The 121,896-nt window shown below is 38.0% G+C and overlaps 2 protein-coding genes and 1 long non-coding RNA gene across 9 annotated transcripts; 1 reads left to right on the forward strand and 2 right to left on the reverse strand.

Moving 5' to 3' along the window:
* Positions 1 to 14,961: 14,961 nt before the first annotated feature.
* On the forward strand, positions 14,962 to 70,110 carry LOC115919031 (ras-specific guanine nucleotide-releasing factor RalGPS1-like). 5 transcript variants are annotated; one of them, XM_030997467.1, is made up of 20 exons: positions 14,962 to 15,157; positions 42,468 to 42,578; positions 45,074 to 45,124; positions 47,166 to 47,249; positions 50,502 to 50,591; positions 50,964 to 51,056; positions 51,887 to 52,010; positions 53,210 to 53,292; positions 53,588 to 53,727; positions 54,146 to 54,207; positions 55,415 to 55,420; positions 60,921 to 61,038; positions 61,598 to 61,633; positions 62,696 to 62,817; positions 64,027 to 64,081; positions 64,704 to 64,777; positions 65,273 to 65,412; positions 66,609 to 66,711; positions 67,168 to 67,262; positions 68,259 to 70,110. In XM_030997467.1, exons 1-20 carry the CDS (start codon positions 14,963 to 14,965, stop codon positions 68,286 to 68,288), a joined length of 1,812 nt encoding a protein of 603 aa, XP_030853327.1. In that variant the 5' UTR covers position 14,962; the 3' UTR covers positions 68,289 to 70,110. The 5 variants fall into 5 exon arrangements, with proteins under 5 accessions (XP_030853327.1, XP_030853325.1, XP_030853326.1 ...); XM_030997465.1 differs by lacking the exon at positions 55,415 to 55,420 and adding an exon at positions 55,980 to 56,039; XM_030997466.1 differs by lacking the exon at positions 55,415 to 55,420 and adding an exon at positions 55,980 to 56,039 and having other exon boundaries at positions 62,696 to 62,802.
* Positions 70,111 to 79,719: 9,609 nt separating this feature from the next.
* On the reverse strand, positions 79,720 to 85,126 carry LOC115929169. Its single transcript, XR_004066355.1, has 2 exons — positions 84,662 to 85,126; positions 79,720 to 84,573 (listed from the first exon to the last, which is right to left on the reverse strand). It is a non-coding gene; the product is annotated as an uncharacterized LOC115929169 (long non-coding RNA).
* Positions 85,127 to 85,175: 49 nt separating this feature from the next.
* Positions 85,176 to 119,659, reverse strand: LOC586289 (mucin-19). 3 transcript variants are annotated; one of them, XM_030997561.1, is made up of 28 exons: positions 119,317 to 119,659; positions 116,790 to 117,314; positions 116,394 to 116,519; positions 112,631 to 112,891; positions 111,139 to 111,402; positions 110,024 to 110,284; positions 107,841 to 108,104; positions 107,112 to 107,366; positions 106,178 to 106,429; positions 105,141 to 105,392; positions 104,085 to 104,336; positions 103,029 to 103,280; positions 101,983 to 102,234; positions 100,927 to 101,178; positions 99,880 to 100,131; positions 98,824 to 99,075; positions 97,768 to 98,019; positions 96,721 to 96,972; positions 95,665 to 95,916; positions 94,616 to 94,867; positions 93,561 to 93,812; positions 92,505 to 92,756; positions 91,451 to 91,702; positions 90,395 to 90,646; positions 89,350 to 89,604; positions 88,352 to 88,570; positions 87,235 to 88,015; positions 85,176 to 85,419 (listed from the first exon to the last, which is right to left on the reverse strand). In XM_030997561.1, the coding sequence occupies exons 1-28, from the start codon at positions 119,369 to 119,371 to the stop codon at positions 85,272 to 85,274; spliced, it is 7,446 nt and encodes a 2,481-aa protein (XP_030853421.1). In that variant the 5' UTR covers positions 119,372 to 119,659; the 3' UTR covers positions 85,176 to 85,271. The 3 variants fall into 3 exon arrangements, with proteins under 3 accessions (XP_030853421.1, XP_030853419.1, XP_030853420.1); XM_030997559.1 differs by having other exon boundaries at positions 106,178 to 106,432; XM_030997560.1 differs by having other exon boundaries at positions 89,350 to 89,601; positions 106,178 to 106,432; positions 119,317 to 119,658.
* Positions 119,660 to 121,896: the final 2,237 nt, after the last annotated feature.

Consider the following 121,896-nt stretch of genomic DNA (forward strand, 5'->3'; position numbering starts at 1 on the left):
TATCTCAAGAACCATTTGAGATTTAAACTTCAAACTTAAGGATAGTATGTATCACCATAGGAAGACGATCTGATTAGATTTTGGAGCACGTATGTCAAAGGTCAAGGGTCACAGAGGTCAACTTATGAAATTCCATACATTGAGATTGTTATCATGATATCTCAAGAACCACTGGAGATTTAAACTTCAAACGATCACTATAGGAAAACAATCTGATTACATTTTGGGTCACGAGGTCAAAGGTCAAAGGTCACAGGGCTCATTATGTATGCAAAAACAGCTTGTGATCGCGTTATCTGAACAACCGATTGATGGATTCCTGCCAAACTTTGGTCATGTAAGTATCTTGCAGAGCTGATGAACTGATTAGATTTTGGGTCACGAGGTCAAAGGTCAAAGGTCACAGGGCTCATTATGTATGCAAAAACAGCTTGTGATCGCGTTATCTGAAGAACCGATTGATGGATTCCTGCCAAACTTTGGTCATGTATGTATCTTGCAAAGCCAATGAACTGATTAGATTTTGGGGTCACGAGGTCAAAGGTCACAGCGCACATTGTGTATGCAAAAACAGCTCGTGATCGCCTTATCTCAAGAACCGATGAATGGATTCCTGCCAAACTTAGGTCATGTATGTTACTTGCAGAGCTGATGAACTGATTAGATTTTGGGGTCATGAGGTAAAGGTCAAGGTCATGCGGCTCATTATGTATGCAAAAATAGCTTGTGATCGTATTATCATTAGAACAGATTGATGGATTCCTGCCAAACTTAGATCATTTATGTATCTTGCAGAGCCAATGAATGGTTCATAAGATCAAAGGTCATGGGCTCATTATGTATGCAAAAATAGCTTGTGGACGCATTCTCATTAGAACTGACAGATGGATTACTATTTAACTCAGGAAATCTTGCAGAGCCAATGAACTGAGTAGATTTTAGGGTCATGAGGTCAAAGATCAAAGGGTCATATATGTATATGAGAAATTGCTTGTAATCACGATATTCTGAGAACATGTTAATGGATTACAATTGAACTTGAATTTGAAAAATTTCTTCCGTTTCGGTTTGTAAAATTGCTCTATGACGGAGGCATCATTTTCGACTGCGCGCAGTCGAATTCCATCTAGTTTTTCAATCAAAATTGTAAATTTTTATCGACTTGTTGACATCATTCTCACCCATGTATCTTGTTCTCCAAGACATTGCGTTTTACAACAGTTTAGCAATAAAATGCAAATATTATTGTTGCCAATTTGAAGAATGATATGTGATAAATTTAACCCTGAAAATCAATCCCGGCCTGAAAGCTTTTTAAAATGCATGGCTCTAGTCTCAGCAGCCATTTTATAGTTTCTGTTGTAATTACATTGCTTTTGATTTCAGGAGGAAGAACATTTATATATTATCAATGAGTCTTTTCATGATTCGTTAGTCATTATATGCATGATTTGATTACTGTTTGCTTTTATAACATACTGACAATCTGAAATGTTTTTAATGTCGGTTAATTATTGACTCCAATTGTGTAGTGCACCTTCGCATTGTTGTTTTATTAAGGAAGTCGTCTCTCTTTCTTATGAACATTACAATTTAAAGTGAAAACACCATTATAATTTTTTCTTCCTTTTTTTACTATTTTTGGAGTGTTACATGGTTGTTGGCCTTTTATTCTTGTGAGTAATCTTGTATTAAGGTTTGTGAAGAAGAAATAATTTTATAAACTCAGTACAGCTTTGTGAGCATGAAACAAGTTTCCCTTTCCCTCTCAAATGTTTTCCTCTTCTCTCTCTCTCTCTCTCTCTCTCTCTCTTCCTCTTCTCTCTCTCTCTCTCTCTCTCTTCTCTTCTTCTCTCTCTCCCTATCTCTCTCTCTTTCTCACTGCATCCATCAAACTTTCATTCTTTTTCCTATTATTCTTCCTCTGTAGTTTTTGTTTTAACCTGAGATTACAATTAATCCAACTAATGAGGTACCTCCTAAACTTTCATTCAAATTCGAAATGACCGGGTCAGTGCTCTCATGGACGAAAACGTATTGTGAATTTCACTGCTCTAAAACAGTAGCTAATAGCTAGCGCAGACGGTGTGACAGATGAAATTAGATTTATCCCGGGTTTGGTGTTTCAATCTAAACAAGGATTTGCAGCTCAGTCTTCTTGTAAAGGTTAAGATAGTAACACTCAACTGCTTCAGTTTAGATAGGGAGTGTGGATATACACCAGAAGGCATCATTGGCTTCATGCTGTATCTTCTGCTTAACGCCAGAAGGGTGTTGTTTCATTGGGTTTAAAGGGAGTGGGTTGTCAGTATCCATGTGTAGAAGGCCAGAATTCGCAGACACCAGACTTGGTTGAAATACCATTAATGGGTGTACAAGTCTGCATACAGCAAACCCGTAGGCCAATCACGAAACATCCCCTTGTCTCTCACAGATTCTTAGGGTGATGCAAATTTCAGATAAGGACTTTGCCATATGGGGAAAGGCAGAGCATTACATAAGGCCTGTCTGTCATAAAATTGAAAGCTAATCTAGGTGTTTGACAACACCTGCTATTGGGTAAACACCCAAATAGTGTCATGTTCCCCATGAGAGCCCACTTCTATGTGTCTTTAACACAGGGTTAACACCTTTCTGGCTTTCAACATTCAGTATATCGAATAGTGTTAAAGAGAAGGGGTGTTCTGCTCTGACTGCTTGGACTTGAAGGAGTGTTAGTTTCTTTGTAAATGCAAACAGGGACTTTTCCAATTTTCCTGAATGCAGGGAATCAAATAGGCTGTATATCAAGGCTTCTTAACTAATTCATGGGGGAAATGATCTGCGTTTCTGAGTGAACTGATTTTTCCTCATCAAATTGGCAACCTTTACATCTCATTTTACTTGTTCATCCATTGTTTTTTGTTTTGTTTTCATGGGAGATCTTTGAAAAATTGCTAAATTTTGTAAAGATGAGACTTCCTCTCACTGGGTTACCTATTTGTATACTTTTCTTCAGAAGTTTTTGGGGTTGTATGTTTTATTTTGTTATGTTTCTTGGAACTGTTAAAGAGATTGAGAAGTAAACTGTCTTTGATTTGTTCTTGTATCCGTCATCCACCGTGTTCATGTAAATCTGATCTTCTGATATTGTTTCCTTGACTGAAAATTTTGCAAGAAGAGTCTGAAACTGCAGACTGTTTCCAAGTGTCATCCACTGGGAAGAAGTGTAAGCCAAACAGTACTTTTATCCCGTCTTCAATTTTCTGAGTGGCGCTAATACACAGTGTACATTTACCTCGTCCTATCTCTCGCATCTGCGTAGAGTCTTCAGAACTCCTAATCCAAGTTTAATCTGCAGCTCAAACATTCAAGTGCAGGCATTGTCCATCTAGAGGAGGGCTGTTCATGTTTGGTTAAAACTTCCACATGTCCAAGGAATAGAAAATCGAAAAAAAATTTGTATGGTTTCACATCTATAACCATAGTACGTTTATGAGAAAAATTGATCTATTTTAGTGAGGCTCTATTGGATATTATAGAAAATGAGGTTTCCTTGCTGCTCATTTTCATATTACGTGTCCAATTTGTAGCAGAGCATTTTCTGTATTATCCAGGGCTTCTTTGTAAGCTTTCTTATAAGGCTAAATCTCTGTCTAATTGATGAAACATTATTTACAATGTTATTTGAATCTAGATGTCTCCATGAACCATATACATGTAAGCAATGGTTAAACCCGCTCATATTCAGAAATTTCACTGTTCCATAAAATATACACACCCACCATCTACAGCATACTAAGAGGCCTGCGACTTTGTTTCCCAATCTTGCCACCGGGGAAAAAAACATTGAATATGCGCATCCACATTCTTAATTTCAAAGTTATCCAGCTACAGATTAAGTAGGATACAAAGCTCCCTAGAAAAAAGATTCTGAAAGATTTGTGCATCTTAAAGCCTTGTTCTAACATCAAGTTTAGAAATGCCTCTAAAAAATAAACCTGAGAAATATTGCAGTAAAATTAAATGAAGTAAGCCGAATGCACCTCGGTTTTCTGTATCTCATAATACACAGTTGAATGAGTACACTAATGGGCCCTTGTTGTGTACAGCTAGATTTTTTAACCTTCTTTTTCTTTAATTTGCGTTTGAAAATGCTTTTATTTTTGCTGCGGCGGTTGTTTTGACCCGGTTTACAGCATCGAGTATGAACAAGGTTCTATGTTTTCTTGATTGGCCCTACACCACACATGCCAAGCAGTAATCCGATACTGTTGCAATCAAACGTGGCTTGTTTTCGATCAGAAGCTGCTGGGAGGCAAAAAGATAGCCATGAGCAATAGATACGCAGATAATGAAGATTGAAAACACAGCTAAACTGTACCTGTTTTTTTAACAATCATTTACATGCCTGGGTTCATTTCCCATGGTGCTGCCAGCCATGTTGAAAAGATAATATTTTCATGTGGCGTGTAAAGTAGTTGGATGTATCAGATAGTGCCTGCTGAAAGTCGTAAAGGCATTAACTCTGCAAGGTCATATACCTAGAAGTGTCGTAGTCCAGTGGTTTAAGCAATTGACTTGAAATTCAAAGGGAACATCATTATTCTCTATATGAATACAGTGAAAGCATCAAAGACAGTTATTCTGATTGACTTTGGAACGGCATGTAGAGAAAAGGTAGATTTTTGCAGCTGCCTTGATAATTGGATGGATTTTTTTTCTTCAAAATTCTGAATTTCTCCCTGTGCATCACCAGCCTTGGATAAAGGGAGGTATCATAACAAGGGGATAGAAATTCTAGAATGCATTGTAAAGAGAGAAAAAATTAGGTGGAGGGGGAGTATGAAAGGTGAATAGCCTTAGCAGTAATCCATGGTAGAGCTAGCTATAGTGAAGAAAAGGTGTTGTTGTTTTTTACAAGGGAGAGAGAGAAAAATAGAGATTTGGTAAATAGCTTAAGCAGTGATCTACTGAAGATCTAAATATAAAGGTAACAAATCTTAGTTATTATAGGGAGAGGATGGGAGGGAGAGAAAGAGATAGAAAGCAGAGAGGGAAAACAGAGAGATATTTGGTAAATACCTTAAACAGTGATCTACTGAAGATCTGAATACAGGTAACAAATCTTAGTTATTATAGGGAGAGGATGGGAGGGAGAGAGAGAGATAGAATGAAGAGAGGGAAAACAGAGATATTTGGTAAATACCTTAAACAGTGATCTACTGAAGATCTGAATACAGGTAACAAATCTTAGTTATTATAGGGAGAGGATGGGAGGGAGAGAGAGAGAGATAGAATGAAGAGAGGGAAAACAGAGAGATATTTGGTAAATACCTTAAACAGTGATCTACTGAAGATCTGAATACGGGTAACAAATCTTAGTTATTATAGGGAGAGGATGGGAGGGAGAGAGAGAGATAGAATGAAGAGAGGGAAAACAGAGAGATATTTGGTAAATACCTTAAACAGTGATCTACTGAAGATCTGAATACAGGTAAAAAAATCTTAGTTATTATAGGGAGAGGGAGAGTGTGAGAGAGAGGAAGAGAGAGAGATAGAGATGGAGAGGAATAACATATAAAAATTTGGTAAACAGCTTAAGCAGTGATCTACTGAAGATCTGAACATGGGTAACAAATCCTAGTTATAGGGAAATGGAGAGAATGAGAGGGGGGAGGAAGAGAATGATTGGAGAAGGGGGTGGAGGAAGAGAATGATTGGAGAGGGGGGAGATGAATGAGAGAGATGTTGAGAGGGAGAGGGTGGAGAAAAGCTTTTCAGTTTATCTACTGAAGATATGAACATAGGAGATGGTAAGTAGTTATATGGGAAAGAGGAAGACAGAGAGAGAGAGAGAGAGAGAGAGAGAGAGAGGGGGGGGATGAAGAGACAGAGAGGGGAGGGGAAGAGTGAGAGGGGGGCAGAGCGAAGAGAGATAAGGGAGGACGGGATGGAGGCAAATAGATTTGGTACAAATCTACTCAAGATGTGAATATATGTACATGCAATATACTTTGTATCTAATATGAAAAGCCCCTTTATATATTAACTATTCATCTTATAAGTAGTGGTATGATTATGATTATTATTATTATGAGAGATAGATGGGGAGATTGAAGACGATCAGGGGGGGGGGGCAGGTAGCTCCTCTGGAAATCTACCTTAGATCTGAATGCAGAAAGAAGAATATATAAGATTAGGGGAGAAATACACATTTATATGTATATGAAGAGGAATAGTTTATAGTGTCTTTTTCAAGCCTGAAGGGCGTTAACTCTGTGTAAAATAATGTGACTTACACCCTTCTGGCTCCCAACAGACATTCCTGTTAACAGCCAGAAGGGTGTTAAGTCATATGATAATACACAGAGTTAATTCCCTTCTGGCTCCAAACAGATGATATAAACATGTAAGAATTCCAAACAGGCAGGAAAAAGAACAAAGAAGTATTATTGATTTTTAAAAAGTACATTTTGTCTGTTAAGTGCCAGAAGGGCATTAATTCTGTCTTAAAGTATAACACGCTAATGTTCTCTGGCTTCAAGCAGACAATTTATAGAAAAACAAAGGAGGACACCAAGAGGAAACCATTGAGTTCCTGTTGTTGTTGTTCAGGATAGTGGAGAAAATTAGAAAGATATTTGTAAACAAAAACAGATTGTCAGTCAGCCCACTTGAAGAGAAAGCACAGGGGAAGAATGTGGGAGGAAAAATGGGCCAGGGAATGGAAGCTGACGTGCGCCGTCTGGATTATCCATGGAAGCCCCTTAGATGGTTGGAATGGTTCAATCTGAGATTGTTGGGAAGATGAGAGGCACATGTGTCAGGTCAACAAACAAATACCTTGATCGTCTTAAGTCTTAACAAGGATGAAAGATGAACACTGCCTGGCCTCTCTTGTATAGTCATGTTAAAGGGCCATTTATCAGTTTTTGGGGGTCAAATTTCATGATTCTAGGCTAACATTTTGTGTGAAAATGATAAAAGGTACTAACTTGCTCCATTTTTTCTTTTCTTCTGTGGTATTGGTGTGATATTTTTTTCTCTTACTTGTATTCTGCTCACATCTTTTGAATTGTGATGGGCTACAACATGCTTTATATAGGGAACACTTCAAATTTGTCTTTCTTTATTAAAGGAGGTCTTACACCACACTATACAGTAAGTAATATAACAGGCACCATCGCACCAGTGTTTCCTACCATATGTCCAGCATGACTCTACGTCATTTCTGTTAGATTCAGGCATAAACAAAGTTATGTTATTCATATTTTTTTTTTTTTTAACAAACTTTTTTAGCATCTCTCTAGAATATATATACATGTAGAGGTGTCGTAGTTGAGTGATTTAAGCACTTGAAATGGAAAGGTTATGAGTTTGATCCCTGACATGGCACTAATGTCCTTTGGCAAGGTATTAATCTTCATTTGCCACTCAATTCCTAGGAGAGAAATGGGGACCTGGTAGGATGACAAAATCATTTTTGTTAGTAATTGTCATATGCCCTCATGGCGACCATATGGTATGAATACTCCCCAGGGAGTGGAGATGGTGCACATTATGCATGAATGAATCCAATGAAAGGGGTAATAATATCTGTTAAGCACTTAGAGAATATTGTTGTGATATTCTTTTCTTCTTCCTTACTATTCCGTTCACATTTTCCCCAAACCCTTAAGGCTTCTTGAAATCAGTTGAGTGGTTGTTATCTGAATGAGAGGGGAGATATCTACCCCATCTTCAGGGAGACTTCCATTTACACGCAATCAATAAGAGAGGCGAGAAGGGATACATTTCAATAACACTCTTCTCAGTCTCACACGCAAGCACTGGTCAACCAATGATAGCATTTTTATTTTGTTGACATCAGCAATTGGCGTGCTGGCTGGAAGATGTTAGGCATGCTAAGCGTGCTGTTTCCTCCTTTTTAAAGACACTTGTGAATATCTGTTTGGTTGAATGCTCAAGGCTTATACACTTCCAGGATTTAATCTAGGAGTAACGTGACTAACGTCATCACGCTTGGAAACAAAATATTAGATACATGTACGTAGTCTAGGAATAAATGCTGATGTTCTTTAAATGTTTTTTTTTTGTAACGATGACATGGGCCCTGTACCATAAAACTTGTTATCAATAACAAGTTAGGATAAATTTGATGAGCCACTGAAATCTGTTGCATTTGATTGGCTGCGAGCAGATTTGTATAGATCTTTGGCAGTTGTTTTATTGATAACAAGTTTAATGAAACAGGGTTCAGGAATAACTGTTGGGTTGAAATGTGACAAAGCAAGAAATCTAAATGATGAATGTGGTGAAGACGAACTTTTTGTTGTGAAATGAAATGAAATTGAATTTATTTACAAGGTTTGTGTACAGCGTATGTGCGTCATCAGTAAAGTTGCCCAACAAGTCATTGAAATACAAGTTGTATTCCTTTACAAAATCACTTGTTTCAATGTTTTCTGCAAGATATAAAAAATACATGAATTATACTCAGATAAAACTGTTACTTTTATACATGTACATACTCATGGTTTCAACTGCTAAAAATGATTACAATTTACATTTACGCAAAAATGTGAATGTTGCCAGTGAGAAAAGACAAGTTTTTCATACAACCCTGCCTGAAAATTACTGTCTGTGATGTGTCAGATTAACCAAAGAGATTATTTTTTACACCCGCAAGCAAATATTATGAGCACATTACAAGCAAGTATAAGATACAGTTAACCGTGCATATAAAGTCAAAGTCAAAGTCGCACAAATACTCTTGTCTCTAAACCAAATCAAGTTTATTTTTACTAAACTATGCAAAATGTGTGTTATTAACACTTTCTAGGTCAATTTTCTTTTCATAAGTTGAACTATTTTTGCAGTCCCTACAGATTCATAATATGCAGTGCTAACTGTATACCGGTATGTGACAATACAATGTTCATGTATATGTAGGATGGCTGATAACATAAATCAAACATAAATACAACATCCGCTCATTAGTGTTTGCTGTGGCCATGACTTATCAATGATTTATTGCCCCTGACAAATTGTCTGACCTTCTCCGAACCCCTCCCCCCTTAATAGACCAGCTCCTCCCCCACATACAACATTCCAATCAGTGCTTATATACAGCCAGGCCTGCTTTAATACAACTTCCAGTATATTAACAATTACACGACCCTCCCCTGCTGCTAGTCAATTTCCTACAGCCCCACATGATACGCAACGGTGTCGTGTGCGAGGTGATTTCATAAACGAGAGTTGACACTGATATAGCCGTGCTGGGCTGCCAAGTCACTGTACTTTCACGATAAGATTGCGGCCCTCAAGTTTCTTGTATCGGTTACGATTGGTATCGGATAGCGAGAATGTTAGAACGGGAAGGGTATAATGTGTCCCTACCATGAATCTAAACATTGCAAGCATAACATTGTGGATGCTGTAGGTGTTATTGTGAAAGTGTTAACTATATAAAAGAGTATTTTCAAATGAAATATAAACAATTTTGTTGCATATTTTTATTTCAAGACAGTCGTAGTACAAAATTGATCATTTTGAATGGTAAAAACAACAACTACAAAACACAGTTATGATATCCAAACCTGTTATGTCTAATTGAAGACCCATTTTCATTTTAGCTTAAAAGACATCCATTCTTTGAGTTTATATTGACTTTTAAAAAGTACATCAGGGGCACTGCACTGTTTAAAGTGTGATATTACATAACAATAAGAAAAGGACAGTACCATTTTTATTAGCCTAACTTTTATTTTGTTATGAGTTATTGTACAACATCCTTGTATTGTTCCACATGTAGTTTTATGATATTGTATGTTTGGAGCCAGAATTGCATAAACTCAATATCATTTTACACATGACACAATGACCTTGGGGCTACAAACAGATGTGTATTAGTTATGGTAATTGGGGCGTGAGATCATTTTAGCCCAGGTACCAACTTAAAAATCCAATATGGTTTATGGACCACCTTCTTGTGTGAGAATTGAGCTAAATAACAATGGATTTTATGTGTCAATCTTAGAATTAAATTTTACTTCCTTATCGATGTTTGTGTGCAAGAAAAATGCAATGCATGTCAGGTTTGGAACTTGTGCTTTTTGTTTTGATTTGAGGCACACGATCTTATGATATGCTTTACTCCAGGTAGTTCAAAAGTCTTTAAACGGATTGTGAAATTGAAACAAGATTTATTTTTCTTGTGATACGGGTCATGTGATATAGCATTTAGAAACAGGAAATATGAGTGGATTTGATCAGAACTTTGATCAGATTTTCTTTTTATTGCTGACCCATTAATCTACAAAGAACCACATACAGTGTAAGTACTTTTGCTTGTGCATTATATTTCTGTGTGTTTCTCTTTTAATTGTATTGTTTTCATTTGCCTGTAATCTGTCCACTTTAAATGCTAACAATTATAATCTCAAATGTTAAAACAAAAAAATATTTCTGTAAATTTTTGGGGGCTACATGGATATGGAAAGCAAAGATAATAACCAAAGCATACACCATTTTCATTTATTTTTTAGTTATCAAATTTGTAGATTTTTAAAATATTTTTTATACACAGACATGAAATAAGAAAAAGTATATAGGCATAACACTCTTTTATCATCATACATAGTTATAATTTACTTGAAATTTATATGATTATATTTATGCTTTTTAAGGTATTTCAAGGCAGGAAAAAAAAATAATATTTATTTTTCAGGGCTACTTTTCAAGCTTGACTGCATAAAAATAACACTCTAAAATTTGTTTTGCATTGAACTCTATGCAAATTTACGGGGGCTCTTTTCTGATTTTCGGGGGCTCTTTTGGGCATTTCGGGGGGCAAATTCGCCCTGAGTCCCCGTGTATTGTTTTCACTGTTTCAAGGTGAATTTAAACACAAAGAATTTCTTATCACTTGAAACTATTCCATGGACATAAAGAAACTTGCATGTCTGTCAATTTTTTTTCTTTTGATATATTGTTGACACTATACCGAGACAGACCAAATTGATATTAACTTTTGATATTTCTACAAGTGTTGGGGCATGTACCTGTAAGTGTGTTGCCTATTCTACTAAAAAAGGACGATGACAAACGCCCACGCAGGAAGACCTTGAGTGCGAAGAAGCGTGTATACCCCATTTCAGTTGTGGGAGAATGCCATTATTTCACCCAGATAAGTTGGTGACACCCTAGCAACTGTACGTAATCGATATGTAATTGTCTTCCTCAGCACATGGGCAGTTAAAGAGAAGGTCGAGTTCTGGGAAGAGGTGAAAAATACTTTGTGAGCGTTATCATTGCATTTTGCAAGTGTGGGAGAACATCAGATAAAAGATGTTCCCTAAAAAGCATGGCTCTTTGAATGCCTTGATATTCTAGATATGGCATGTAACATACAAATTGGGACAGATTTTGCGCTGCGTGTTTGTGTAGTCCCATATACATCTTTCTGTGTACAGTGCTTGTAACTTAAAATACTAAGACTGGGCCAAATTCCTTATCATTTTGATGACTCCAGAACCTTGCAGTACACACCAATACTTATATGCTAGACAATCAGCCTCTTCTGATCGATTCCACACCATTTCTTTCACATTCAATTGCATTACGATTTACCAGAACACAACTTTATCTTTAACTTGACACTGAGTACAAGCCTTGAAGTATTGAGTGTATGGCGTGCATCTACTTATAAAAAGGGATATTTCTGAGATGCCATGTTTCAAATTAAACATAAAAGCAGGAGTACTAATAACCAAAGACTTTAGGAAGTGCGTAGAGCTGTCATATCATTAACAAGGACAGATGTTTGTTTGTAGTAGCAGTAATCGTGGTTGTACAGTATCAGAAACATTGATGATTTTGCAATTGAGTGGGTCTACAAGAGTGAGAGAGAGAGAGAGAGAGAGAGAGAGAGGGAGAGAGAGAGAGAGAGGGAGGGGGGAGAGAGAGAGGGAGGGAGAGAGAGAGAGAGGGAGAGAGAGAGGGAGGGAGAGAGAGAGGGAGGGAGAGGGAGAGAGAGAGGGAGAGAGAGAGGGAGAGAGAGAGAGAGGGAGGGAGAGAGAGAGAGGGGGAGAGAGGGAGAGAGGGAGAGAGAGAGAGAGGGAGGGAGAGAGAGAGGGAGGGAGAGGGAGAGAGAGAGGGAGAGAGAGAGGGAGGGAGAGAGAGAGGGGGAGAGAGGGAGAGAGGGAGAGAGAGAGAGAGAGGGAGAGAGAGAGAGAGAGAGAGGTAAGTGGGAGAGGGAGTGGGATGTTATCAATTGTGAAACACTAAAACCTTGCCCTTTTTTCTTATTTCTGCATGTGTTTACAAAAAAACATTTTGTTCAAATGATTATTTATTAAAATTTTAAGTTTATAAGTGAAAGTGACATTTTCTAGGGGTGATCCTCATACATTTTAAAGGAGTTTTCCAGAGCTCATCTGTTTAATCCAGTCAAAGCTAAATTGACCTGTGCAATAAACTGCTCTATTTCACACCTACCGAGCTAGCTGACTTGCCCCTTAAAGAATTAAAACGTCTCAAACGACTGAGCAGTCAATGCCAATTTGCCAGCGGACTGCGCTCAAGTTCAACTCGTAAAGGTTCAGTTACTTTCAGAATTGGATTTGGTCATGGAGAAGCCTGTGGACAATATCATTATTATTATTATTATTGGTAGTAGTAGTTGTGGTGGTACATGTAGTAGAAATAGTAGTAGTGGTGGTAATAGAAGTAGTAGTAGTGGTAGAAGTAGTAGTAGTAGTATTGGTGGTGGTAGTAGTAGTGGAAGTGGTAGTAGTAGTAGTGGTGGTGGTTGTAGAAGTGGTAGTAGTAGTAGTAGCAGCAGCAAATCTGATTGCATAGGATAGCCCCATCAGTGACATGCACTCTTCACCCAGGGAGCCCTGGTTAAAAGAAGGATATCAGATGCAATACTAACAAAAAAGAAACAAAGCCACAACATTTACAAATGCACTAAGTTGTTGGTCCTGATATATTGGAACTTGAAATTCATGGTCTATGCATTCACCAGAATGAAGAAATTTAGGACTGGGCTCTTGTTGAAGGAAGGAATTAGTATGTATGTCATTCCCATTGCCTGATTGCATATTGAATTTTTCTTGCTAAGGTGACTCCAAGCTAAGTGCATTTCATAATAGAAAATTGAGAAAATTAAAAATGTATGTGCATTGAGTGATATTCAGGGGCACTGCAGCTTTCAAGTTTCATGAAAAATTGAATACACAAACTACCGTATTTGAGAAGAGCACTAAAACAGAGACTCATCAAAAATATTTCCCCCTTATAGCCAGTATATGACATAATTCATTTACCAAAGCTCTTTTCTTTTCATATCACTCATTGTAATAGTGAAAGTCCCCTTGGTGTGATGTGTACAATTTTATGCAAGTCATTTATTTTTAACCAGAATCCTTTTTCCAGGGCTAAGGCTCTTTCTCTGCTCTGGTGTGTTTTGGCAAAGATAGTAGTTGTAGTGACTGCCATTTTCAAACATCCATGAATTCTCATTATTTATCAAAGTTTTTTCAAAGTTATACCGAACCAACCCATGCCCTGTTTCATAAAACTTTTGATCTGTTACAAGTGTCACATTTCTGCCAATCAAAGTCAACGATTTCAGTAGCTTATATTATAACTTATACGATACTTGTGCATTAAGTAATGTGTACAAGTATGCTTGTAAGCTATATTTATTTGTGAATGTACTTTCTAATTCGATCCTTTTAGAATGAGAACTTGCCTGTAGGATTCTATACACATGTATTTCTAAAATAATGAAAACTATTTAATTTATCATAGATTGTTGTAAAATACTGCTGATTATTCCTCCCCCCCCCCCCCCAAGGTTTTAACTTACCTTAGTCTGGTTTTCTTGAGACAAATCAGTGATTAATTTGCAGAAAAATCACCATGTAGTTGACTTTGGGATTACTGGGGGATAAGAAGCTATCACTTTACCAATACAGGAAATGTTTGATGGAGTATCACTTACCGATCAATCGCAGGAAATAATTGATTTTCAGCCCTTCTCGCATGCCCATAGCATTGGTTTCAGTTACAAGGTAAAGATCCCCTATCGCCTTCCAGACTTTATGCATTAATAATACGGTAGCCCTTTTCACACAAGAGCAGACCTTGTATACAATAATCTTGTACTGTATACTAAAGGGCCGACATTGATGGTATTGTAAAAGTGGCATATACATGATGAGATATACATGTACAGTGGAACATCAGTATAAAGTGCTCTTGAGTTATCTGTTATAACAAGGTGATTTTGCTGGTCCTAGCTTATAAAAAAATATGAAAAAGTAATTTCCTTGGTCCCAATGACCTTGTTATAACGAGTTTCCATTGTACACTGTGTTTTACAAGCTACTGTGGTATCAAAATATTTGTTGGGGTCTGGGGAGAGAGAAAGAGACAAAAAAGAGATTATTTAAAATCCCTTTACAAATGTGCCTATTATTAGTAGTAATATTATTACACATATCTCATGTAGATAAATTTGAAAAAATACAGTCAAGGCTGATGTAGGAATAGTGCTTGATAACAGTTCTTGACATGTAAATCCAGTAAAAAACAATATTTTCACTGTTTGTCTATAAACAGAATGAGCTTCTCCCACAAGCCACTGAGGCAAATAAATACATTCAAAACCGAAGTGAGACTGATGCTCGTTACTAGTTCTTGAAATTGCAATTAGTACTGATATTATTCTATTATTTTGACTTTTCACTGTCTGTCTAACAGAATAACCTTATCTCACAAGCCACTGAAGCAAAGTAATACATTCAAGACTCAAGTGAGGCTAATGCTTGTTAATGTTCATATCAATATTCTTAAATGAATGATACACGCCATTAAAACTAATACAACAACAACACATTCTTGAAATATAAATGCAATAATTATTATATTATTAATTTGTTTGTCTTTTCACTTTCTCCCTAACAGAATGAGCTTATCTCACAAGCCACTGAGGCAACTCTCGGTGTCCAACGAAGACTTGCACAATGGGGCCACCAACGGCAAGGCCAGTGGCCCGAGGGATAAGGCAGGTGGCCCCAACAACACGAACTCCAAAGGAAGAGGGTCGAGCCAATCAGAGTCGCATACCGGTACATTCACGGGGACAAGCTCAAGTTCTAGTGTAAGTAGTAAAACTTTTTCTGAATCACAGATCTCGAAGTCATGAAAAGGCACTTAATATCAACAAACATGGTCTAGAACTTCAACAACTCCAAATGACAAAATAATCCCAGCTATGAATGTTTTTTTTAGCATTTGATAGCCCAAAACTTGCAAATTTTCAGCACTAAAAAATAAATATTAAAACAAATTTGCCTATACCGATCAAAGGTACAACGGTGTCGCTCCGATCTTCCGATTCGATCAGAGCCCCAACTTACAATGTTAGGCATAAGCATGTAGCTAAAGCCGAAGTAGGCTCACAGTTGGGGTCATACTCCAAAATCAGAGTTTGTTTTAACTGTTCACTGAGAGTGTATTTAAATTGCAATATCTCTTTGGTGAACTAATATTTGAAGCTCATATTTTGAAGTATAGCCCTTATGTCATTGCCTTACGTCAAGAGAAAAACATGTTTTTGTGATTACTGATTAGTACACTTTATTTCTTTGATTTAGGGTTGATAAAGCAAAATACTTGCATTTCTCTAAGTCTAAAAGCTGCAATGTTTACATGAAGTAATAAACAGATAAGGAAGGCAAATAATGTTGATGTACATGTCGATGTCATCTGGCTATGAGTATATGATATTCATGCAAGTCGGCTTTTATTAGACTTTTCTCAACCCCGGTGAAATCTTTACATATTCAAGTCACATTCTATAAGTTTTTTATGTAAAACATACAAGTTATCTCTTAGTATTTTCTCTTCAATGTAATGTTTGACGTTACTCTTTAGAATGTAATTGTATTTGACCTTTGGTATTTTAAGTAAAATATTTAAAAATTCAGCTTGGCCTTCTCCTTGGCTCTAGATGTGTATTTAGGAGGTGAGACATTTCTCTCGCAACGTGATGGACGGCTTTGCAACTGTCTCCGTTAGGGATTTATTACATGTTTAATAGTGTGCTCAGGATTAGAGCTTGGTCGTACGCATCATTGGCAGTTATTGCTTCTATCCATCACAGTTTACATCTGGGGGTTTGTGGGAGTTCAATATTTATTGGATGTGAGCTGGAGAGAGACCGGCAGCGAGGTGTGGGATGATGTATGATTACATCCTCTGGATTTGCTCTGCCTGCTATGACTCTACTACCCCCTCCCCCCAATTCTTCTATTTTACCTTCCCTCCCCCTCCCATGTTGTGCTTTATTCTGTAATGTTCTCTTCACTTCACTTCTCTTAAATTTATACGACCCCCTTCCATTCTCATCTCCACTTGTGATGATGTATTAAATACATCCTGTGAATTTGCTCGGTCTGCTGTGAGGAGCCAATCTGCCCCCTATCTATCTAGCTACCAGTATTAGACAGCCCTTCCCTTTCCATTTGCGATAAACTGATGTCCATGTGTCGTAACATCCATTCTGTGGACTTAGTCTGTCTACTATGACTCTACCACCTTCTACCACATTTTATACATCCATCATGAAGCCCCCCCCCCCCCTCCCTTCCCTCTTCTCAAAATTGAAATTTGTAGGGCAAGATGAGTTACATGGTAATCCTGCCAATACCTCCTTGGTGCTATCGGTGAGTGGTGCTTTCAGCAAGTGGTACTATCAGCGCGTAGTGCTATTGCCTAATATAGTGCAACTACAAACAGATTCAGATTGTGATTGTTATCGTTTATGACTTTGATGAGTCATCTACATCCACAACCCCCCCCCCCCAAAAAAAAAAAAAAAAAAAAAAAAATGAAATACACAAGACCCTAAATGTAACATTAGGTTCATGACTCACCAGTTTATGAACCGAATTTCCTTCCTCTCAATATAAGACTATTCTCAATCCAAATTCTGCATATGCTATTTGTCCATGTTAACAAAGTCTTTGTTTCCAAGTCATTACCACCCCCACCCCCCCCCCCTTCATCTCATATACTTTCTAGTTCAGTATCCTCATCCCTCTGCCATTACCACCACAGCTTTCTCTTTTGACAGACATAAATTATTGTCAAAAATATATCTTTCTGGAGGCAAGGATGATGGGCAAAAGTAACCCTTTGAGATGTGAGAAGGATGATCCCCTTGATTGGTCAAGTAGCCGAGAGCTGCATCCACACTGCAACCGAAAACCATAGATTTTTCTCACATTCCACAAACGTGACAAAAAATTGAAATAAAAAATCCACCTCTGGAGTGAGTGGAGTGTGGTTTTGTTAAATGCCTTCCGAAGTTTCACCAATTTTTAGCAGTGTAAATGCAAACTTTGATACGATACCAGTTTTTGCTCACGTGACTCTCCTCGCTTCCGTGCTAATGCATGTAGGGCACCGACGACTCGCGCGTGCGGTATGAGTAAACTTTAACAATTTTTAATGGTTTTTCCAGTAATGGTAGACCAAAAATCAATGATTTTTCGAATTTGTGTTTGGGATGTGTAAATGGGCTTGTGGTGTATACCCCCCTGTGATCCCCAGGGGCTCGTTTCCTATTATCTCACCAGGGATCGTCTTTCTTTTCCGATGACAAGCCAGAGAGCAAAAAAATGTGGGTCAAAACAAATAGGGAGCTCTCTCCCAGATCCCCGTGGTGCCATGAGCGCCGCTTGGGTTACAGTGTGTGAAAAAGGAGTAAAAAGAAACGATGGAAGACCCATTTTTTATATGAAAAGTCGTGATGGTGCATTTTGCTTACTCGAGGTCGATACTAGCACGTTTGATTCTGATGCGATGGCTTTTTGTTTACCTGTGCTACAGTTTTGCATGCCAAAAATACCCTGAAGGATTTGTTTAGGATGAATTTAACACAACAGATAACATTTTACAACAAATACATATGGGGGCAGGATGTAGGCACGAAAAAATACTGTTTTAGCTCTTCACCCCCCCCCCCCCCCCCCTCTTAGTCCATAAATTCTCCTCTACAATATAATAGTAAAATCAGAAGGGAAAAAACAAAATGACACAAGCTGTCAACATTGACCTTTTGGGTTCTCACACCAAGAAACTGTTAAATTTCAGTGTTGTATTATTAAATTACAATATATTTCAGGGCAACAAAACATTTGTGAGTCTACTCGTGGAATTAGCAAATGTTTCTTGTACACAAAAGTTTCTGGTTTGACAGTATGCAAGCATTTTATTTGAGATGCCACTCCACAACACGAACACGCACATGTGGGTTCTAATGCAGCGATTGTCAGGGAGATACAGTGAAAGGTATATTTTACGAGTTTGAGAAAAAAAAGATCCAGTATCAAAATCTACCACCAGCATATCTTAGGCCTCGTCATGAGCAATAGAATGAGGGTCGAAAGAGTTTAGGGTGAGGATAAGGTCGAGGATCTTTGTATATCATAACAATACACTTTCCACTGTATAGGCTACATGTGCATTGTTGTTGCTTTATTCTCTGTATTATTGAGATATGCATATCATTTACATGCAGGCTATGGTTCGAGTGCTATTCTGTACTTTGTTGTTTTGAAACATTTTTTTCCATCATCATGATAATATACACAAAGATAAAAGCTGGAATATCATAACAGATAACAATATCAATATTTAATATATAAATTGACATAATAACATTCAAACTATAGAGAAATTATGCAAGTTTAAACCATAGTGCAGAGGGAAAATGGTGCATTTGTCATTTAAGCCAATAAGGCTTGACTATTGAATGCACATTTAAAATGCTGACTCAGCAAATCAAAGCTAAATCAGATGAGATTGCTCGCACTGTCTCTAGACAGGTCGACTTCACGACGAAAGAAGATATTTGTTGAGTGCGGAGTCGATAGACGTACACGTACATCTAAATTGACCTGAGTCATTCATGAACATGTATGCTGACTGTCCAATTTAAGTGCTAATAGGGGTTTGTTTGCGCTTTCATCAAGTTCCATTTGCGACCTGATGCTTTGATTTTCAAAACAGCAACGTTTGGATTTCAAAACAGTGACACTTTGAGTTGAAAACAGAGTACAGGGTACATGACCAAGTGTTGGAATGTTCTGTTATTTTCTTCTTCCAATTAATTTGTTATCCACCTGTAGGCCCACAAGGTTGGTTATTTCAATATAATAGTTTGATTTTATGGGAACAATCTTAAAAATCCCAATTAGTTATATTGGGAGGAGAGACCCAGGTTTTTGCAGAAAATGAGATACTTGATACTCGTTGGTCATGCAATTTGGATCTTTTTTTCTTTAAATTTTTTTTTATTTGATACAGTTTAATTGTGAACTTAATTGGGTTCATTAATGTTTAACTGTGGACACAAAAATTTGGTTTCATTTTCAGACAATTTATACTCTCTTTTGATAGAGATGTGAGTCCCTACATCGTGTGGACCATCCGGTATGGTGAACCTTTTGAAATGAAAAAATATTATCTGTTCTGTACTTCCTTAATTTGCTTTTGCCAGATGGTTTTCATGGATATTTTCTTAATCCTGATTTGCAACTTAAAAACAAATAGATGGGTCCTGCATTCTTGAATTTGACAAATGTATTCCTTGAATAGACAGAGCATCATACCTGCATAGCAAGTTCACTTATTTCATAGACCTATTACTTGGGATGTACATGTATTTTGTTCATGTATTTCCTACATATACATAGGAAATGCATACAGTGGTAAACAGGGACTGGATCCAGACACATCGAGTATGTGGTCTGCCTCCCTCTACTGACTATAGTCTGTCCAATCTTGGTTCATATCTCATGCATGTAGATTTGAGCCGAGTTCTCTTTTGAGAAGACGTGCACAAGGAGGATATCACTGCATTGCATCCATTATGCAAAATTTATGTTATGAACAGTTTAATATGAAAAAGAGATAAGATAATGACTCTTGCTTTGCGTGCCCTCTATTTCATGAATGCACATATATTGCAGTATCTAATGAGGTTTTTGATAAAAAGCTTATGCAGTAAGATCTCTTATCAAAACTTTGACCAGATGAATTTCAGTTTGGTATAAAATCAAATCAGTTTCAGCTGAAAAATGAATACATATAGAAGTAATAGGCCCATGATAGTGGTGTATTAAATAATATTTTATCCATGAATCAAGTCCAGTTAAATATATATTTCATCGTAATCATTAATCAGTTAGTTATCTATTGTGGAGACAAAGTTCATGTATTTGTTGAAACAGATTGCCTAGCTCTCCAAGGACAATTTAGCATTTCAAGGTGGAAACAAAATTACCAAGCACTAATTCAAAGTCCATTCTGCACGAAAAAGATAGCATTCCCAAGAAAAGAGGAAAAAAATAATCAAAAGATTCCACAGGAAAGATTGTTGATCCGAATGTTTAACGATCCCAAATTAACCATTTCCTTATTTGCTTGTATTTGTTTTACGTCAGAGTCTCGCTGACTCAAATTCCAGCTAATTCCCTCCCTTTTATTTGCTGTGTCCTCTTGAAACCTTGATTACAAAAACAGTTTATATGGCCTCTACAATCACTGCCGAATACGTGAGGAACATCTCATAAACACCTCTCCGGTTGTTGGAGAGAGGATGTACGTCGTGTGCCATGCGGGATCGCAGCTTCGAACTTTAATCCGGATCCCCCTACGATTAATAGCAACGTTTCCTGGTTCGAGACACCTAATTAAGATACAGCGAGGGAACTTTAACGAGGGAATAAAATAGAGAAGACCTTCAGCGTCCTGTGAATCACTCCTACAATAATAAGTCACCTGACTTTTCTCCCAGAGAAAAGAGAAACATTTCACACTCAAATCTTCTTCTATCTATAGATTTGATTGCCCCCCTCCCCTGACTCCTACGGAGGCGACACACTGCAACCGCACTCGCTAATTAGTCCATTCATTGAGGGGAAGGTATCTGTTTGGCATTCATGTGCAGTAAATCGAGACTGATAAGAACGATTCCGAGAGCTAGCCTGGAAATTTTTTATCAGGGTGTGTAATAGCATATTAGGCTTCTGTCCTAAATGACGATACTACAGAGGAATCACAGAGTACTCTTGATTTCGGACGAGGAAAGAAACTGATGCAGCAGAAAGACCTTTTGTTGAAGTTTTGCATAAAGTTGGACAATTTGTGATACTTATACAAGCAGATAGTATGGTGTTCCGGTAACATATACAGACAGGAAGAGCACTGTGTCATATATGCCACAGTTTCACATGCTTGTGACTGTATATTCTGGTCGATGCACGTGTTTGTTTGAAAGACCTCATTTTCATACGAACTGCACCATTGTCATGGAAACCTGGAGAGCGGCCAACTGAATAGTTGCATCACGTGTTGGAGAATCGCTCCTGGCCTGGCTGCTGTACTCTTTTTTGCAACCAATTATTCTTTAATAATGAGGATTAAACCTGTATGGACATTTGATGTAGCTTCTGTTAGATGACCATTTCCTGGGATTTAGTGAGGAATAATTAGCCAACTTGTCCAGCTTGGATATAGCACTTACTGCCAATACTTGTTCAGGAAAGGCTGCACATGTTGCTTGGAAACTTTTTTTTGGAGTGCCGTCATGTTACTCGAGAGACAGGTGTATTGACTAATGTCGGACTTCTTAAATGAATGAGATATTTGAGAGCTTTTTGGACATTGCTTATTTATAGTACACAAGTTTTTGTAAATGTGGCTAACTCTTTTCATGATTGGTCTGCTGTGTTGCTCATGCAAGTACTGACGGGGGTCATCATCATTCCCAATTATGGTGTAATATAAACGTAGGTGTTTGCCAGTAGACTTTATATTTAGATATTTCATTTTGGCTGAGGGTCCAAATTGGCCTACATGGCTTTTCCGAGCTTTATTCATCTCTCCAGCACAGTAAATCATTCCCTCAGAATCATGTTTGGATGAAACACACATGTATGTATTACTATTGTCAGCACCTTGCATCTAGTGGACATCGGTACTTCTGTAGCATATTACATGAAACAGGAATAATATAAATATTTTAAAACCTTATTTCTTCAAATGTTACATGTAGCTGTGGTGAAAAACTCCACAAAATATTAGCACTTCTTCATCACATACCTATTGGGATTGTGTCTCGTTGTTTCTTATATGGTGCATTTGCATACTTGCGTGTTGTACATGTAGGTGTTAGCATAAAGTTGCTTCTTATTTAATACATGCACAAGGGATTTGACAAAGGCAACTCAAGGATTCCGGATATAGGAAGGTAAAGGATATTCCCAAAGCTTATTGAAAGTCATTACTCAGTCACTGGCATCTGGGTGTACAGGAGAGGTCACAAATTGGAGGATTTGGACTACATGAATGTGCAAGTCTGGACTGCTCATCGGAGGGAATAAATCTGAAATAGATGTGGACCAAAACTGATCTAAATCTGAAATAAATAGTTGGACCATGTAATAACTAAGATCTGGACTTTACATCTGCATGTGACTAAGGATCAAACCTGAACTGAACCTGGACCTAACGTGGACTATATCTGGACTTAATCTGGACTACATCTGCAGGAAATTGAGGATCAAACCTGAACTGAACCTGGACTTAACGTGGACTATATCTGGACTTAATCTAGACTACATCTGCGGGAGACTGAGGATCGAACCTGAACTGAACCTGGACTTAACGTGGACTATATCTGGCCTATATCTTGAATAAATCTGGACTAGATCTGGAGTACCGGTAGTTCTGGACTAGATCTGGAGTAGATCTGAACTAATCCGGATTAGACCCGAACCAAGTCTGGACTAGATGTTGGAGACTCTGTTTCAGAAATGGCTCACTTGTGGGAGCGAGGAGAAAAGGAATACCATGATGGGGCTCTGGTATGAGGTAAGATACACCTGCTTATAAGGGCCAACTGTGGAGAAAGGCCATACCTATTTTGTTTTCTTCTTTTGTATTTCATGTTTTATCGATCCTTTTCATTTCAAATTAAACATCACAAATAATTAACATAAATTTTGATGGATCTTGTACATAATAAAATGTAACTGACTCGAACTGTACACATGTCTATTAAACATACATAAAATACATAATAAAATGACTTGTTGTCAATTGCATTATCATGAGCTTGAATGGAGTCAAGCTCAACAGGGTCTTCTTTCCCTGCTGATTCTGCCAAGCCTACTCCCTTGGCTGTGGTTGGAGAGATTGTTCATACATGTATATTGATTGTTTTTACTCTCTCCTTCGTTGAACAAGGCATTCCCCATAGTCTTATAGATTTTCCTGTATATGTTTGGTTAAAATGGAATTAACGGTACATGTTTTGTTTTTAATCCTATCTAGTCAGTCACCAAAGAGACTCTGCCAACATCTTCCCTAATATTGGCCCAGGTATTACATTAAACAGCCGTAACCCTGCCCCAGGCTTATCAAACATAGCAACAAATGGCAGGACACAGCCTGCATTCTGTTTTTATAAATTCAGCAGTAAATTCATGGATAAAAGGAACAGTTGTAAACTGGTCTATTCCCCTACATGCAATTTCATGTCATGTTTTCGCAAAGTGAACATGAAGGTAAGGCAAGGACTTGTCTATCACACATTCACATGAATCATTCTGGGAGGGAGAGAACATCCCCACCGAACAGAGGGAGTGCAAGAGACTCGAGGGGAACACAAGAAGTCTGTCACCACCGTGACTTGTTACACCGAGGTCTGCGGCTCGGGAAGGAAGGGAGGCTTGGTCCCAATTTCCCCACAGCCTCCCCGATCCGATGTTCCTTCGGCATCGATGCTCCCTCAGTTCGGGCTAATCCTGTCACGTCTACGAAGACGCTACTGTTGGCGTGAGATTATAAAATGTGAAGGGATAAAGCCAGGTGAGGATGGAATTCTCTCGGCGTTGATGATCGTAAAAGTTGTCCACCCGAGAGCTGAAAAGGCGTTAGGTCATATCCTGCAACACGGAGCTGACGACCTTCTGACTCTCAGCAGACTGAGCAACGATCTTTTGTTGAGATGAGATTGAATCATAAGGGATTAGACAACATCTCAGTCAAGGACGTGAAATTCGCCTAGAAATAATTGCACAAGCAAGAATTAGATAGGGTTAGGCACTTTGGACTTGTGATTCAACGATACAACAATCATTGTAGGATACATTTATGACTTTGAATAGTGCAGTTTACGTGTAGGTGCATAGCTCATAATACCCTCAAATACAAAGAATGAATGAGAATACATAAATTAGAGTATTCCAATTTTTTTACAGATACACTGCAAAAGCAGTGCACAATACAGGGTGATTGATATTCAGAATCAAAATCATCAAATCGTCTGTTTCGAGGTAGAAAGCCATTAACTCCTATACTTTTACAAAGGCTGAATGCATTTCTATCTCTCAAGGATGAACTAACATGGAAATACCTCTTCTCATTGTCAACTAAATTAGATAAATAATGGGAGTTCAACAAGGGTATTCAATACTCCTTCACTCTGGTCACAGGAGTCGTTGTGATAGGATAATGGCCTGTGGCAAGATTTCAATCTACATTTGCCTCTCTCCACACAGGTGTTGTAAATGGGGATACCCGGTAGGAAGAAATTCCTAGAATGCATGAGCGCCTTATTAATGTAGCTCGGCTGAAGCAAGGGTAAAACTAGAATTTAAATCGTCACGAGGACGATTAAGGTGGTCTGTCTTCAAGTCTTATGATAGATTATAATATTTACTTTATTGAGAAAGGGAGAAGTTATATAGACATGTAAACAATGATGATCATCATGATGATGATGATGATGATCTTGATAGTAATGGTGATGACGATGATGATGATGATGATGATCATGATGATGTTGATGATTATCATCAACAGACCATGATGACATCAGACTGACAAAAATGAGAGAACATTTAGATAGTATATAGTCACAGCTACAACATACTCAAAAATCAACAAAAATCAAGCCGAAATAACGGCGATATTGCTCGCAAAAGACAAGATTTTGTAGAATCCAGATTTGAGAAAAAGTCATCTCCCATAAGGATTGCACGCAAAAAGTAATGGATCAAGTGATATTAGGGTAATAATAAAGTAAATATGGTTGTTTATTACATTATTTACGATTGTACGTGTTTTAATATTGAAAGGAGATGGTACAGTGAAAGGTCAAAAAGAAAAAAAAGTGAAGAAAACAAATTGTTGGAGACGCCCGGACTCGAACCAGGGACCTCGAGGTCGGAAGTCAAGTGCGTTACGGATATACCATAACATTTCCCAAAGAGATTACACGTAAACGGGAAATGGAATTCTCTAATCCCACTTTGGAAGTGAAATATGAGCATGATCCCGGCATCTGAATGAAAAATAAAGGGCACACTTATGATAGCTTATTGTCTCAGCTACAACATACTCAAAGCTCAGCGTAAATAAAGATAAAACGACGGAGATATTGCTCGCGAAAGACGAGAATGTAGAATCCAGTTTTGAGAAAAAGTCATGTCCCATAGAGAATACACGCAAAATGTGAAAAATTGACATGCCACCTTTAATCGCAAAAATACGCCATGATACCTTTGTCAAAATGAAATATTGTGTGGACTGCATTTGTAGAGAATTGTCTAAGCTAGATCATATCAAAATTTGGAAGAAAATTGATCATTGTTTACAGAGATACAGTCAATTTTCCACAAATATGCTGACGTCATAATATGCAAATTGAAATTTTGAGTTTGGAGGCCATTATGATGACGTCATGAGTTAATTGAGGGTCAAATGAGACATGAAATCATACCTCCAACTCATAATCTATTTAAATATGAAAGAAATTGGGGGTTATCTATCAATTCTGAAGAGTTGAAATGAATTTTGTATAGGCATGTTTTTGCCCATGTATTGTGGATACAGATAGCGCAGGTCGGCGCGTGCGTTCAACTTTGACAGCCGCTAATTGCAGTATTACTGGTCGGGAAAAGGTAAACAAGGTATCAAAATGCTTGGAAAAATGTAATAAATATGATAACAGAAAAAATTTGGCGATTCTATGTTGCAAAATGCCAGGACGCGTGGATACGCGCGGAAACGCGCGCGCATAATTACGCGCGCGCAAATTTTGAAAATGCTTAAAATGGCCTGAAACGTATGCAAAATTAATTTAGAACGAATTTGGCCATTTTAAAATTTTAATGCGCGCGTACGTGTGCGTCGAGGTGCGCGCGCGGAATTTTTTGACATTTTTCGTTGACCTTCGACCTGAAGTTGATGTATACCAAATATGGTTGATTTTTGATGACTTGTTATCGAGATATGATAATGACCTGATTTTTACAAAATGGCGCCTGGATGACGTCACGATGACCCCATGAACTTGAAAAAGTTAATTAGACTTGAAATCATAGGGCTTGATGACTGACAGAAATTCAAAGGAAATTGACCATGTCGATTTCGAGTAAACGTGTGCACAAAAAAGTGTACGGAAGAAATAAAAATAAAGAAATAAAGAAAGAATAAAGAAAGAAAATTCTAGCGAAATCAATAGGTGATCTGTCATCGACAGACCACCTAAATATGATGCAGGGCCCTCAGGGTGAACAGCAATAATTATAATGAGGGTAGCTACCCTGGTTAAACAAGACATATTATTATTGTTGTTATTATTGTTATCAGTAGTAGCACTAGCAGCAGCAGCAGTAGTTTTTTTTCTCAATTATTATTATTATTATTGCTGTTGTTGTTTATTAGGTGATACGTAACGAAGTCAACGTATCACCTTTTGATTTCGTCAAGATTTTTCTTTATTATTATTATTTATTTTTATTATTCTTCCTCGAATTTGTTCGCAGGATATCTCAAGACTGAATAAAGCCATTATCATGAAACTTTCAATGATGATAGATCTTAGTCTAACTTAGAACTGTGTGACTTTTCAGACAGTCAAGGTCATCGTGACGTCATCCAGGCGCCATTTTGTGAAAATCAACTTATGATCATATCTTCATAAAGGAAAGCCATTTTTCATTCATATTTATTATGATTAAACTCAATATCCGTCCGGTCAATTTCAAGTCAATAAATGCGCGCAAAAATGCGCGTACGCTTATGTCCGCGCGTTTACGCGCGCGAAAAAAATTAAAATGCTCCAAATCATCCCAATTTTTTTTTACATCCGTTTCAGGCCATATGGAGCATTTGATAAAAAAATTACGCACACGCGCATGCGCGCGCATTTTCGCGCGTACTGGCATTTTGCAATATAGAATCGCCGAATTTTTTCTGTCATTATATTTGATACATTTTTCCAAGCATTTTGATAACTTGTTCACCTTTTAATAACGCAATGAGCGTCCGTCAAAGTTGACAGCACGCGCAGATCTGCGTTATCTTTATCCACCATACATTGGCAAAAACATGCCTATACAAAATTCATTGTAACTGTTCAGAATGGATGGGAACTCCCAATATGTTTTCATATTTAGATAGATTATGAGTTGGAGATATGATTTCATGTCTCATTTGACCCTCAATTAACTCATGATGTCATCATAATGGCCTCCAAACTCAAAATTTCAATTTGCATATTATGACGTCAGCATATTTTTGGAAAATTAATTGTATCTCTGTAAATATGGATCAATTTTCTTTTAAATTTTGATATGTTCTAGCTGAGACAATTTGCTACAAGTATAGTTGCCACAATTTTTCATTTTGACTAAGGCATCAAGGCGTACTTTTGTGATTAAAGGAGGCATGTCAATTTTTCACATTTTGCGTGTATTCTCTATGGGACATGACTTTTTCTCAAAACTGGATTCTACACTCCTGTCTTTTGCGAGCGAAATCTCCCATATTTTAGCTTTGTTTTCGCTGAGCTTCGAATATGTTGTAGCTGAGACAATAAGCTATCACACGTGTGCCTTTTATATTTCGATCAGATGCCGGGATTATGCTCATATTTCACTTGCAAAGTAGGATTTCTGAATTCCATTTCCCGTTTACGTGTAATTAATCGCTATGGGAGATGTTTTGTTATATCGGTAACGCACTTGACTTCCAACCTCGAGATCCCTGGTTCGATTCCGGGTGTCTCCAACACTTTTTTTTTCACTTTTTTTTTCCTTTTGACCTTCACTGTACCATCTCCTTTGATTATTTAAACACGTAGATTCGCAAATAATGTCATAAATAACCCTTTTTACTTTATTATTACCCTATTTTCACTTAATCCATTACTTTTTGCGTGTAATCCCTATGGGAGATGACTTTTTTTTTCAAATCTGGATTCTACATTCCTGTCTTTTGCGAGCAATATCGCCGTTATTTCGGCTTGGATTTTGTTGATTTTTGAGTATGTTGTAGCTGAGACTATATGCTATCTAAATCAACCCTCTTTTTTTTCAATAAGATGTCAAAATCGCGCTTATGATCATGATCATGATCATCATGATCATGATCATCATGATCATCATTATCATAATGATGATAATCATTTATCAATTACATTTTCATTTCTTTGAATAAGATAAAAATCGTCAAAAGGTGTTCTTCATGATGTAAATTAGAGTCAAATGTGTAACTGGTTACTGCACAGGGTCAAAGGTCATATATTGTTTCAATCTATCTTCCCTAGATCCATGATGATCAAGGAGACACAATTTAATCTTGACATATGAATAGATCATAATGGGAGAAGCATATAAATGGGAGAAGCATTTTACAAAATAATATATCGTGTAATGCATTATTCGCTATGTAAACCACTATCATACGTATCACCTAATTCGTCTAAGTGACGAATTAAAGTCTAGTTATTGTTGTTGTTGAATTCTGAGTCTTCCAGAACTTTTCATAGGTTAGGACGGTGCAGAAATTTCCTGGTAGCTCCTTATCCTGATAGAAAAGTTCCAGCAGATTTTGACTCTGTATGGCAGATGTGATATGTGTAATCACACTCCTGCTACTTTGAGACACGCTTCTATACATGTACTTCAGTATCTTGGACTGGTTTCAAACTCAAACTCCACAGTCTACACTGTACGTTACTCTTTGTTATGATAAATCGCTCTGAAATTCCAAACAGAAACGTCAAAAGCGCAGCCGGATGAACAGTACAGGCCTTGACCCGTTGTTGTTATGACGTAAGAACGAGGAGCTCGACAAGAAAACAAGACAAAAGGAAGAAATGTTACGGCAAGTTGCATCCTGCATACTTCCCAAGACAAAATCCAATTAGTTGTTTTGGCAGTGAGTCTATTTATTTCTTTATTTGCTGTATTCATAGTCATACGTTTGAGACGTCCTTTGCCATGTTGTGGAAATATGTCAACCTGGTTTGATTTAGAAGAGGAAATGGGAGATTTAACGTCAGTGGTCATCTCTTGACCACTCATATGATCGCTGGTCATTTTGCCCCAGACTTCTGACACCGGTGTCATACATGTTGCAACAGGGGGGGGGGGGGGGATGAGGGGGAGCAGGGGCATATGCCCCTAATCAAATGGTGAGAAAGGGGGAAAAGACAAGATGAGGGGGAGGCATGTAGAGGTGTTGTGGTCTAGAGGTTACATCACTGGACTGTGGATCTTATGGTTCGCGGTCCCGCTGCGGCATCAATGTTGTTTGGCAAGACATTAGTCTACATTTGCCACTTTCACCCACAGGGGTACTCAGCGTAGCTCAGCTAATGCTGGTTTAATGATAGTACATTACTTAGAAACATTAGTATTAAGCGCTATAATATTTTTTACTATTATAAGTATTATTATGTAATCGGTTGATGATTGTACCCCCTTCCACATGCGCCCATACCCCATTTGACACAAATCCCCCCCTCCCCAATGGCTCGACCCATGCCATGCCACTGTATAGAACCCCTCTTGTGTTAGAGCAATTTCATTTGCCTTTTCACATATTACAAAAGAAAGAAAAAACTATATGGCTATGATAGCTTGTGATCAAAATGAACATTCAATTTAATAAAATGGGTGTTTGTTCTTTGATGTTCTGTATTGTATGAACAAACATTTCTGAGAAATGAGAAGCAAAAACATGTTTAAAAATGGGCTTGAAAGTAAACTCAGACTCATTAAGTCATTAACTTTGATGATTATTAAAGCAAAACATTTCTTGAAATTGCCACTAAGCCAAGGAAGCAATCGATCATGCATGTTTACTTTGCAATGTTGCTGCGTGACCATATTAAAGTGAATACAGGAAATAGGTATTATTCTAAGGATGCATATGACTTATTTTAGACCTGAACTTATTTTGGTTAAGTTTTTTTCAAGCTTAACTAGTGCACTCTAAGTTCATGGCTTTAAGGTTTTGGAATTTCAAGCAGATTTGTATGTTTCATGGTCAAATTGGCGTATGAGTTTGTCACTTATAATCTTTCCCATCGCTCTTTCTCTTTCTATTTATTTCTGCCCGTTTCATTCTTAGTCTGTCTGTGCGTGTGTTGGGGGGGGGCAGGGGTGCATGTGTGTGTGTCTCTCTCTTCCTCTCACCTTCCTCTCTCTCTCTCTCTCTCTCTCTGTCTCTCTCTGTCTTTAGACTAATTAGATGCACCAAGAAAAACAAATTTTCCGCCAAATCTTCACCTTGACCAGTGCTGTGCATATATATTGTACATTTCACATAAATAGTATGGATACGGTAGCCATAAACACACAAATTAATTTGTTAAAATTACAAAAACCTAATCATGTATTCAGTTATACATGTATATAAAAGTACTGTCAAAGATGATTATGGCACTCACCACTGTCTTTTATCGTTGGAAAGGAGGTATTCCTGGTTACATACTACATAAAGTATTGTATAGTCTCTTTTCTTGCTCGAGCCGACCAAAAATAACATGTTCTTGCGGTATACCGTTTCTCCTTTGAAGAAAACTGTGTTGAAGGGTTACAGCCTGGCTGCATTGTGACATACAGACGTCACAACTTGTTTTTCTTTCCATCTGATTCTCAACTGTTTTGACAGATTTGTAGAAAATAAAAGATCTTCTGCCTGACAGAGAAGGGAATACAAATAAACTTATTTATACAAAAATGTTAGATCACAGGAAGGGGTGCAGAAAATCTTCAAATTATATGGGTCAAATGTGTGACGAGTTTTACCAGACAAAATTCTGAAACTCGATTTTTGGCACAAAAACAGTAACCTTTAGAAGCAATACTGCCATTCCATATATATTTGGGTGTGTTATAACCCGGTTAGTTGTCAGGAGTAGATGAGCCGTACGCACAGGCCATTGACATGTAGGTTTGATTGATGAAACGGTATAGTCTTGGCAATGTGAACAGTATTTAAAAATCATTTTAAGGAACCCCTCTTTAGACTAGCCTGGTATAGGGGAACTTATACACTATATCTGTATCCAAAAGAAAGTGCACAGTTGCAAAGGTGGTTTAGCATATTTCCAATTACATGTACCATTTTTCTATAAAATAGTGAATACATCCCAGAGGTCTTATAATTTATTTCATATTTATTATCAATAAAGCCCCAAACTACAGGAAGGAGTTGATGGGGGACGAAGGGGTGGGTTGGGTGGGTTGGGGTGGGAGAAGGAGGGGTAGTTGAACATAACTTTCCAGTACATGGAACATGAAAGCAAAGCACTTAAAGACCGTCAATACTAGTGGGCCAGAAGGGATTAGACCACACAGCGAGGTCACTGACAGGTGGCTATCTCATTAACTCAGCTCTCAACTACATGTAACATAAGAAAAAGAGGATCATGGGGGACCAACAGGCACCGATTGGGGAAGTTCTCTATATAGAGGGAGCAAGTAGCTACATGTAGGACCAGTGAAAAAAATACACAGGGGCTCAGGCGAATTAGCCCCTGAAATGCCAAAAAGAGCCTCCGAAAGTCATAAAAGAGCCCCCAAAAATGTGCATAGAGTTCAATGCAAAACAAATTAATTCATGCAAGCAAGCTTGAAAAGTAGCCCCCATATTTTTTCCCCTGAGTAGGACAGTGGGGCTTTAAGTCAATTCCTCATTTAAAATGTTGTTGGTGATAGGTTAGCACATAGATCTCTATGTTAGATATCATTTCCTTCCCCATTGATTACATAATAATTTGAAAAATGTAACCCCCAAAGTCATATTTGCACCCCTCTACCATGTACACTCAAAATATATCTTGTGTTTTAATATCTAAATAAGATGTGAACTAAAGATTTTTTTTTTTTTTTTTAAATAATTAATTTTCAAAAGTTTTCCTAAACTACTGTCTTTTCTTTTTCCCTGTAACCATGTGGTTTAATTCTCTGACACAATTTGTTCAAGGCTTAGTATTGTTGTTAATGATAAGCAATTTCATCACAATCAAACTTTTTGTATAAATAAAGTCCTTCCACTCGTTCATTCACTCTTGAAAAAATCTTGGTAGTATAGGTCTTTGTTTAATGTATTCATTTAATATATTCAAATACATTTTTGACATGAAGTGGGTTAAATGTACAGTTGCAACACCTTTATCATGATATGATTTTAAGTTAAACATATACATGTAGGAGCATTTTATTTTAACATGAAATAAAATAAAATGAATTGAATTGAATCGAGAGAAGAAAGTAGGTTATGTGAAGTTGCAACACCTTTACCATAATACCGTTTACAAGTTCGACATATAAAAACATACCGGTAATATAGACCCAGCTGACATATCTGTATGCTTTCTTTCCATGTTTAAAACAGTCCTCTATTTTTCATGTAAGATGCCAGGTTTCATTAAATTTCATGGATTGGAGAAAGGCCTGACAAATCTTTTAGTCTTCGATAAAGACAGGAATTAATCGATCATAGAAGGGGCCCCCGTTAAAATTAACAGCCATGGGTCTCTTTCCCTTTGTCATCAGCTGATTGGCTAATTAGTCTAAAAGTTCTGACCCTTTGTCAGGAAAGGTCTTTGGCGAACGGAGCATGTTCGACTCCATGAATGTGTTGGACTCTGAGTAACCTTTAGAAAAGTCTTGATGAGTCATTTCAGATTGCTCCCAGACCCGATTCCATAACCTTAATCTACTCATGTATGCGCCAAAATGACAAAGATAATTGTTTCTGAAGAAAAAAAGAAGAAAAAAAATGACTTTGAACATCCATTATGAAGCGGTTATTTCATCAAAATATCACATTAAGTGTACCATTTGTTGTAAATCGGAAGACCGTTGCCTGATGCAGAAGAAACCAATATTTTTTTATTTTCTTGTACAGTCAAACCTGTCTACAGCGACCGCCCAAGGGAAACACAAATAGTGGTCTTTGTAGACAGGTTTCTTTAGTACATGTTTCAATGAGAAACCATTTTCATAGGAAACAAAAAATGTGGTCTTTGTAGACAGTTGGTCACTAAAGCAGGTTTGACTGTATATACAGTGTACACAAACTTTTTGGGATGGAATAGAAAATAGGCCTGCAAGAAAAGACTGTGCGATGTCTACGTGTATGAGTCCCTATGTACCCCTACCTTTAATGATGCACTTCCTGGCCGTGTCAAACACATGGAATGGGGAGTGCTAATAATAAAAGCACGACACTCTTCCCTTCATCAACACCCCCCTCCCTACCCCCCTCATTTACCCCTCTCCCTTATACAGACTACAGACTGTCTTCATAACGGGTAGTCTTGGGGAATTATAATGTTAGAATCCCCTTAATTAGGATATTCCATCAGTCACAAGTCTGCCTTCTCATAAATAGATCACCAAGTAATCTACGTATTATGAAGTCAATAGCATTAACTATATAATATTACATTACAAAATCAAAACTATGTTCATTCCTATAATCCTGGAATTAAAATGAATGGCCCAAATTAATAATCATTAATTTAAATTATTTTGTGATTAAATAATTTTCATTCATTCATTTGGTTTACAGGGTATTTTGACCGAATTAGAAAATAACCATTCTTTCAAGGATAATGGCCAAAGTTGCCAACTTTCAAAACATAAGTCTAACCATTAGATTGTGTGTATTAATGATGTACAGTTGTACATGTATGTCCATTGTATTTTATTGTGTTGTTGTGTATGTGTGTGTGGAGGGGGGGGGGGGTGGCTTTTCTTTACACTTGGCCCATATTGTAATGTATGAAGCAAATATTAATACATGTATGTTAAATATAAATGTTAGGTAGGAAAAGCCACAATGTTTGTACTACCTAGCAACAGTTAATGTTTGCAATTCACATTCTGATTATTGAAATACAGTTATTTGTAACAGGTGAATGAAATGAATTATAACGGGCCCCCTAACAAAGATTTGTACTTTTAATTTGATTACAGAAATGGCATATTTGATTGTGTTTGCTACAAATACAATGCACATATTAGATTTGGATTTGGCAGCTTACTTGTTGACTATTTTCACATATCATTTTACAAGTATGTTTACAAACAAATGGTACAATTATTGAATGACAAATCATGATGATTATCTGTCATATGATTCCCTGCTATGTCATATGAGATAATGAGAGGGCAAGAAAGTTTTAAGTCATTGTGTATAATTGCCATTGTTAATCAAAGAGTTATTCATCAAATCATTTTTAAATTTGAATTATGTAAATAAGAAATGTTTTCATAATTTATTTCATCGGTCTTACGTACAATATGATATGTTTAATTGATGGATCAGTGTTCTGTCCATCAAAGAGAGAGAGAGAGAGTGATACATCAGTGTGATAAATAAATGGAAAACTTGCTGTAAAAACTTGCAACATTTTCCATGGGAAATAGAAATAGTAAAAGTCATGCAGGCAAAGAGAGAACCAATTTGGTGCAATTACGACAAAGACTGATATCAATACTTGGAAAATTATCATTGATAACATCAATTTAGGTACATTATTTCTGATAATTTAAAAAAAAAAAATCACCAAATTATTCACAGGTGGTTTATAAATGATAAAGGTGAAACATCATGGGTACACTTAAGGCTTGTTTTTAATTCCTTCCTTCACACTGATATTCTATCCTTTGCATCATTTTAAATGTGTAATACTAGAATATAAGAATATGCTATGTTGTCCATCTTTTATTTTGATGGTTCTTCTATGATTATAAACACAACAATATAGTTTTTCATATATCTTACATATTTGTACAATGTGTGGCCAAAAAAAATTCCATGTATTCTTGTGAATTTGGATGAATAAAAAGAATTGAATTGAATTGAATTGAAAATTCTCTCTCATATTCATAGAAGGCATACAAATCATACTTTTATTGATACAGTGTATTCCTGTCTATAAAGACCGGCCAAGGGAGACAAGAAAAGTTGTCTTTATAGGCAGGTGGTCTTTATGTACAGGTTCCGTTTATTTCTATGAGAAACCACTTACAAGGGAAAATGTGGTCTTTGTAGACAGGTAGTCACTAAAGCAGGTTTGACTCAATTGACTGTATAGTTGTTAAATTTACCCTAAAAGGCTGTATTAAATTAAATTGTGTGACTTTAGATGGGCTGGAAGCCAAGGGTCAATTATTAGAAATGGCCTGCCCTGATAGGTACTTCCAAGTTCCAATTGCTTTGTAGTAGGGAGCCACTGAGCCAGGAAGTTGATTAAGAAAGAAGAAAATGTTTGGTTAATTTATCTATTCAGCGAAACTTCCTGAAGAATGTCCATGGAGTCTCTTTGTGATATGAGTAATGAACTTACCCATGATGTTTAGAAACCAGTGACTGGTTCAACCAGACTAGAAGTTCTATTTATAACTATATAGTTTCCCCCCTCGCCTTCCAGTGTCGGCCAAAACCTTTTTTTATCCCTTAACCATACCCTCTGCTCGACGAATCGCTGTATGATTCAGCAAGCGTCAAATACTTTGTTCTTGCCTTTCACCCATCCATGCTTGCCTGACTTAAACCTATATGATCCTGGACCATTTACCTTAATTTGGGAATTAAGTTACGGACGAACGGTCCGCCTATCGAGATTGTTTTGGTTTGTTTTCTCGCTGATAAACGACTCATCTCGCTCCGTCCCCGATGTATTTCTTATTTACGGACTGCTTTTCGGTGGTAAGTAATGGCAAGATTAATGCTGTGGTGCTTTGTTGTGTGGCGTGACGGGTCAGAAAGTATCTCCGAAACGCTTAGGCCGGTCGGATTTAGACCGTGCCTAGTTGAAGGTATTAACAGCTTTAGGTTACATGTGGAACTGAACGAGAATCAAGGACGTTTCCGATGATTCATGTACACACTGTAGACACACGTGGAAGGCCAAAACAGAGCGTGCATTTCCAGAAATAAAATGATTGCGAAGGATCGATGAGATTGAAGATTAATTGAAGCTGTTCTTTCTAAACATAGCATGTGATCTTAAAGGGGGTCATCATGTCGCCCAAAATTATTTGCTCTGTTTGTGTAAGATTCCTTGCCAGTTTACTATTTTTCAAAATATTATTTCTTTGAAAAGATACTTACATGTACATGATCACAAAGATTCTCAAAACAAGTCAACTCTAGGCCAATTTCCATACCTGATTGAATTGCCTATATTATAGAAATCAAGTTTGGATTATGTTACAGTGTTACTGTTAGTATAGTTTAAGTGAAGTGTTGGGTTATTGAATTGCCCTTAAGAGTATTTCTTATAAGTCTTTATGATCGTGTGTACTGTATAGGGAAAATAGAAATTTCTGAATGTACAGAGCATTATGTAGGGACCTTGCAAGATCCATCACAGAATTTCAATTTGTGTTTGATCACAACTTTAAAAATTCACAACTTTCTTTCTTTTAATCAGATTTTAATCAAAATTTCGCTACCCAGTTCCTCTGATTTTCCTGTTTCTACTAAAACCAACTTAATATCAGGGTGGCATCCCCTTTTAACAAAAGATATGTTTCAAGAAGGTTCATTTAAATATTTTGGCCTTTGACTAGATCTGTAAAACACATATTAGTCTTTACTCTGTATATCATCTAAATTCCTAACTGTGATTCTACATGTACATTTGTAGGTTAAAGAAAAAAATTAGTAACATAATTATAGGGGAGCTTTTTGGAGGCTACTTTTACAATGTGTTAACAAAAATATGGGGCAATCCTTTTAGTTCGAAATATTATAGCCTTTCTCTGACTACATGTAGATCTGCAAAACACATATTAGTCTGTTTTTATCCTCTAAATTCCTAACTATGATTATAGGTTAAAGAAAAAGTTAAGTTACAAATAGAGGGGATCTTTTTGTAGGTTATTGTTAGAATCTGTAAAAAACATCAACAACACATGCTTCTATCCTTTCAGTTCAAAATTTAAAGATTGAAAAAGTTGACCAAAATATGTGTTAACACCCTTCTTCTATTCTTCTGGGTACAAATATTTGTTATTTAAGTAATAACATGTAACATAGAACTGTCAGAGGATTGGTACCCTTTCTCAGACCCAACCTATGAAATCAATCAGCACTAAGCTCTCCACACCTAAGCTCCAAAATACGATACAAATCTCCCCAACCTTAGACTTAACCGATGGATATCGCGGCAGAACAACGCGATTATGCTTTTAGGCAGGATTTCGTCAAAGGTCAGAGATAGTTTTTAAGCTTTTAAATCTCTGTCGTCTGTTGCCCTGGCCTCTTCAGTTTCTATGAGTTTGTTTGTGTACCTTGAATTTAATCCACCCACGGTTAATAGTTTGAGACATTCCACCTTATAGGTAGTCCCGCCTAGTCGTAGAAATTGTTTATTTTCATCAAATTCTGCTGAAATGACCAAGCATATTTTCACAGAAATTGTTTTGTCAGGTTTTGCAAAGTTGATTTTGTTTATTAGGTAAACAATTATGTGTCATATGGTATAGTATAGATGATGTAGGTACATGTATTTGATATTTGTGATATTATTGTCAAATGTCCGTTTTACACCGTGAATAAAATCTAATCCTTGAATGTAGAAACCCCTGCAGATAATGTTGCACATTCTCCACTCCCTTTGGAGCATTTGAACCAGTCACCATGTTACTGGAGTGCACCATGCTGGCTCCACCAAAATGACATCCCCCTTTCCAAGCATCCATTTATACACCTGGGAGGAGAGAAGCAAAGTAGATTAGATGTCTTTGCGTAGTACAGAACATTTTAATAATTAACATGAAAAAGGATTCTAACATTTTCTCTGGATATATTTTCCTACCCACAAAAAATACATCCCCATGAAACAGCATTAAACAAAAATTCCTAAGCTGATCGTTAATATTTTTGATGAATTTAAAACCTAAAATATGGCCCCCTTTATTTCCCCATTTCAAAAATAGTCAAGTGGCTGCCAAATTTTAGTGATAGATTACCAGTGACATCTGAATAAGAATCCATGCTGTGGCTTGCTTTATATAGAATCATGTGAAAAGGATTAAAATAGCGTGCAATTAGTTTCCAATAACTACAGTAATGATGCATGTTTAATGTATAAATCTTTAAATATAATGTAAGAGAGGTAGCATAATAAGTGTAGGGAGAATCAAATCGCAATGATTATAATCAGCCCACAGTGTAATGCAGTACTTCAGTTTTAATAGTTTCAATAATATCTCTCGATTTGTAGGCACAGTTGCATATTCTAACACTCTTCTAGCTCTGAACACACTATATTAACAATGGAATAATTTGTTATACCCCGTCAAGGTCACTATTTATGAGTATCAGATAATTATAAAAACAAGAATTATTCATAAATCAATGAAATTTTATATAACTTTACACCATATAAATTTGTATGATATTCAATTAATGAATGGAATTAATCATAAGTATCCATATGCATTGAATACTACTACCACTACTACTGCTCTACTGCTACATGTACTACTACAGTCAAACCTGTCTATAGCGACCGGCCAAGGGAAACACAAAAAGTGGTCTTTGTAGACAGGTGGTCTTTGTAGACAGGTGGTCTTTGTAGACGGGTTCCTTTAGTACTTGTTACAATGAGAAACCATTTTCAAGGGAGACAACAAATGTGGTCTTGTAGACAGGTGGTCACTAGAGCAGGTTTGACTCTACTACTACTACTACTACTACTACTACAATATACAGTATACATTACATCTTGTACCAATGCAATTTACTACTTTCTGTCACTTAAGTCTGTCTTAAAGTATATGAGATAACGCCCTTCTGGCTCCAAGCTGACAAAATTAATAGTTATTACTTTTACAATACCCTTTTTCCACTTCTATTGACTGATTATGGTCAATTTCAATTCATGATTGGAAAATGAGGACAACGTAATAGTTTCCTTTATTCATTGGCATTTGGCAATGAGCCTGAAAGCATACAAGCATTCCCATTCATAACAATTTTTATCCCAGCACAATTAAACTTTTCATTTCATCCAGGTTTATTCATTAATTTTATTCCAAAGGATTAGGAATTTGTAATGTCTAAAATGTTATACTTCTGATCCATTCAGTTCAGTACTTGGCATATATGTTTGATTTATAAATTCAACCGATTACTTGATCTTATAGGGACTTAGCTTGAAAAGGCTAGCCAAATAACAGTATCCAATCACACTAGTTTTAAAGTTGCCAAACATATCAATTTCCAATTGTCATATCATTTTTCTCTGATGGGTTACAATTGAGAGAATCATATTTCAAACTGAACACCTACATTGTAACTGTAAGTCACAGCCTAAGAAAGAGAATCAGATGTCCTTTATAATAACCAATAGTGTAGATAATATGTGTGTAATTCATAAAACTCAATTTCTTCCCCCTCTTCTTGTATTCTATAATATAAATGTATCCGATTTAGAAGATTTGTGTGCACGGTACATGTAGATCACTAGTTGTGCATTGCAGATACAGTTAACAAAAATTATTCATACCCATGTAAATTTGATGTATGTTGTGTTTTTTGTAACTTAAAGATGAAGTCGAGTTCTGGTCATGCAATTGCATTGTGAAAGAAACGGTTGATCATCTAGCATATAAGAATTTGTGTGTATTGCAAGGTTCTGGAATCATCAAAATGGAAGAAATTTGGCCAAGTCTTGGTAAAGTTACAAACACTGTACACAGAAAGATGTATATGGGAATACACGAACACGTGGCGTAAAAATCCTACCCCGAGCTTTACGATATTACATGACATATATTTAGAATATGAAGGCATTTGAAGAGCTATGCTTTTCAGGGAACATGTCTTATCTGATGTTCTTCCACACTTGCATAATAAGAATGATAATGCTCACAAATTATTTTTCACCTCTTCCCAGAACTCAACCTTCTCTTTAAGAATGAAATGCAAACTGGTTGAACTGGGGCCTTTCTTTGATAATTTTAGATGTTACCTTTAATAATATCTCACATTCTCAACAACAAAAATGGGGACAAATCAATTTTTCACATACGTGTACATGTACATACAAACTTACAAAACTGGTAACGGTATGAATAATCTATTTGTTAACTGTACATTAAACGCTAGGTTAATGCTCTATTCTTCCTGAGAAGTTCATTTTATTGCAGCAGTTACAACTTGAATTGATGACTCATTATTTTTCACTTTTTTATAAATGTGTAATACTTTGCTCTCTGTTTCGTACGTACATTTAACAGTTTTTAAAGTTGTTAAAAGGATTTTTGTTAGATATGTACATGAACCTCTACAGAGTTTTTCATAACTCATGAACGAAAGTTGGACAGGTTGAATTAGGACCTTTGTTGACTACTTTGGTCACATTCTCAAGTAATGTAAATCGGGACAAAATACATTTTTCACATACATGTACATGAACTTAAAAAATTAAAATATTGGCAAGGTTATGACTAATTCAGTTGTTAACTATATTATATGTTTGAGCTAGGCAAGCATTGTCTGTATATATACAATGCTATGAGTTAAAAGCCCTTCTGGCTCATAACAGACGACATCTTCTGAAAGCCAAAAGGAAAGTAGCACTGTATACGAGTTTACACCTTTTTTTTAACTCCCCAGAAAATAATTTGATATGACCAATTTTCAGTCCACAAGAGAACACTAATTGAGCCATTTTAACACACGTAACAAGCACCCACGCCTACCTAGATACCAGCAGAGTTTTTCAAAACAATAATCACAAGCCGCATATAGTTGAGTCATAGTCACTTTGGTATAATATAATCACTCACTACGGCTGTTATATGATATACCGTATCATACGGCAGAGCCAGAAGGGTATTCCCCTTCCCCAAAAAATTGTAGTAATGTACATCAATGACCATCTGGCTCTTAACAGCGAACAATATGAAATAACTTATAATACAGGGCCAGCGGCCAAAATCTGTGTGAGTCAGATTCCCCTTATCAACGGGTTTGGAGATGTGAATCATTTTCCCGTACGTACGTACGTCAGTATATTTCTTGTTTTCCTGCATCCAGTATTTTGGGATATGTTTGGATTCCATTGCGTGTTCATTGAGGCGAAGGCAGGTTTCAAGATGGGAGCTGTTGTGTGTTTGTTGTGTAGAGAGTTGGAAAAGGTGCATCGTACCAAAAATGGCGCCAGGAGGATTAGGGTAATGATTGAATAATTATGTTTTATAGTAATTTGATGATTTGCATGTACACATGTACCTGAGGAATCATATATAGCTTGTTTCATGTTTATGTTGTATTAATTCATATGAGATGTCTCACTCTGCCATACTTGTAGGTCGATATCTCTTTCAGCATAATTCACATCACACGTCATGTGTTTTGAGAACTGTGTTATCTGTACATTGTATATCCATGTATGCGGAGTAACATTGCCAGTGTTCTGATTTTGTGTGTACAGATGTGCATGTACAGATGAAGAGTATCGTAATGAAAATTTAGGAGTGTGTATACAATAGTGTTTACAATGGACTAATTGACCATGTTATTATTTCATTGTAATTATTACAGACTGCCAAACCTTTCACCATCTTCTGCAACACTTGATGAATGTTCCTGATTTTTCTCTTTGATGCCCATCTAATTTGGCTGCATGTACACTTGTTCAGTTTTTCTTTTTCTTTTCTTCATGTACTTCTATGGTCATCTGTGTTCATGAATCTCTTATTTTTTATTTTTTTATTTTTCTGTCTCTTTTGTCTCTTTTCACCCCTTGACTTTATCTTTTTATCTCTGTCTGCCATTCTCTCCTCTTTCTTCCTCCTGTCTATCTCCTTTTCATCACTGTTCCGCCCATCTTTTAATAACACACATACCAAAATGAGGTAAATTGTCACATACATATACAGTGAAACCTGTCTATAAAGACTACCCGAGGGAAACAAAAAATGTGGTCTTTGTAGACAGGTGGTCTTTCTGTACAGGTAGTCACTATAGCAGGTTTGACTAGCAGGTTTGACTGTATTTGATGTTGAGAAGTAGTATAAATAACTGATTTTTTATTTGTTTTTATTTTTGTCTCTTTACAGAACCACAGTGAGAAAGACCCAGCCATAGACAGTAGATGGACGTTACCTCGGATGAAGAGCTATGACAGAGCCGTCTTTGACATGCTCAGAGTCCAACCTGAGGAGTTTGCGGTGAGTTCTGTCAGCTGTCATTTTCTTTAAAGCCCCACTGCACTACTTATAGCTACTTGTGCCCTCTATATAGCAAACAATGCCTATACTCGGTGACCATTGGTCCCCATGGTCCCCTTTTTCTTATGTTAAATTGAGAGCTGATTTGATGAGATAACCACCTGTCAGTGACCTTGCAGGGAGGTCTAATCCCTCCTGGCCAAACTTGTGCAGTGGGGTTTAATAGAAGGGGAGGGGGTGTTCTCAATAGGTTCATTTACACATAGAGCATTTATAATGATGAATTGATTTTTGAACTGCAATCAAACCTAAAAATTTTCTTTGTGAAGAAAATATTGGCGATAGTAAACAAATATACCATGCACTGAGAGGCTCTAGTTGAAATTATGGATCGAGGTGGCAGGAATAGCACTATTTTCTGAGGTTGGCTGGAAACAGTGCATGATATATTTTTCAAACCAACCTTCATAAAAATAATAATGATAATAATAATAATAATAATAATAATATCACTGAAGTAGTGGAGAGTACCGCGACCGATAGCACATTGATCTTGATCGATCACATATATATATATATATATATATATATATATATATATATATATATATATGACGTCATCCATGGTATAGTGCTATGGTATAGTGCACTATACCATGGATGACGTCACGGTTACATCATAGCATTGTTATGTTTGGTATCATGATGCCTTGTTGACCAATTACTGAACAGGATTTCATTGATCAAAAATATAACAAGGGTTAGTTATATCCTGAAGGCAGTTCAAATGGTGCATTTCTTTGAATGACCAAGATTATTGGCTGTGCTCTCTGTGTTTAGTATTGCCAAGGTCACCAAAATCGAGATTCACAGAAGAATATTAGTTTTATATATCATCCATGTGCACATGGTCCCAAGAAAGGTTGATTTGGCTTGCTTTACAAAATTGTTTTCTTTTCTTTTTTTACGTTAAAGCTATTCATGATCAAGCTTTGGTATGGGAACCGTATGTTGAGAAAAAATTGCTATGATTTATTCTGGATTGTTATTTTATTAGTATGGCAATTGCATTCAACAAAGGTCTTACACATTGTCACTTTAATACTGTGTTATATGATATAGAAATGCCAAGTTTATTACACTTATGTCACTATAACAAAATGAAATGAAAAAAGAAGAAAACAAAACCCTGCGGTGTAATGCATCATTTCTGAATGACGCTTTATACAGTATGTCTCTCGCACCACCAAACTGACTCAAATTCTTGGCCATTCGGGGTGATGTAAAATTTTGTTTAGTCTGTCGTCAGTCTTCTGTCAGTTTTTGTCTGAGTGATTGTGATGCTACTGAGGCTGAGCAATTTATAGCATTCTCTACAGTATGTCAAACCAGATGTACCATGTCTTGATCAAGGAACTTGATGGCCCAGCCAACTTTGATAAGCACAGGAACCAGCAATAAAATCTTGTGACTAATAATAACCGTCACAGGCAGCAGATGAGCCATGTCTGCTAGGGTTTTCCCCCTTTCTCTGGTAGATCAAATTGATATGATACGAAAGGGAGGCAGATGGGAATGGGAGGCAGATGGATATGGGAGGGAGGCCAGAGGGGGGGGGGGTGGAGGGGAAGAGAGGGAGGGGGAGGGAGGGAGAGCAAAGGGAGGGGAGGGAGAGGGAGATAGATAGATGGATTGATAGATAGATTGATAGATAGGGAAGGAGGGAGGGAGGGAGAGAGGGGGGTAGAGTGAGGGAGGAAGTGATAGAGAGGAAAGAGACAGAGAGACCGAGACAGACTGACAGAGAGAAATTAATTCTCACATTTTTGATGTACTTTGTCATGATATTGTATGTTGTTAAAGGTAAAAAATAATAATAATAATCTTTAAAGTTCACTCCAAATTTTATTAAGTTAAACCGAAAATGGAAATTCTTTTTGCCCAATTGATCGTGAGCCCGGCAGCCACTGAGCAGCGCGAGATCGACGTTGCTCTATTCCTTAACACCAAACAAGGTAGCAGCAACTCCCGTCTTTTAACGCCAACACACCGGTACAATTTTAAAGACCAGTTTTGGAAACGCCCCACCCCCTCCCTCTCAACAAATGAAATGGAAGCTCTTATTACTTATCATGTGAAAGAATATGTTTTGACTAATACGTGATCATACAAATTCTGCCGAGAAACTGCCTACTAATTGATATATTTGGTAAATTATTATATCTATTTGGACCTGATAGATATAACGCACATGTCGCGCACATGTCACAGTAGTCCCATATACATCTTTCTGTGTACAGTGCTTGTAACTTTACCAAGACTGGGCCAAATTTCTTATCATTTTGATGATTGTAGAACCTTGCAGTACACACCAATACTTATATGCTAGATGATCAACCTTTTCTGATTGATTCCACAACGTTTCTTTCACAATGCAATCGCATGACCATAACTGGTCTTCATCTTTCATTTTTTTTTTCCATTTTAATTTCCAGACTCAAATCACTTTGTTGGATATACCAGCATTCAAAGCAATCACATCAGAGGTGAGTACATAATTGATTTTATATGATTTGAAATGGTTAATTGATTAAAAAACGTGCATGTACATTCAAAACTGCAGTATAATGCTGAAACAAGTTGAATTTACAAAAGATAAAAATATTACATTAAATACAATACATTAAAAATTGATACATTAAAAATTGATAAAGTAAATTCAAAATAGCATTAAAATTAAAGCATGGAAATGAAAAAGACAGGGAAATGAAGGACAGAAGAGATAAAGATTGAATTAGAAGAAGAGGTAGAAAGTTAGATAAAGTATGAATGCAGGTACGAGAGAGTAACAATTAGTCAGGTGTTCAAAATTCAGAATAGTTGGTGGGTTAGTTTACAATAATTAGATTTTGAAAACTGAAACTGAAACATGCCTATTGAAGTTTATAATAGTGATTTAATTTCAACCAATGATGACAAATATTAATTGAAATACCAAAACCATCCAATGTATTAAATATGAAGAATTTTTTTTTTTTTTTTTTTTTTTTTGGGGGGGGGGGAGCTAGTGGAGTGCTTTGACTGAAACATTACAGTAGATTTTGCATTTTCAAAGTACTTGGAATGGAAAAGTTGGATGTGGGTAGATTAAGAAGACAGACAGTAGCTTTGCGCAAATTATTTAAGCCGGTACCTCAGGAACACACTGTGATGCAGGGTTAATGAGACAAGTCTGACGACCAATTTGGATCCAATTATTTAATTTCCCTTCCCAATGTAACGATCCAAATTGGCCATGGACAAAGAAGTGAGCCAAGTACCCCCCCTCCCCCCTCTCCACACACACATACATCCTCCACTCTCTCTCTCTGCATCTCTCTGTCTCTCTCTCTCTCTCTCTCTGTCTCTCTCGCTCTCCCTCCCTTTCTGTCGACCCTCCTGTCCCCCTTCTGTCATCCCTCCCTCTTCCCCCTCTTCCTCTCTCTCACTCTTTTCTCACGCTCCCTTTCTCTACATGTGATTGTTTCTGTCTTTTACTCCCCTACACACATACACACCTCCTCCCCCTCCCCCTATCCCCTCTTTCTTCTCTCTCTTCTCCTTCTCTCTCTCCCTCTCTCTCTCTCTCTCTCTCTCTCTCTCTCTTTCTCCCTTTCTTCCAACCTTTCTGTCTCCCTCCTCCTCACCTGCCCTCCCTCTATGCTCCCTCCCCTCTCACTCTCCGTCTCTCTACATGTACATTTACATGTACATGTGATTGTCTCTTGTCATCCCCTCCCCTACAACCACCCCCCCCCCACCTCCTCCCCACCCCCCCCCCCCCCCCTTCCTCATTCTTAGCTCGATATACAGAAGTCCTCGTGGCTGGATTTTATGTGTCATTGGCACAGGTCTTGCATGAGGAGCGGTGATAATTGAATCCTCACTCAGCCGTCTGTTTGCTCATTAAGTAAATGCAGGAGGTGTTTAAAGACACCATCAATCGTTGAAGACTATGAAAGGAAAAGACCGGATAAATGGAAAGTAAACATGTGATACATGTATAGAATACTGATGACTTTCAATTACACAAGAATGAACCGGCTCAGTTTCTATCAGCCTAGCTATGAAGACATAATATTGATTTTATCTGGTGGTAAAAATGCATTATAATAGTTTCAAGTTTCAAGGTGTTACATATTCAAAGAGATGGTTTTGAGATAATATGGTGAACACAAGAATACATGTACCAACGATTGGATAGCATTTATGATATGGATAGCTCCAAGCTAGATTTGTAATTTAAAAAGACATTAGATAAAAACACAAAAAGAATGTAAACCACTCTAGGAAATCTCACATATCCTAAGAGAAACCCTATATGTATATGCAAGATAAAAATGTAATTTTACTCTTATATCTAACCTGGAGATGAATAATTATCACTTTAATAAATTATTATACTTTAAATGTCAAGTGACGTAAGAGCTAAGGAGAGTACAGAATGTGCCGCCATATCCAAGGATACATACTAAAATCATTTGTGTAACAGATCCTTAATGACATATACCGTATCTTTCTCCATCTCTTCTTTTGTGTATTTTCCAGGAGCTTAGTAGCTGTGCATGGTCGGGAAAGTCCAAAAATAACCTTTGTCCAAACATTGTTGCCTTCTCAAAAAGATTTAATCAGGTGAGTTTTGTCAGTTTATTACCATTGTTAACATAGATACCTTTGTTAAAGCCCCTCTAAAGTGTTGGGAGCCAAACAAATTTGATTGAAAAATTTCACTTAAATTGTATCATAATGTGAAACAGGATGTCATTTAAAACACATTTCTGCAAGGATTTTCAAAACAAATGTGTTTGAAATTAAATATTGATGAAATAATACAAAATTTAGGTTTTCTATTTCAACAGAAAACCTAAATAGTGTGTATTCTTTTATTAACATTTGTCTTAAAAAATATATATATATTTTTCTTTTGGTGGGGGGGGGGCATTTGTGCAGGAGTGTGTCTTAAATGACATCCTCTTTCACATTATAATACAATTTAAGTGCAATTTTGCCATCAAATTGTTGGCGAATTTGGGGCTCCCAACACTTTAGCAGGGGCTTTAAGGGCGATATATCATATCTATCGTAAGCAAGAGAGCATACACTCGATGCAAGATGATCTTTGATTCATTCTTTCTTCTTGCAAAACTCAGAAGCAATGCTTGAATCCATTTACTTGTGGAAGGTAACTCACAAAATAAACATGTATAAATGTGCGATGACATCATATTAGAGTTAAACCCTTGTGTGCTTGTGCCCTGGGTGAAAGATCCATCACAATATTTCAAAGCAGCTAGTAAACATGTTTTGATATTTGCCACGATGGATGCATGCGTGATTAGCATGTGATGGATTCGCCTTCAAAAATTTACGGCGCTCCGTTTCCGACGGCCCCTCGACAACAAACACGAGGGCAGGCTTCAAGGTGTCGTGCCCTGGGGAGGATGCTTGCTTGCATCATCTTGAAGACAGTTTAACCCATTGCTTCTGGTAACCATGTAAACTGTTGCTCCCATAGTTAAAGCCTATAGAAATGATTGAATTCGGTAGTCAATGGATTAAAGGGAAATCCAACCCAAATAGACAACTACTCTAAAAGAAGGCAGAAGAATCAGAGAAGCAAACTGATGAAAGTTTCAATTAAATCTAACTATATATAAGAAATTGATGATGATTAGAAAGATTTTTGTTGCTGCTAATGTTGGTGCTTATTTCTAACACCTGGCTGTTAATTTTGCTTGTAGTTTAAAAAAGCCAGTGGACCTCCATATATGGTTTTACATCCTATACGAGGGACTTGCTAATTTAGGATAGGTTACTGTACCAACTACCAAATGGCAATTAATAGTGCATTGACATGTTCGACTTTGAACCCTATACATCAAGGCCCTGTTTCACAAAACTTGTTATTAATGACAAATTATAAACTTCTACACCAAATGTGCTCTCAACCAATCAGATGCAACTATTTCTTTAGCTTATAACAGTTATTGAAACTTGCTATTGGTAACAATTTTTATGAAATGGGGTCCAGAACAATGAGCATGGAAAATGTTTGGGCCAAATAAAACTTCAGAGGTGCCTTACCCTCCCCCCCCCCCCCAAAAAAAAAAACAGTATCACTCATGGTTTTGCCAAACTCTGGAATTAGTCACTATGACCTTTTCTGCCCAGATTATTTTTCACATTTTCCCCCATTTTAGGATGCAAGCACAGCCACTAGAGCAGGTGTCATTGTAGTGTTACATACCCACAAATCTGTCTTTAGTTGTGATATTTAAAAAAAAAATAGAAAAGGGCTGCAGGGTGACGCATTGTGTCAGGATTTTGCTATAATTAATGAGTGACGTCAAGGAGGAGGTTTGATGGATGTGAGGTTGTTTTTCATGCAAGCCGGGGTATTTTTTTGTTCTAATGCAAACTAGACTTCGCTATGCAGAGGAAAATCATCTCTCCATGAATCCAATATGTTTCCTTCTCATGTTTTTATATTGTAATACATGTATGATCCCCTAATTTTTAGTAAAATATTTTTTTTATAGATTCAAGGTGGTCTGGCATTCAGTTGTGAACATTTATGAGATCTAATTGATTAAAGAGAAGGTTGAGTTCTGGGAAGAGGTGAAAAATAATTTGTGAGCATTACTCATTCTTATTATGCAAGTGTGGAAGAACATCAGTTAAGACATGTTCCCTGAAAAGCATGGCTCTTCAAATGCCTTTATATTCTAAATATGCATGTAACATCGTAAAAATCGGGGGCCGGCTTTTTACGCCACGTGTTCGTGTAGTCCCATTTACATCTTTCTGTGCAAGTGTTTGTAACTTTACCAAGACTTGGCCAAATTTCTTATCATTTTGATGATTCCAGAACCTTGCAATACACACAAATTCTTATATGCTGGATGATCAACCTTTTCTGGTCGGTTCCACACCGTTTCTTTCACAATGCAATCGCATGACCAGAACTCAACTTCATCTTTAAAGTAGTGGTACATAAAACCAGAGGGAATTTCATACATGTATAACTACAGTCAAAGTAACATATATTTTGTATTTTGTGCAAAACGAAAGAATGGCTCTTATTTTTCATAATTCTGAATCTTTCTTTTGATAGTACAGTATTCAGACTGGGGATGAAACTGAAAGATTTTCTGTTTTTAATTGGTGAATCACAATTTGTTTGCTAATACAATGTATATGAGAGAGAGAGAGAGAGAGAGAGAGAGAGAGAGAGGATTGAGGAGTCCTAAAAAGGACTCTCGGTAATCTTTCTTGAGGGTGTGTATTCCTGAAAAGGACTGTTTGTGTAGTCTTGAAAAAGACTGTTGGTTATCTTTCTTAGCTTATAGTTATAAGGAGAACTATAGCGCTTGGAGAGGATGAGGGAACGGAGTGGCTCGACGTTTCGAACAGGTTGACTATCCATCATCAGGAGTGGCAGCATCTAATACAATGTACATTTACCTGAAAAAAGCAAAGTTGTAAGGTTTAGTAGGTATGAAAAAGAATTGCCGGTCTGGAAGAAATAACCAGACATGAGTGTCTGGTGCTCACGTAGAACATTACACCTCTTTCGTAACCATGCCAATCGAACATTTAAAAATAGAGGGTTGAGGCGTAATTTCATGTCATTGTGACTAAGCCTAGTCATAACACATTACTCAACAACTGAACTATTCATACCCTTTGAAAATATGATGCTTCTCGTGTTTTGGTTTAAAGAATGAAAGGCTGACTGGTTGAATATGAACAATTTTTCATATAATTAAAGATTACAAAACTTTGTAAGGGTATGGATAATTAAGTTGTTTTGATACCATATGTATATTATTCAAAATAAAATGTAATCTTTATTTTTCCCCTTTTTTTCATGTAACGATGTAGGTGAGTTTCTGGGTCGTCCATGAAGTCCTCATAACACAGATGACCAAGGCCAGAGCAGAGGTCATAGGTCATTTCATCAAAGTAGCAAAGGTAAGATAGTGATTTATGCCACTTTAATTTTTTAAGAATTGATTTTGTATTTGTTTTATTTATGTTATTAATCAAACAAAGAATGAAAAAATTCTGGTAAGGCATTTTTTTTATATACTGTATATTGTAATACATGTACACACACTTCTCTGAAGTAAAATTTACAATAGACTGATAGCGTGATCCAAAAATAGAATGCGAGGTACTTGCAGATGCTGTACTTTACCATAGAAATATTAGTTTAGACAAATGATCATTTTTGCACTTTCGATAATTTTGTTTACTCAGAGAATATTTATACTTTATGAAATATTTTGGTAGTATACATTTCCTATCAAATCGTGTTTTTCACCTGTTCTTTGTTCCTCCTAGAAACTGTTTGATATCAACAATCTTCATGCGACAATGGCGATCATCTCAGCGTTACACAGTGCATCTATCTTTAGGTTAACCAAAACGTGGAATGTAAGTACAGTCAAACCTGCTTTAGCAACCACCGGTTTATAAAGACCACCAGTCTATAATGCCACATTTTTTGTTTCCCTTGAAAATGTTTTCTCATTGAAACATGTACTAAAAGGAATCTATACAAAAGACCACTTGTCTGTAGAGATTTCCCTTGAGTGGTCTTTATAGTCAGGTTTCACTGCTGGCATATTAAAGAGGAAAAGGAAAATCTGAGATTTCATGGAAAGATTTGGTGAAAAAGAAAGCAGTAAGGTAGGTCTAAATAAGGAGGCTGCTCGAGACGAGAAGAAGTGGAGGGAGGGAGTGTCATCATTGCACAGAAGTTGGTAACCCCTTATAAGAGGGAAAATGCTGACTTTAATAAAAGACAATGATAATGATAATAACAGTAATTTAGTCATATTTCTACCAAAGTTAGCCTCATTGATACTGTTCTTCTTGAGGGTCCAATAGTCACAATATCATAGTTCTACTTTAAGATGTTTTTTTATTTTTTGTCTAATACTAAAATATAACGAAATGTATCGATTCATTCAGATAAATAAATTAAGTTAAATTGATTTGAATTTTTGGAAAATCCTTTCGTACAAGCAAACAGCATAGTTATGAGAAAGAAACACACATATCACATTTTTATTTTGTAAAAACATGTGGAATTACCATATACATGTACATCATTGCCTAGAAACATGAAATTTCAAAAATGGATGACTAAATGAATTGATGGATAGGTTTATGCATTATTGAGTGAATGAGTTCATGTGTGAATGAATGAATGATTTGATGTCAGAATCTTTCACCATTTTGACTCCATTTTGTCATTTCAGCTGGTTCATAAAAAGGAAAGAGCGACGTGTGAGAAGCTCTCTGAGCTGATGACGGAAGATGATAACAGACAGAGGTTAAGAGAATACATGGACGTAGTCAGGTTACCTTGTATACCATACCTAGGTAAGTTCATATGACTTGCTTCCTCTCCCCTTATCACTCACCCACCATCTCCCCCTCATCCCAACCCTTCCTCCTCCTCTCCCCTACTTCTACTCCCACCCTTCTCCTCCTCTCCCCTCCTCTTTCCTCCTCTCCCCTCCTCTCCCCTCCTCCTCTCCCCTCCTCCTCTCCCCTCCTCCTCTCCCCTACTTCTACTCCCACCTCTTCCCCCTCATCCCACCTCCTCCTCTCTCCCCTCCTCCCCTCCCCCTCCTCTCTCCCCTCCTCCCCTCCCCCTCTTCCTTCCTCTTCTCCCCTCCTCCCCTCCCCCTCTTCCTTCTTCTTCTCCCCTCCTCTTCCCTCCCTTCTCCTCTCCCCTCCTCCTCTTAGAAATTACATGGACATGCATGTAGGTTACCTTGTATACCATAACTTTGAACGTTGTTATGTCTTGCTTCTGCCTCTCCCTCCCCCTCTCTCTTCCCATCACTCTTCCCCTCACCCTTTCCCCTCTCCCCCTATTTCCCTCTCCTCCTCCCCCCATCTCCCCCTCTCCCCCTCTCCCCCTCTCCCCCTCTCCCCCTCTCCCCCTCTCCCCTATTTCCCTCTCCTCCACCCCCTCTCTTTCATCACTCCCCCATCCCCTCGGAGAATACATGAATATCATCTGGTTATCTTGTACATCCTTTGTGAGTTCATATGAGGTGTGATGGCTCGGTGGTAGAGCAGTGGTCTTGTAACAGGGAGGTCCCAGGTTAAAAAACCAAGTCAATGCGCCCTCACCTTTTGGTAAGGCATTAATCCTCATTACCAAGTCCCTCAGAGGAGATGTTTAGCTGTTGGTCCCCTGGTTGGTTACTTACAAGCATATACATACTTTCCTAGCAGTCGGGTAAAACAAACAAACATACATACAAACACTTGGTACATTTTGTTTAGCACTCCTCTGTACCTTGTACATTTCAATGTTAAAACTAGGTCAATGAAACACCAACATGCTTGACCTTTAAATAGTATGCCTTTCCAGCATGCAACATCATATGACTCTACTCCTAAACCATTGATTCAGAAAAACAGCCTTATTTTAAACAAGTGATGCTTTTGTTGGGTATTATGTCGATAACCTTCTCAAAACATTCCATTCTCCTCCTTTACTGTGGTATTAAAAATATTGTTAATGACCATTTTTTCTACATTTTCTTGTTTTATTTTCATTGCAGGAATGTATCTACAAGATCTGATCTACATCGATGTTGCACATCCGAGTACAGGAGGCATTGAGAGTAATAGTAGATCAACAAAAAGTGAGTCAAACTTAACAATCCACTTGATGTGGAGGTCAGAAAATTTCGCCATGCCTCAGAGCCAGATAACATTACAATTTTTTTTAAATTTGTATATAAGCATAAGAATTTATTTATTCATGGGCAACATTGCGGAAACACTGTCTGCTAGGGTGCTAGCTTCGTATAATTCAAATGAATTTGAAACCATCTTTGACTTACAATTTTCTTTCATGCACTCCCCTCCTTCTCTCACTCTTTCCCTCTCTCTCTCTCTCTCTCTCTCTCTCTCTCTCTTCCTTCTACTCTCTTCAGATGAACAACATCTTGAGAGCAATATCCGAGTTCCAACAGTCTCAGTACGACTTAGAAAACTTGCCATACGTCCAGAAGTACCTTCTCTCAGTGAGGTATATTGAAGAGCTGCAGAAGTTTGTGGAGGAAGACAACTACAAGTGAGTATTATTTCAATAAAAGACTCACCTATCGCAAGCACAGTTGGCATATGGCCCCTCATTTTGTGTCTTAAAATCATTATTTGGTATTATAGAACCCAGCAATTGATTCTTGTGTGATTTCATTCTTGATGCATATTCTGTATGTACTTAAAGGGCCCTTTTAGAAACCAGACATTTAACAGACAATGCAACCCTGTATAAATGAAAATAAAAATGAATAATTGGAAATAAATCAAATTCACAATAACTCTTTAAAATTCACAGTTTAAAAAGATAGCCTGCCTTTGACTTTTTTTTAATACTAACTATTTGTTTGTGAATATATATCATTTTTTGGTTGTACTCTTGATAATCGTATAGCTGATATACTTGTAAATCAATTTATGTTAACAATTATTTTGTGATCACTTGGTAGACTTTCATTACAACTGGAACCTACAGTGCTATCAAAGTCAAAAGACGACCTTGACCAAACAGGTAAGAAACTAAAACAACAACAATATATTCATAACAATTACAATCAAGTATGTATTGAAATAGAATGTAAACATACATAACTTTAATTTGGAGTATTGAAATTAGACCAGGAATGGTAGATCATTTGATTGAAAATATATGAAAGATTGTTATAACTCGTATTTGAATGACCATGCATATTGTGCTTGTATTGTTTGACCTTTTCTGCTTGCACTATGTATATTTAGACTTTGTTATTGTTAATGTTTATATGTTTTGAATGTACCGTTACGTGTATGTTATTACGAATGGGAATGCTTTTGATTATATTGAAAAATATTTGTATCCTATATCTTTCTAACACAATATAGTACATTTCTCAAAAGATGAAACGATGGCAAAAAGTTACTAAAATTCTGAAAGTCCTTATCTTGGGAATGATATACAATTAATATTTACTCAATACTCTACAGCAATTGCCTTCTTATCAAATTAATGATAGCTATCTTCATGGTGAAGGGAAATAATGCTTTCTAGCGATTTTAATATAGCTTATTGTAATTTTATAGGACAATCTAATTCAGTTTATTGACACTCCATCTAGATTATATCGTACTTTTTGTTAATTCTTAGTTCCAGCCAACTTCATTAGGAGGGCTTCTGCTTTTTTTAATAAATACAAAGAAAAGTTAAATAAAATTTAATCTTTGCATTCTTTTCTGAACCTATTTTCTAAGAAATTATAGTTTTGTTAGTGTAATATGTTTTAAATGTATATTAGCCAATTTTCTGTCCATTATGTCTCTAGGATTTCAAAATTATTTTTTTTCTCGGGGGGGGGGGGGGGTGCTTTCTCTAGCAAAATTAATAGACTCTCCTTGCCGATTCAGACTATTTTTTTCTATTGTCAGTAAATATTGAAAATAAGGAAAAAGAAAAGGATTGAATGTCTAATACAAACTGTGCTAAAAAAATTGCCTTGCACTATACTAGCAAATTTCAAACCCTATCTTCATGTAAAGAATTATTCCCTTTTAAGTGGGTCTTGAAACCAATGTAGATGATGGATTATCCATCAGTATATTTACACGTATTTTGTCAATAAATCTTGATGAAATACAAGTAATATTTCATCGAAAATACATGTACATGTAGTTCAAAATAGAAAGAAATATATAAGAAAAACATCACTTTATTTATTTTTAAAATCTCCTGTCGCACATTGAAGTCCTTGGTATGTATTCTATCGATTTTCATAAACCATTGTTAATATTAAAATAACTGATCTAAATTAACTTTTCAGATTTTATTTCTATAATAATAACCCTGCTACCTCTTTATAATTTTTTTATTAGTTTTTATTATATCATACATGTAACTTCCAATTTTACCTTGCATGTGTTGATTTCAAATTAATTTATCCTCTTAATGATTTATTAATTGTAAAAATGAATCCTAGTCATTTACTTCTGGAAGATATAGCTAAAGTAGAGATGATTTCCAGAGAATGCATAATTATTACAGTGAAACCTGTCTATAAAGACCACCCAAGGGAGACAAGAAAAGTGGTCTTTATAGGCAGGGGGTCTTTAAGTACAGGTTCCTTTAGGACATGTTTCAATGAGAAACCATTTTCAAGGGAAACAAAAAATGTGGTCTTTGTAGACAGGTGGTCTTTCTATACAGGTGGTCACTAACGCATACAATACAGTGTATAGTACTTTATGTCATGTGTGGTCTATATCCTTTTATTATTTCTCCTCCTTTCCATGAAATTGCCTTTTTACTATTAGAAGTCCAGACGGTTTCCCTATTTTGTACTCCTCCTGTTCTCAATCTATCTAATTCATCAGGTATGTAGTGGAATTTAGAGAAGATTTTGTCATTTCACACATTTTTTTTATCCATCAAAATTCAAATCATTTCATCCCTTACTGGCTTCATAGTAATTTTCCAATAACTTCATTCTTCCATAGATTTAGTCCAAGTTCCATCATAACATTTTAAGCAATTTTCATTCAAAAATTACATCATTGTACCGGTAGATCATAATGTAGCCATCATAATTTTTCATACAAACTGCTGAGGTCATTTTAAAATTCAGTCACTTATTTGCTTCAAACGCTGCAATTGTATCCGCTTTCTAAAACTGACATTCTTTCATCATCTTTTTCTTCCAAATTTCTGGGTGGTTGGTTGGTCTTTAAAAATATTATTCTGTGCTCTTCACTTTGCCACTCTTTGTTCCCTTGATCACAACATTATAACAAAAAATATGTATCCTTCCTTACGCACCCCCCCCCCCCTTTTAGTACCAAACTTATGCAAATTTCCCTTTCTTTTCCTCTCTTTCTATCAACTTTCAAAGTCTATGAATGCATTTATTATCCATACCTAACACGTGAAACTTATCTTGTTTTTATAATTTCACTTTCATTGAAAGAGATGTTTTACAAAATGGATGAAACCTTCATTTATTCTCTCATCCATCAAATACATACATGTACATGCAGAGCTGCCAACCATTCCGTTTTTGCCGGAATTACTCCGTTTTTTCCTACCAATTACTGTATTACGTTTTTTCTTCATAAAATATGTTTTTTATTAATTTTTTTTTTTTAATTTTAATTTTTTTTTTTTTTTTAATTTTTTTTTTACATACCGTACGTCAAACAACTGCCCTAAAATGGTGATTTGACCACAAATTCAATAGAAAACTAATTTTATAAAATTTATATAAATAAAATGCCGATAATACCAAAATAACCACCAAAAAAAATTCCTGCTTGTATGGAAAAAACAGCATGATGAATGAACATTTCTGCATTGGAAGTTTGTCGCGCATGGTTATAAGTTTTGTTTTTATGAATTCCTTTTTTTGGTTGCACAAGGTTGGCAGCTCTGTACATGTACATGTACATATATGGATTAACTCAAATCATGTGCGGTGTTAGTTAAAGTGTGTTAATACTTTGCTAATCTATATCCTTAATCTGCATTTACTTTTAAATCTAACTTCTATTCATAGAAAAAAGCGTAATGTATTACAGACAGGGTGGAGCAAAGAATTGTATAAGTAGCACTGCAGTCTAACCAACAGACAAAAATAGTTTATGAGCATCACAATTAAAGAAGGCCACAAAGAGAAGCACTAAAAATAACTGAGAATTCTTTCGTTAGAGCATCATTAGCCCTTGTGCAATTAATCCTTAGGATTGCTAAAATACGTTTACTGTTCACAGCTGCAAATAAATATACTAGAGAGTTGCTGAAAAGAAGTATTACAAAATTGTGTTCATATATGATAACTTCTCCTTAAAGGTAATACAAAGTTTTGGGAAATTTTGAAAATTGGGTGGATAGTGAATCTTTACAATTTTGATATATTTGGATGCCCCTGTGGATGTATTATAAGCACTAAAAAATTAGCCCGTAAAACACTTGTTTTTCGAGAAAAATTGAATATTAAAATTTACCGGTGCTCCCGGTAAATTTTGATAAATTTCAAATAGCGCCTATGGCCGTACAATGATAGCTGCGACCATGAAAATCTCAGAATATGTAGTTGTGATATATAATTTCCAAATGGGAATAGCTAATCGGTCGATTTTAGTCAAGAAACATTGTTTCATAGCTTAATTAATATCTTGACCTTGAGAGGGAGCTATACAACATAAAGTGTTTATTATTTATAATTTCATAAATTTAGACTCGATTTCAACTGCGACAACAATCAATGAATATTGTAGGATCGCATATGCTTCCAATATGTTAATTTGAACAAAATTCATGACCCCATACCAAAACTTTGTAATACCTTTAAGGCTTGTTTAGATATGACGTGGCAAAACTCCAGCGTTTTTTTCTTCTTCAATAATGATTTAAAGTGTGATATGCTTCACATTTTCGTATCTTATACCACAAAGCTCAGTGAATGCGTGCAAGTCCTGTGCTGCGCGCTGTTGCCATTCATTTACATGTAAAAGACGTGGCAGCATTTTTGAGGCCGTATACAGTGCCATATCTGAACAAACCTTTAGGGTCATGATTTGTGGATTAAGTTATCTGTCTACATCATCAAAAGCACCTTTTTAATGTAATAGATATAAATAACATGCCTATTTTTTATTTTTTGCAATGATTATCCAATAAAAAAAGGGAATTTTAAAATCTTAGTTTCTTCTGAATGTTTGCTTGACTGTCGATTAGTGCGGCAGACATTTTGTTAATCCTTCTAATCTCATTACATAATGTAAATCTAACTCTCATGACTCGTGGAGTGCATTCATTACAACTCTACATCCTCTGCTAATAGTCACAAGGAAGCTATATTCATTTAAACACAGAGTTAACACCCTGCCCGTTCTCAGAACAAAATGTTGAATCATTCTTCAAATGCAAAAAGAAATTAAACATTACATAACCCAGAACCATTTCACCATCCCAATGCCTTGACAATGCCTAACCATTAGGAGCCAGAGCATATAATACTGAGTTCCCATAAAACATATATTTATTTAGATGGTCATATCTTAGCCAATACTGAACATATTCAATTGGTTTTTCGACATTCGGACATTATTTTTGATGCTCTTTCGGAAAATGAAGAAAAAATTGAGAAATTCTAAAGATAGATTTTTATGACGTCACAGCTTCGGTACTCTATAGTTTTAATACAGGGACAACCCGTTTCTAGTAGGCAGTGGGTGGATGCATAGTAATTGACTCTCATAGAACATTTTAATTTCATTTTTATTTTTTCAGTTCTGAATACATAATAAAATCAGCATACATTAAAACATACATGGAGAAATATAAACTACTGAACTTCGGTGGAAAGTGCTTAAGTTTATAAGTACTGCTTTTATTATTATTATTTGTTTAAACAGAACTGGCCAGGGCTCTAAGATAAGTGTAGCTCGATGCCTTGTGAGCCCTGAAAATCATGTACCAAAAGCAAAATACATAAGTTAGGCATTGGGATCGTTAACTGCTGTACATGTAATTAATCATTATTCCTGTCAAATACAAAGAAATTCATCAACGCTTTATTCAGCCTCATGTCACTATCTCAACGCCTGTATACATTTGCCCTTGTTCTTTCCGCCTGACTCAACCTCTTCACATCATCACGCTTCCGAAATAACCCCTTGTTTTCAAAACGAACCCATGAGGGGGTGTGGCGATGTGATTAATCTGTTGCCTAAAATTACCCTGTGACCTAATAATAGCTTGCAATATTAAGCCTCATTGAGCTTGATTCACTCAAGGGATTCAGTGATGCCTTGCATGCGGGGTGTGAATGAAAGAAATGTTCCATTTGATGCCTTTGCTTTAAAGTGTACCTATCACCCAATAAAATTAATCTGTGTACCGCTAGAATGAATGAAATCAGTCTCAAACTCGGTGTTCTAAAGGTTAACATTTAGGGAGTATGAAGAATATAAATAATAGCATAAAACCTTGTGCATATTTAGGAATGACAAAGAATTTGTGCGCAGAATTCAAATCGGACTTGGGTTCTATACAAGCCTTATTCTTTATGAGCGCATTCAGATGTGTTGACTTGTCTATTCACTAGTCGTTTTTTATGTTAATTGAGAGTTTACAATTTATCAAAACTTGCAATATTTCTTTATAAGTAATATTTGGAGCTCATAGTTATTCACAAGATGTTTCTAAGTTAATTGAGGGTGTACAACTTGCAATATTTCTTATAGAAGTGATATTTATAACTCAAATACATGTATAGTATAGTGCTGTGAAACCCATCACATACATGTACCGTACAGATTTGTAATGAATTAAACTTTTGCATAATACAATGTAAAGCGCATAGAGACATATTTTGTATAATTATGCGCTATAGAAATATGATTTATTATTATTTTGATCTAATATTTGTAGGTGATTGGTACACATTAAAGGTGGGGTCTGGTAACAATGCTCAAAACGATATCATGACCTAATGGTAGCGTCAATGAGCGTGATTCGCCCAATGGGATTGTGATGCCTTGCATGAGTGGGCGAATGCAGGATATCATATATATTTGAATGTGCTTTGCTTCAAGTTTATATAACTTGGATTGTTTGTATACCATATGCATGTACCACCTCTAACATTAATTGCTTTTAAATGATACATCTGTACATATTATGCAAATACAACAACAAATGCAAGTCATTTAGGATATGAAGTTATTTTGATATAATAATGATTTTGTTTCGAACATTATAATCAAACAAATTTAATGTTATTCTCTTGTAGCTTTAACAGTGTACCGGTAATTTCAGTTCAAGTGCTTAATGGAACCATATTTGTGGATAAATTATCATATTCTTTAGTTTTCAAATCTCTTTTAAATATACGATCAGTGTCATTGCAGCAAATTATTTTGATGATAATTTTGATGTCCATAAGTTTTTGAAAGAATCCTAATTTTAGTTTTTCTTTATGTTGCCATTTGATAAATATGATATGGTTTTGATAATGGAGACTGTTTTGCACCAGAAAAAAACAAGATATCCAAACAACTTTGACGATACACTGTACAACAAATATATATATCATGTTTATGTGAAAAGTAATACTAATTGTCTTTTTAAAATGAATATAAATATTAATTCTATCATTATTATATTAATTTGAATAACTATCAATATGTGTATCATCTTCCCTTTTCTCTGACTCTAGTATTTAAAACTGTCTTTATTTGTGCTTCTGCCCTCTATAGACAGCGGGGGAGGAGGAGGCGTGAAGACGAGTTCGATAGGCAAGTCAACCCCATCCACGCCAGTCATCTCATCAAAGTTTGTACCCGGCCATCGGAAAACAAAAAGCTTAGGCGCAAAGTAAGCAGTAACTAAATTAGAACTATATTTTTTGCAGTGTTCCATTTAAAACAGAAACATCGAAGTATATGTCCATAATGACAATAATTTCTAACGCTTTGAACAACAGGTTGACTATCCGTCGTCAGGATGTCAACCTGTTTGAATCGTCGAGCCCCTCCTACCACTCCACCTACCTCTTACTACCGGCACTTTAGTTCTTTTTAGAACTATAAGCTCCAGAAAGGTTACCAACAGTCCTTCTAGGACTACACAAGAAACATTACCGACAGTCCTTTTCAGAACTCCCCAATCCTCCTCTCTCACATGGTGCAACCGTAAGCCTAATATATATCTACATCACCATGGAAGCCAATACTTATAAGCAGTATGTGTAGATAGTTTAATGATTGTTTGCTTGTCCATTTCTTCCACAGAAATGGACATGTACCGACATAATTCTAATCATATGATTTTTAAATCTTAAAAGTATCATAAACCATATATCTGCAGATTTCTAGCATTCATTTTCTTCTTTTACTTATTAAAACTTGTGTTTGTATTATTTTTATTTTTCCAGTGTTCCAAACCACTTAGCACCTGCAGAACCTCTTAGGTAAGTTCCTGTGTTTACAAATTTCTTGTAGTGAACACTATGCCCACACAATGACATACATGTACATGTGTCTTCTTGAATAGAAATAAACACTCATTCATAATAAAGTAGTAGATTCAATTTTCCTATGAAGATCTGTAAAAACAAAATGAATTAATTGTGGTTTAAGCAACTTTCTGTGAGGATTTAAGTCAAATGAACCGATACAAAATATAGTACCGGTACGTCTCCCTTTTTGTTATGATTAACCATAGTAGCGTCGAGCACTACCTAAGGTTATTTCTATAGGAATCTTCTTTTTACATGTAAAGATAATATAAACCAAGTGTGTTATTTGGCTCTTAGCATACAATATCATGTTTATGCCTATCTGTATATTGTATGTCACACTAATGGGATACAAATTTCTTTATTATTATGGTCATTAAAACTTGAATCTTAGATCTTGAACATACCATAAAACTCTGTGAATAAGACACACTTTTTTGCCGCCGAAAAAAATTGAAAGTCATGGGTGCGTCTTTTTTTTTAGTTTCGATTTATGCCCCTCCACCTGTTGCTCTGCCTGGCAATGCCTCCCAGCTCAGTAATCGGTGTGTTGACTCACCACTCCGAAACTAGAACAACACTCAAATTTGTCTGTCATCTTGGTTTGAAAGTAATCTTTCTAATAGATCTCAATATGTAGTTTATAACAATAATTCCTCAAATGTTTCTTCTATTACACACGGCATACCACAAGGGTCTATCCTAGGTACTCTACTGTTTTTAATTTACATTAATGATCTTACACATTCCTCTAAAAATGACATTGTTACTATTATTTGTGACAAGTTCACAAGCACGAATCCCCCCCCCCCCAAAAAAAAAAATTAAAAAAAAAATAAAAAAATAGGGGTGAGCCTTATACACAGGTGCGTCTTATACGCGGAGATTTACGGTAGTTTCATTAAAATGCCAAATTCACTGCTATGAAGGAATGTTTGTCATAATGAGGAGCTTAATTAATTCAGCACATGTCATGATTTTTTCTCTGTGTTATTTCCCCCCCCCCCCCCCCAGCTTTCCCAACACAAATTTCGGCAATGGTCCCAGACACCTCCTGGATGACAGTCTGTTAGAGGAGACGACGTCATCGATAAGACCCTCCGTATCAAGCTCGATAGAAGGTAAATCAATGGAAGGTAAATTTCACAATCAGTTCAGGGGGGTGTTTCACAAAGATCCTAACTCGAACTTAACTCTAAGTTGGACTTAAATACTATGGAGAGCCATTTGTAGCCTTAAAATAAAATATATTCAAAAGCGAAAATTCAAGTATTTTAGACGTTTTATTCGTTCCACATCAAGAACATGAAATCTCCTTGATAATAGAAAATATGAATGATTTTAATCAACATTTATTGCCTTTTAAATTAACTTTTACAAAATATTTTCATTATTGCTAATGGCTTTCCATAATTTTTAAGTCCAACTTAGAGATAAGTTCAACTTAGGATTTTTGTGAAACACCCCCCAGTTCAGTCTTTATTTTTGCTCTCAATAAAAACAATGTACTTAAAATATATAAGCAACAGTGCATCATCAATAGAACAACAATACAGAGCAATTAGACGTAAACACATGAGAATGAGAATGAGGGGAACACTAGGGGGGAAAGAAACATGGACACTAGTAGAATAAAAGATTTCAGAATATAGGGAAATATTACAATGTTCATCATGAGTATGAAGAAGGGGAAAAAAGTCTTCATATATGCTTTGGTTAGAAGGAATTTTCCTTTTCAAGTACTCATCGTTTATTTCTTAATTTCAACTGAGTACTAAGAAAGTGAATATATCCCTATTAGGCACTTGCAGATTTCTGTTTTTACCCTATACTAGGGCTGTTGTTATAGTCTGGCTTTCATGAAGTAATAAAGTTCATTTTTCTGTGAGGCCCCCTGCCTCTTGTATGAGTTAGATAAACAATTATTGAATTTTTCTTACATTTATCAAACTGAATTCCAGTCTTCATTGCAAATTATGTACTCTATTTACTCTCTCTCTTACTTTCCCTCTCTCTTTCTCTCTCTTTATGTCCCTCTCACTTTATATATCTATCTCTCTCTCTTTCTCTCTCTATCTCTCTCTATCTTTTTATCTATCTCTCTCTCTCTCTCTCTCTTTATCTATCTCTCTTTCTCTTTCTCTCTCTTTATCTCTTTATTTATCTATCTCTGTCTCTGTCTCTCTTTACCTATATCTCTCTCTCTATCTCTCTCTTTATCTATCTATCTATCTCTCTTTCTCTATTGCTTTATGTATCTCTTTCTCTCTCTCTCTCTCTCTCTCTTTCTCTCTTTCTCTGTTTCTCTCTCCCCCTCTCTCTTTCTTTACATTATCTGACCACAGGAAGCAGTGAAGGGTCAGAGTTCAGTGATGACCAGGATGTCTGGTTAAATAACGGGTGAGTAAAACCTCCTAAATAGTCTCACACTCGATGGCTTCTCATGGCAAGTCACTCGCGCAGATGTCTACTATCAACATTCAAATGTTAAAAGGGCAAGAATTAATTATTACTACCTTGGTCTTTGTACTGACTTTGGGACTTGGGGTGGGGGGGGGGGGGGGGGTAAATGGGGTATTGAAGGGAAAATGAATGATACCAATCCCATATTAATCCATATGTGAACACAACATCATAAAAGCGTGAAAATGTCACATGGCGTGATTTTATTTTCAATTAGAGCACAATAAAAGTGTATCTGGTCAAAGTTTAGTTTTTAGCATTTCGTGATAGCAGGTACTCCTGCAAAACTCCAATTTAAGTCTTGGAATTTCTGACTTTTGAATTTGATACGCACATAACAGGGAAATCAAATCATGCATGTGCTTGTCTAAAATTGTAATAACATTCATATATAATATTATACAAATTACAATGCAATAAAATAATGGTCCTTGGAGTAATATGAAATTCTATACAGATCTGCAGTTCTTCCTTTCACATGATTGTTCTTATCCCCTGTAAAGTTTCTTTTAGAGAAAGGCAATAAAGGCAACTATAATTTTTGTTTATTTTTATAAAGGAGTGTTACGGAGAGCTGTGAGGATCTAGTTTCCAGTATCATCGACATCCCTCAGAACTTATTTACATTAAATGGTGAGTTACAATCATACCAGAAATGTGTAATCAAATTAATATGGAGTACTATCTGGTCAGACACTTTTAACAGCGTATACACATTTTCAGATAATTTTAATGAAACTGGCTGTATGTGGATGTGTATATTTTTCTAAGGATTCAGGTCTATTTTCCCTCAGTTTTTTTACAAAATCATTAGTTAGACTTTAGAATTAAGTTATTAAAATTGATGTACATGTTTCCTAACAATTTTTGTAGTTACAAGACATTTTTCATATTTTGAAGAATTTGTGTACCTAACATTTAAAATATAATATACGAAGAAAAATTATCAGATTAAATACATTGTAAATATGCTTTCTATACATTTGAAAGTCCCTACCTTTGTTTAGTTTCATGTCAAAAGAAAGAAAAAATATTCCATTGTTGGTGAGTGCTTGTATTATTCATGGACCACATCCTTAGCATATCTCTCATATCTCTTGTTGATTTACCTGTCTGACACCCACACAGCTTGCCTGAAGAGGAAACCGATTAGGAAAGCCGGCCGTAAGCTATCGGTGACGTCTTGGACGAGATTCTGGGTGGGTCTATGGGGCACCAACCTGGTCCACTACGCAGCCAAGTCCTTCAACTCAATAGAGAGAGCACACGTGAGTAGGGGGGAGGGATGGGTGTGAGAATGAGTTGGGTAATACCGTGTGGCTAATGCACGTAGGAGGTGTGGTGAATCTCTAGGAGGTTGAGGGAAGGAGCTGAGGGAGGGAGGGAGGGAGGGAAGGAGTGTGGGATGTTTGGAGGAAAGACGGCCGTAAGCTCTCTGTGACGTCTTGGACGAGATTCTGGGTGGGTCTATGGGGCACCAACCTGGTCCACTACGCAGCCAAGTCCTTCAACTCAATAGAGAGAGCACACGTGAGTGGGGGATAGGGTTGGGTGTGAGAATGAGTTGGGTAAATCTGTGTGGCCAAGTACATATAGGACGTTGAGGGAAGGAGGTAGGAACGAGGGAGGGGGAGGAGCAAAAGAGGGAGGTAGTTAGGCAGAGGAGGAGCAAAGGAGGGAGTGAGTGAGGCAGGGATGGGGGCAGGGGAGGAGCAAAGGAGTGAGGGAGGGAGAAAGGGGAGGAGCAAAGGAGTGAGGGTAGGAGGCAGGGGGAGGAGCAAAGGAGTGAGGGTAGGAGGCAGGGGGAGGAGCAAAGGAGGGAGGGAGTGAGGGAAGGAGGCAGGGGAAGAGCAAAGGATGGAGGCAGGGATGGAGGCAGGGGGAGGAGCAAAGGAGGGAGGGAGTGAGGGAAGGAGGCAGGGGAAGAGCAAAGGACGGAGGCAGGGATGGAGGCAGGGGGAGGAGCAAAGGAGGGAGGGAGGGAGGGAGGAAGGGGAGGATCAAAGGAGTGAGGGAAGGAGGCAGGGAGTGAGGCAGGGGAGGAGCAAAAGAGTGTGGGAGGGAGTGAGGGAAGGAGGCAGGGAAGGAGGGATGGAGGCAGGGGAGGAGCAGAGGAGTGTGGGAGGGAGTGAGGGAAGGAGGCAGGGATGGAGGAGCAAAGGAGGCAGGGAAGGAGGGATGGAGGCAGGGGAGGAGCAGAGGAGTGTGGGAGGGAGTGAGGGAAGGAGGCAGGGATGGAGGCAGGGGGAGGAGCAAAGGAGACAGGGAAGGAGGGATGGAGGCAGGGGAAAGAGCAAAGGAATGATGGGAGGGAGGGAGTGAGTGAGTTCCATAAAGAGTCTACTCATCCTGCAAAACTGTTTTGTATTTAAGTTTTCATCCATACTTTTATACATAAACAAAATGAAATTCAGTATACATGTATTTAACTCATCTTTTATTCTTTGCTATTTCTTCTCTCCAGTTCAAATCCAAGCCTTGCAAGGTGTTTTCCATCTCAGACTGGATGGTTTCCATGCCCGAAACCAAACACAGTAACGTCATATTATTAACAGATCCAAATACAGGTATGTAGTCCCACAGGAAGCAATCTTTGTAGGCATTTAGCAATTACCTAGGGTAGTAACATCAGAATGATGATACAGTGAAACGTGTCTATAAAGACCATCGAAGGGAGACGAGAAAAGTGGTCTTTATAGGCAGGTGGTCTTTACATGTATGTACAGGTTCCTTTAGTACATATTTCAATGAGAAACCATTGTCAAGGGAAACAAAAAATGTGGTCTTTGTAGACAGGTGGTCTTTCCATACAGGTGGTCACTAAAGCAGGTTTGACATTAATTTTAATGATAAGTTATTGTTTATAGCACATATCATGATATAGTCTTTTTGATGCATTACTAACATAACACAGATATCATTGCCCGAGCTTGGTTTCCTTGCCTGACATGAAACGGGCCAGAAAACAACTTTATCTTTAAACATTCTTTTAATAAAAACTTGTGTCTTCTTTTCTCCCTCAGGTAACAGCTACAAGTACAAAGCACAGAGCTACTCGGTGGCTTGTGCGTGGGTCAGGAATCTTGACGAAGCTACAAAGAAAAAGAGAGGACCAAAGGTATGTCCTTGGGGATACCCGTTTTCAGGTTTTTGCCTTATTTCAAGCCCTACGATCTCTTTGTTTCGGGCTTTATAAGGCGCTTCAGGTTCCATATAGAGAGTAGATTTGAAGTACAACCATGTGGATAGTCCTTAAAGCCCCACTGCACTACTTATCGCTACTTGTGCCCTCTATATAGCAACAATGCCTACGCGGTACCCGTTGGTCCCCCATGATCCCCTTTTTCTTATGTTAATTAAGAGCTGATTTGAAGAGATGACCACCTGTCAGTGACCATGCAGGGAGGTATAATCCCTCCTTGCCATATTAGTGCAGACAAGCTTTAAGGACTAGTTTTACCTCAAATCTACTCTTAAAGTTATGTTCTCGCCATGCAAACCTGTACTGTCAACAAAAATTAGGCTCCATATTGTAGAACAAATGAGCCCTCGACATGTGCGAGTCTCTTTTCATAAAGTTTAAAGTCAGTCCAACTGGTATCCCTGCTTTTTCTTCTTATTGCCTTATCTTTTATGTAATCTGAATGTTCAAAACAAAACAAAACAAAATCCCAGAAAAAAATTGTAATAGAGAAACTGATAATATACGCATAAATAGTGCCATGATTAGAGACTCTAGTTTAATATTAGGGAGCCAAGATAGAATTGAGTTGACAAGGTTTATTGATACAAAAGTCACAGCTAAAAGCTGACACATCATTAATTTACAAATAAAACTGTAATGTATAAAATAATGCAAATATTACAATGTAAACTAGGCAAATATAAACTTTACCAGACATTCACTAGTGAGATTGACATGATAAAAGAAATAAAATGAAGAAGAAAACAAAGAAGGAACTGAAAAATAAAGGAAAAAAAGCAGGATAGATGAATTATTTCCCTGAGGGGCATAGGTGATTTTTGTATGCAGTTAGATACTTACCGGTAAGCAGATTTGACTGTATGTGAGTTGTCAATATGTCTAATGAAACTAATTTTCTTTTCAACTTAGACGCCTGCTAACCTGATGAGCTTTGAGTGATTCTCTAATCGTGACTGGTCCGTGACGTCAACATGCGACGGCTCGTTTATCGTCATGACAACCAACCTATGGTGCTTCCATTTGTCTGCCATGGTACTATACAGTAGTAGTCTGGAGCAGCTCTCTATATGTGATGTGTGTGTGAGTTCCTAGTCTAAATAGTGTGAAGTTCCTGGTCCGATCTCTTGGACCAGGACTCTTGTACTTCAACCTCATTTATGGTGTGTTTGATAATAGCTCCAGGACCTGAGTAGGAATTGATATGTCCTAGTCTCGGTCCTGGCCTATATCAGTCTATTTGCATGTTACTTGTGTAAGGTCTTTTTATAATAGTTCTGGTATTTATAATTCTATTGACATACCCTGTATGTTTCAAATAATGTCAGTTTTTGCAGTAGTGCTGGTCCTTATAAGTCAAATTTCCCTACACGTGGTATGTTTCAAGTTTGGTTAGTTTTTGCATTAATTCTGGTCCTTATTAGTCTATTGCATACATTATATGTTTTAGGTTTGGTCAGTTTTTGCAGTAGTACTGGTCCTTAATATTCAAATTTATGTACACCCTGTATGTTTCCATAGCCGTCTTTAATAACTTATTTTCAATCTCATCTTTATTTGTCACATATTCATATGTAATACTTTGCTATAAAACAGCCAACTGGACTTTCTTTTCACGAAATTGTAATAAGTACAGTACAAGTTTTTCTAATATCACATTGATATGCAAGTATATTTTATAGAATGCATTTTAATGAGGTATCAGCTAGACTTGTACCCAAGACGGTTTCGTGAGAAGCTGCCCTGGCTTAACTTTGTTGAAACTTGTGACATTGCATGTCTCTCTGGATGGTTAATGGCTTTTGATGGAGCTCAGGCTCCTTAAAGTAAAATCAAAATGTTCATTGTGAATAGTTGCAAGCTGAAGCAAATTCAGCCTGTTAGAACTTGTTTATAAAAAGATATTGGTAGTAATTCTACAAAATGAATAACATGCAAAGACACACATACATGTGGTACATAACTTTGTGGCATTTAGCATCCAATTCCTGGTATCATATAAACTTTATATTGTAATGTTCATTAAACCAGTGCTTCAAATTAATTTCTATTATCAAATACTGTATTAAGAATCATTCTCTTTTGGGCCATTTTTAGAATCATTCAGTAAACCTTACAAAATAATCCTTTGTAGTTACCTTTCTGGTTGTTTCTAGTGTATGCAGGGATCAATATTTATTTTCACTTTATCTGCTGTATGAATTTACTTCATTTGACAAAAGTACAATGCCTTCCATTTCATGATGGGAGTAAAGATACTTAATTAACTAAATATTTATTTATATTACCATTGGGCCTATTTTTGCTGTACAACTCAAACAGTTTTGCTGTGGAAGCGTAAATGTGTTCCTGAAATTACCTACAGTTGATTTTGTTTGGTTAGTAAATCACAAAAATACTTTAAATTGGAAAAGGGAATGTGTATATGGTAATAATGAGTACAGATACTTTATTTCCCTCTTTTTATAAGGTCTATCCACTTATGCCACTGTAAACCACCACATTTTGGGGGTCTATTACTGGTGAATAAAAAGGGGAGTGGGGATTGAAAAACGATCCTACATGTACTCACTAAGATTATAAGATACAAAAATGTGAAGAAGAAGATATGAGAGCATATCGTCTCTTGAAAGGCAGAAGGGCGTTACGTTATATCTTTTAACACTGAGTTAATGCCCTTCTGGCTCCAAACAGACCCCATGACCTCGCCCAGGCAGTTGCTGAAGACTGGGGGGGGGGGGGGGCTTTTCACATAACTTGTCATCAGTGACGAATGACAGTTTTTGTTATAAGCTACTGAAATCCTTACTTCTGATTGGTTATCAGCAGATTTGTCACTGATTTTTGTCACTTGCATTGAAAAAAAAGCCTTGTGAAACGCCCCCCAGGAGGCTTGGAGAAGAGCCATTATTAAAAGGAAATGAAACCTCCAACCCCAGAGCTCGGTAAAAACTGACACTAAACAACGATGACGAGTGTGTGTAGAAAAAACCCTGCAGTTTGCCATGGCATATGTAAACAAGACTTCATAAACGTAGATGTAAAAATGTAAAACATTTAAAAGTAGGCGTGGTCATGGGGGAGGTTTATAGTTTGTGACGTGGCAGCATGTGCAGTTGACATTGACCAGAGCTGACCCCATGACCATGCCCTTTGACCTCTAACCTATGTGCAATAATATGTACAGTTTGTTTATATTAATTTTTTTTGTTTGTATATTTTTTTTCTTCTCAAGAGGCTGATAAGATTGTATTATAAGTTTGTAGAAAGTAAAAAGATTGGCCGGTATTCATAAAAGCATGATAGGTTTTGGTCCAGAAATAAACCAGGATTAAGGGGATCGAGCTAGTTCACAAATTTGCAAAGCACCAATTGTCAACCTTTTTCTCCCATACCAGTGACAATTATTCTGTAAATTCTGTAATCAAAATAGGTTTTAAAATTAATTTTATTAAATTAATTTTTCATTTGATTTTGTGACGGAATCCATTTTGTTTATTCATGTCACTAAGGAATGGACAAGCACTATAATGTCCTTTAAGCACGACAGTAATCTACATTTGCCTCTCTTAACCCGGGTGTAGTGAATGGTTACCTGGTATTAAGTTGATGTTCCTTGAATGCTTTCAGCACCTTATGACAGCTTGGCCCTGAGCATCCCCTTGAATGTATCTGTTCATAATATATCGTTTATCATTTTCTTATCAGCACTCAAAAGACCATGCATAAACCAAAGAACCAAGTCATTTCTCTGTCTGCTTTTTATGAAAACTGGCCAATGTGTTTAGAGTTTAAAGGCAGGGTATTTTACTGACATCGCTTCCACCAGTGTGAAGTATTTTCAATTGCGCCATCGTTTGGTGAAGGCGTACATAGTGCGATTTCCGGTTAGGGAAGGCAACTTTATTATCACTCGCGTTCGTCCGGGTTCGGGACGCCTACTTATCTCTTAATCCCCCGTTCCCGGACGCGTATTGTACGCTGGCGGTCCCTTGGCGTCCCTTGCTCGCGTCTATTGTTGTCTGTTGGACAATAGAGCAGGCAGCCAGAAAAGAAGCCATCCCGTCCGCTAGGACCGCTGTCAATCAACCTCACCGCTATCCAGCCCCTCTCTAATCCTTTCTAATCTGGCGTCCCCTGACAATAGCTGACCCGTCTAGAACGCGTTAATCTGGCGTTCCCTGACAATAGTAGCACCCGTCTAGCTCGCGTTTAGAATACGATAGTAGATTTTCATAGATGAATTTTCAGTCTTGAAAGCAGAGCTAGAGCTGCAATCCCCCGGGTTGATTGATAATAATTTGTCCCAAAAATGTGTCGCGCGCTAAAATAATAAACCTAACCAGCAACGCCTCAAGTCTTTCTACATACAGCTGCATATGAGTAAAAGCTTCTGCGACACTGCAAATATATAAATCATATTTAGTAGTGTCTGTATTCCCCAACCTATTAATCAGTACTGCATTGCGTGGATCAGCAATTCGCGCAAATCACAACATGTGGATAGCCCCCTAACATGCGGTCACGTGATCTGAGCCCGACAGCGCTGGTAAAGACGCAGCACACTCGAAGGCCCTCGAAGGGCGCTTGCGATAAGCCAAAAAAATCGTTACAAAATCTCTGATTTCTTGATTTTAAGCGCTTTTTTTGGCGAAGCCGTTTTTAAAACTTGGCTAAGCCACCGCATGCTTTGGAAATATGGCTCCGATTCCGCACTTTTGACAGCAAAATTTGGCTTTTGGGGTGGATTTTTGGAAGTGACATCGGGATTTCCTTGTACTAGTGAGTGACGCTGTGTGTAGTGCAGTGCACTGATATGTAATTTGCGTGTGTTGTGGATGCTGGTTTGATATCACGATCGGATGCATGTATGTGTGTATGCATAGCCTGGGGTAATGCGCACGTCTTTGAGTGGTGTACATCCCCTGTGTTGTGTGTAATGTGCATGCGTGCGCGCCACAGGAATTGCCAACACGAAACATTGGCACAACTATGCATACGCTCGTTCTCACAGCCAACCTGTAGCCACGTTCGCACAGCCAAACTTAAAAAACCTGTATAAATACGTTAAAAACGTTCTGCTTGGCAGCTCTGTGAAGTCTGAGTTTTATGTAAAATCACAGCAGAAAATTCAGTGTTTTTACAAAATAAATATAGAAATCAAAATTAGGATTTACATTGCATGTACTACCTACAAGTGAAGATGTAGATGTAACTTTGCCTCCCTGTTGTTTTACTTTTCCCTTTTGTTGATTTTTTTAATTCTATGCATAATCAGGCCTCTCGCCAAGAAATTAAAAAGGCGTGGCGCGACACTAGGGAAAATTTGACCCCGCTCCCCTAAAAAAAAAAAAAAAACGTTTACAAGTATTAAGAGTAATTTGTTTAATTGTTATCCCTTTATTATGTTCCGGGTCATTGTCATATTTACCCTTGCACTAAATAATCTCAATTATCAATATTTATAGTATGTTGGAATTTGTGAAATTTGTTATCCAATGTCACGAAGAAAAAAAAATGAATATGATCATAGTTGTTTGATTTTTATCGAGCTAGACCAAGTCATGTATTTAAAGCTGTAATTATTTTCCTTATATTAAAAACAATATTGCATTTTCTTATTTTCACAAAATTGCAGTACTCAAATTCTCTGCCTCAAAATGACATATACACCCGTTGACTCCGAGACACCAAAAATAAGAAGAGCTGTCGACGTGTTTGTAGGCCCGCGTCATTAACATGGCCAGTTCATATTTTTAATTTGCTGGAAATTGTTCTTTAAAAATGAGAAATTCACGAGTTTGAGTAGGATCTCACTATATGATTGTTAAATATCAAAATTTTGAGCTTTTTTTATTGCCCGATATGAAACCATGCAGCCACAAATGAATTTGAACATTTTGATTGACTGCATAGTTGCTTAGTAACCAGACATACTAGTCAGTTCATTCATGACTTATGAAGCCGCCTCTGAGCTAATGTAAACAAAAACAAAGCCATTTATGGGCCGAGTGAATGAACTCAAGTGAATGTGACAGAGAAGAGAGCGTGAGAGAGGTTTTCCCACGCTCATCTTTTCAGGGGAAAGGGGGGGGGGGGGGGGAGGAGGAGATAACTTCACGAAAGAGACAGCGCAAGAGAGAGATAGAGAAAGAGAGGGAAATGTATGATGGAGAGCGCGCAAACATGAAAGGGCTAGGCCGCCAAGAAGGGATCGGAGCTGAACAAAGGGGAGACATTAGCATTTTGATAAGATTAGATCATCGACCAAGGCCACGTGATGAGTGATTGCTCACTCGTAGTTGGTTTCTCAAATAAATAACAGATAGTGATGAAATGTTCCAGAATGAGTGAAGTGAAGTTGTGGGTCTATCTTTGCCTTCCTGTTGGTTTTACTTTTCCCTTTTCTTGAATTTTATTTTGTACAATGCATTTTCGTATTTATTTAGTCGCCCTTTTTACCTGCGGCTGCCATCTTTCCGTCTCCCGATCCTTTCTTTCTTCTTGAACTCTAATATTTCTTTATTTATATCTTCATCACCAGGCGCGCACGCAGTGAGAGGGAAGGGGGACCCCCCCCTCATTTTGTGTGTGTGCTTATGGGTGACCCCAAAAACATCATTTCCTGGACCAAAAAAAAAAGTGCTCTTACCCCCTCCCCTGCCTGTCAGTACAAAATTTTCGGCGCAATTTAACCCCCCCCCCCCCCCCTACGAACAAATCCTGGGTACGCCCCTGTTCATCACTTACTTCATCTAATTTTGTAATTCCATCTCTTAGATTTTGTTTTCAATGATTAATGATGATAACGTTATTATATCGTTTTTCAGAATTTCATTGAAATTAAAAATTTGAATTGTGTTGAAGACTGCGAATTCATTCTTTAATACGTCTCCCGATTTCTTTATCTTGAAATTCAATATTTTTTCCTTCACCTAATTTATCTGCCCCCTCTAATTTTTTAATTCCATCTAGTCTTTTAAATAATTTTTTTTTTTTGTTCTTATTTTTTTCTTCAATTAAATACAAACTTTATTTTTTCTTGGAATTGAATTGAAATTGGGGAGGGTGTGCATATTTATTCTTAAACAAAACAGAGAATGTCATAGATCATTGGAGAGTGGGACAGAGAAAGACCGAGTGAGAGGGGAATTGGAGAGAACGAGGGAAAGAAAGAGGATGCAAGAGATGATGGATGTTGAAATTCTTATTGTAATCCTCTGTATATTTACGAGAAGTAAAAAGAGTTCTATTTCTTATTTTCAATCTAAATGGTCCGTATATGCTCTAATAATTGAACAATGTTGTTCTCATGCCACATGGCATTGCTCTTTATCGTAGTCTAGTCACAACGGGAAACAAAGAATGACAGATTTATTATGACATTCCCGCTCTCAGAACAAAGGCGCGTAACGATGTTAAATATACGCGATGTTTTGGAACTTTGGTGTTGATTGACATGACGCCTCATTTCAGATAAGCAATCGACAATAGTTATAATGAATAAATGACACATATTTGTAAAGCTTAGATCCTCTTCTTTCATTTGATGCAACTCATATAATGCATATTTCACGAATGAGCGATTAAAAAACAATTTGAAGACATGATCCTTTGGTAAGTTCACTTTCTGCCCTTTCATAAATTAAACCTCGGCTCAATCAGGAAAAATGAGCCGGGAATAACAAATTTCTGTTTGTTTAAAGTAATGCTTGCACTTCCATAATTTGATTAAACGAATTCGTTTTCACTGGCTGCCTGCCGTAGCAACAGAGTTATGGAAATTATGGAAATGCAAGCATTACTTTAAACAAACAGAACTTTGTTATTCCTGTACAAATATGTGTCTTATATTTATTATAATTTTGATTAAGTTATCATAAAACATCGATAATTTTCCGTTTCGTTTTCTCATGGGACGCACTAGCTAAAGAAAGTGTTGATTAAAGAAAGAGAGATAGTGGTAAGAGGTAGAGAGATAGTGGTAGAGAGAGATTAGAAAGGTGACTGGATGAGAGAGAGGGAGAGAGGGCTAACAAAAAAAGGGTCGTAGAGAGGGCCTGGAGAGAAAGATAACAGATAAGAAAGGAAATAGTTGTGATTTGAGATACAGATGGATTTACTACTATCGAGAGAGAGAGAGTTTCAAGGTGTATTCCCGAATTAAAAAGGGGAATTGTTGGATCTGTTTTTGTTATCGGAACAAAAATTCTCCTCACCATTGTCCAGTCGCAACAACGACATACAAATAATGACAGATTTATTATGACATTCCCGCCACAAGTCGGCGCTCTCAGAACAAAGGCGTAGGCTGACAATCTTAAATATCGCGGTCTGTCTGAACTTGGGTGTTGATTACAACATTTCCAAGATACGGTTATCAATCCAACTTTCTACTTCATTTGTGCCTTTTCATTGCACCCACGAAAAGATCGATAGAAATGTCAGAATGTCTATTACCCTTCCCAGCTCAATGGGCGGCACAGGGTATGCAAATTAGAAATTGTTCTAGCGCTGCTGGTCGCTACAAGGCGGCCGCGGCGTAGTATCATTCATTCAAAATCAGTTTTCATAAGACCAAACGTCCAAAATGATGACAAAAGATGACATATAAAAATACATAACAGTCTCGTAGAGTAAATATTTCAAAGAACAAAACATGCATGTCTACGTCCCTCTACCTCTCTTTCCCTCTCTCTCTCAACCTCAAACAACGGACCTCTGCATCGATTGCGATTCACACAATTTTCATTTCATTTACATTTCATTTAAAATGGGGAAAGCCTTCCGATCGCTAGAAGGAAGAAATTTTACTGGCAAGGTGATTAAACGAGTTCTTGCCCCTCTTAGCGCGACAAAAAGAAACCCTATTCCTCTCAAGAATTATGTAATATTATGTAAGATAATCCCCCCATTCTTGCCCCTTTCATTGGGTACGCGTTTGGGACGCTCGCGTTCTCTAAACAAAGGAGGGTACGCGATGAATGGAGAAGGTTTTAATCCACCATACCTTACGCGTTAAGGACAGTCGCGTTCTGCTAACAAGAGAGGGGACGCGATCGTCCTGAACCCGGACGAACGCGAGTGATAATAAAGTTGCCTTCCCTTATGTACCCAAGCATCGTGCAAGTGTCATCAGTTGGTGATGCATTGTGGGACATTGATGTCAACACATCGGGACATTGTGAGCAGCAGATGGCGGTATACCTAAATCTAAATTTGGGTCAGGAGAATACCCTGCCTTTAAGTACATTTATAGTTCTGTAATCTCACCAACGCAGCGTAAATGGTTTGTCTTCCTATCTAAAGGGTTCTATTGAAATGTCAGAGTTGACTTGTCTTAACTTTTCAAAAGGTGCATGAATCTAATTTTTGATTTTTCACTTTACTGCATTCAGTGACCAAAATTGTTGATGTTTAATAATAACTTACAGTTCGGAAACTAATGCTGTAAAGATTACTCAATGCACTTTGAATATTAAAGAGGGAATAGATGGAAATGAGTGCCACATTTCCCTTCTAATTATTTTCTCTGATCATACTATTTGTTATCTATGTTCACTTTCAATTAAAAAAAATATATGCTTATAAACTTGAATGCATCTATCGAAAAAGGTGTAAATTTTCTAAAGCTTATGCAAGATTCAAGATTTCTGTTGACATGCTTTTCATGCTTGTGGTTTACAAATGTATTACAAAAAAATGCCCCTTTTTTTCAGGCAAAGTTTGCTAAAATTGGAATGAAATACTTTGTAACGCTACATCGCAAATTATTGTCTGTTTTAGTGAATTATAAAACTTATGATGTGGCGTGTGCCTGTAATCCAGCTAAAAGTGGAAGTTACAAACTGATTCAGCCGAGGACACAGGTTCGAAACTGAGTCACGTCTTTCGTATGGTGACGTTTAAAGGTCGGTCCCCAGACGTAAATAATCATATCTGATTGATGCACGTCTGTAAAAACACAATACACACACATGAAAGAATGTTTTCTTTATGTGCACACCTTATTAAATTTGATCTTTTACCGTTTATTCTAATGATGTCGATATTATTTCTCCTTTGTGGTATTTAAAATATGATGTTGATTATTGGAAACATTCAGTTCACCATATTATGTTATCATCTTGCCTTTTTTTCAGATACTATTCCCTTTAAAAAAAAAGTATGGTAATACAAGATCATTACATGAACATTACATCATTTGTAGCTATGTCATTCAGCTATTTAAAAAAAAAAGTGGTCTTATTTGCTTTTTATGATTTTTCTCCCCCACCTTTAAAAAAGGGGGAAATGGAAAGAGGTCCAAATTATATTATGCCATTATTTAAAGTGATAGTACGTATATTGAACTGTTAATTTGCACCTATACATGAAGCATATTGTTTGTAGCAAAGATCAGAAGTAAAATCTTTAGAATATTAAGTTAAGAGCTGCAAACTGGATTAGATGTTGTCATTTGTAACAGTCCCTTTAAATGTCTGTTGTCTGTAGCACGTTGCAAAATTTAGATTTTTCAACATAAAATGCAGTACTAAATGAGAAAATGAAAGCTTGTTAAAAGAAAAACCTGTACAGTGTAAAATAGCTCTGTAAATTGTAAATTTGTAATTATGCCCTGTACCAACATGGGGCAAAAATGCATAAGACAATGTACGTTTTGTGCATTTTGACGATTGGTACTTTGTATATCTTAGATATTTGTATTTATTGAGATATCTTGAATTAACAAGCCACCCTTATTTAATGATACAAGATGTCAAATTGTATCAATCTATTAACTTATTAAAGTGACTCAAGTTACTAATGCATCTCTGTTTGGAACCAGAAGGCAATTACATTTTAACTCCGGGTAAAATGATATGATTTAACACCCTTCTGGCTCCAAACAGACCATTTTTTTTCTTCAAATGCTGTATTTATCATTTTTAAAAGCTTTAGAATTATATATGATGTATGTCATATGTGAGGTATGATTTAAATATGACGTAGGATGTATTGTGGCATCCTGCAAAGTCATATTTCTTTGTTTCGCACTTGAATTCAGAAGCCTTTGCCGTTATGCAAATTTATCCGACTGCAACGTTCAGATGCTTTCATACTTCTTTTTTTGCTTTGGGTTTTAAATGCTAATTGGAACCATATGCTCATAATGTAAGTCATCAGTTTCTAAAATGCATAAACAGTTTGGAGTAGTTGGGACTAAAGGAAAAAAAACTTGCACTCAAAATGCTTAGTTCTCTGATTCTTGCCTCGAGACTGATATTTCAGATTTGCGTAAAGAATCTGAAATGCCTGCTCTCTATCATGAAAGGATATCGCATTTTAGTAATGATCGATGACATTTTGCTCATTTGCATAACAGAAATCAATCTTTTGCTTAAAAGTTTGGTGTGAAGTCGTGAATGTAAGTGTAAGTCTTTTCTCTTAGCCTATGCCATTTCTTTGTTGTTCTTTATCTCTTAATTATCTTCTCCCTCCAGTTTTCTCTCTCACTCACCCTCTCTCTCTCTCCCTCTCTCACTCACCCTCTCTCTCTCTCTCTCTCTTCCTCTCCTTTCCTTCTCACTATCTTTCTTTACTGATTGTAGTATCTTCACTTTTAGCCAATTCTTTCTTTTTCTCATCTTAGTCTTTGACCTTTTTTTCTATATACATTTTCAGATTCTCTCTAACTTTCTCTCTTTACACAGTCTCCATCTCACTTCGCTTTCTCCCACTCTCTGTCAATTTATGACTAATTTCTCTGTCTATAAACTAAACCCTTCTCTCCATCTCTATCTTCTCTCCATCTCTGTCTCTTTCTACTCTCTGTCTCTTTCTTCTCTCTGTCTCTTTCTTCTCTCTGTCTCTGTCTTCTCTCTGTCTTTGTCTCTTTCTTCTCTCTGTCTCTATCTTTCCTCTGTCTCTATTGTTTCTCTCTTGAAACGTCACATTATACAGCAATGCAATTGGCATTCTGACATGTAATTCATAAGATTTCTACATAACTACGCTGAAACACCTATATGGAAACATTACAAAATTGTAATAAGTCCTTATGATGTCTTATTTTGCTTTGGGAATGGACAGATGGGACTACATCAGCTCTCCTTTTGGAATGTATTGGAGAGAAAAAATACTTGTAATTTTACCTTATTTCATACGATGTAAAGTGTGATTCTTCACATTAAAGTAACAGTATTTGTAATTTTGCATTGTGTATTCTTGTGATTTCTTTCAAGTGAGCTTATGTATCATGTTGCATGGGGGATAGGGGAGGGAGTGGGTTTGGAAGAGAGGTTAAAAAGTAAGACGTGATAGAGAGAATTTTGGTGAAGGGAATTGTGTAAGAACAGTTGAAAAAGAGATAGAAAAACAAGAGACAATGGCACTCTTTGTTAATTTATTTTATTTTATTTCCAAAGGAGGTGTATCACACATTTTTTTCTGAGAGAGTTTTGTTTTAGGAATAAAGCAAGAAAATGTGAAGAAAGTGGAGAAAAAGAAATGGAAGAGAGAATAAGGAGGAGATTTACTACAGATTGTGAGATTGGAAGAGGCTAGTGAATTAGGAAAATGTAGAAGAAAATGAGAACGTAATACATGTAGAAAGGGAATAACAAGAAGATATATTTCGTATAATTATGAACTTTCTCGGGATATCTATCCACGACTTCTGTCCAGTAAATATTTGCTGTTTCAGGAACTCTCCCTTTTCCTCTTGGCAAATCTGAACCAGTTTCTTCTCCTCGTCATACTAATATTTGACAATAAATAAGAAAAAAAAAATACAAACTGCATCTGTGATCAAATATAAAAGAGAAAAAAAGGAAAATTAGAAAACACTGGTTTAATGTCCAGATCCCCACCCCCCGCTCTGTACCATTGGTTTAACTGATTATACCATCTCCATATGTGAATTCATTCATTTTTGGATACTTGTTTTTAGCACTCTTCCTTTAATCCAGTCATGTTTAAATTGCTTCATGATGTTCATTAACAAATTTTAGTTATTTAAATTTGACGAGTGACGAATTGAAAGAACACACACACAAAAAAAAGGTGTAAAAATCTGAATTATATATTAAATTGTTCAAGTCCCTGAAAGAAATGCTGCATACTTTACCTGTACCTTCACAGTTACAATCGTAGCCATTGACAAGATCCAAGCAGGTTGCACCATTGACGCACTGGTTATCGACGCATTCATCGATGTTGGTTTGGCAGATCTTGTCAGTATATCCCGCTATAGCAGGTGCACTCATAGTCGTAAGGCAGGTCTGTGCAGGCGGCCCCGTTTTGACACGGGCTACTGGCATAGTCTGGCAGTTTATATTTTCACAAACTCTACCTGAATACTTCCTAAGTAGGGATAGAACTAATGATGAATAAGTTTGTGAAGTTGATCCTGTTTCAAATAGGTTGCTGGCAGATTGGTCTCGCAAACTCTACCTGAATACGTCTGAAGTACACTGTAGGGGTAGAACTAATGAAAAATAAGTTTGTGATGCTAGCCCCATTTTCACAGTGGATTCTGGGGCAGTCTGGCAGTTTGGTTTCACAAACCCTTCCTGAATACATATGAAGTAGGGGTAGTACTAATGATAAATAAGTTTGTGAAGTTGATCCTGTTTCAAATAGGTTGCTGGCGCAGTTGGGCAGATTGGTCTCACAAACCCTACCTGAATACATCTAAAGTGGGGGTAGTGCTAATGAAAAATAAGTTTGTGATGCTAGCCCCATTTTCACAGTGGATTCCGGGGCAGTCGGGCAGTTTGGTCTCACAAACTTTACCTGAGTACACATGAAGCAGGGAAAAGGTATATAATGATAAATAAGTCTGTGCTGCTAGCCCAATCTTCACAGAGGATTCTGGGGCAGTCTGGTAGTTTGGTCTCACAAACTTTACCCGAAGTACACATGAAGCAGGGAAAAGGTATATAATGATAAATAAGTCTGTGCTGCTAGTCCAATCTTCACAGAGGATTCCGGTGCAGTCGGGCAGATTGGTTTCACAAACTCTACCTGAATACACATGAAGCAGGGAAAAGGTAAATAATGATAAATAAGTCTGTGCTGCTAGTCCAATCTTCACAGAGGATTCCGGTGCAGTCGGGCAGATTGGTTTCACAAACTCTACCTGAATACACATGAAGCAGGGAAAAGGTATATAATGATAAATAAGTCTGTGCTGCTAGTCCAATCTTCACAGAGGATTCCGGTGCAGTCGGGCAGATTGGTTTCACAAACTCTACCTGAATACACATGAAGCAGGGAAAAGGTATATAATGATAAATAAGTCTGTGCTGCTAGTCCAATCTTCACAGAGGATTCCGGTGCAGTCGGGCAGATTGGTTTCACAAACTCTACCTGAATACACATGAAGCAGGGAAAAGGTATATAATGATAAATAAGTCTGTGCTGCTAGCCCAATCTTCACAGAGGATTCTGGGGCAGTCTGGCAGTTTGGTCTCACAAACTTTACCTGAATACACATGAAGCAGGGAAAAGGTATATAATGATAAATAAGTCTGTGCTGCTAGCCCCATTTTCACGGAGGATTCCGGGGCAGTCTGGTAGATTGGTTTCACAAACTCTACCTGAATACACATGAAGCAGGGAAAAGGTATATAATGATAAATAAGTCTGTGCTGCTAGCCCCATTTTCACGGAGGATTCCGGGGCAGTCTGGCAGTTTGGTCTCACAAACTTTACCTGAGTACACATGAAGCAGGGAAAAGGTATATAATGATAAATAAGTCTGTGCTGCTAGCCCCATTTTCACGGAGGATTCCGGGGCAGTCTGGCAGTTTGGTTTCACAAACTCTACCTGAATACACATGAAGCAGGGAAAAGGTATATAATGATAAATAAGTCTGTGCTGCTAGTCCAATCTTCACAGAGGATTCCGGTGCAGTCGGGCAGATTGGTTTCACAAACTCTACCTGAATACACATGAAGCAGGGAAAAGGTATATAATGATAAATAAGTCTGTGCTGCTAGTCCAATCTTCACAGAGGATTCCGGTGCAGTCGGGCAGATTGGTTTCACAAACTCTACCTGAATACACATGAAGCAGGGAAAAGGTATATAATGATAAATAAGTCTGTGCTGCTAGTCCAATCTTCACAGAGGATTCCGGTGCAGTCGGGCAGATTGGTTTCACAAACTCTACCTGAATACACATGAAGCAGGGAAAAGGTATATAATGATAAATAAGTCTGTGCTGCTAGCCCCATTTTCACAGAGGATTCCGGTGCAGTCGGGCAGATTGGTTTCACAAACTCTACCTGAATACACATGAAGCAGGGAAAAGGTATATAATGATAAATAAGTCTGTGCTGCTAGCCCCATTTTCACAGAGGATTCCGGTGCAGTCGGGCAGATTGGTTTCACAAACTCTACCTGAATACACATGAAGCAGGGAAAAGGTATATAATGATAAATAAGTCTGTGCTGCTAGTCCAATCTTCACAGAGGATTCCGGGGCAGTCGGGCAGATTGGTTTCACAAACTCTACCTGAATACACATGAAGCAGGGAAAAGGTATATAATGATAAATAAGTCTGTGCTGCTAGTCCAATCTTCACAGAGGATTCCGGGGCAGTCTGGCAGTTTGGTTTCACAAACTCTACCTGAATACACATGAAGCAGGGAAAAGGTATATAATGATAAATAAGTCTGTGCTGCTAGTCCAATCTTCACAGAGGATTCCGGGGCAGTCGGGCAGATTGGTTTCACAAACTCTACCTGAATACACATGAAGCAGGGAAAAGGTATATAATGATAAATAAGTCTGTGCTGCTAGTCCAATCTTCACAGAGGATTCCGGGGCAGTCTGGCAGTTTGGTTTCACAAACTCTACCTGAATACACATGAAGCAGGGAAAAGGTATATAATGATAAATAAGTCTGTGCTGCTAGTCCAATCTTCACAGAGGATTCCGGGGCAGTCGGGCAGATTGGTTTCACAAACTCTACCTGAATACACATGAAGCAGGGAAAAGGTATATAATGATAAATAAGTCTGTGCTGCTAGTCCAATCTTCACAGAGGATTCCGGGGCAGTCTGGCAGTTTGGTTTCACAAACTCTACCTGAATACACATGAAGCAGGGAAAAGGTATATAATGATAAATAAGTCTGTGCTGCTAGTCCAATCTTCACAGAGGATTCCGGGGCAGTCGGGCAGATTGGTTTCACAAACTCTACCTGAATACACATGAAGCAGGGAAAAGGTATATAATGATAAATAAGTCTGTGCTGCTAGTCCAATCTTCACAGAGGATTCCGGGGCAGTCTGGCAGTTTGGTTTCACAAACTCTACCTGAATACACATGAAGCAGGGAAAAGGTATATAATGATAAATAAGTCTGTGCTGCTAGTCCAATCTTCACAGAGGATTCCGGGGCAGTCGGGCAGATTGGTTTCACAAACTCTACCTGAATACACATGAAGCAGGGAAAAGGTATATAATGATAAATAAGTCTGTGCTGCTAGTCCAATCTTCACAGAGGATTCCGGGGCAGTCTGGCAGTTTGGTTTCACAAACTCTACCTGAATACACATGAAGCAGGGAAAAGGTATATAATGATAAATAAGTCTGTGCTGCTAGTCCAATCTTCACAGAGGATTCCGGGGCAGTCGGGCAGATTGGTTTCACAAACTCTACCTGAATACACATGAAGCAGGGAAAAGGTATATAATGATAAATAAGTCTGTGCTGCTAGTCCAATCTTCACAGAGGATTCCGGGGCAGTCTGGCAGTTTGGTTTCACAAACTCTACCTGAATACACATGAAGCAGGGAAAAGGTATATAATGATAAATAAGTCTGTGCTGCTAGTCCAATCTTCACAGAGGATTCCGGGGCAGTCTGGCAGTTTGGTTTCACAAACTCTACCTGAATACACATGAAGCAGGGAAAAGGTATATAATGATAAATAAGTCTGTGCTGCTAGTCCAATCTTCACAGAGGATTCCGGGGCAGTCTGGCAGTTTGGTTTCACAAACTCTACCTGAATACACATGAAGCAGGGAAAAGGTATATAATGATAAATAAGTCTGTGCTGCTAGTCCAATCTTCACAGAGGATTCCGGGGCAGTCTGGCAGTTTGGTTTCACAAACTCTACCTGAATACACATGAAGCAGGGAAAAGGTATATAATGATAAATAAGTCTGTGCTGCTAGTCCAATCTTCACAGAGGATTCCGGGGCAGTCTGGCAGTTTGGTTTCACAAACTCTACCTGAATACACATGAAGCAGGGAAGAAGTAATGATAAGTAAGACTGTGAAGCTGGTCCTGTTTTCACAAAGGTTGCTGGTGGAGTCTACCCAAGTAAAGGATAAAAGTGATGATGACTATGGTTGTAGGACAAGCTTGTGCAGCCGGCCCAGTTTTCACATACATGAAAGTTGCTGGTGCAGTCTGGCAGCTTGATCTCACAAACTCTACTTAAATACCTATAGTGTAAAGGATGAAAGTGATAAGGAGGGAGATAATAGGGCGGGTTTGTGCAGCTAACCCAGTTTTCACAAAAGTTGCTGGTGCAGTTTGGCAGTTTGAATTCAAAAACTCTATCTAAAAATGTATGAAATACAGAAGGAGATGAAAATGATGATGAGTATGGACGTATAGACGTATGAATAGGCAGCAGCAACTGAAGTACATGCATCTACTTGAGGCAAAGAACGTAAATGAAGATATTCAATTGCAGTACAAATATCATCAAAGGTCACAGGAGGCACGATAGCTCAGTCGGTAAAGCAGTGGTCTCGTAATCCGGTGACCCAGGTTCGAAACCAAGTCGATGCGCTAGTGCCCTTTGGTAAGGCATTAATCCTCATTACCAGGTCCCTTGGAAAGGACCTAAAGCCGTCGGCCGTCTGGTTGCTTACTTACAAGCTTTTATGCTTTCTTAGCAGTCAGGTAAACTAACCACCATTACGATTTGTTTGATGGAAATCTCCACTTACATTCATATCCGTCATCTCTGTCAAGACAGTCTGCACCCCCTGGACATGGGTTGCTAGAGCAGATGTCGGTGCACCGAGGTCCATCGGACCCTGTGTCAGAGCAGTTGCATGCGTACCTGCACAAGAACAGAAAACAAATGTACACTGTCAATGACAAGTTCCTGTTAGAGAGGGGTTGGATTGGTGAAGAAAAAGAATAACATTGAGGTAAACGAAAGCAAGGGAAAATGTAAACAAAGCACCGATTGTGAAGAACATCCATGTACCACATTTCGATATCTGGTAAATGTAGAGGAATATTAGTGTCAATTAATACGAGTTAGACTTTCTTTCAAGGGGATATTCATTAGTTGCACACCAGGGCCCTTTTTTTTTTTTTTGTTAATTGCGATGAAAATGCTAGAACCTGATGAGTGTATGGGCCAAGCTATTGTGCCTGACAAGAGCCTAAGAAAAACTGACACAGAAATCTGTATACACCTAGGGGGTAAACAAAAAACCACTGAGGCCCAACAAGATAAAAATGTAAAAATTTTACTTTCAAAAGGGAGATTGATATATTGATATTGATTTATTCATCCACAATGTAAAAATATGCTTTCCACCAGCATTATAATGAAACAAGAAACAGAGTACAATAATATGAAACACAAAAAACAATTACGCAAACAATTTCAGAACAGAAAAAAATCTTGTCATTTCACAAAAATAATTTTTACGCCATCCAAAATTGTTAAACTTCCTTCTGATTAGATGATTAAAAATATCTCTCCACTGCTTTTAACGGGCCAGGGACAGGTCCAGGGGGGCACAGGGGGCACGTGCCATCCCGGCCGCCCAAAAACATGTTAAAATCAGCCCTAAATTCGCTAAAAATTCCCCAAAATGGACGTGCCCCCCCCCCCCCCCCCCCCCGGTCCCCAAAATTAAAAAAAATATATATATATATATATATATATACCAATGGCTGACCTAAAAAGTTGACCTTACCCCCCCCCCCCCCCCCCCCCCAACGGAGCAAAATGTCAAATTTACAAATTTTGTGACCAAAAAAAAAAAAAAAAAGTGTCCTCTTACCCCCCCCCCCCCCTTATTCAGCGGCTGGCTGAGTCGTTGCAATTTTTGGGGGACTATAACAAAATATATATATGTTCTCTTACCCTCCGTGTGGAGAACTGGAGAAATGTATCAAGAAATAATTAGAAAGTTTGTAATTTATCAAAAATTTATATCAGATGTATACTGTATAAATATTGATATGAAATGTGAAAGAATTTAAAACGAGTGTAATTCATATGTCTGCAATTTAATACAGGTATCTATATTATATGGATTACAATTAATATTTATTGAATATCTTTTCAATATGGGAAGGAGGTGCAGGACCTAAAGAAGAAGATAAATCTGGTAAATTGCTTTAGAAATAGCCCTCAGTAAATGAATAGATATGAATTCACAGACCAAAAAGAAGAAATACCCACATGCAACCCCACATACAGTACCGGGTATGTAAACATATACATGTATATAGATTTTTTTTAAAGAAATATTTATTTGGAGCACATTTGCTGCCTAGTTTAAACTTAATTGGCAGTTTCTTTGTTGTAGGATTTTTACGATTTAGATATTGCTAAACTTATCGTTTTTAGAAAATACATTCTACAAATAGTGTTTGCAAATTCTATGATGCCTGATGAATCAGTGTAGTAGGTAGTTGATACGTACATGTGCTCTCTGCATGCTCTAATTTGAGTAAAAAATTCTTGAATATTAAAAGTCTTTTTATGAAAGTCTATGCCCAAATGACGCTTTATTTTTAAACCTTTGTAAAAGGTATTCAGGAATAGTTTTGTACAGAAGATTGCTAAATCACACAAAGTAAATATAAACTATTGAATTATGTATAGTTGGTTTAAAGGTAGTTTTCTCACCCATTCACTTCGTCCGTGCACACTCCACCATTATCGCAGGGGTTTGATGCACACTCGTTGATGTTGATCTCGCACTTGATCCCGCTGAAGCCTGGTGCACACTCGCATCTGAATTGGTTGACCTCGTCCACACAAGTAGCGTTGTTGGAGCACGGAGAACTCGCACACTCGTCTATATTTGTCCCGCAGTCGGCATCGGTGAAGCCCGGAATGCAATTGCAAGAGTGGCCTACGGGTAAGTCCATGCAAGTTGCGCCGTTCAGACATGAATTGATATCCTCCTGATCACACTCATCTAGTTCTATCTCGCATATAATACCTATATAGTCTTCAGCACAAAAACACTGAAACTCGTTAGGGTTATCGACACATATGCCGCCGTTTTGGCATGGCTGCGAGACGCATTCGTCAATGTCCGTTTCGCAGCGACCCCCCTCGAATCCTCCAGCACATGTGCAAATGATATTCCCTTCGTTGACAGAGCACGTGGCACCGTTCTCGCATGGAGTCAACGAGCAGAGGTTTTCTTCACAGTTGGGCCCGATGTTCCCCGCCGTGCAGGTGCAGTAGTACCCACCGTTGGTGTCGGAGCAGCCTGCTCCGTTCTGGCAAGGGCTGTTCTGGCACTCATTTACGTTGGTTTCGCAGCGGGTTCCAGAGTAACCTGTACCGGTGCAATCACATGTGAAGGAGTTGATGCCATCCTGGCAGGCTCCTCTGTTCAAGCATGGATTCACCTCACAGTCATGGATTTCTAAGGTACACAGAGTGCCTCCATAACCTAATCACAATACACAAACAGGAGAAAAGGATGCAGAAGAATAGATATATGATTTATTAAACATTATTTGTTTATTCACATACTGGTACAAGTATAAATAGCAGCAGATGACAAGCATTCTCAAAAAATTGCACCCCTCACAATTTTTCAAGTTGCTAATATGGGCATATCATAATTGTGATTTTGCAGAATCAGAATGGCAGAAATGAAGTGAAAAGGTGAAAAAAAATCTGCCAAAATCGGGAGGGTTAATTGGGAGGTCTGCTAATTACCCTATATTTGCATTGAAACAGAGCCTGGAGCAAATGTCCCCTGAGGAAATGTTAGATTGCCTACCTGCTGAACAATGGCAGATGATGTCATCCAAAGCAGCATTGGTCTGGCACTCGCCGCTGGCACCACAAGGGTTATTGTCGCATAGAGTGGAGCTGGTGTTACATGCCGGTCCTCCGTACCCCGTGGCGCACCTGCAGAAGGTGGTGTTGGACTCCCCATCCTCCATGCAGGCACCGTTGATGCAGTCCAGAGCAAATGATGGGTTGCTGCAAAGGTCACCTACGAGAAGAAAGAAAGAAATGCCTTTGATAAAAAGAAACCTTAAAGGAGCTACACAAAGAAAATTCACTAACAACTCATAATTAGAACAAATTACATATGGATGGAAAGATTTTCTCTTGAAAAACACAAACAATTTGCTGAGAAATCATATAGATATCATGGAAAGGCGTAAAATGCAATTTTTCAATACCCTCCTTAGACTCCCGAACGCCCCTGAATGTAAGTCAAACACACAAGCGTAGCGAGCTCTGAATTGTGACGTCACACACTGGACGAACAGCTCAGTTCCGTGTAGCAGTATGCAGCTAGCCAGCCATGTCCCATTTGTGATGTCACAAATATTGACGCTCTACAGAGGACCGCTGAAGGCAGAAAATCTAAATGTCAAAACTAACATTTTTGAGAGTTGATTACTGCGGGCCCCAATCATATTTTTAAGAGAATAGATGTTGTACTTGATCGGCAAGGCTTCCCCTTCGCAATGATATGAGTTATGCATCAAAACATACACTATACGCTATACCCTCGCCCGTGAGGAGTCATGAAAATGTCACGCATAGCTGATCTTTGAACTTGGCATCTCTGCTATAGGTGGTGATACATTTAATGTTAATTAAGTTTACTATTATGATAATTAAACCTGTTCTTTTATTCCCATTGGCATGATGAAGAGACCACCGGGTTCTAAAGGAGTTGTGTTAAAGAATGGGTCACAAAATGACAAAATCATAGCTGGCTTACATATTGAATACATAACAATCATGGTCTATACAAACCTTGTGTAACTGTGACCTGGAAGGAACAGCTAGTTGCCAGCCCAGCTGCATCCCTTGCTGAGTACGTAACAGGAGTAACACCAACAACAAACTGACTGCCAGGTTGGATAGTACTTGTTAGTACTGGTGTGCCAGAATCATCGGTTGCAGTGGGTGGTGTCCAGGAAACAGCAACTGAGTTTGCTGGTGGAATTAAAACTCCAGAAGCAGATGCTGGGCAATTGAAAAGCTGCGGTGCCTGGTTTCCAACAGCTCCTTGATTATGATAAAAACATTGAAAAAGAGAATGGGTGTGTGTGTGCGCGTGTGTGTGTGTGTGTGTGAGAATACCATACATGTATATTGAACTTCTGCAAATGATTTTTTTTTAATAATGGGATACATGAATGTCGTACACTTAATGCCTATGTACATGTACCATATGGTGTTCAATTAGTACCGGGTAGCGTTTCTCGAAACCGTCATAACTACAAGTTCACCGACATCCCATTGAAACGCGTGTTTTAAGTTTAACACGCGTTTCGATGGGATGTCGGTGAACTTGTAGTCATGACGGTTTCGAGAAACGCTGCCCTGGTGTATATAATGCATGTTGACATGTATCCAATCGAGTCATCCTCAATGTTTTGATAGTATTCATTCTGCCTAAATCAAAACAAAACATGATCAATAAAATAGTTTCTTGCATCCATAACACAAAATTATCTTCAATCTGGCTAATTTTCAGCATAATTTCCCAAAACATCATTGCTTTATTGGTTTCATCCTGAAGAAAAGAAACTGTTTCTGAGGACCCATGCACCTCCAGGAGGGTTATGGTACCTTATTGTGATGGTTAGACTACCTTACAATGACTGTCTGTAAGTCAACAGACGAGGCGGTGAGACATGCTCTAGGTTCAACCATTTCCTGTTCTTTTATTCCCGTTGGCTTGATAAAGAGACCACCTGGTTCTATAGGAATTGGGTTAAAGAATGGGTCACAAAATGACAAAATCATAGCTGGCTTACATATTGAATACATAACAATCATGGTCTATACAAACCTTGTGTAACTGTGACCTGGAAGGAACAGCTAGTTGCCAGCCCAGCTGCATCCCTTGCTGTGTACGTAACAGGAGTTACACCAACAAAAAACTGACTGCCAGGTTGGAAAGTACTTGTTAGTACTGGTGTGCCAGAATCATCGGTTGCAGTGGGTGGTGTCCAGGAAACAGCAACTGAGTTTGCTGGTGGAATTGAAACTCCAGAAGCAGATTCTGGACAATTGAAAAGCTGCGGTGCCTGGTTTCCAACAGCTTGATTATGATAAAAACATTGAAAAGAGAAAAGGTGTGTGTGTGTGTGTGTGTGTGTGAGAGAGAGAGAGATAGAATACTATAGATGTATTTCATGTGAACATGAACTTCTGCAAAGGATTTTTTTTAATAATGGGATACATGAATGTCGTACACTTAATGCCTATGTACATGTACCATATGGTGTTCAATTAGTACCAGGTAGCGTTTCTCGAAACCGTCATAACTACAAGTTCACCGACATCCCATTGAAACGCGTGTTTTAAGTTTAACACGCGTTTCGATGGGATGTCGGTGAACTTGTAGTTATGACGGTTTCGAGAAACGCTGCCCTGGTGTATATAATGCATGTTGACATGTATCCAATCGAGTCATCCTCAATGTTTTGATAGTATTCATTCTGCCTAAATCAAAACAAAACATGATCAATAAAATAGTTTCTTGCATCCATAACACAAAATTATCTTCAATCTGGCTAATTTTCAGCATAATTTCCCAAAACATCATTGCTTTATTGGTTTCATCCTGAAGAAAAGAAACTGTTTCTGAGGACCCATGCACCTCCAGGAGGGTTATGGTACCTTATTGTGATGGTTAGACTACCTTACAATGACTGTCTGTAAGTCAACAGACGAGGTGGTGAGACATGCTCTAGGTTCAACCCTTTCCTGTTCTTTTATTCCCGTTGGCTTGATAAAGAGACCACCTGGTTCTATAGGAATTGGGTTAAAGAATGGGTCACAAAATGACAAAATCATAGCTGGCTTACATATTGAATACATAACAATCATGGTCTATACAAACCTTGTGTAACTGTGACCTGGAAGGAACAGCTAGTTGCCAGCCCAGCTGCATCCCTTGCTGTGTACGTAACAGGAGTTACACCAACAAAAAACTGACTGCCAGGTTGAAAAGTACTTGTTAGTACTGGTGTGCCAGAATCATCGGTTGCAGTGGGTGGTGTCCAGGAAACAGCAACTGAGTTTGCTGGTGGAATTGAAACTCCAGAAGCAGATTCTGGACAATTGAAAAGCTGCGGTGCCTGGTTTCCAACAGCTTGATTATGATAAAAACATTGAAAAGAGAAAAGGTGTGTGTGTGTGTGTGTGTGTGAGAGAGAGAGAGATAGAATACTATAGATGTATTTCATGTGAACATGAACTTCTGCAAAGGATTTTTTTTAATAATGGGATACATGAATGTCGTACACTTAATGCCTATGTACATGTACCATATGGTGTTCAATTAGTACTGGGTAGCGTTTCTCGAAACCGTCATAACTACAAGTTCACCGACATCCCATTGAAACGCGTGTTTTAAGTTTAACACGCGTTTCGATGGGATGTCGGTGAACTTGTAGTTATGACGGTTTCAAGAAACGCTGCCCTGGTGTATATAATGCATGTTGACATGTATCCAATCGAGTCATCCTCAATGTTTTGATAGTATTCATTCTGCCTAAATCAAAACAAAACATGATCAATAAAATAGTTTCTTGCATCCATAACACAAAATTATCTTTAATCTGGCTAATTTTCAGCATAATTTCCCAAAACATCATTGCTTTATTGGTTTCATCCTGAAGAAAAGAAACTGTTTCTGAGGACCCATGCACCTCCAGGAGGGTTATGGTACCTTATTATGATGGTTAGACTACCTTACAATGACTGTCTGTAAGTCAACAGACGAGGCGGTGAGACATGCTCTAGGTTCAACCATTTCCTGTTCTTTTATTCCCGTTGGCTTGATAAAGAGACCACCTGGTTCTATAGGAATTGGGTTAAAGAATGGGTCACAAAATGACAAAATCATAGCTGGCTTACATATTGAATACATAACAATCATGGTCTATACAAACCTTGTGTAACTGTGACCTGGAAGGAACAGCTAGTTGCCAGCCCAGCTGCATCCCTTGCTGTGTACGTAACAGGAGTTACACCAACAAAAAACTGACTGCCAGGTTGAAAAGAACTTGTTAGTACTGGTGTGCCAGAATCATCGGTTGCAGTGGGTGGTGTCCAGGAAACAGCAACTGAGTTTGCTGGTGGAATTGAAACTCCAGAAGCAGATTCTGGACAATTGAAAAGCTGCGGTGCCTGGTTTCCAACAGCTTGATTATGATAAAAACATTGAAAAGAGAAAAGGTGTGTGTGTGTGTGTGTGTGTGAGAGAGAGAGAGATAGAATACTATAGATGTATTTCATGTGAACATGAACTTCTGCAAAGGATTTTTTTTAATAATGGGATACATGAATGTCGTACACTTAATGCCTATGTACATGTACCATATGGTGTTCAATTAGTACTGGGTAGCGTTTCTCGAAACCATCATAACTACAAGTTCACCGACATCCCATTGAAACGCGTGTTTTAAGTTTAACACGCGTTTCGATGGGATGTCGGTGAACTTGTAGTTATGACGGTTTCGAGAAACGCTGCCCTGGTGTATATAATGCATGTTGACATGTATCCAATCGAGTCATCCTCAATGTTTTGATAGTATTCATTCTGCCTAAATCAAAACAAAACATGATCAATAAAATAGTTTCTTGCATCCATAACACAAAATTATCTTCAATCTGGCTAATTTTCAGCATAATTTCCCAAAACATCATTGCTTTATTGGTTTCATCCTGAAGAAAAGAAACTGTTTCTGAGGACCCATGCACCTCCAGGAGGGTTATGGTACCTTATTGTGATGGTTAGACTACCTTACAATGACTGTCTGTAAGTCAACAGACGAGGCGGTGAGACATGCTCTAGGTTCAACCATTTCCTGTTCTTTTATTCCCGTTGGCTTGATAAAGAGACCACCTGGTTCTATAGGAATTGGGTTAAAGAATATGGGTCACAAAATGACAAAATCATAGCTGGCTTACATATTGAATACATAACAATCATGGTCTATACAAACCTTGTGTAACTGTGACCTGGAAGGAACAGCTAGTTGCCAGCCCAGCTGCATCCCTTGCTGAGTACGTAACAGGAGTAACACCAACAACAAACTGACTGCCAGGTTGGATAGTACTTGTTAGTACTGGTGTGCCAGAATCATCGGTTGCAGTGGGTGGTGTCCAGGAAACAGCAACTGAGTTTGCTGGTGGAATTAAAACTCCAGAAGCAGATGCTGGGCAATTGAAAAGCTGCGGTGCCTGGTTTCCAACAGCTTGATTATGATAAAAACATTGAAAAGAGAAAAGGGTGTGTGTGTGTGTGTGTGTGTGTGAGAGAGAGAGATAGAATACTATAGATGTATTTCATGTGAACATGAACTTCTGCAAAGGATTTTTTTTAATAATGGGATACATGAATGTCGTACACTTAATGCCTATGTACATGTACCATATGGTGTTCAATTAGTACCGGGTAGCGTTTCTCGAAACCGTCATAACTACAAGTTCACCGACATCCCATTGAAACGCGTGTTTTAAGTTTAACACGCGTTTCGATGGGATGTCGGTGAACTTGTAGTTATGACGGTTTCGAGAAACGCTGCCCTGGTGTATATAATGCATGTTGACATGTATCCAATCGAGTCATCCTCAATGTTTTGATAGTATTCATTCTGCCTAAATCAAAACAAAACATGATCAATAAAATAGTTTCTTGCATCCATAACACAAAATTATCTTCAATCTGGCTAATTTTCAGCATAATTTCCCAAAACATCATTGCTTTATTGGTTTCATCCTGAAGAAAAGAAACTGTTTCTGAGGACCCATGCACCTCCAGGAGGGTTATGGTACCTTATTGTGATGGTTAGACTACCTTACAATGACTGTCTGTAAGTCAACAGACGAGGCGGTGAGACATGCTCTAGGTTCAACCATTTCCTGTTCTTTTATTCCCGTTGGCTTGATAAAGAGACCACCTGGTTCTATAGGAATTGGGTTAAAGAATGGGTCACAAAATGACAAAATCATAGCTGGCTTACATATTGAATACATAACAATCATGGTCTATACAAACCTTGTGTAACTGTGACCTGGAAGGAACAGCTAGTTGCCAGCCCAGCTGCATCCCTTGCTGAGTACGTAACAGGAGTAACACCAACAACAAACTGACTGCCAGGTTGGAAAGTACTTGTTAGTACTGGTGTGCCAGAATCATCGGTTGCAGTGGGTGGTGTCCAGGAAACAGCAACTGAGTTTGCTGGTGGAATTAAAACTCCAGAAGCAGATGCTGGGCAATTGAAAAGCTGCGGTGCCTGGTTTCCAACAGCTTGATTATGATAAAAACATTGAAAAGAGAAAAGTGTGTGTGTGTGTGTGTGTGAGAGAGAGAGATAGAATACTATAGATGTATTTCATGTGAACATGAACTTCTGCAAAGGATTTTTTTTAATAATGGGATACATGAATGTCGTACACTTAATGCCTATGTACATGTACCATATGGTGTTCAATTAGTACCGGGTAGCGTTTCTCGAAACCGTCATAACTACAAGTTCACCGACATCCCATTGAAACGCGTGTTTTAAGTTTAACACGCGTTTCGATGGGATGTCGGTGAACTTGTAGTTATGACGGTTTCGAGAAACGCTGCCCTGGTGTATATAATGCATGTTGACATGTATCCAATCGAGTCATCCTCAATGTTTTGATAGTATTCATTCTGCCTAAATCAAAACAAAACATGATCAATAAAATAGTTTCTTGCATCCATAACACAAAATTATCTTCAATCTGGCTAATTTTCAGCATAATTTCCCAAAACATCATTGCTTTATTGGTTTCATCCTGAAGAAAAGAAACTGTTTCTGAGGACCCATGCACCTCCAGGAGGGTTATGGTACCTTATTGTGATGGTTAGACTACCTTACAATGACTGTCTGTAAGTCAACAGACGAGGCGGTGAGACATGCTCTAGGTTCAACCATTTCCTGTTCTTTTATTCCCGTTGGCTTGATAAAGAGACCACCTGGTTCTATAGGAATTGGGTTAAAGAATGGGTCACAAAATGACAAAATCATAGCTGGCTTACATATTGAATACATAACAATCATGGTCTATACAAACCTTGTGTAACTGTGACCTGGAAGGAACAGCTAGTTGCCAGCCCAGCTGCATCCCTTGCTGAGTACGTAACAGGAGTAACACCAACAACAAACTGACTGCCAGGTTGGATAGTACTTGTTAGTACTGGTGTGCCAGAATCATCGGTTGCAGTGGGTGGTGTCCAGGAAACAGCAACTGAGTTTGCTGGTGGAATTGAAACTCCAGAAGCAGATTCTGGACAATTGAAAAGCTGCGGTGCCTGGTTTCCAACAGCTTGATTATGATAAAAACATTGAAAAGAGAAAAGGTGTGTGTGTGTGTGTGTGTGTGTGTGAGAGAGAGAGATAGAATACTATAGATGTATTTCATGTGAACATGAACTTCTGCAAAGGATTTTTTTTAATAATGGGATACATGAATGTTGTACACTTAATGCCTATGTACATGTACCATATGGTGTTCAATTAGTACCGGGTAGCGTTTCTCGAAACCGTCATAACTACAAGTTCACCGACATCCCATTGAAACGCGTGTTTTAAGTTTAACACACGTTTCGATGGGATGTCGGTGAACTTGTAGTTATGACGGTTTCGAGAAACGCTGCCCTGGTGTATATAATGCATGTTGACATGTATCCAATCGAGTCATCCTCAATGTTTTGATAGTATTCATTCTGCCTAAATCAAAACAAAACATGATCAATAAAATAGTTTCTTGCATCCATAACACAAAATTATCTTCAATCTGGCTAATTTTCAGCATAATTTCCCAAAACATCATTGCTTTATTGGTTTCATCCTGAAGAAAAGAAACTGTTTCTGAGGACCCATGCACCTCCAGGAGGGTTATGGTACCTTATTGTGATGGTGAGACTACCTTACAATGACTGTCTGTAAGTCAACAGACGAGGCGGTGAGACATGCTCTAGGTTCAACCATTTCCTGTTCTTTTATTCCCGTTGGCTTGATAAAGAGACCACCTGGTTCTATAGGAATTGGGTTAAAGAATGGGTCACAAAATGACAAAATCATAGCTGGCTTACATATTGAATACATAACAATCATGGTCTATACAAACCTTGTGTAACTGTGACCTGGAAGGAACAGCTAGTTGCCAGCCCAGCTGCATCCCTTGCTGTGTACGTAACAGGAGTTACACCAACAAAAAACTGACTGCCAGGTTGAAAAGAACTTGTTAGTACTGGTGTGCCAGAATCATCGGTTGCAGTGGGTGGTGTCCAGGAAACAGCAACTGAGTTTGCTGGTGGAATTGAAACTCCAGAAGCAGATTCTGGACAATTGAAAAGCTGCGGTGCCTGGTTTCCAACAGCTTGATTATGATAAAAACATTGAAAAGAGAAAAGTGTGTGTGTGTGTGTGTGTGAGAGAGAGAGATAGAATACTATACATGTATTTCATGTGAACATGAACTTCTGCAAAGGATTTTTTTTAATAATGGGATACATGAATGTCGTGCACTTAATGCCTATGTACATGTACCATATGGTGTTCAATTAGTACCCGGTAGCGTTTCTCGAAACCGTCATAACTACAAGTTCACCGACATCCCATTGAAACGCGTGTTTTAAGTTTAACACGCGTTTCGATGGGATGTCGGTGAACTTGTAGTTATGACGGTTTCGAGAAACGCTGCCCTAGTGTATATAATGCATGTTGACATGTATCCAATCGAGTCATCCTCAATGTTTTGATAGTATTCATTCTGCCTAAATCAAAACAAAACATGATCAAAAATAGTTTCTTGCATCCATAACACAAAATTATCTTCAATCTGGCTAATTTTCAGCATAATTTCCCAAAACATCATTGCTTTATTGGTTTCATCCTGAAGAAAAGAAACTGTTTCTGAGGACCCATGCACCTCCAGGAGGGTTATGGTACCTTATTGTGATGGTTAGACTACCTTACAATGACTGTCTGTAAGTCAACAGACGAGGCGGTGAGACATGCTCTAGGTTCAACCATTTCCTGTTCTTTTATTCCCGTTGGCTTGATAAAGAGACCACCTGGTTCTATAGGAATTGGGTTAAAGAATGGGTCACAAAATGACAAAATCATAGCTGGCTTACATATTGAATACATAACAATCATGGTCTATACAAACCTTGTGTAACTGTGACCTGGAAGGAACAGCTAGTTGCCAGCCCAGCTGCATCCCTTGCTGAGTACGTAACAGGAGTAACACCAACAACAAACTGACTGCCAGGTTGGATAGTACTTGTTAGTACTGGTGTGCCAGAATCATCGGTTGCAGTGGGTGGTGTCCAGGAAACAGCAACTGAGTTTGCTGGTGGAATTAAAACTCCAGAAGCAGATGCTGGGCAATTGAAAAGCTGCGGTGCCTGGTTTCCAACAGCTTGATTATGATAAAAACATTGAAAAGAGAAAAGGTGTGTGTGTGTGTGTGTGTGTGTGTGAGAGAGAGAGATAGAATACTATAGATGTATTTCATGTGAACATGAACTTCTGCAAAGGATTTTTTTTAATAATGGGATACATGAATGTTGTACACTTAATGCCTATGTACATGTACCATATGGTGTTCAATTAGTACCGGGTAGCGTTTCTCGAAACCGTCATAACTACAAGTTCACCGACATCCCATTGAAACGCGTGTTTTAAGTTTAACACGCGTTTCGATGGGATGTCGGTGAACTTGTAGTTATGACGGTTTCGAGAAACGCTGCCCTGGTGTATATAATGCATGTTGACATGTATCCAATCGAGTCATCCTCAATGTTTTGATAGTATTCATTCTGCCTAAATCAAAACAAAACATGATCAATAAAATAGTTTCTTGCATCCATAACACAAAATTATCTTCAATCTGGCTAATTTTCAGCATAATTTCCCAAAACATCATTGCTTTATTGGTTTCATCCTGAAGAAAAGAAACTGTTTCTGAGGACCCATGCACCTCCAGGAGGGTTATGGTACCTTATTGTGATGGTGAGACTACCTTACAATGACTGTCTGTAAGTCAACAGACGAGGCGGTGAGACATGCTCTAGGTTCAACCATTTCCTGTTCTTTTATTCCCGTTGGCTTGATAAAGAGACCACCTGGTTCTATAGGAATTGGGTTAAAGAATGGGTCACAAAATGACAAAATCATAGCTGGCTTACATATTGAATACATAACAATCATGGTCTATACAAACCTTGTGTAACTGTGACCTGGAAGGAACAGCTAGTTGCCAGCCCAGCTGCATCCCTTGCTGAGTACGTAACAGGAGTAACACCAACAACAAACTGACTGCCAGGTTGGATAGTACTTGTTAGTACTGGTGTGCCAGAATCATCGGTTGCAGTGGGTGGTGTCCAGGAAACAGCAACTGAGTTTGCTGGTGGAATTAAAACTCCAGAAGCAGATGCTGGGCAATTGAAAAGCTGCGGTGCCTGGTTTCCAACAGCTTGATTATGATAAAAACATTGAAAAGAGAAAAGGTGTGTGTGTGTGTGTGTGTGTGTGTGAGAGAGAGAGATAGAATACTATAGATGTATTTCATGTGAACATGAACTTCTGCAAAGGATTTTTTTTAATAATGGGATACATGAATGTTGTACACTTAATGCCTATGTACATGTACCATATGGTGTTCAATTAGTACCGGGTAGCGTTTCTCGAAACCGTCATAACTACAAGTTCACCGACATCCCATTGAAACGCGTGTTTTAAGTTTAACACACGTTTCGATGGGATGTCGGTGAACTTGTAGTTATGACGGTTTCGAGAAACGCTGCCCTGGTGTATATAATGCATGTTGACATGTATCCAATCGAGTCATCCTCAATGTTTTGATAGTATTCATTCTGCCTAAATCAAAACAAAACATGATCAATAAAATAGTTTCTTGCATCCATAACACAAAATTATCTTCAATCTGGCTAATTTTCAGCATAATTTCCCAAAACATCATTGCTTTATTGGTTTCATCCTGAAGAAAAGAAACTGTTTCTGAGGACCCATGCACCTCCAGGAGGGTTATGGTACCTTATTGTGATGGTGAGACTACCTTACAATGACTGTCTGTAAGTCAACAGACGAGGCGGTGAGACATGCTCTAGGTTCAACCATTTCCTGTTCTTTTATTCCCGTTGGCTTGATAAAGAGACCACCTGGTTCTATAGGAATTGGGTTAAAGAATGGGTCACAAAATGACAAAATCATAGCTGGCTTACATATTGAATACATAACAATCATGGTCTATACAAACCTTGTGTAACTGTGACCTGGAAGGAACAGCTAGTTGCCAGCCCAGCTGCATCCCTTGCTGTGTACGTAACAGGAGTTACACCAACAAAAAACTGACTGCCAGGTTGAAAAGAACTTGTTAGTACTGGTGTGCCAGAATCATCGGTTGCAGTGGGTGGTGTCCAGGAAACAGCAACTGAGTTTGCTGGTGGAATTGAAACTCCAGAAGCAGATTCTGGACAATTGAAAAGCTGCGGTGCCTGGTTTCCAACAGCTTGATTATGATAAAAACATTGAAAAGAGAAAAGTGTGTGTGTGTGTGTGTGTGAGAGAGAGAGATAGAATACTATACATGTATTTCATGTGAACATGAACTTCTGCAAAGGATTTTTTTTAATAATGGGATACATGAATGTCGTGCACTTAATGCCTATGTACATGTACCATATGGTGTTCAATTAGTACCCGGTAGCGTTTCTCGAAACCGTCATAACTACAAGTTCACCGACATCCCATTGAAACGCGTGTTTTAAGTTTAACACGCGTTTCGATGGGATGTCGGTGAACTTGTAGTTATGACGGTTTCGAGAAACGCTGCCCTAGTGTATATAATGCATGTTGACATGTATCCAATCGAGTCATCCTCAATGTTTTGATAGTATTCATTCTGCCTAAATCAAAACAAAACATGATCAAAAATAGTTTCTTGCATCCATAACACAAAATTATCTTCAATCTGGCTAATTTTCAGCATAATTTCCCAAAACATCATTGCTTTATTGGTTTCATCCTGAAGAAAAGAAACTGTTTCTGAGGACCCATGCACCTCCAGGAGGGTTATGGTACCTTATTGTGATGGTTAGACTACCTTACAATGACTGTCTGTAAGTCAACAGACGAGGCGGTGAGACATGCTCTAGGTTCAACCATTTCCTGTTCTTTTATTCCCGTTGGCTTGATAAAGAGACCACCTGGTTCTATAGGAATTGGGTTAAAGAATGGGTCACAAAATGACAAAATCATAGCTGGCTTACATATTGAATACATAACAATCATGGTCTATACAAACCTTGTGTAACTGTGACCTGGAAGGAACAGCTAGTTGCCAGCCCAGCTGCATCCCTTGCTGAGTACGTAACAGGAGTAACACCAACAACAAACTGACTGCCAGGTTGGATAGTACTTGTTAGTACTGGTGTGCCAGAATCATCGGTTGCAGTGGGTGGTGTCCAGGAAACAGCAACTGAGTTTGCTGGTGGAATTAAAACTCCAGAAGCAGATGCTGGGCAATTGAAAAGCTGCGGTGCCTGGTTTCCAACAGCTTGATTATGATAAAAACATTGAAAAGAGAAAAGGTGTGTGTGTGTGTGTGTGTGTGTGTGAGAGAGAGAGATAGAATACTATAGATGTATTTCATGTGAACATGAACTTCTGCAAAGGATTTTTTTTAATAATGGGATACATGAATGTTGTACACTTAATGCCTATGTACATGTACCATATGGTGTTCAATTAGTACCGGGTAGCGTTTCTCGAAACCGTCATAACTACAAGTTCACCGACATCCCATTGAAACGCGTGTTTTAAGTTTAACACGCGTTTCGATGGGATGTCGGTGAACTTGTAGTTATGACGGTTTCGAGAAACGCTGCCCTGGTGTATATAATGCATGTTGACATGTATCCAATCGAGTCATCCTCAATGTTTTGATAGTATTCATTCTGCCTAAATCAAAACAAAACATGATCAATAAAATAGTTTCTTGCATCCATAACACAAAATTATCTTCAATCTGGCTAATTTTCAGCATAATTTCCCAAAACATCATTGCTTTATTGGTTTCATCCTGAAGAAAAGAAACTGTTTCTGAGGACCCATGCACCTCCAGGAGGGTTATGGTACCTTATTGTGATGGTGAGACTACCTTACAATGACTGTCTGTAAGTCAACAGACGAGGCGGTGAGACATGCTCTAGGTTCAACCATTTCCTGTTCTTTTATTCCCGTTGGCTTGATAAAGAGACCACCTGGTTCTATAGGAATTGGGTTAAAGAATGGGTCACAAAATGACAAAATCATAGCTGGCTTACATATTGAATACATAACAATCATGGTCTATACAAACCTTGTGTAACTGTGACCTGGAAGGAACAGCTAGTTGCCAGCCCAGCTGCATCCCTTGCTGAGTACGTAACAGGAGTAACACCAACAACAAACTGACTGCCAGGTTGGATAGTACTTGTTAGTACTGGTGTGCCAGAATCATCGGTTGCAGTGGGTGGTGTCCAGGAAACAGCAACTGAGTTTGCTGGTGGAATTGAAACTCCAGAAGCAGATTCTGGACAATTGAAAAGCTGCGGTGCCTGGTTTCCAACAGCTTGATTATGATAAAAACATTGAAAAGAGAAAAGGTGTGTGTGTGTGTGTGTGTGTGAGAGAGATAGAATACTATACATGTATTTCATGTGAACATGAACTTCTGCAAAGGATTTTTTTTAATAATGGGATACATGAATGTCGTGCACTTAATGCCTATGTACATGTACCATATGGTGTTCAATTAGTACCCGGTAGCGTTTCTCGAAACCGTCATAACTACAAGTTCACCGACATCCCATTGAAACGCGTGTTTTAAGTTTAACACGCGTTTCGATGGGATGTCGGTGAACTTGTAGTTATGACGGTTTCGAGAAACGCTGCCCTAGTGTATATAATGCATGTTGACATGTATCCAATCGAGTCATCCTCAATGTTTTGATAGTATTCATTCTGCCTAAATCAAAACAAAACATGATCAAAAATAGTTTCTTGCATCCATAACACAAAATTATCTTCAATCTGGCTAATTTTCAGCATAATTTCCCAAAACATCATTGCTTTATTGGTTTCATCCTGAAGAAAAGAAACTGTTTCTGAGGACCCATGCACCTCCAGGAGGGTTATGGTACCTTATTGTGATGGTTAGACTACCTTACAATGACTGTCTGTAAGTCAACAGACGAGGCGGTGAGACATGCTCTAGGTTCAACCATTTCCTGTTCTTTTATTCCCGTTGGCTTGATAAAGAGACCACCTGGTTCTATAGGAATTGGGTTAAAGAATGGGTCACAAAATGACAAAATCATAGCTGGCTTACATATTGAATACATAACAATCATGGTCTATACAAACCTTGTGTAACTGTGACCTGGAAGGAACAGCTAGTTGCCAGCCCAGCTGCATCCCTTGCTGAGTACGTAACAGGAGTAACACCAACAACAAACTGACTGCCAGGTTGGATAGTACTTGTTAGTACTGGTGTGCCAGAATCATCGGTTGCAGTGGGTGGTGTCCAGGAAACAGCAACTGAGTTTGCTGGTGGAATTAAAACTCCAGAAGCAGATGCTGGGCAATTGAAAAGCTGCGGTGCCTGGTTTCCAACAGCTTGATTATGATAAAAACATTGAAAAGAGAAAAGGTGTGTGTGTGTGTGTGTGTGTGTGTGAGAGAGAGAGATAGAATACTATAGATGTATTTCATGTGAACATGAACTTCTGCAAAGGATTTTTTTTAATAATGGGATACATGAATGTTGTACACTTAATGCCTATGTACATGTACCATATGGTGTTCAATTAGTACCGGGTAGCGTTTCTCGAAACCGTCATAACTACAAGTTCACCGACATCCCATTGAAACGCGTGTTTTAAGTTTAACACGCGTTTCGATGGGATGTCGGTGAACTTGTAGTTATGACGGTTTCGAGAAACGCTGCCCTGGTGTATATAATGCATGTTGACATGTATCCAATCGAGTCATCCTCAATGTTTTGATAGTATTCATTCTGCCTAAATCAAAACAAAACATGATCAATAAAATAGTTTCTTGCATCCATAACACAAAATTATCTTCAATCTGGCTAATTTTCAGCATAATTTCCCAAAACATCATTGCTTTATTGGTTTCATCCTGAAGAAAAGAAACTGTTTCTGAGGACCCATGCACCTCCAGGAGGGTTATGGTACCTTATTGTGATGGTGAGACTACCTTACAATGACTGTCTGTAAGTCAACAGACGAGGCGGTGAGACATGCTCTAGGTTCAACCATTTCCTGTTCTTTTATTCCCGTTGGCTTGATAAAGAGACCACCTGGTTCTATAGGAATTGGGTTAAAGAATGGGTCACAAAATGACAAAATCATAGCTGGCTTACATATTGAATACATAACAATCATGGTCTATACAAACCTTGTGTAACTGTGACCTGGAAGGAACAGCTAGTTGCCAGCCCAGCTGCATCCCTTGCTGAGTACGTAACAGGAGTAACACCAACAACAAACTGACTGCCAGGTTGGATAGTACTTGTTAGTACTGGTGTGCCAGAATCATCGGTTGCAGTGGGTGGTGTCCAGGAAACAGCAACTGAGTTTGCTGGTGGAATTAAAACTCCAGAAGCAGATGCTGGGCAATTGAAAAGCTGCGGTGCCTGGTTTCCAACAGCTTGATTATGATAAAAACATTGAAAAGAGAAAAGGTGTGTGTGTGTGTGTGTGTGTGTGTGAGAGAGAGAGATAGAATACTATAGATGTATTTCATGTGAACATGAACTTCTGCAAAGGATTTTTTTTAATAATGGGATACATGAATGTTGTACACTTAATGCCTATGTACATGTACCATATGGTGTTCAATTAGTACCGGGTAGCGTTTCTCGAAACCGTCATAACTACAAGTTCACCGACATCCCATTGAAACGCGTGTTTTAAGTTTAACACGCGTTTCGATGGGATGTCGGTGAACTTGTAGTTATGACGGTTTCGAGAAACGCTGCCCTGGTGTATATAATGCATGTTGACATGTATCCAATCGAGTCATCCTCAATGTTTTGATAGTATTCATTCTGCCTAAATCAAAACAAAACATGATCAATAAAATAGTTTCTTGCATCCATAACACAAAATTATCTTCAATCTGGCTAATTTTCAGCATAATTTCCCAAAACATCATTGCTTTATTGGTTTCATCCTGAAGAAAAGAAACTGTTTCTGAGGACCCATGCACCTCCAGGAGGGTTATGGTACCTTATTGTGATGGTGAGACTACCTTACAATGACTGTCTGTAAGTCAACAGACGAGGCGGTGAGACATGCTCTAGGTTCAACCATTTCCTGTTCTTTTATTCCCGTTGGCTTGATAAAGAGACCACCTGGTTCTATAGGAATTGGGTTAAAGAATGGGTCACAAAATGACAAAATCATAGCTGGCTTACATATTGAATACATAACAATCATGGTCTATACAAACCTTGTGTAACTGTGACCTGGAAGGAACAGCTAGTTGCCAGCCCAGCTGCATCCCTTGCTGTGTATGTAACAGGAGTTACACCAACAAAAAACTGACTGCCAGGTTGAAAAGAACTTGTTAGTACTGGTGTGCCAGAATCATCGGTTGCAGTGGGTGGTGTCCAGGAAACAGCAACTGAGTTTGCTGGTGGAATTGAAACTCCAGAAGCAGATTCTGGACAATTGAAAAGCTGCGGTGCCTGGTTTCCAACAGCTTGATTATGATAAAAACATTGAAAAGAGAAAAGGTGTGTGTGCGTGTGTGTGTGTGTGTGAGAGAGAGAGATAGAATACTATACATGTATTTCATGTGAACATGAACTTCTGCAAAGGATTTTTTTTAATAATGGGATACATGAATGTCGTGCACTTAATGCCTATGTACATGTACCATATGGTGTTCAATTAGTACCCGGTAGCGTTTCTCGAAACCGTCATAACTACAAGTTCACCGACATCCCATTGAAACGCGTGTTTTAAGTTTAACACGCGTTTCGATGGGATGTCGGTGAACTTGTAGTTATGACGGTTTCGAGAAACGCTGCCCTAGTGTATATAATGCATGTTGACATGTATCCAATCGAGTCATCCTCAATGTTTTGATAGTATTCATTCTGCCTAAATCAAAACAAAACATGATCAATAAAATAGTTTCTTGCATCCATAACACAAAATTATCTTCAATCTGGCTAATTTTCAGCATAATTTCCCAAAACATCATTGCTTTATTGGTTTCATCCTGAAGAAAAGAAACTGTTTCTGAGGACCCATGCACCTCCAGGAGGGTTGTTAGACTACCTTACAATGACTGTCTGTAAGTCAACAGACGAGGCGGTGAGACATGCTCTAGGTTCAACCATTTCCTGTTCTTTTATTCCCGTTGGCTTGATAAAGAGACCACCTGGTTCTATAGGAATTGGGTTAAAGAATGGGTCACAAAATGACAAAATCATAGCTGGCTTACATATTGAATACATAACAATCATGGTCTATACAAACCTTGTGTAACTGTGACCTGGAAGGAACAGCTAGTTGCCAGCCCAGCTGCATCCCTTGCTGTGTACGTAACAGGAGTTACACCAACAAAAAACTGACTGCCAGGTTGGAAAGTACTTGTTATTGCTGGTGTGCCAGAATCATCGGTTGCAGTGGGTGGTGTCCAGAAAACAGCAACTGAGTTTGCTGGTGGAATTAAAACTCCAGAAGCAGATGCTGGACAATTGAAAAGCTGCGGTGCCTGGTTTCCAACAGTTCCTTGATTATGATAAAAACATTGAAAAACAGAATGGGTGTGTGAGTGTGTGTGTGTGAGAGAGTGTGTGTTGTGTGAGAGAGAGAGAGAGAGAGAGAGAATACTATACATGTATATTGAGAGAAAAAACAAATATTGAACTTCTGCAAAGGATTTTTTTAATAATGGGATACATGAATGTTGTACATTTAATTCCTATGTACCATATGGTGTTGAATAAGTACTGGTGTAGATAATGCATGTTAACATGTATCCAATCGAGTCATCCTCAATGTTTTGATAGTATTCATTCTGCCCAAAACAAAACAAAACATGATCCAATAAAATATAGTTTCTTGCATCCATAATACAAAATTATATCTTCAATCTGGCTGATTTTCAGCATAATTTCCCAAAACATCATTGCTTTATTGGTTTCATCCTGAAGAAAAGAAACTGTTTCTGAGGACCCATGCACCTCCAGGAGGGTTGTTAGACTACCTTACAATGACTGTCTGTAAGTCAACAGACGAGGCGGTGAGAATTGCTCTAGGTTCAACCATTTCCTGTTCTTTTATTCCCGTTGGCTTGATAAAGAGACCACCTGGTTCTATAGGAATTGGGTTAAAGAATGGGTCACAAAATGACAAAATCATAGCTGGCTTACATATTGAATACATAACAATCATGGTCTATACAAACCTTGTGTAACTGTGACCTGGAAGGAACAGCTAGTTGCCAGCCCAGCTGCATCCCTTGCTGTGTACGTAACAGGAGTTACACCAACAAAAAACTGACTGCCAGGTTGGAAAGTACTTGTTATTGCTGGTGTGCCAGAATCATCGGTTGCAGTGGGTGGTGTCCAGAAAACAGCAACTGAGTTTGCTGGTGGAATTAAAACTCCAGAAGCAGATGCTGGACAATTGAAAAGCTGCGGTGCCTGGTTTCCAACAGTTCCTTGATTATGATAAAAACATTGAAAAACAGAATGGGTGTGTGAGTGTGTGTGTGTGAGAGAGTGTGTGTTGTGTGAGAGAGAGAGAGAGAGAGAGAATACTATACATGTATATTGAAAGAAAAAAAAAATATTGAACTTCTGTAAAGGATTTTTTTTAATAATGGGATACATGAATGTTGTACATTTAATTCCTATGTACCATAGGGTGTTGAATAAGTACTGGTGTAGATAATGCATGTTAACATGTATCCAATCGAGTCATCCTCAATGTTTTGATAGTATTCATTCTGCCCAAAACAAAACAAAACATGATCCAATAAAATATAGTTTCTTGCATCCATAATACAAAATTATATCTTCAATCTGGCTGATTTTCAGCATAATTTCCCAAAACATCATTGCTTTATTGGTTTCATCCTGAAGAAAAGAAACTGTTTCTGAGGACCCATGCACCTCCAGGAGGGTAATAGTACCTGACACGATTATATTGAAAGAGCAGATTGCTTGGAGGCCATTGACGTCACTGGCTGTGTAAGTGACTAAGCGGTTTCCTCCCACTGGCACAGATATACCAGGGTTTGCATCACTGATGATTGTCACAGACGTTTCGGCGGACGTTTCGGCATCGGATGCTTCTGGTGGTATCCATGTGGCTGTAGCAGATGTTGCTCCTGCTGGAGCTGACAGAACAATCGTTGATGGGCATCCAGTGATCACTGGGGGGTTGGTATCAACAGCTGAAGAAAGAAAAAAGTGGACAAATGAACAATGAATATGAATGATATGAGACAAAAATCTTAAGAACTCGATCGAATGTAGTATGGATTTTGAGGAAAGCTTAATAAACCATAAACCCTAACCTGACCCTAGGACCCAACATTCACCCTAACTCTAATCCTAACCCTAACTCTGACCTTAACTGTAACCCTGACTCTGGTCCTAGCCCTAACTCTGACCTTAACTGTAAACCTGACTCTGGTCCTAACTATAGGACTAGTCCTATACCCTAACTCTGACCTTGACTGTAACCCAGACTCTGGTCCCAGCCCTTACTCTGACCTTGACTGTTACCCTGACCCCGAGACGCCAAGGTAAAAGATCGGCAATGCGTGACATTTTCATTTTTTGGCGCGCAAGCGCGCGTGTGAGGGTATAACACACGTATAGGTATGGCGGTTTTTTTAATCTAGCGTGCGCGCCGTGCGTGAGAGCCGTTTTCAGACCCTTGAAATGTGTGATGTCACGCCTAATGCGTGACACTTGGTAGTTCTGCAGTGACTCTGGTCCTAGCCCAAACTCTGACCTTGACTGTACACCTGACTCTGGTCCTAACTAGGCCTATACCTAACCCTAGCTCTGACCTTGACTGCAACCCTGACTCTGGTCCTAACTAGGCCTATACCTAACCCTAGCTCTGACCTTGACTGCAACCCTGATCTGGTCCTAACTAGGCCTATACCTTACCTAGCTAACTCTGACCTTGACTGCAACACTGACTCTGGTCCGAACTAGGCCTATACCTAACCCTATATAACTCTGACCTTGACTGCAATCCTGACTCTGGTCCGAACTAGGCCTATACCTAACCCTATATAACTCTGACCTTGACTATAACCCCCGACTCTGGTCCTTACCCTAACTCTGACCTTGACTGTATAACCCTGACTCTGGTCCTGACCCTTTATCGTAACTGTAACCTTAACCCTAAATGTGTCTACGTTATACTGATGCCTGGTGAAACATTCTGCAGCTGATCTGAATCTGCATGGCTGCACAAGGGTTCAACTTTAAGGCTACAGTTCTCGCAAACAGCTCGTTTACAGAATGATCAAAGCTCGAGTATGATTGAGCAATTAACTCAATATTTTTTGAACATTGCTGACATCTTTCACTGATGGTTGATATCATACAAACATGATTGGATAAAGACTGCCTTCCCCCAAGCAGTACTACCCATTCATCATACAATGTATAATAGGACAAGTCCAAGGTATTTGGTCATTCTTTGTCCCATACATTGCCAAGTTTCATGAAATTAAGGATGTAATAAAACTTGAATCTATTATTTTTCTCGATATTTGGTTTGGTTCAAGCAATTAATTGTAGGGCTTTTAACTGAATATAGATTTCAAATATACAATGTTGGTCGTTATATGGGACAAAATACCTTGTCTTTGCCAATAAATAGCTGATGCACACTAATCAGTTCTGCTGCTGCACAAGAGGTTAACATTTCTAATGAATCTAACTTGCTTTTACATTTCAGAGTACCTTAGTTGCAGTATTTCAAGAAAGATTTGTATATTAATCAAATTCTATAGTGGATTTCTTCTTTTGCATATCTTTACATCACAGTAGGTATCTGAACATTGGTCATGAACTGTACTGATGTATCTATTAAAGCAAGTCATTTATCACTCTTGGTCCGAATGTAGTGAACAATAGTATCACAACATCTGGGGGGCTGGGTAATTTTTTTGGGTGGGGGTGGGGGTTAACAAATTTTATAGTTTTTGAGAAACTTCGTTCAGGAGAATTTGCCCTTAGATTATTTTTAATGAACTCGATCCCTCATGCTTCATATTGCCACAGATGGTGCTGTAAACCCTGCCTACACTGAGAACTAAAGTAAAATTTGGAAGACTTTAATACGCACCACCAACGGTCACAATGACATTGAAATCACAGTTGGCAGTGTTTGCCTGATCATCAATGAAGATGTATCTCACTGGAGTTGTTCCAACGCCAAATGAATCTCCCGTATTACGAGTAGATGAAATGGTCAATACTGCAGTTTGTCCATCAGAAGCCGTGGGCTCTGTCCATGTGACAGGAACTGGCAAGCCATCGGAAGAAGCTGCAGTTACATCGCCTGGGCAGGAGGTCACACTTGGAGGAGTGGTGTCCGTGCGAGCAACTGCAAAATTCATTCAAGGATACTAATTCTAATCTGAGCTTTTTACTCCCCAAAATCATTTGTTGTTGAGAGGTCATCACCAACAACAAGTGAGCATTTCATTCTGAACGGGATGAAAACTAACAAATATCACTTTTTTTACCACTAGAATAACCCTTATGGTTTAAACCTTACCGTTCCGTAGGTATCTTGAGACAGACTCTACAACAAAATTCCAGTTCTAGGACAATGACGCCCCTGGCCAATTACCAGTAAGAAAATTAACCTGCGGACAATTACTCTCAAGGACAACTACCCCCCCCCCCCCGACGGACAACTGCCCCCCCCCCCCCCCCCCCCCCCCGGAAAATTACCTCCTGGTCAATAAAGGGGAGGTGCACCTTGATAACATGTTGGTTTTGATAAAAGCAGGACAAATTGAAAAACAAGTTTGTGAAAGTCTTGAGCATAATGAAATTTGAAATAGTTGTCAAAGTTGAAACCAGAAGTACTTAGCTTTGTGAGAACAGCAAAAGCCAGGTGTTGCATAAATCATAGATAAGAGAAATGTGTAGTAGAGAGGCAGATAATGTGCAAGTTTTTGAAGGAATGTGGGTCCATGCATGGGATAGCTAGTAGCCTTTACACCTCCTACCAATGTGTCAGATCGTCACATCTGTCCTGGGGGGGGCAATTGTCCTCAGGGGAGTAATTGCCCTAAGTGGTAATTGTCCTTGAGGGGGTAATTGTCCTTGGGGAGGAGGGGGGGGTGGTAATTATCTTTTGTGGTTGTTTTTCCGGGACGGTGTGTGCACTCTATAAGTTTTCGCTATTATTATTATAATTATTATTATTGACATTCAAAACATCTTTACCTGCAGCAAAAATGTACAGCTCACAAGTGACTTCATTTCCTGCAGCGTCACTAAACCTCCAACTAAAAGGTCCAGTTCTACCCTCTGGGAAAAAAGCACTTGTGAACGTTAATCCAATGGTGAAATCTATCACAACTCCGTCATCAGTAGCAGAGGGTAACTCCCATGATACAGAGACCAATTCACTATTATTAATTAATTGACCAAAGACTGCATAGGTGCAATTATATAACACCGGTGGAATGCCATCCACCACAGCTCCCCCTGTAACAATGAGAGATACATCAAAGATATCATTATCATCATTATTTTTATTACCATTATTATTAATATCATTATCAATATTATTATCAATATTATTATTAATATTATTATTATTATTATCATCATCATTAATATCATTATTATTATTATCACTGTTCAGTATTGTTATTTTTATTATTAATAGTATTCTAATTTTATCATCATCATTATCATTGTCATTATTAATATCATCATCATCTTCATCATGATCATCATTCCATTCGATAATTTTAAAAAAATATAACAAATTATTAAAAAAAGAGAAAAAAATATATATAATGCAACCACTGGAATGGGTCAAAAAAAGTTGAAAATGAGTTAAAAATCACTCAAGTACTGTTACATATAATAATTGCATGAGATAAATTACCTAACATATTTGAGTTACTACTTATAGTAGAGCTAAATCTACAATATCCCAGAGTGTTGGCTACTTTAATCCAAACAATAAAAACTGAGCAACATACCCATTACATATTCTAATTTTTCTTGTTGTCACTATGTTAATCACAGATGCTAGAAACACAACAGCAATGGTACAAATACATTGTAAATGTAACTGAAAATGATCCATACAATGATGGTTACAAGTAGGACCACTGTGGTATATTGGTGAAGGCTCTAAATTATTAAAACAAGAGGGTCTGGTTTCAGTGCTTACATCTTTGATGGACAAGGTGTTTTGCCCATATTTATCCTTGTAGACTCAGGTGCATCAAAGTGGTACCTGTCCACCATAATTGCAGGGACCACAGGAAGAGCAGTATTAATACTGATGTCTCTACCCTAGGTAAATAAGTCCATTTTGATTTATTACTTTAATACTATCATGATATCATATCATAACACAGCCAGAGCCAATTCTTTACTGTGCTCAAGACGTAGTCTAGCAGTTTTAAAGCCCCACTGTCCTACTTGAAGCTACTTGCTCCCTCTATATAGAAAACTTCCCCAATCAGTGCCTGTTTGTCCCCATGATCCTCTTTTTTTAAGTTAGTTGAGAGCTGAGTTAATGAGATAGCCACCTGTCAGTGACCTTGCTGTGTGGTCTAATCCCTTCTGGCCCAGTAGTATTGACGGTCTTTAAATAAAAAAACATCTATACAGCTCCTAACCCCTTAATACAGCTGTTAATTACCCCATACATGTTACAATGTTTGAACACAAGCATAGAAAGTAGTGGGGTTACCTCCTCCGGAGGTAACAAGGATGTTAAAGGCACATTTAGACTGCAGGCCAGCTTCATCTTTGGCTGTATATATCACGGTGGTAGAGCCTACTGGATAAGAACTTCCAGGGTTGTTTCCATTGGAGAGGACACTGGCCGTGCCCTGACTATCTGTGGCTGTCGGTGGTGTCCAAGTTGCAACAGCTGACGGGGTACCATCAGGCACCTGCAGAGCTATTGTTCCTGGGCAACCGGACAAAACTGGAGGAGTGGCATCACCACCTTTGGCAGAAAAATGAAATAATGCAATTAATTGTTACAAACAAGAAGACAGTAATGTACTGTATTTGAATGGTTTACTCACTGGACCGGGGGTGCGTGTATTGTGTTTATAGAGTGCCCCAGCACACCATTACAGCCTTAATGTCCACATGCAAAATTGTACATCATGTTGCTCTATATTCTTGTGTTTGACAAACTTTATATTTACCAAAGATTGTGTTTAAAGTCAGTATTTTCACTACGCATTTGTAAACAACTTTTAACAAAAATGCTGGGGAACAATGCAAGAACTTAAGATTCTAGCGGGTTGGCAAAGTAGAAATTAATTCAGTAACTTGAGTGTATCCGTACGACTGGTAATTAAAGGAAGCGACAAAAATTACCTTCAAAATTATCTTCAATTATGACATAAAAGTTGGATAGGAAGAAATAGATTTTTTCCAGTAAGGCAAGGCATGATTAGGATTAGGATTCTGATTATCCACTGGCATGACTTTAATCAATGATCACTAACCCAAGGCCACCAAGTTTCTGGTGACAATGACTGGAATTTAAAAGCAATTTATTTATTAAATCAAATATCAAGATGTTAACTTTTCCTGCATGAGTTGCTAAATGATTGTCCCGCCGCGGGACTAATGACCTTTGGCAAGACATTGATCTAAATTTGCCACACTCAACCCAGGTGATGTAAATGGGTACCTGGCAGGAATTAATTCCTTAAAATGCTAGAGCACCATAATGGCAGCCATGCTAAAGCCGGGTAATAATCAGAAAGTATTGCCACTTCTGTTTCAGAATAATAGACAAAAGTTAAACATTCTTAGTTCAAACACACTGTTTGACTTTGTGAGTCAAGGTCTACAGCAAGATTGGCTACACACTGCACAGAAGGAGTTAATTATTACTTCGACTGCGCCATAGAGTGATTTCACAAACCAAAACTGAAGCAATTTTTTGAATTCAACTTTAATTGTAATCCATTAACAGGTTCTCAGAATATCATGATTACAAGCAATTTTTCATATACATGTATGACCTTTTTATCTTTGACCTCATGACCCAAAATCTAATCAGTTCATTGGCTTTGCAAGACACATACATACATGTACATGTCTCAAGTTTGATGGTAATCCGTCCATCGGAGGGTGTTGATAAGTTTATGGAGTGGTGTAAACAGACATCACTGTTTCTGAACACTAGCAAAACCAAAGAGATGACTTTTGACTTTCGTAAAACTGGAATAGGGGAACATGAGGAGATTTCCATTGGAGAAGTGTCAGAGTATATAAATCTTGGAGCAATTGTAGATGACAATCTGAAAAGGGACGAAAATACTAAGAAAATTCAGTCAAAAGGAAACCAGCGATTGTATTTCCTTAGAAAACTCAGATCATTTAACGTTAGGAGTTGAACACTTGCTCTCTTTTATCAAAGTGTTGTCCAGTCTGTCTAGTTCCTCTTCAGTAGCTTGGTTCAGTGGTTTAACAGGGGAAAATAAGTCTAAACTGACAAGGGTTGTATCACAAGCCAGTAGAATTATTGGAATACCCATGCAACAATTAGAAGACATTGTACAATGAGCCCTCTTGACCATGCTTGATATCATAATGAAAGATGAATCGCACCCACTCCATGATGAGGTGTTTGTAAACAGATCTGATAGGATTATAGATTGCCAAAAAAGAGGACTAAGAGATAGACATGCAGTCATTTTTTATTGCAGCATGCAAAGCTTTCAACAGTGAATTTAACAGATGAGCTGTGCTCACTGTTATTTCCAATGCATAGCAGTGTTTAGGTTTTCTTTTGATAATGAACACAAATATTTAAATTCTGCAATAAAATGATTTGGTTTTGTTATCATATACTGAATATATAATATTTTTTAAAGAAAAAGGAAACAAAACAATAACAAATAACTCATCTGTCATCGCAAATGCATTACACTGCCCTCCATGTACACCCCAGCTTTAATAGTAATTTGTAATGAGCATGAATGTCTCTTCTTCTTCTCTCTTTCTTCCTTTCTCTTCTCTCTTTCTTCCTTTCTCTTCTCTCTTCTTTCAAAGTTGCCTTTGCGTAATAGCTATTTTATACTCAGATAATTTATTGTCTATCATCTCCATCCAGGCATTTCTATGCCGGAGCACTTCTCATGTTGATTACAGTGTCCGTGTATGTGCAGGGCGTGTACGGGTATATTGTGCGTGTGTAAGCGGTGTGTGGGTGTAGGGGTGTGTGTATGTGTGTTGATGCGTGATAGCTGGAGAGGTACGTGTTCCAGCGTGGAAGTGCCTGGATGGACGAGATCAATAACAAAACAAAACAAGCTTTTTAAACTGCACTGCCTTTTTCTCAGTTTTATCTTATTCTTTTAATGCATGCGCAACCTTCTTAAAATTGTGATGATAGTGAATGTTATGGTAAAATGTAATTATTTTGAATGTATTTAAATATTTATATATGTATGTACATGTATAGCACCTTTAAATGTCAGAAGGCAAATTTTATGTATTTTTACATGACAATAAATTATCGTTTTAATAATAATGCGATCACAAGCTATTTTTGCATATATAATGAGCCCCATGACCTTTGGCCTCATGACCCTAAAATCTAATCAGTTCATTGGCTCAGCAAGATACATGCATGTCCTGCGTTTGATGGTAATCTGTCCATCGGACGGACGGACAACCTGATATAATTCTACAAGCACAGGCTCTATTTAGTGATTTCTAAATAAACTCTTTTAGGCCAATTAATGCTTAATAATCAGCATAAATAAAATCACACATCACAGACTACATCTCAGAGTTCAGCATACCTGATCATTGTATTAAGTTAAAAGCCCTATTAAAGCTTCATCAGATAAAATAATGATACTTCTAATAATAGTGGGATTATATAGCGCTCATATCTGTCAGATTTGAAACTCCTGACGCTTCAAAATTATATACCTGGCCGGCTTTGGCATGGCTGCCATTATGACACTCTAGCATTTCAAGGAATTAATTCCTGCCAGGTACCCATTTACCACCGCTGGGTGGAGTGTGGCAAATGTGTAGATTAATGTCTAATTGCCAAAGGACATTAGTGCTAGCTGCCGCAGGACTCGAACTGCTAACCTTGTGATCAACAGTCCGGTGACATACCGATCCACTAGACCACGACACCTCCAAATACGAAGTGAAAAGACACATTTAAAGTCTATTTATGTTCAGAACTCTACAATACTCGGTGATGCACGGAACAAATGACCAAATATCTTGGACTTGCCCACACCAATGGTCAAGAATGTCTGGAGATACAGTACAGGGCGTGCATGTCCATGTATTAAAGTTAATGAAGTCTTCAGACTGGACAGTTCATACGATGTACCTTGTACAGTGACTGAGTCAGGTATAAGCTAATCCTCAGCAAGCACACTGTACAAGTCAGTCTTTCGGATTCAGCAGTCTCTCAAAATACAAGAGGTTCTTTGGACAGCATGGTGACTTACCTAGATCATTTTCACAGGTGGTGCCGCTGTATCTTGAAGTGCACTGGCAGGTGAATCCGATACCATCACTGCTGCATACACCATTGTTAAGACACGGCTGAATGGCACAAGGGCGGTCTTGAGGTCCTTGAAAGTTTGGAAGCAAATTTCATTCTATTATAAGTCAAACGCAGCACATTCCTATATCTTTTTTTTTTTTTTTTTTGGGGGGGGGGGGTCTTGCCACAAAACTTCATGAGTGGTTTTTTAACCCAAAAAATCTTTTTTCTTTTTCAATCTGTAAAAGTTTCTTGCTGCAAATGGTGATCGTTAACACAATTTTGAATTTGTCCATTTGGTTTTTATTCTATCAGTATACCTATAGGTTTTGAACCAAACTGGTGCTCTGGCACTTACCACATCCGATGTCTTGATCAAGAGGGCAGACTCCCCATCTCGCGTTCGACCAGGACACTGCGTTGGCAAAATCGATCCCCACTATCTCCTCCATGCATCCTGTAAAGCCCGTTCCAAGGACCATCACCGGAGACAAAGCCAGATCCAGAAGCGTTGGGTTCTTAATGAACGTCGCCAGCTCGATGGCCTCATCCCGTACCCTCAGCACCAAAGAATTTCCAACGTACACAAAATCAATAATCGTCCACAGGTTGTCGTTGAACCCTTCACCTACAGCAGTCTCTTTCGTGCCCGAACCACTGTTCCAGCGGATGCGGATGGAGCCTGTTTCGTTTATGCTCACTGCGATGGTCTGATCACCATTAGTCTGCGAGAAAAGCTCGCCGCCAGTGCAAGTCCTGAATTGTAACGTTATCTGTCCTTGAGCAGAAAATATTGTGTTGGTTTCAACGGTGGCTGTTCCGTTGAAGAAGACTAGGCTCTGTGGTCCTTCAGTCTGTGATAAGACTGTATGAAGCACCAGCCCTATGGTATAGATGAGAATAAAGACAAAAAAATATATGTAAAGATTTTACAGTCAAAATATCATTTCTTTAGCCAAAAAGTGGACTCATAAAATCTTACACAAATAACTGTACATGCATGTACGCTGCTGATATTTTCATTTGAATAAACCTACATGTATATACAAACAAAAACACACACTCCGATACGATTCTACTCTTAACAGTGAAAACAGTTAATAAACATTAGTCAGAAAGGTTGATTTATTAAAATCAAGTTGGGCATGATCGACCCTCATATGAATGAATTACGTCAGTACAGTACACAATGGGCCGCTCAATAAAAATTCTGCAAATTCTGCACTTACAATGGAGCCATATAATACTTCTATGATTTTGAAAATATTGCATTGGCACGTACTGCTGGCCATACACTGGTGGGCATGTATGTACAACAATGTCAATATCATTCTAGTTTAGTATATATATATATATATACCTTTTCCAAATACTGGTATCTTTTTTAAAGACAATATCTTGGATTTTATCCAAATATTTTGAATGCTATTCAAGACCATCTACCAGTAACAAACATATGACATGTAAATTATATCGTCTGCTGAGTGCAAGAAGGGCATAATATTCCATACAACTCTTTTACATTACATAGATGTATAGTTAACACTCTCTTTAGTATGTTGAATAAATCTAGTCATCTGATTGGTCGAAATTGAAGTCCTGATTTTAGCCATGCCCGCTTACCGGTCAATATTTTTTTTTTAAATGCTTGCATGCCCGCCTAATATTTTTGTTAAAGATTGATGCGTGAATGAAAGCATGAATGAATGGATGAAAAATGAAAGCATAAAAGAAAAAGTTGATATATTGATCGATTTAATTGTCACAAATGTTTTTCCATTCTCCCGTTAGGCTACTGTACTAGTTTCTTCTCTTTGTTTAATATCATCACGACAGTGGCGGATCCCCTGGAAAAAAAAATGTGTAAAAATTTACAGTTAAATTGACCTTTTTTGGGAGTTGGGACCCCCCCCCCCCTGGCGCTCAAGAGGGGGGTGTACATTTTTTAGGGCCAAAAAAAATATGCTCACTACCCCCCTCCCCCAACCCCCCAACCCCCCAACAGTGAATTTTTGGGAGCAAAAAAAAAAAAAATGTGCTCACTACCCCCCCAACTGAGCGCATTTTCGGCCGACGCGAGTTTCAAATTATCGGGAGCAAAATGAAAAAAAATTGGACCCTCACCCCTAAGAAATCCTTGATCCGCGCCTGCATCACGAGGCCTAGGGATCTGTGGGCGTTCGGATTCTTGCAGTATAGCCCTAGATGAAATAATTTAGCGGGTGTAATAACCCTTGTTGGAATGTTTTTGTAGACCTTCAAATATCGAATAACTATCGACCACGCCCCCCTCCCTCCTTTTAAAAGGAAGAAACCGAAGAGAAATTTTAAGATTAGAAAAAAAATAAGGGAAATAAGAAACCAAAATTGAAGACATGGGTATCAATGTTATCTTGCTCCTTTCCCTTTTTCTTTCATTCTCTATTTTTCTTCATAATTATATTTATTTATTTATTTGAACACATTTTCACCTGTTTCTCTTTTCCCTATAGTATGTAGTTTCTTTTCCTTGGTTTTCATTTTCCCCATATCCTTTATTTCTTCCCGGCATTCATTTATTCTTTATCTTATTCCATTCGTTTTACTTTTTCTTTTTTCTCTCTTTTCTCTCATTTTTTCTCTCTTTTCTCTCATTTTTTCCAGCACCATATTGCAAAGGTCGATCGCCCCCCTAGAAATTGTAACTAACTTTTACAACATTTCATGTCTCAAGAACCCCCGCAAGAACCTGCTGTGTCCCCCAGGAACAAACCGCGCCTTGGCCATGCTCATCGCGTTGATGGTGGCGGCGCAGCTCAGCTCATCCGGAACAACTTAACCGCGCCTTGGCCATGCTCATCGCGTTGATGGTGGCGGCGCAGCTCAGCTCATCCGGAACAACTTACCCAATAATACGGAGGCCAACAATGGCAAACGCCGTGAGATGGATTTGAAATCCATGTCGTTATTTCGTCCACTCGCAATCAAATGAATGTGTCTTTGGCCGTCTCTGTTTTTAAAGTCCACAGCAATCGAACGTTCACTTAATAAAACTGGTTAATGAAGGAAAAGCCTAGCCAGCTAGATTACCATTATTAAGGTGTCGGTTGTTCCGGGTTCCACGCAGCCACTCCCAACATTCGACTGGCCTGCTACGCACGTACCGCGTTCAGAAAAAACGTTGAAAGGGTGTCTTTTTCGGCAAAAAAAAAAAAAAGGTACTTTTCAGGTTCACAAGTTCGGCGCGTCGTCGTCGTTGTTCTTAAAGGTACTAGACCCTATGTCCCACTTGCAGGCCAAACAAATGAAAAGGTTAAATTCAACGGGTGGGGCTTGAAAATGTCTTCAAGCAGGCGCGTAGCCAGGGGGGGGCGGTGGGGGCGGTCGCCCCCCCCCAAAACGCCGGCCAAAAAAAAAAGAGAGAGAAAGAGAAGAAAAAAAAGAAAGAGGACGTAGGAAGAAAAAGGGAAAAGGAGTCGAGAACGGTACAATGAATCGTCAAAGTTTCCGCGCTTCGCGCGGGAAGGGGGAAACTGAGTTCAAATTAAGAAATATGAGTCAGAAAAGGTACAACGAATCGTCTTCTTTCTCTAATAATTTAATGAAACGTCAAAGCTTCGCGCGAGAGGGAGGGGGGGGGGGAAACAGAATTCAGACAAGGATTAAGAGTCGAGAAAGGTATAACGAATCGTCTTCTTTCTCTAATAATTTAATGAAACGTCAAAACTTCGCGTGAGAGAGGGGAGGGACTGAATACAGATAAGGATTAAGAGTCGAGAGAGGTACAACGAATCGTCTTCTTTCTCTAATAATTTAATGAAACGTCAAAGCTTCGCGCGAGAGAGGGGAGGGACTGAATTCAGACAAGGATTATGAGTCGAGAAAGGTACAACGAATCGTCTTCTTTCAAAGCTTCCGCGCTTCGCGCGGGAGGGGGGAAACTCCCCCCTCCCTGCACCCACCCCCCTAGGGAGCGCGCTTCGCGCGCTCTTAAAGTGATTCGCACGCTTCGCGTGCTCACTACCGCCCCCCCTAAAATGAAATCCTGGCTACGCGCTTGTCTTCAAGTGGGAAAATAACGACAATGGTTGTCAAATCGACTTATAATTAGGAGCTATAGAGCCAATAAGTAATAGTCTTAATTTTCAGACCATTGTACCATATGGTCATACGTTTTATGCTGCGCTAAGATTCAATTAGTTTAATTTTGGCCATCACAATAATTGGGTTATTGATGTAGACAAATGCTCATGTACCCTTTACAGCTCATTTTGTATGTTATTACCAAAGAAGAAGAAAAGCCAGTCAGTCACTCAATAGTGTCTGACAGTTAAGTCTAACAAGTAAACAGGTTACCTAGCATAATTTGAATATTAGGACACTGCTAACAATATAGTTTTAGTTTGTTATATTCTTTAGTATTTGTACGATTTGTTGTTGTCACACTCATCATGTTCATACTCCGCTATATTTTCCCTATCTATATGTAACATATGTTTTATGGACCACTGCCTTGTGCAGCTGCATGAGTCTGAAATAAAGTTCTGAATTGAATTGAATTGAAATTTAAATTTAAATTTCACAGATAGGACATACACGACATAATTATTCATAATTCCTGCAAACTTCTACAGAATTTGAGGTTGGCTGCAAAAGGGACATAGTATGCATTACACAGTTATCAAAAATGCTTTGAGGTGATCCGATCTGCGTCCTTAAAGTAGTATACAGCACAGAAGAAAAAACAAAGATTGACATATACAGAAAAGAGTCAGAGAGAGTATTATGTGTGTCCGTTTCACTTTTAAATGCAAAATGTACGCACTCTAATTAGCGGTAGTGGTATATCCCCACCCGGCCGAGTTAATCTGCCCACTCAAGAATACTTACTTCATCTGTTATGAAATAAATAAGAGAGAAAAGGGGGAAATTTAGAAAACATTATAAGTTACTGTACAGAGCCCAACCCCGCTCTGTACCGTGATAGACTACCTTAGGTTAATCGATAATACCATCAGCTCAGCTCAGTTCGGTTTATCTCCACATGTGAATTAATTAATTTGTCGGATACTAATTTTTAGAATTGTACTCTTCCCTTAATCCAGCCGTGTTTGAATTGCTTCATGATGTTTATTGACAATTTTTTTTGTTTCAATTTTTCACTCGATTTAAAGTTTTAAACAGAACATGATTTCTTTGGCTAGGCTTATGATATTATGCGTCTTTCCTCATGCAAAGCACAATTCCTTACATCTTTATTTCACTTAAATTTCAATTTTGCTTTTGATTTAATATAATTGGAAGATCATTCATTAATAAAAATGGTAAATATAGATTTAAATATTTCATCAAAGATACATAATCTGTTTCAAGTGTGTCGAAAACAAAATCTGCATCCGTCTGCATCGCCTTCATATGAACGGGAGTCTTTCACAGGATATACTTTCAAATCCAACGTAGGGTGCAACAACGTGATCCTCTGTCGC

Source organism: Strongylocentrotus purpuratus, unplaced genomic scaffold, assembly GCF_000002235.5.
Source record: "Strongylocentrotus purpuratus isolate Spur 01 unplaced genomic scaffold, Spur_5.0 spur5_scaffold_4, whole genome shotgun sequence".
Lineage (NCBI taxonomy): Eukaryota > Metazoa > Echinodermata > Echinoidea > Camarodonta > Strongylocentrotidae > Strongylocentrotus > Strongylocentrotus purpuratus.

What these genes read in the sequence shown, in the direction of transcription:
- LOC115919031 (XM_030997465.1), top strand. Translation starts at nt 14,963, where the DNA reads ATGAGCTTATCTCACAAGCCACTGAGGCAACTCTCGGTGTCCAACGAA. An exon ending in TCCAACCTGAGGAGTTTGCG is followed by an intron (nt 42,579 to 45,073) that starts GTGAGTTCTGTC and finishes TTTAATTTCCAG; the next exon opens with ACTCAAATCACTTTGTTGGA. An exon ending in ATTTCATCAAAGTAGCAAAG is followed by an intron (nt 50,592 to 50,963) that starts GTAAGATAGTGA and finishes TGTTCCTCCTAG; the next exon opens with AAACTGTTTGATATCAACAA.
- LOC586289 (XM_030997559.1), bottom strand. Translation starts at nt 119,371, where the DNA reads ATGGATTTCAAATCCATCTCACGGCGTTTGCCATTGTTGGCCTCCGTA. An exon ending in TGATCAAGACATCGGATGTG is followed by an intron (nt 116,520 to 116,789) that starts GTAAGTGCCAGA and finishes CAAACTTTCAAG; the next exon opens with GACCTCAAGACCGCCCTTGT. An exon ending in CCAGGTCACAGTTACACAAG is followed by an intron (nt 91,703 to 92,504) that starts GTTTGTATAGAC and finishes ATCATAATCAAG; the next exon opens with CTGTTGGAAACCAGGCACCG.